Source organism: Pongo abelii, chromosome 18, assembly GCF_028885655.2.
Source record: "Pongo abelii isolate AG06213 chromosome 18, NHGRI_mPonAbe1-v2.0_pri, whole genome shotgun sequence".
Lineage (NCBI taxonomy): Eukaryota > Metazoa > Chordata > Mammalia > Primates > Hominidae > Pongo > Pongo abelii.
This window is the reverse complement of record NC_072003.2, coordinates 22,968,207-23,089,404: the sequence shown is the minus strand read 5'-3', so window position 1 is coordinate 23,089,404 and position 121,198 is coordinate 22,968,207. Positions and strand designations below refer to the sequence as shown.

The 121,198-nt window shown below is 41.4% G+C and overlaps 1 protein-coding gene across 1 annotated transcript; it reads right to left on the bottom strand.

The window, feature by feature from the left end:
- Positions 1–2,509: 2,509 nt before the first annotated feature.
- On the bottom strand, positions 2,510–76,826 carry LOC100444065 (acyl-CoA synthetase medium chain family member 1). Its single transcript, XM_002826181.3, has 13 exons — positions 76,606–76,826; positions 70,817–71,027; positions 67,881–68,088; positions 57,218–57,358; positions 55,479–55,638; positions 47,357–47,436; positions 25,824–25,947; positions 22,731–22,811; positions 22,100–22,201; positions 6,459–6,586; positions 4,698–4,797; positions 3,366–3,485; positions 2,510–2,842 (listed from the first exon to the last, which is right to left on the bottom strand). Exons 1-13 carry the CDS (start codon positions 76,795–76,797, stop codon positions 2,756–2,758), a joined length of 1,734 nt encoding a protein of 577 aa, XP_002826227.2. The 5' UTR covers positions 76,798–76,826; the 3' UTR covers positions 2,510–2,755.
- Between the last annotated feature and the right edge of the window lie 44,372 nt (positions 76,827–121,198).

Sequence of the window (121,198 nt, the reverse complement as noted above, 5' to 3'; positions counted from 1 at the left end):
GGCTGGAAAACCCCTGCAGGAGAAGCCAAAACAGCAGCCACCACACAGGTATGTCCTGGTCCTCTCAGGGCACCCTGAGGTGGCCAGGACAGATGTGGAAGTGGCTTAGGAGTGGGGGAAGGAAGGGGATAGGGATGGGGGTGGGATTGCAGTTGAGGATGGAGAGGGAGGGGAGGGAAAAGGAGGGAAGGGAAGGGAGGGCTGTGGGGCACCCGGAGGAGGAGGAAGATAAGGGGCTCTGGGAAAGGATCCGGTTCAAACTAAGTCCTCAAGCGCTGGTGGGAGATTCAGCTACAGGTTAGAGAGAAAGGCCATCAGCTATCAGCGAAGCAGCAGGACACGTGGGGCACGGGAGTGGGAGGCTCACGAGCAGGACTCTGGTTTCCGCCAAACCTTCTCCTGTCTAGAAGCTGCCTTAGCAAATCCTGAGGCTTTATACTCCCTCTTCATAAATCCGTGGCCCGGTACTTGGTGCCTCACAGTGGACAATCCACAAGGAGCCTGTGTTCTTCCAAGGTCCCCTCCCCCCACCTGAACCCCCACCCCCAACCCAAGGACAAGTCCTCTCTGGAACCTTCGCAGACCTTCTGATTTCTGGGTGCCAGCCCACTCTGGCCCAGGGTAGGGTCCTGGGGGGCACACCTCTCTTTCTCTCTTGACTTCTAGATCTGCTAAGCACCATGCAACACCGCCCTGTCTAAACATACCCACACAGGGTCCCAGGCTCAACCCTGTGCCCCTGTCCCCACAGTCACCCAACCCTGGCCTCTCTGGCATCTCAGGGCCCAGCAACAGCCCTTCTGAAGGTCCTGGAAGGGGCACACAGCCAGCCCTGTGTTTGGAACCTGGAACATATCCCCTTCCAAGAGAGCTCAGGAGGGCCAGGTCATTCCTGGGTCTGTTCTCTCCACTGCCTTAGGAGTGCCCCATCCCCGTGTGGTTGTCCTGTGGGCTGGGGTCTGGGGTGTGTCCATATCTGGATGTGTTAATCTGCACATATGCACCTGTGCGTCTGAGTATCTGTGAGTATGTCACCGTGTAGCTGTCTCTGGATAGCTCTGTTTTTCTCTATCTTTGTATGCATTTGTGTGTCTTTCTTCCTGAATGAGTGTGTGTTTGTTGTGCAAATATGTGTGTTTGTGACTGTGTAATGTGTCTCTGGGCATGTGTGCCCCTGTGAGAGTGTCTGTGTATGTCTGTGTTCTGTATCTGTGTGTGTTGTTTGGTGTATGTGTGTATGTGTGTGGTGTGTGTGTGTGTGAATTTGCCTCTCCTTTGGGTGTCCCTGATTGTGTCTCTATTTGTGTGTTTATGTTTCTCTTAATGTCTGTGTTCTCTGTCTGTTTCCCTGCCTGTAGGTCTGTGACTGTGTGTGTGTATGTGTGTGTGTGTGTGTGTGTGTGCATGCACGAGTGTCCATTGTGTGTGGGGTATGCCCTGTGGGGCTGTGTCTCAGGGCCTTGTGTATCTGTGATCTCCTGGGATGTGTGTGTGTGTGTGTGTGTGTGTGTGTGTGTAAGCCTGTCTGTGGGCCATACTCCTGAGTGCCCAGGTGAAGCTGGGGCGGTTCTGTGCCTTTGTGTCTCTGTGCTTGTGGTGTCTATTTATTTACCTGTGAGTTCCTGGGTTTGTGTACCTAAGAAATTGGCAGTCACAGAGGGCCCTCTGTGTGTGAGAATGGGACGATATATGCTCCTCTCATTCCCAGGCTAGGCCCTTTCTGCACCTGCTCTTCTGAGCTTCTGGTGGCCCCTGGTGGTCCCCTCTTAGGCCCCAAGGAGGGATGGAGAAAAGGGTCAGGTTACAGAATTCCAGGCCAGGGATGTGAGGAAGGCTCTAGATGCCTGGAGAGGGTTATATTCAAAGAAGGAAAATTGTCTGTGGCCAAGGGATTCTGGGCTGGAGGGACCCTGGGCCCTGGGAGGGTGAATGAGTGGGGTCCTCTGGCAAGGGCTAGGGGACAGAGCTCCTGGGTCACTGGGAAGTTCTGATATGTAGGTTCCTACAGGGGAAAGCTGGAGGCAGGGCTCCTAGGCCTATGGCAGGGCTGCAGGAGTTCTGGGTCCCTAGATGTTGGGGCTCTCACTCACACACGCCAGGTTTAGGTTGGGATGCATGTGCACATGGGCATTATTGGGGGACACAAAGGCAGAAGCCCATTGGGTGGAAGACCTTTGGGTGGAAGACCATTGGGTGGGGCCGCAGAGGTGGTCTGGCAGGCAAATGTAGTCCCCAAACCAAGGCTGACCACCCTGGACATCTGTCCTGCCCTGGCCTTGCTGGGGCCTCACCCAGGCCATGGGCAGGTGCCTGGAGCCACATGGGGCATCCCTCCTGGACCCCTGTGTCCTGGCTATTGAAGAGTGCTTAGCGCTACCCTGAGATGCTGGTGCCAGGAGGGAGAATCTGGTCCCAAGATATCTCAGGTTGGAGATTAGGGAGAATTACAGACGGAGGGCATTTAACATACGTTAATTCCCTGAATAAATGCTCAGCAGAGGGTATTGTTGATATCAGTATTTTATTACTTGCAATCTGAGTGCTCACCTGGGAAATCCTAAAGATACAGAGGACTTGGAGGAAGCAGAGTAACTGAATTTAATTTAAAAGAACACAAACATTGGAATCGTGGCACTCCTGATACTTTCCCAAATCAACACTCTCAATGCCCCACCCTCATCTTCACCGTAGTGGGGAGACTAGAGTGGCCAGGGATTTGCCTTAGGTGCGCAGTGGGTTCTGAGTTCACTGCCGATTACATCTGACCAATCTCCTTTTTCCGAAGTTCATTCCGTTTAATCTTGCCAGTGATGGTTTTTGGCAGCTCTGAGACAAACTCCACCTGGTTGAGGATAAAGCAAATCCACAGTGATTTAGTCCTGCTGCCATTTCCTAACAATTCTCCACTCTCCTTCTCTGCCCCTCCACAGTCTCCCATGCAGGCTGACACCATATGGTGGCCTTAATGGAGTCCCCAAGTATTTCAGGTTCTCCCCCTGGCCCCTAGAAGGTGGATGTAGCCATGGGATTTGCTTTGACCCAGGAGATGTGAGTGGAAGTGAAGCATGTAACCTTGAGGCAAAAGAGTTGGGAGCCGTTGAGACTGTCCACCCTCTCCTTCATCTCTTAGAGCAGCTGACAGGTCCCATATGGAGGCTGCTCCTTTATTCTGGTGGCAGAATGAGGAGATGTGGAGGACAGGGCCCAGGAGAGCCATGGAGGACATGAGGCATGAGCAGAAAAAGAGCCTTCAGTGTTGTAAACCTCCATTGTTTGGGGCTGTTTGTTACCTACAGTGATACCTAGCCCGTCCTAGCAGGGAACTCTTCAGGGGCACCAGATCCCTTCCATCTGCCCTCACTCACCTTCCTGGGGTACTTGTATGGGGCTGTCACTGACTTGACATGCTGCTGCAGTTCCTTGATCAGCTGATCCTTGTCATGGGACAGGAACTGTGGGGTCAGGACAATAAAGGCCTTCACCACCTGCAGAATGAAGGCATGGGCTCACAGTGAGTGCCAACCTACTCCATAGCTTAAAAAGTCAATGTTTATTGAATGAGTGGTAAAACAAGGTGACACTGAACCCTACAGTGTTTTGGAAAAGGAGAGGACCAGGTGTAAATCCCTGTATTTCCAATTCCCACTCCATGCCTTGAAAAGTTATTTGACCTCTCCTTAACCTCAGTTTTCTTTTCTGTGAAATGGAGACAATAAAGCTTCCATTCTTCATTTGGTTTCTTTAAAGCTTCTATGAGATAATACATATAAAACATCCAGCTAGTTTACATTTATTATTACTCCCGTCATCAATATTTTCATCATCATTTTTACTGTTATTATATATGTAATTCTGTGCCAGAAACCCAATGGGCATTTCATAATTACTGGCAAGTTATTATTTTTATATTAGCAATGTTATCCAAGTTTTATTGCACAAGGTCTCACATATAGAAGGTGATCAGTAAAGACTTTTTTTTTTTTTTTGAGATGGAGTTTCATTCTTGTTGCCCAGACTGGAGTGCAGTGGTGTGAACTTGGCTCACTGCAACTTCAGCCTCCCAGGCTGAAATGGTTGTCCTGCCTCAGCCTCCCAAGTAGCTGGGACTACAGGTGCCCCACACCCCATTCCGCCTGCCTGTCCCCACCACGCCTGGCTAATTCTTTTTTTATTTTTAGTAGAGACGAGGTTTCACCATGTTGGCTAGCCTGGTCTTGAACTCCTGACCTCAGGTGATCGGTCCACCTCGGCCTCCCAAAACGTTGGGATTACAGGCATGAGCCACCGTGCCCGGCCTAATAACACTTTTCAACATACAAATGCATGTATGTTCCGGAGCCACGTTGCTGAGATGCCATTCTGTCTCCACCCCTTAGTAGCTGGGTGATGTGGAGAGGTTACTTAACCTCCTTCTGCTTCTCTTTCCTCATCTATGAAAAGCATAAGTGTTCTTAGATTACTACATTGCGTGAGAGTTAAGTGATTTGGCATATATAAGTGCTCATTAAATAGTATCTAGCATCCTTTTATTCAGAGCCACAGAGAGTCCACAGTGTCCCCTGGTGACCACACCGTGTAAATGCACATGCACACTATGCCCTTCCACCAAGGCTGCACAGGTAAAGCCTGGATGTTTCCCCTGCACCTGCTTTCCTAGTGCCCACGCGCAGACATGATGATCTCTGTGTTCTCCTCACCTCCCCTCGAATCGGGTCTGGGCTGCCCACCACGGCTGACTCCGCCACCGCTGGGTGCTCCACCAAAGCGCTTTCAACCTCTGCAGGCCCGATGCGATACCTGGAGGATGAAGGGTTCTGAGGCACATGCCAGGGCTGGGGTGAACCAAGTCCCCAGATCCCCTGCTTTGGAGTCACAGCTTCCTTCGGCACAGAGGGTGGAGGTCATAGGAAGCCAGAGACCCCTGACTTGTCTGTGTCATGCGCCCAAAGTGTAAAGACCTGGACATTATGGGCTGAGAAATACAAGACTCCGGTGCTCCCGGCTTCTTGCCTCACTGCCTGTATTGATGGAGGAGGGCTAATGTTTTGTCTCCTCAGAGCTTGGCCCAAACAGCTTCCCCCAACATGAAATCTCTTGGAAGCCTCAAACTTGGTCTTAAACATTCATGCAAATTCTGCATACTATTTCCCATTGTATCAGCAGGATTTTTGGCTTTTATTATATATATTTAAGGCTTACAACATGATGTTTTGATGTACATATATATAGTAGCGCAATTAAAACACTCAAGCATGCTAGCATATCCATCGTCTCACATAATTGCCTTTTTTTTCTTTTGTGGTAAGAGCATAAAATCTACTCTCTATGCAAATTTCCAGTGCATCATGTTTTAGAAATTGAAAAAAAAAATCCCATCCAGGCTGGGCATGGTGGCTCACACCGGTAATTTTAGCACTGTGGGAGGCTGAAACAGGGGGATCACTTGAGGTCAGGAGTTCAAGACCAGCCTGGCCAAAATGGTGAAACCCCATCTCTACTAAAAGTATAAAAATTAGCTGGAGATGCTCACTTGAAGCCAGGAGGCAGAGGTTGCAGTGAGCCAAGATCGGGCCAATGCACTCCAGCCTGGGTGACAGTGCGAGACTCTGTCTCAAAAAAATAAAATGAAACAAAAATGAAAAATAAAATATAAAAATAAAAATCCCGTCAATTTCTCCAAAATATCCAAGGGAAATTGTTACTGTAGTGTAATGTGCCTTTTTATAAATCATGTAGGGGTTAGGGACAGGGGCTCAGAGTCAGATTACCTCAGTTCAAATCTGGATTGCACCCTGTGCTATCTTTGAATCTTTAGGCAAATTTCCTTGCTGGTCAGTGACCCACTTTCCTCGTTAGTAAAATGGGGATAATAATCACATCTCCAATCCAGCTTTGAGAGGTGGGTTGTATAAAGCATTAAGGACAGTGTTTTCACATAGTAAGTACTCCAGGTTAGCTAAATAGTTATAGTAAGTAATATATTTATACTAATAAATAATTTTATAATAATATATTTATTATGCTCATAGATTTATAACAAATATATTCATAATAATAAAAATAATAGCTAAAATTTAGCTATTATTATTACTATGTTTGTCCTGTGACATTTGGTGCTGCATTAGAGGGGCAAAAACATGAAATAGGCTCCCTGAACCTACGGAGACCAAGACAGAGTCTCCCTTCTCAATTCCATTCCCCCCAACCCCACTTTAAATTTCACAATGTCTTATTATGGCTCCTTTCCCAGACCCTCTTGAATTTCATTTTGCTTGATTCTTCTGTGTGCAGAGAAGGTTAGGGAGGTGCACTGAAGCCTGGAATCAGGGCACCATAGACACGGCTCTATTCAGATTTAGGCTGAAATTTCACCAATGCGTGAAAAAATGTCTAGGTAAGCAAAATTCCATGAGGCATGTGACGGCAACAACAGCCAGCCCAGCGTCAGCCACACCTACCCAGAGGCATTAATGATGTCATCACTCCTCCCCAGGAAACAAATGTAGCCCTCTTCATCCATCTTTCCTCTGTCCCCAGTGTTGTAGAAGTTCCCGCATTCCACTTCAGCTGTCTTCTCTGGGTCACCCTGCAAAAAGAAGAGAGCTCCTTTGTTGAAGGCAGTGAATTTAGAGGTGATGAGTCACAACCTTGTGTTCCAATCTGGGTTTGAATTCTGCCTGTTTCTACTCGGTACCTGGGCAAGTTTTGCCATTTCTGAGTCTATTTTCATTACATGTAGCACATGATGCATGCGACTGCTCTATGAGTGGTTGTGATTAAACCAATTTCAATGACAATGTTTAAAAATATCAATTTGGCCGGGCGTGGTGGCTCACGCCTGTAATCCCAGCACTTTGGGAGGCTGAGGTGGGTGGATCATGAGGTCAGGGGTTCAAGGCCAGCCTGCCCAACATAGGGAAACCCCATCTCTACTAAAAATACAAAAATTAGCTGGGCATGGTGGTGCATGCCTGTAATCCCAGATACTGGGGAGGCTGAGGCAGGAGAATCGCTTGAACCTGGGAGGTGGAGGATGCAGTGAGCCAAGATCACACCACTGCAATCCAGCTTGGACAACAGAGTGAGACTTCATCTCTCTTTCTCTCTCTCTCTCTCTCTCTCTCTCTCTCTCTCTCTATATATATATATATATATATTCATTTTGCGTGACACTACACTAGAATGAAATTTGCATTATAGTGTGAACCTTGCTTACTGCTATAAGCTCAGCATCCACATAGAGTCTGGACAGATGAGAGGGGTCAATAAACATTTGCTGAGGGAATTTTCTTCCCTAAATACTATCTCATTTGATCCTCACAGAAAGCCTATGAGTCTAGTACGTTTTTAAGTTAACTTTTCATTTTAAGATAAATGTGGACTGGCATGCAGTTATAAAAAATAATGTGGATCGATGCCCTGTACTCTTCACTAGTTTTCCACAGTGGTACCATCTTGCAAAACCATAGATCAGTATCTTAGGCAGAATACTGACCTTGATACAATCCACCAGTCTTCAGATGTCCCATTTCACTTGTGTGTGTGTGTATTTAGTTTTATGCAGTTTTATCACATATGTAGGTTTGTGCATTCCCCACCTCATCAGGAAGATCTCTGATGGTGCTCTTTTATAACCACACCCACCTCCCACTCGTTCCCTCTTCCTCTCCTCTCCCCATAACTGACCCTTTCCTAACAACTAATTTGTTCTCTATTTTTATAATTTTGTTGTTTCAAGAATGTTATATAAATAGAATCATACAGCATATAACTGTTTGGGACTGTTTTTTTTCTCTCAGCATAATTCCCTAGAGATTCATCCAAGTTGTGCGCACAAATGGTTTGATCCTTTTTGTTCCTGAACAGTATTCCATGTTATGGATGTAGCTCAGCTTTTGTTTAACCATTTATCTGTTGAAAGCCATCTGGGTTGTTGTCTTCAGGTTTTGACTATTTTGAGTAAAGCTGCTATGTACATTTGCATACATGTTTTTGTGTGAAGCTGGCACTTTTTTTGTAGCCCATTTTAAATAAAAAAAAAAAACCTAGGCTTGAGGGAGGCATGTTTGCTTGCTCAAAGTCACTCAGCTGCTCCCTGAGAGGGTTGATATTGGAATTTAATTCTTGCTTCATGACCGATTCACTTGACCCCTAAGCAATACCTCTTGTGGAACATGAAATGGTTTTAAGAGCTACCTGAAAAAAACATTTTAAAAACATCAAATTACATCCCTTTTTGGATTCACTTCTGATTGTTCTGAGTATATCAAGTTGATTCTTAGTTTAGTGCTGATATGCTTTGAACTCTCTGGAAGTCTCAACAGGAAGACATGCTTCAGGATCAGAGCTTCCAATGAGAATAGGATTTAGGTAGACTATGAGAAAATTGTTTGTTTTTTTTTTAAGCCTATAGTTATGGTTATAAATGCCTTCTGTTTATGGCAAGTAATACTGTTTTCTACTTGTGATATTAGATCAATGTGAGTGCCTTTGTGGACTGAGTTGAGAGGTACAAGATGACATCAACAACATAAATGGAAGATGGAACTGTACAGGAGTAGAGTTTTTTTTTTATGCAATTGAAGTTAAGTAGGTATTAATTCGAATTAGATTGTTACAACCCTAGGATGCAATTTAAGTTAAGTAGTTATTAATTCAAATTAGATTGTTACAACCTTAGGATGTTGTATGTAATATAGTAATCATAAAGAAAATATCTATAGAATATAAACAAAAGAAAATCAGAAGGGAAAAAAATGTGTTGCTACAAAAAGGAAACTAAATGTAAAAGAAGGCAGTTATAAAGGAAATGAGGGCCAGAAAATATTAAGCCACACAGAAGACAAATAGCAAAATGGTAGAAGCCCTTCCTTATCAGTAATTATTTTAAAAGTAAGTGGAGTAAACTTTCCAATCCAAAGGAAGGAAGTGGCTACGTGGATAATAAAACATGATCCAAATATACACTATCTACAAGAGACTCATTTTAGATTTAAAGACATGAATTCTACTGGGCGCGGTGGCTCACAACTGTAATCCCAGCATTTTGGGAAGCTGAGGCGGGTGGATCACGAGGTCAGGAGATGGAGACCATCCTGGCCAACATGGTGAAACCCCGTCTCTGCTAAAAATACAAAAGTTAGCTGGGTGTGGTGGTGCGTGCCTGTAATCCCAGCTACTGGGGAGGCTGAGGCTGGAGAATCGCTTGAACCAGGAAGTCAGAGGTTGCAGTGAGATGAGATCGCACCACTGCACTCCAGCCTGGCAACAGAGGGAGACTCCAACTCAAAAAAAAAAAAAGAAAGACACAAATACATTGCAAGTTAAAGGATGGAAAAAATTTTATTCCCTGTGAATAGTAACCAAAAGAGAGCTTGGGTTTTGGGTTGTTATACTAATAGCCAACAGAAAAAAACTTGTTTTTTTTTTTTTTTTGAGTTGGAGTTTCGCTCTTGTTGCCCAGGCTGGAGTGCAATGGCACGATCTCAGCTCACCACAACCTCCGCCTCCAGTAGCTGGGATTAGAGGTGCGTACCACCGTGCCTGGCTAATCTTTTGTATTTTTAGTAGAGACGGGGTTTCTCCATGTTGGTCAGGCTGGTCTCGAACTCCTGACCTCAAGTGATCCACCTGCCTCAGCCTCCCAAAGTGCTGGGATTACAGGCATGAGCCATCATGCCCGGTCAAAATAAAGTTTAAGTCAAAAGCAATTGCAAAAGATAAAAAACGATGTTATATATTAATAGAAGGGCCAATTCACCAAGAAGATATAATAATCATAAACATATAAGCAATAAACCTCAGAGCCCCAAAATACATGAAGCAAACATTGACAGAATTTAAGGGAGAAGTGTACAGTTCTACAGCAATAGTTGGAGAATTTAATGTACCACTTTCAATAACGAGTAGAAAAACCAGACAGAAGATCAATAAGAAAATAGAGGACTCGAACACCATCACAAATTAATTGGACCTAGCAGACATATACAGGAAACTTCATCCAACGGCAGAAGAACACACATTTTTCTCAAGTGCACATGGAACGTTCTCAAGGATGGACCATATATTAGGCCAGAAGAGAAGTATTAATTAACTTTAAAAGATAGAAATTATACAAAGCATGTTATCAAGTCACATGAAAGGAATTAACAGTAGGAAAAATTTAAAAAATCACAAATTTTTCCAATGTTTGAAAAATTAAACAACATACTCTTAATTAACCAATGAATCACAGAAGAAATCATGAGGAAATTTAGAAATTATCTTGAGACAAATGAAATAAAAAACACAACATATTAAAACTTATAGATTGTAGCAAACACAGTGCTAAGAAGGTAATTTACACATACACTGTCTTAGCCCATTCAGGCTGCTGTAACAAAATGCCATAAACTGGGTGGGTTATAAACAATAGATATTATCTCTTAGAGCTCTGGAGGCTGGGAATGCAAGATCGAATCACCAACAAATTTGGTGTCTGGTGATGGTTCATAGATGGCTGTCTTCTTGATGTGGCCTCACATGGAGAATGGCACTCTTCTGGAGAACCCTACCGGAGTTGCTTTTTAAAGGGCACTAATATCACTAATCATCAAGGAAATGCAAATTAAAACCACAGTGAGATATTACCGTACTCCTGCAAAAATTGCCATTGTTAAAAAAATCAGAAAACAATAGATTTTGACATGGTTGTGGGAACACTTTTACACTGCTGGTGGGAATGTAAATTAGTACAGCTGCTATGGAAAACAGTATAGAGATTCCTTCAAGAACTAAAAGTAGAACTACCATTCAGTCCAGCAATCCCACTGCTGGGTATCTACCCAAAGAAAAAGAAGTCATTATATGAAAAAGACATATGCACATGCGTGTTTATAGCACAATTTGCAATTGCAAAGATGTGGAACCAACCAAAGTGCCCATCAGCCAATGAGTGTATACAGAAAATGTGGTATATATACACCATGGGATACTACTAAGCCATAAAAAGCAGTGAAATAATGTCTTTCATGGCAACTTGGAAAGAGCTGGAGGCCATTATTCTAAGTGAAGTAACTCAGAAATGGAAAACCAAATAGCATATATTCTCACTTCTAAGTGGGAGCTAAGCTATGAAGGCACAAAGGCAAAGAATGATATAATAGTCTTTGGGGACTAGAGGAGAAGGTTGGCAGGGGGGTAAGGGATAAAAGACCACACTGTTCAGGTGTTGGATGCACTAAAATTTCAGAAATCACCACTAAAGGACTTATCTATGTAGCCAACAACCACCTGTACCCTCAAAACTACTAAAATGAAAAAATAAAAATGGCACTAACACCATTCATGAGGACCCCATGCTCATGATATAATCATCTCCAAATATTGCACTGGGGGATAGGATTTCAACATACGAACCTGGGGGACACAGAAACATTCAGTCTTTAGCACATACATTAAGAAAGATCTCGACAGAAGATGGCCGAATAGGAACAGCTCCGGTCTACAGCTCCCAGCGCGAGCGACGCAGAAGACGGGTGATTTCTGCATTTCCATCTGAGGTACCGTGTTCATCTCACTAGGGAGTGCCAGACAGTGGGCGCAGGTCAGTGGGTGAGCGCACCGTGTGCCAGCCGAAGCAGGGGCGAGGCATTGCCTCACTCGGGAAGCACAAGGGGTCAGGGAGTTCCCCTTCCAGGGGTGACAGACGGCACCTGGAAAATCGGGCCACTCCCACCCGAATACTGTGCTTTTCCGACGGGCTTAGGAAACGGTGCCCCAGGAGAGTATAGCCCGCACCTGGCTCAGAGGGTCCTACGCCCACGGAGTCTCGCTGATTGCTAGCACAGCAGTCTGAGATCAAACAGCAAGTCGGCAGCGAGGCTGGGGGAGGGGCGCCCGCCATTGCCCAGGCTCGCTTAGGTAAACAAAGCAGCCTGGAAGCTTGAACTGGGTGGAGCCCACCACAGCTCAAGGAGGCCTGCCTGCCTCTGTAGGCTCCACCTCTGGGGGCAGGACACAGACAAACAAAAAGACAGCAGTAACCTCTGCAGACTTAAATGTCCCTGTCTGACAGCTGTGAGGAGAGCAGTGGTTCTCCCAGCACGCAGCTGGAGATCTGAGAACGGGCTGACTGCCTCCTCAAGTGGGTCCCTGACCCCTGACCCCCGAGCAGCCTAACTGGGAGGCACCCCCCAGCAGGGGCAGACTGACACCTCACACGGCCGGCCAGGTACTCCAACAGACCTGCAGCTGAGGGTTCTGTCTGTTAGAAGGAAAACTAACAGAAAGGACATCCACACCAAAAACCCATCTGTACATCACCATCATCAAAGACCAAAAGTAGATAAAACCACAAAGATGGGGAAAAAACAGAGCAGAAAAACTGGAAACTCTAAAAACCAGAGTACCTCTCCTCCTCCAAAGGAACGCAGTTCCTCACCAGCAACGGAACAAAGCTGGACGGAGAATGACTTTGACGAGCTGAGAGAAGAAGGCTTCAGACGATCAAATTACTCCGAGCTACGGGAGGATATTCAAACCAAAGGCAAAGAAGTTGAAAACTTTGAAAAAAATTTAGAAGAATGTATAACTAGAATAACCAATACAGAGAAGTGCTTAAAGGAGCTGATGGAGCTGAAAACCAAGGCTCGAGAACTACGTGAAGAATGCAGAAGCCTCAGGAGCCGATGCGATCAAATGGAAGAAAGGGTATCAGCCCTGGAAGATGAAATGAATGAAATGAAGCGAGAAGGGAAGTTTAGAGAAAAAAGAATAAAAAGAAACGAGCAAAGCCTCCAAGAAATGTGGGACTATGTGAAAAGACCAAATCTACGTCTGATTGGTGTACCTGAAAGTGACGGGGAGAATGGAACCAAGTTGGAAAACACTCTGCAGGATATTATCCAGGAGAACTTCCCCAATCTAGCAAGGCAGGCCAACATTCAGATTCAGGAAATACAGAGAACGCCACAAAGATACTCCTCGAGAAGAGCAACTCCAAGACACATAATTGTCAGATTCACCAAAGTTGAAATGAAGGAAAAAATGTTAAGGGCAGCCAGAGAGAAAGGTCGGGTTACCATCAAAGGGAAGCCCATCAGACTCACAGCGGATCTCTCGGCAGAAACCCTACAAGCCAGAAGAGAGTGGGGGCCAATATTCAACATTCTTAAAGAAAAGAATTTTCAACCCAGAATTTCATATCCTGCCAAACTAAGCTTCATAAGTGAAGGAGAAATAAAATACTTTACAGACAAGCAAATGCTGAGAGATTTTGTCACCACCAGGCCTGCCCTAAAAGAGCTCCTGAAGGAAGCGCTAAACATGGAAAGGCACAACCGGTACCAGCCACTGCAAAATCATACCGAAATGTAAAGAACATCGAGACTAGGAAGAGACTGCATCAACTAACGAGCAAAATATCCAGCTAACATCATAATGACAGGATCAAATTCACACATAACAATATTAACTTTAAATGTAAATGGACTAAATGCTCCAATTAAAAGACACAGACTGGCAAACTGGATTAAGACTCAAGACCCATCAGTGTGCTGTATTCAGGAAACCCATCTCACGTGCAGAGACACACATAGGCTCAAAATAAAAGGATGGAGGAAGATCTACCAAGCAAATGGAAAACACAAAAAGGCAGGGGTTGCAATCCTAGTCTCTGATAAAACAGACTTTAAACCAACAAAGATCAAAAGAGACAAAGAAGGCCATTACATAATGGTAAAGGGATTAATTCAACAAGAAGAGCTAACTATCCTAAATATATATGCACCCAATACAGGAGCACCCAGATTCATAAAGCAAGTCCTGAGTGACCTACAAAGAGACTTAGACTCCCACACATTAATAATGGGAGACTTTAACACCCCACTATCAACATTAGACAGATCAACGAGACAGAAAGTCAACAAGGATACCCAGGAATTGAACTTAGCTCTGCACCAAGCGGACCTAGTAGACATCTACAGAACTCTCCACCCCAAATCAACAGAATATACATTTTTTTCAGCACCACACCACACCTATTCCAAAATTGACCATATACTTGGAAGTAAAGCTCTCCTCAATAAATGTAAAAGAACAGAAATTGTAACAAACTGTCTCTCAGATCACAGTGCAATCAAGCTAGAACTCAGGATTAAGAATCTCACTCAAAACCGCTCAACTACGTGGAAACTGAACAACCTGCTCCTGAACGACTACTGGGTACATAACGAAATGAAGGCAGAAATAAAGATGTTCTTTGAAACCAACGAGAACCAAGACACAACATACCAGAATCTCTGGGATGCATTCAAAGCAGTGTGTAGAGGGAAATTTATAGCACTAAATGCCCACAAGAGAAAGCAGGAAAGATCCAAAATTGACACCCTAACATCACAATTAAAAGAACTAGAAAAGCAAGAGCAAACACATTCAAAAGCTAGCAGAAGGCAAGAAATAACTAAAATCAGAGCAGAACTGAAGGAAATAGAGACACAAAAAACCCTTCAAAAAATAAATGAATCCAGGAGCTGGTTTTTTGAAAGGATCAACAAAATTGATAGACCGCTAGCAAGATTAATAAAGAAAAAAAGAGAGAAGAATCAAATAGATGCAATAAAAAATGATAAAGGGGAAATCACCACCGATCCCACAGAAATACAAACTACCATCAGAGAATATTACAAACACCTCTATGCAAATAAACTAGAAAATCTAGAAGAAATGGATAAATTCCTCAACACATACACCCTCCCAAGACTAAACCAGGAAGAAGTTGAATCTCTGAATAGACCAATAACAGGAGCTGAAATTGTGGCAATAATCAATAGCTTACCAACCAAAAAAAGTCCAGGTCCAGATGGATTCACAGCCGAATTCTACCAGAGGTACAAGGAGGAGCTGGTACCATTCCTTCTGAAACTATTCCAATCAATAGAAAAAGAGGGAATCCTCCCTAACTCATTTTATGAGGCCAGCATCATCCTGATACCAAAGCCTGGCAGAGACACAACAAAAAAAGAGAATTTTAGACCAATATCCTTGATGAACATTGATGCAAAAATCCTCAATAAAATACTGGCAAACAGAATCCAGCAACACATCAAAAAGCTTATCCACCATGATCAAGTGGGCTTCATCCCTGGGATGCAAGGCTGGTTCAATATACGCAAATCAATAAATGTAATCCAGCATATAAACAGAACGAAAGACAAAAACCACATGATTATCTCAATAGATGCAGAAAAGGCCTTTGACAAAATTCAACAACCCTTCATGCTAAAAACTCTCAATAAATTAGGAATTGATGGGACGTATCTCAAAATAATAAGAGCTATTTATGACAAACCCACAGCCAATATCATACTGAATGGGCAAAAACTGGAAGCATTCCCTTTGAAAACTGGCACAAGACAGGGATGCCCTCTCTCACCACTTCTATTCAACATAGTGTTGGAAGTTCTGGCCAGGGCAATTAGGCAGGAGAAGGAAATCAAGGGTATTCAATTAGGAAAAGAGGAAGTCAAATTGTCCCTGTTTGCAGATGACATGATAGTATATCTAGAAAACCCCATTGTCTCAGCCCAAAATCTCCTTAAGCTGATAAGCAACTTCAGCAAAGTCTCAGGATACAAAATCAATGTGCAAAAATCACAAGCATTCTTATACATCAATAACAGACAAACAGAGAGCCAAATCATGAGTGAACTCCCATTCACAATTGCTTCAAAGAGAATAAAATACCTAGGAATCCAACTTACAAGGGATGTGAAAGACCTCTTCAAGGAGAACTACAAACCACTGCTCAAGGAAATAAAAGAGGATACAAACAAATGGAAGAACATTCCATGCTCATGGGTAGGAAGAATCAACATCGTGAAAATGGCCATCCTTCCCAAGGTAATTTACAGATTCAATGCCATCCCCATCAAGCTACCAATGACTTTCTTCACAGAATTGGAAAAAACTACTTTAAAGTTCATATGGAACCAAAAAAAAGCCCGCATCGCCAAGTCAATCCTCAGCCAAAAGAACAAAGCTGGAGGCATCACACTACCTGACTTCAAACTATACTACAAGGCTACAGTAACCAAAACAGCATGGTACTGGTACCAAAACAGAGATATAGATCAATGGAACAGAACAGAGCCGTCAGAAATAATGCCACATATCTACAAGTATCTGATCTTTGACAAACCTGACAAAAACAAGAAATGGGGAAAGGATTCCCTATTTAATAAATGGTGCTGGGAAAACTGGCTAGCCATATGTAGAAAGCTGAAACTGGATCCCTTCCTTACACCTTATACAAAAATCAATTCAAGATGGATTAAAGACTTAAATGTTAGACCTAAAACCATAAAAACCCTAGAAGAAAACCTAGGCATTACCATTCAGGACATAGGCATGGGCAAGGACTTCATGTCTAAAACACCAAAAGCAATGGCAACAAAAGCCAAAATTGACAAATGGGATCTAATTAAACTCAAGAGCTTCTGCACAGCAAAAGAAACTACCATCAGAGTGAACAGGCAACCTACAAAATGGGAGAAAATTTTCGCAACCTACTCATCTGACAAAGGGCTAATATCCAGAATCTACAATGAACTCCAACAAATTTACAAGAAAAAAACAAACAACCCCATCAAAAAGTGGGCGAAGGACATGAACAGACACTTCTCAAAAGAAGACATTTATGCAGCCAAAAAACACATGAAAAAATGCTCACCATCACTGGCCATCAGAGAAATGCAAATCAAAACCACAATGAGATACCATCTCACACCAGTTAGAATGGCAATCATTAAAAAGTCAGGAAACAACAGGTGCTGGAGAGGATGTGGAGAAACAGGAACACTTTTACACTGTTGGTGGGACTGTAAACTAGTTCAGCCCTTGTGGAAGTCAGTGTGGCGATTCCTCAGGGATCTAGAACTAGAAATTCCATTCGACCCAGCCATCCCATTACTGGGTATATACCCAAAGGACTATAAATCATGCTGCTATAAAGACACATGCACACGTATGTTTATTGCGGCATTATTCACAATAGCAAAGACTTGGAACCAACCCAAATGTCCAACAATGATAGACTGGATTAAGAAAATGTGGCACATATACACCATGGAATACTATGCAGCCATAAAAAATGATGAGTTCACGTCCTTTGTAGGGACATGGATGAAATTGGAAATCATCATTCTCAGTAAACTATCGCAAGAACAAAAAACCAAACACCGCATATTCTCACTCATAGGTGGGAATTGAACAATGAGAACACATGGACACAGGAAGGGGAACATCACACTCTGGGGACTGTTGTGGGGTGGGGGGAGGGGGGAGGGATTGCATTGGAAGATATACCTAATGCTAGATGACGAGTTGGTGGGTGCAGCGCACCAGCATGGCACATGTATACATAGGTAAATTACCTGCACATTGCGCACATGTACCATAAAACCTAAAGTATAATAATAATAATAATAATAAAAAAAAAAAAAAAGAAAAAAAAAAAAAAGAAAGATCTCAAGCCAAAAACCTTACACTTTAGGGAATCAGAAAAAGGAGAGCAAACTTAACCCTAGCATAGCAGAAGCAGGAAATAAAGATTAGAGTTCATATAAATAAAATGGCAAATAGAAAAACAACAAAGAAAATTTAATCAAAAGTTATTTCTTTTGAAGAGATGACAAGTCTTGAGCTAGATTGATTAATAAAAAAGTGAAGATTAAAATTACTAAAATTTTACAGAAATGAAAAGAATTATAAGAGAATACTATGAACAATTGTATTCCATTTACCTAGATAAAATGGAAAAACTACTGGAAATGCACAATCTACCAAAAACATGAATCACAAAGAAATAGAACTCTGAATAGATCTGTAACTCATAAGGACGTAAAATTAGTCATCAAAACCTTCCAACAGAGAAAAGGCCTAGGCCAGATGGCTTCACTGATGAGTTCTGACAAATATTTAAAGAAGAATTAAGACCAATCTTTTTCCAACTCTTTTACAAAATTAAAGAAAAGGAAAAATTTTATAAGTCAATCTATGAGGCCAGCATTACCCTGACACCAAAGCCAGACAAACACTGCAAGAGAAGAAAACTACAGACCAATAACTCTTATGAATATTGATGCAAAAATCTCAGCAAAACACTAGCAAACCAAATCCAGAAACATTTTAAAAGAATTATACATCATGACCAAGTGGGATTTATTCCTGTTTCAACATACAAAAATCAACAAATATAATAAACCACATTAATAGGATGAAAAGAAAATAACCACAAGGTTTTCTCTCAATTGAAGCAGAGAAAGCACTTGACAAAACTCAATACCCTTTCATGGTAAAAACACTAAATAAACTAGGAAACTTCCTCAACATGATGAGGCCACATATAAAAAACCGGCAGCTAATATTATTCTCAATGGTGAAAGTTGGAAAGATTTTCTCCTAAGACCAAAAACACAAGGATGCCTGCTTTCACCACTTCTATTCTACATAGTCCCGGAATTTCTAGCCAAATCAATCAGGCAAGAAAGAGAAATAAGAGGTATCTGAATTGGAAAGATGAAGTAAAATTATCTCTGCATGCAGATGGAATGACCATATATAGAAAACCCGAAGAATTTTAGACATTCAAAAAAATGTTAAAGCTAATAAATAAATTCAGTAAAGTTGTAAAAAACAGAATCCATACACACACAAAAACTCAATTGCATTTCTGTGCACTAAAAATTAAAACTCCAAAGAGGAAATTAAGAAAGCAATTCTATTTACAATAGCATCGAAAAGAACACAAGACCGTAGTACTAGTAATAAATTTAATCAGGGAGGCAAAAGACTTGTACACCGAAAACTACAAAACGCTACTACAGAAAATTAAAGAAGAGATAAGTAAATGAAAAGACATATGATACTCATTTATTGGAGACTTAATATTAAGATGACAATACTGCCCAAAGCTATCTACACATTCAACATAATTCCTGTCAAAATCCCAATGGCTTTTTTGTTGTTGTTGCAGAACCAGAAGTACCTATCCTAAAATGCAGGTAGAATCTCAAAAGACCCCAAATTGCCGAAACAATCTTTAAAAAGGTGAATAAAGGCCAGGTGTGATGGCTCACATCCATAATCCCAGCACTTTGGGAGGCCTAAGGCAGGTGGATCGCTGGAGGCCAGGAGTTCAAGACCAGCCTGGGCAATATGGAGAAACCCTGTCTCTACTAAAAATACAAAAATTAGCCAGTCTTGTAATCTCGCCTCAAAAAAATAAGTCAATAAAAATTTTTGAAAAAGGAGAATAAAGTTGGAAAACTCACACTTCCTGACTTCAAAACTTACTACAAAACTGCAGTAATAGAAACAGTGTGGTACTGGCATAAAGATAGACATATCATTGCAATAGAATAGAGAGTCCTGAAAGAAACTCTCCCATATATTGTCAATTGATTTAAGTATAGGTGCCAAAACCATTCCATGGAGAAAGGTCAGCCATCAACAAATAGTGCTGGGAAACTTCAATGCCCACTTGCAAAATAATGAAGTTGTCTCACAACACATACAAAAGTTAACTCAAAATGGATCAAAAATATTCTGGTGGGTATATAAAATGGTGCAGCCATTGTGAAAGTGGTTTGGTAATTTATTTCAAAAAGTTCAACATAGAATTACCATGGAACCCAGCAATTCCACATCTGGGTCTATACACCCAAGAAATGGAAGCAGGAACTTGAACAGATACTTAAACATCAGTGGCCGTAGCAGCAACATTCTCAATAAGCAAAATGTGGAAATAACCAAAATGTCCATTAAGAGACAACTGGGTACACAAAATGTGTTATATACGTACAGTGGAAGTTTATTCAGACTTATAGAGGAATGACATTTTGTTACATGTTAAGACATAGATGAACCTTGAAAACGTTATTCTAAGTGAAATAAGCCAGACGCAAAAGGGCAAATGTTGTATAATTTCACTTATATGAGGAACCTAAAATAGGCAAATTCACAGATTTTAAAAAGCAGATTAGAGAGTATCATGTGCTGGAGACCGGGGCAGTGAGATGTGGCTTATTGAGTAGAATTTCTGTTTGGGATGGTAAACATTTTCTGAAGATGGGTAATCGTGATGGCTGTACAACACTGTTACTTTATTTGATAGTACTGAATTGTACACTCAAAAATGGTGAAAAGAGTAATTTTATGTTATATTTTATATAAATAAAATATAAAGAAAAAATCAAGTATCTGTTCAAGTTCCTGCTGCCACTTCTTGGTAGTAAATAGCCTTAGAAGTAGAACTGCTGGGCCTCATGGTGATTCTGTAATTCTTTTACCTAAACAAGAAGGGAAAAAAAACCCAAAGAAGTCTCAGTGGAGGAATACTAACATTTCACGGATACGTAGGTGTGGGTATATGTTAGGACTTCTTTGGAAAATAAAATATATCATGCTCAATCAAAAAAAAATTAGCTGGGTGCAATAGCTCACACCTGTAATCTGAGCACTTTGGGAGGCTGAGGCAGGGGGGTTACTTGTGCCCAGGAGTTTGAAACTAGTCTGGGCAACATAGGGAGACCTTATCTCTACAAAAAATCAAAAAATTCGCTGGGCATGGTGGTACCTGCCCATGGTCCCAGCTACTTGGGAGGCTGAGTTGGGAATATCACTTGAGCTCAGGAGGTCCAGGCTACAGGGAACTTTAATCACACTCCTGCACTCCAGCTCAGTGACAGAGCAAGATCTTGTTTTTTTTTTTTTAAATATACTGCTTTGGATTATCCCCATTTCAGCTCAACCAGAATCTCTAGTTGGATCTAAGTACTACTATTTAAAAAAATCTCCTGAAATGATTGTAATATGCAGATCTATATATGTGGTTCTCAAAGTTGCCTGGACATTATATAATATATATGTGTTACCCCATGTTTAATTTTTCTTTCTTTCTTCCTTCCTTCCTTCCTTCCTTCCTTCCTTCCTTCCTTTCTTTCTTTCTTTCTTTCTCTCTCTCTCTCTTTCTTTCTTTCTGATATGGTGTTTAGCTCCGCCACTCAGGCTGGAGTGCAGTGGGGCAATCTTGGTTCACTGCAACCTCCGCCTCCCGGGTGCAAGTGATTCTGCTGCCTCAGCCTCCCAAGTAGCTGAAATTACAGGTGCATGCCACTCTGCCCAGCTAATCTTTTGTATTTATAGTAGAGATGGGGTTTCACTGTGTCAACCAGGCTGGTCTCGAACTCCTGATCTCGTGATACAGCCACCTAGGCGTCCCAAAGTGCTGGGATTACAAGCATGAGCCACCCCGCCCGACCTAATTTTTCTTTTATCCAGCCTTTAAGTTGTGCTGCTGAGAAGTAAGGGTAAGTAAGGCCTGTATGTTCCCTTTTTGTCAATAGTATCACAAAGGAACCATCGCTCCCTTGAAACCAGAGTGACGATGGCAGTGACACCAGAAGAGCCACCAATGAAAGTGTCTTTGGAGAAAGGAGATGAAGTCTGAAATCAATTTCAGAATCTGGTCATCCTTCCATGGCCAATATTGGAAGCTGAGATTTTCCTCTTTGTGGCCATTCCTATCCTGGGAGGGCCATTGCTTATTTGATCAGGAGTTTCAGCAGGTTTCCTTGTAATCCATCTCAGTTTTCTATAATCCCTGGGTTTCTAATTTTTTAAAATCCTAAACCTACCATTTATTTGATGTGCAGATGATGTGCAGTGCTTTTAATCTGCAGCTTTTCTCTCTGTAAAATGGGATAATAGAGTTCCCTGGAGGCTCAGCGAGGATAAGTGATTTGTTTACACTCTGTTGCTGGTAAGTGAGATGGTATTATTTGAATCCAGTCACAGCCTATATTCTTGACTACAGTGGATCATTGAAACCCAAGTCTGATGGTTCTGAAGCCAGTCTTCATTCTACCCCGTCAACCCAAAAGTCCCAGGTGGGTTAGGACAGGAAAGGATGGGAGAACGCACGGTGAGCTTCGAGTTGAATGAAAACTCATTCATTTCATTGAGTTGAAGCAAATAAAAGAGGACTTGAAGAAGCCTCAGGATGCAGAGCTCCCTGTCGGGATCCTTGGGGCCAGGATGGGGGCAGATGGGGGTTCATTACCTCATAGCACTTGAAGAGGCTTACAGGCCTGACAGGCTTGATTCTGATGCCAATGTTTCCTTCTGTGTTGGGTGGCAGGATGCTGCCCTTGTCATCAATGACCTGTAGCAAGAGGCCTGTGAATCATACACTGCAGGAGGCCCCAGCCCTTCTGCCCCACCCAAGCACTGTCTGGCTTATGCATGGGACACCAGTGTGGATGAAATAACGGAGGAAACATCAGAAAATGGAATAAAACTGTCAAAAGCCTTTAAAATAAGCAAATGTGAAACTCAACCAAGGGTCTATGTTTCATGAGTTAGTAGATGTCACCAATGTGTCTTCAAGTTGGAAAACACTGATCAACAAAAATGAAAAGCACCACTTGCTAGAGAGGGCTGCCAGTGCAGCCTCTAGGTATTCTTTCCTACATACTGTGTGTGATGCCCTGGCTGCCAGGGTCAGCAGTGTTCATGCCCACAGTAATGCAGTTTTCAACTGAGGCCTCCATACGAAACTGAAGGGAAAAATGAGAAGACAGGAGGAAGGATGACTGCAGCAGGGAAGTGCGGCTGGTGTTGTCACCTGGTGTCAAATTGTCCAACCCCCACTGAGCCCTAACTGCTCCCTGCCAATGCCCTTAGGACCAGACCTGGACGTCGTAGGGTGGAGTGGCCTTCCCCATGAAACCCGGCTTGATCTTCATTCCCGGGAAGGTGGCACAAATTAGTCCCTGTTCACAAAAGAAAGAAGATTTGGGTTGATCAGAGAGGCTAGGCTGATCACAAAGCAGTCACAATCATACACGGCATCCTCTGCTCAGAGATGTAGTATTCCTCCCAATGGATGCTGTGCAAAGAGCCCTTGTAGGGAAGCTGGAAGGCCTTGGTCTAGGCTCAAGGTGTCGACCCAACTCTATTCCACAGTCATTTTCTGCAACCATTGTGGTCTGGCTCTGTACTAAGTGCAGAGTCTACAGAATCCAATGGGGAAACAAAGAAAGAAGAAACAGGGTGTTCCCCTGGCTGTGGGCATATAATGTGGGGTGTGGCATGCCCACCATTGAACAGGCATGTGTCAGTTTGCTAGGGGAAGGCCACTAGTCCATCTAACAAACATTTACTCAGGGCTGTTGAGCAGTGATAGGGATCCTGCCACAACTTCTTGACTGATCCTCATGCCAACTTTTCCTCCTGTGTTTGGTGGCAGGATGTCGCCTTTGTCATCAGTGATCTGTAGGAAGAGTCCTGTGAATCTCACCCTGCAGGATGCCCCAGTGTGTGTGGAGGTTGTCTGGATTGCTTGTGCTGTTCTCTCTGTTAGCACTGCCCTATCTTCATCTGTCTTCCTGATGAACTTGATTCCTCCTTTATTGTTCTCACAAATATATTTATTTCTGTAGCTGCGGGCTTTTCATCAGACCAATGAGGGTTTGACTCTTGACTCCACCACACACTAACTGCATGCCAATTAATCCCTCTTGATCTCCTCCATCAAAGGGCAATAATGATAACACTTACCTCCCAGAGTGCTTGTAAGCGTATGGAAAATTCTGCATAATACAAGGCACACACCACGTGTTCAACGAATGATGACTACTGGCTATTACTCAAGCTCCAAGGGGAGTCAAGGGAAAGATTCTCTTTCTGCAGCATTTCTCCTATACTTCCATTGAAGCCCACAGGGCATTATAATTATTTTTGCTTCTCTGTTTCCTTCAGTAGATAATGAGCTTCCCAAGAATAGAGACTGCCCTATTTATCCCTGAGCTTCCAACATCTGGAACAATAACCATCAAAAATAACAAGGACCAAAGCAGCTGCAATGTGAGCATATACAACAGGTGGGACACCAGCCAGGGTATTATATACTTCTTTTTATTTACCTTATCACAATCTGTTAAGATTGGCATTATAACTTCCATTTAAAGGTGGGGGAGCTGAGGTGAGAAAGCATACATGATATCCTTATGGTCTTAAAGCTGTAATTGGCAGAGCTGAGACTTGGACCCAGGTCTGTGCTCCTGGGATAGGAAGATCTTTGCTCACTGCCACATCACTGCTCACACTGTAGGCACGTGAAAAACATTGCACACATGAGTGAACAGATGTGAAAGTGTTTTGAGAAATTAAGCACCATCTAGTGCTGCAAATATTGGAGTCGCGGGTGGAGTGTGTTGTCCTGGCCCACCCTCCTCCTTGTCCAAATATGACCCATGAGCCATTCAAACATAGGCCCAATGTGTCAGCATTTTTCAGGTCTGGAAGCAGACAAATTAACTGAATTGCTATTATATTTTTTGCAAAATAATGTCAGCTGAGTATGTGAGTTGGCACTAAAATAATAATTTTGCACAGGGCCTGGGATAGCAGTCATCCTCTATGTGCTAGAGGGATGATGGAGACAGAGGGAGAAAGTGGCTCTGTCCAGCATTGGAAATGGATTGCAAATGTGTTGGAAGAGATGCTCACCCACACTGTAATTGATGAGGTCCTTGAACTTCCAGACCTGCATAATACTCTAAATGCCCCACCCACCTGGCAGCTCAGTGATAGTCTGGAATGACACTGTTTGTGTGTATATGTGTTTGGCATATACAGAAAATCTCTGCTCCCTCATCCACCCTGCTAATATCCCACAGTCAAACCTGTGAGTTGTCCTCCTAAACACCAAGCAATGCACTTTTTGAGCCAGCTTCCACCTGCCTCTGCAGCCCTAGGAAGGGTTAGTGGAGTTGACAGGACTTCCTGGAGGAGGTGGTCTCCATGTTGCTGGAGAGAGTCTCCTATGCCACCCACCTTCTGGGACTCCTCTGAGCTGATGATCACAGGGACAGTGTGAAAACGCCCTTAGACGCCTTTTTAAGGTTTTGTCCAAGAGTTTTCAGCACATTGGTCCCTTGATAAGATGACGAGTTGTACATTTTCTTTCTGCAGATAGATTTGGGACAAATTAGCCTAGAACTCTAGAGCCTCTGGTTGGCATCAAACAATGCTGTGCATGCGATGGGGCTGTGTCCTGCACATGTGGCATAATTCAGCACATCTGCTGGGCTCAATCGCTGAGCACATCATGAATATCCAGAAGGGACCTTTCCACTTTGAAAGGAAAACAAACCCCAAAATCACTAAGCCAAAGGGAAAACTCAAGTTGGGAACTGCATCAGTCAAACCTGCCTCCCATTTTATTCCTAAATAAGAGCTAAAAAGATAAAAAACAAAACAAAAGTACATGCTTCCCCCACAATTTTCCCACTAAGAAATTCCTTGTGGGCCCCAAGATCATTACAATAAAACAGTTCTGTTAAATTTCACCCTGACATTGATAGCTCATCTTCACAGGTATAGGACACAGAACAGAACTCAAAAATCATCCCTCTGCTCACCTGAGACAAATATGTACCCAATTGCTTTCTCTGACTTATGTTTATCTTACATAAAAATGCAGATTCACTGATCTAGATGAATGCACAAGTGACTCTTCCTCTACCCTTCTCTCACATGTAAACAGCTGATCAAAAACTCACAAGAATGCAACCATTTGCCTCGTATCTACCTCACGTTTAGAAAATTTCTCCATTTTTCCCCAATATCTGCCTTTTCTCCTTTAAATATTGAAGCCCTCAAAATCATCTTTGGAGAAAGGCACAAACCTGTTTCCCAGGTGCGTGTCAATAACCTTAGCAAAATAATCTTTTAAATTAATTGAGACTTGTCTCAGATACTTTCTGGTTTGCACCACCTACCGTTTCCGACTGCCCATAGTTCTCGTAGAGCAGAAGGCCCGTCCGTCTTTTCCACTCCTCCTGATCCTTGGGAAACATGACCTCCCCGCTAGTACAGCAATGCTCCAGGGCAGGGAACCTGATACTTAGAGGAGGACAAGGTGCCAGGCATTGGTAAGCCACCCCAGCTCTGTGCATTCAGAGCTCTTAAGTCTGTCACCCAGATCATTCATCCTTCTAGTTCCTCACTTTCTTATTTACCTTTTGGTCATTTTACAGATGGCCATGGACAAGTGGATGTCACCCACTTCCTGCCAGTCCCTGTGAACTATTCTGGCAGAGGGTGGGTGGGTGGTGGTGAGGCTATTGTGTTCAATGGGGAATGTTTGGATTAAATTTGGATATTAGTGTAACAAGAGGGAGAACTGTATGTTTATCAGAACTCCTCTTGGGGAAGCATTCTGCATAGCTAAGAAGGACATTTTTATAATCATAATGCAGTAAAGGATATGATCTTAAGAACATGCTAGGGTGATAATAGAAACATACATTCTTTTATGGAGCCTACACTGTGCTAAGTAAAGGGCTTTTGTATTTCAGAATGGGAAATGCATGTTAGGGGTTGGAAATGAATTGCTCAGGACATCAGAACAGATTGAGCTGAGTAGGGAAAGAGAGAGGGAGAAGCGTTACAGGGAAGAGCCCTGACAGAAGGAATTGCAGAGAAAACAGAAAAGGCTGATGTGAACAGGAAAAATTAAACTATTTTACCATAAAATATATTTCTTTGACATATTTTGAAATGGCTGCCACTTGGCTAGCAAATAGAGGTGGCCTTGCAAAGCCATCTTTTATGAGGGGAAATGTACATCTATAGAGAATATCTATTAATGCAGCCATGGCCTGCCCTCTTTCTGCTGGGAAAAAGCTGAGTTTTGGGAAGAAAGCTGAGGCAGGGCTTGCTTCCCAAGCCCTCTGCAATGTGTCTAGACTTGCTGGATCCTTGCTTCTAGCCTTCCTAGGCTCCTAGATTGATTGTATTCCCATTATCTCAAGTAGCAGAACATGTTCCTTATAAATGCTAAACCATCACAGCTGTAGATCATGCACCTGTCCTTTGACCTCCTCATTCTCACCACCTGTTTCTTTGTTGGATTACCAATAAATAGCATGGGCTCCCAGGGCTCAGGGCCTTCACAGCCTCCACAGTCTTGATGGCCCCCTGGTCCCACTTTACTTCTCAAACTGTCTTTTTCTCAATCCTTTGACTCCACCAGACTTCGTTGCCCCACAACCTGGTGTTGGGCCTGATCATCCCAACATTCCTGGCTGCCCAATGTGGGGTGATGAAGACCCTGGTGAAGGAACTCTAGATTATGTGAAAGCAGAGGACACATCATCAAAGGACACCCAAGGACATCTAAAAGAAGCTCGGTGGGAAAGTGGAGCACTCGGAAGAATCAGGGTAACAATGGGACAAAGTGAATGCAGACATTCTGTTTATTTAAATTTCTTAAGACATTTATTATGAAGAGGGGGCTTGAATGTTAGTACTCAGAATTTGTTATCACTCTTTAGTGCAGTGAAGCAGTTTTGCCCATGGTTTCCGAAACAAGGGACTATGGAGTTGGATGAATGGGAGAGAATTGGCAGAGATTTAAAAAAAGTATATAAAGATGGAGGAAAAATTGCAGTCTCGGTTTGGTCAATGTGGGCGCTAATAAAAGCAGCTCTTGAGCCATTTTAAACAGATGATGAGGCAGATTCAGATGAGGAAGAGGAGGACAAGTGTAAAAACCTAACCTCAGATTTTGAATGTGAGGAACAGGAAATGGAGGAAATTAAAGAAATAAAGGGAAACTGAAAAAAGCATGTCTTACTAGCCCATCAGCTCCACATGCTGAATTAAGTGAAGGGCCACCTCCTCTCTCTCCTCTTAATGTGTGAGAAGATGAATTAGCTACAAAACTTACTGCTCCTGTAGCTGCAACATTAAAACCTGGAGCAGTCAGTGGTGCTATACAAAATTCTATTCAAAAGGCTAGAGCCAAGGAAGACCTTGAAGAATGGCAATTTCCCATAACTACAATCCAGCAGGGAGGACAGAATATAGCTAATTGGACCACATTTCCTTTTAAGATGCTCTCCTCCCCAATTTCTACCCAGGTTATCCCCCTTGCAATACAATCTCCAAGCCTTGGCTCCTTGGCCAGGGCCTTAGAACTGATAACCCAGTACTTTAACAACTGGAACTGGGTCTATGACAACATAATAGATCAGGATGAAAATGAATTGAGTAAGTTAAAGGGAGGCACATATTCCTATAGTGGCAAATGGGGGCAACGAGCAAACATCCTTCCACTGTGTTTCCAAAATCCACCTACAAAGGAGAAAGAAAGAGATATACAAGTAGTTAAAGAAAAAGCAGTGTACCCTATTCCTTTAAAACCAGGGTAAATTTAAAACCTATAATTGATCATTGAAGGTATTCCCCATGACCCTATGACACTCCAATACTACCTTGTTGTCAGTGTAAACAAGGGCGTAGTCTGAAAGCACTTCACCTTGACAGTTCTTCTCATGGCCCCAGGGTCAACCAACTTGTTGTCGAACCCCAGAGCTGAATGGCTTTCCTCTCTGTTGACCCTTGGCTCAGCCCAGAAGTACAAGAAAAGTGGAAGCTGGTTCCAGGCAAACCAGTGCTCCCAACTCCGAAGAGTTGGGGGTTGTTAGAGAGCCCTTTCCCAGAAAGCCTGACACCCATGTCTTTAGTCTGGTGGCTGCCCTAGTTGCTTTTAACTGGCTGACAAGTGCCTGGTATTTAGCCCCTGAATTCTAAGGAAAAATAGGACACAATAGCAAGTGAAATGGGTCCAATGGTGCTCACCAGTTGGCGATAGGTGATAGTCCCTTTGTGGTCACCAAACTGTGTCTGGAATTTATTCCTTCCATTGGGATCTTGGTCTCGTTGCCTTCAAGAATGAAGCCACAGACCCTCACAGTGAGTGTTACAGCTCTTAAAGATGGTGTGTCCAGAGTTTGTTCCTTCAGATGTTCAGATGTGTCCAGAGTTTCTTCCTTCTGGTGGGTTCGTGGTCTCGCTGACTTCAGGAGTAAAGCTGCAGACCTTTGCAGTGAGTGTTACAGCTCTGAAAGCTGGTGTTTGTTCCTCCAGAGTTGTTTGTTCCTCCCAGTGGGTTCATGGTCTCACTGACTTCAGGAATGAAGCTGCAGACCCTCATGGTGAGTGTTACAGCTCATAAAGGTAGTGCAGACCCAAAGATTGAGCAGCAGTAAGATTTATTGTGAAGAGCAAAAGCCCAAAGCTTCCACAGCAAGGAAGCAGACCCAAGTGGGTTGCCACTGCTGGCTCTGGTGGACAGCTTATAATCCCTTATTTGGCCCTGCCCATATCCTTCTGATTGGTCAATTTTACCAAGTGCTGATTGGTCCATTTTACAGAGTGCTGATTGGTGCATTTACAATCCTTTAGCTAGACAGAGACTGCTGATTGGTGCATTTTCACAGAGTGCTGATTGGTGCATTTACAATCCTTTAGCTAGACACAGAGTGCTGATTGGTGTGTTTTTACAGAGTGCTGATTGGTGCATTTACAATCCTTTAGCTAGACAAAGAGCAATGATTGGTGCATTTTTACGGAGTGCTGATTGGTGCATTGACAATCTTTTAGCTAGACACAGAGTGTTGATTGGTGTGTTTTTACAGATTCCTGATTGGTGCATTTACAATCCTTTAGCTAGACACAGAGCACTAATTGGTGCATTTACAATCCTTTAGCTAGACACAGAGCACTAATTGGTGCATTTACAATCCTTTAGCTAGACACAAAAGTTCTTCAAGTCCCCACCTGACCCAGAAGCCCAGTTGGTTTCACCTCTCAAGACCACTGACAACCAGCAGCCTTTCTATCAAAAATCCTAACCCAGTAACCCACGGATGGCCCAAATGCATTCAATCTGTAGCGGTAACTGCTTCACTAGCAGAAGAAAGTAGAAAAATAACTTTTAGAAGAAACCTAATTGTGAGCACACCTCACCAGTTCAGAGCTACCCTAAGGAAAAAAAAAGCAAAAGGGTAGCATAATAACGTAAAAATCTTAAAGCATGGGGCTATTCTGTGAGGAAAAGGTGATTTAACATTAACCACTGAAAATTCCCTTAACCCAGCAGATTTACTAACGAGGGATTTAAATCTTAATTACCATACAGAGGACCGACAAGACTTAGGAGAAATTCCATTCAGGACAGGACAATAGATGGCTCCTCCCATGTGATTGAGGAACACACACACACACACACACACACACACACACACACACACAGTGGGTATTCAGTAATTGATAGGGAAACTCTTGTAGAAGCAGAGTTAGAAAAATTGCCTAATAATTGGTCTGCTCAAACATGCAAGCTGTTTGTACTCAGCCAAGCCTTAAAGTACAGAACCAGGAAGGAACCATCTATACTAACTCTAAGTTAATTTAGACTAAACAAGATCTTATAGACAGCAAAGGATAATTGAAATCCCAAACTTACAAGGGTTTAAACAAAAGTAAAGTTTGCTAAAAGTTAACGGTGTACAATGTATTATCCTAACTTCTAGTCTTGTGGCCTTCCTTATGTCTAGTCTGTAGATATAAAGGAAGTTCACTTTGGAAAAGTGGTTATCTTCAAAAATAAAATAAAATAAATAACTCTATCTCAATCCTGACTCAAAACATTGCCTACACCCTCTCTGAAATGAATTTGCATAAGAACAGTTGTTTATGGGAGTGCATCTTGACGGGGCAGTTGGGTTGTTATGAAATACTCAGGAACCTAGCCCAGCTCTAGAACTCACCTCTGAGCACAAAGGCAATGTTGGGCATGCTGGTAAAGGACCAGTAGAATCCAGCAGCCCATACCCCTTTCTTTGTGGTGAAGAAAGGCAGGAAAACAGGTGCAGGACTGCTACATTGGTGAGCATAACTAATCTGATAAGCAGAGGTCCATGGGTGGTTATGCACCCTGGAAAGGAACAATTACTAGGACCATAGAGGATGCTCTAGGACTAATGCTCATCGGAAAATGACTAGGGGTGCTGTCACCCCTATGTTCTTTTTTCAGATGGGAAACGTTCCCCCTAAGGCAAAAACACCCCAAGATGTATTCTGGAGAATTCAGGCCACTCAGAGTGTATGTACCTTTTTCCCTCTCAGACTTGAAACAAATTAAAATAGACCTAGGTAAATTCTCAGATAACCCTGATGGCTATATTGATGTTTTACAAGGGTTGGGACAATTCTTTGATCTCACATGGATAGATATAATATTACTGCTAAATCAGACACTAACTCCAAATGAGAGAAGTGCCGCCATAACTGCAGCCTGAGAGTCTGGAGATCTATGGTATCTCAGTCAGGTCAATGATAGGATGACAACAGAGGAAAGAGAACAATTCCCCACAGGCCAGCAGGCAGTTCCCAGTGTAGAACCTCATTGGGACGCAGAATCAGAACATGGAGATTGGTGCTGCAGACATTTGCTAACTTGCATGATGGAAGGACTAAGGAAAACTAGGAAGAAGGCTATGAATTATTCAATGATGTCCACTATAATACAAGGAAAGGAAGAAAATCCTACTTCTCTTCTGGAGAGACAAAGGGAGGCATTGAGGAAGAATACCTCTCTGTCACCTGACTCCACTGAAGGCTAACTAATCTTAAAGGATAAGTTTATCGCTCAGTCAGCTGTAGACATTAGAAAAAACTTCAAAAGTCTGCCTTAGGCCTGGAGCAAAACTTAGAAACCCTATTGAACTTGGCAACCTCAGTTTTTTATAATAGAGATCAGGAGTAGCAGGTGGAATGGGACAAACAGGATTAAAAAAGAAAAAAAGCCACCACTTTAGTCATAGCCTTCAGGCAAGTGGTATTTGGCGGCTTTGAAAAAGGGAAAGACTGGGCAAATTGAATGCCTAATAGGGCCTACTTCAAGTGCAGTCTACAAGGACACTTTTAAAAAGATTGTCCCAATAGAAAAAAGCCACCGCCTTGTCCATGCCCCTTATGTCAAGGGAATCACTGGAAGGCCCACTGCCCGAGAGGATGAAGGTCCTCTGAGTCAGAAGCCACTAACCAGATGATCCAGCAGCAGGACTGAGGGTGCTCAGGGCAAATGCCAGCCCATGCCATCACCCTCCCCAGGTATGCTTGACCATTGAGGGCCAGGAGGTTAACAGCCTTCTCAGTCTTACCCTCTTGTCCCAGACAACTGTTCTCTAGATCTGTCACTATCCGAGGGGTCCAAGAACAGGCAGTCACTAGATACTTCTCCCAGCCACTAAGTTGTGACTTGGGAACTTTACTCTTTTCACATGCCTTTCTAATTATGCCTGAAAGCCCCAATCCTTTGTTAGGGAGAGATATCCTAGCAAAAGTAAGGGCCATTATACACTAGAATTAGGAGAAGGAAAAAGGGTAAATATATATACAGACTGTAAGTATGCTTCCCTAGTCCTCCATGCCCACACAGCAATATGGAGAGAAAGGGAATTCCTACCTTCCGAGGGAACACCTATCAAACATCAGGAAGCCATTAGGCCCCAAAGTTCTCCTTACCTCTGAATATACTTCCTCCAATTCCTGCCTAAAGATAATTTTATGGGGAAAAGCTTTTGCTTGTGTCTCTCCAGGTGACAATCAGGTGCCTGTGTGGGTGCCCACCAAACATCTGAAGATCTATCATGAGCCACAGCATATAGTGGACCCAAATTGAAGGTCTGAAAAGCCTTGATTTGCTTTCCCTGTGCATTCTGTTAGAAGGTGCCTGTTTCTCATTATCAGTGGCCTCCCAGCTACAGACACAAAAGCTTTTGCTTTTGTTTCAGTAGATTTACTAACATGGAGGTGAGGGTGTGCTTGTGTTTTTGCAGGAGATAAATGAACCATGTGGATGCCCTCAAGATGTGTATGACCATGGAATGGGAGACTGGAGGGACCCATGGATTCCAACCATGGACCGGGTTCCCCCAGTATGAGCCATGAGACAGTTGAACCTGAATGCAAAGAAGGAATGAAGACCGACTACAGTCATGGATGCTTAATGGACCAATGCTTCCTGACTCAGCTCCTTTCTACCCTGAATACAAGAGACCCTAATAGTTAGGCAAGAATATCATCCCCTCTATTCAGCATGAAGTTACAGAAGATGGACCTTCATGCTTCTGCAACCCCTAGGATTAAGGGTCCTCTTGTAAAAGGGAAAGGGGAGATATGTGGGAAGCATTCAAACCAGAATGACTCCAGTTTGAATAAGGGCTAAGAAAAATGAAGCTAGATCACCAACTGGCAATTAAAGGCTTCACAGCCTACAATTGCCTTCTCAATTAAAAGAGGCCACCTTTTATGCTACTAATAATGATATCTAGTAATAGTGATAGTAATAATGATACTTCTCTTTTACAAAAAAGAGAAAGGGATCATGTTGGGAAAAAACTGAATATCGAGAAGAAAGCTGAGGCAGGGCTTGCATGTCTGACATAATGTCCTCTGGAATGTGTCTAGACTTGCTGGCTCCTTGCTTCTAGCCTTCCTAGTCTCCTAGATTGATTGTATTCCCATTATCTCAAGTAGCAGAACATCTTCCTTAAAAATGCTAAACCATCACAGCTGTTCATCACACACCTGTCCTTTTGATCACCTCATTCTCACCACCTGTTTCTTTGTTGTATTACCAATAAATAGCATGGGCTCTCAGAGCTTGGGGACTTTGCAGCCTCCACAGTCGCGATGGCCCCCTGGTCCCACTTTACTTCTCAAATTGTCTTTTTCTCAATCCTTTGACTCTGCCGGACTTCGTCACCCCCACCACCTGGTGTTGGGCCTGATAACCCCAACATTTCTCTGCCTTTCTCATATCCAGGAGAGACTGAGAATCTGATACCTTTAAAAGTCTGAAAAGAAACATTTACCATCTATTCTCTCTGAAGGAGTCTTCATGTACCTAACAAGCCCAGCTTTGCTAGCTAATGTTCTTCTTTTCTCTCGTTCTTAACCTTTCTTGACACTCAACCTGGTTTACCAACATAACCTGTTTCTGGCCATGCTCTCAGTCTGCATTCTTTACTGTAGCCTCAGGATGGTACTGTAAACCAAAAATGAAATTTTAAGCAGCCCCAGCCAACAGAATGGACCCCTCCTCTTGGTCAATTGCATTCCAAAGTTAACCTAAGACAGGACGTCAGGCCATGATAGAAATGGATGGTTGGATGTATCTCATGATACCCTCCTTCCTTTGGAATTCAGGCACAACTAACCATCATTAACATTAAAACAGAGACCTTAAGATAATTTATTCTCTCTGAAGCCTGCACCTGGAAGTTTCATCTACATAATAAAAACTTTTATCTCCACAATCCTTTATCCTAAACCTCTCTTTTATTGATTCCAGGTCTTTAGATAAACTCAACGAACTGCCAATCAGAAAATCCTTCTATGACCTGGAAGCCTCTGCTTTGAGTTGTTCCACCTTTCTGGACCAAACCAATAAACACTTTACATGTATTAATTGATGTCTTATGTTTCCCTAAAAATATAAAACCAAGCTGTAGACCAATCGCCTTGGGCACATGTTCTCAAGATCTCCTGAGGCTATGTCACAGGCATGTCCTTAACCTTGGCAAAATAACCTCTAAATTGATTGAGACCTATCTCAGTATTGGTTTGCAGTATGAAAATTTCTGTAAATCATTGAGAAGTTGGGTTTTCATTCTGAAGGCTCCCATGTATATATGTTCAATAATTTTGCAATCATTTTCTCCTGTTAATCAATCTGGCTCATGTCAGTGATTTTATAGTGCACCTTTAGGGGTCCAAGAGCCTATGGCCCTCACAGAATGTTGGTAGTGAGGACAAAGCTCTGTTTCATTTTATTTAATTTTAGTCTTGCCCAAATTTCTACCTAAGGGTCTGGGGAGTCATGCCCTACGAACCATAAATTCTCAACAGATGGGTTTTATTTAACCCTTTATATCATGACTTACTTTCCAATCTGACTCTGGCATAGCATTATGAGACAAGGAAGAAAATCAAAATATTTTACCCCAGAACATATTTCTCTGCCACATCTTGAAACTGCCCTGCAAAGTGCCTTGTGGGAAAAGTCCACATTCTATAGAGAATCCCCTTTCCCGATTGTTTTCCTTCTTTCCTTTCCAGATCCAGGAGATAATCAACTAAGAGCCAGGCACCCTTTTAAATCCAGTAAGAAGCATTTTACAAATTGCTCTCTCTCTCTCTCTCTGATGTCTGCTGAGAGATTCCTCTGCACTATAAAACTTGGTCTCCACAATCCTTTATCTTAACCTGAACATTTCCTTTGATCCCAGGCCTTCAGATAAACTTAACCAATTGTCAATGAGAAAATGTTTAAATTTACCTATAGCCCGGAAGCCCCCACTTTGAGTTGTCCTGCCTTTGTGAACCAAACCGATGTATTTCTTAAATGTATTTGATTGATGTCTCATGCCTCCCTCAAATATATAAAACCAAGCTGCATCCTGACCACCTTGGGCACATATTCTCAGGACCTCCTGAGGGCTGTGTCACAGGCCATGGTCACTCATATTTAGCTCAGAATAAATCTCTAAACATATTTTACAGAGTTTCACTCTTTGTCAACAACAGTTTGGTGCCCAAACATGTGGGGCCTCAGAGAAGACTCGGGACTTTGAAGGAGTTGCCAAAACTTGGAGCTAAGGTACCAGCAGGGCCCACTGAAGCCTACCTGACTTTGAGCTTCTCCTCTGGTGGAACTGGTAAGTCCTCCTGAACCCCAGACTTTCCTATGGTTGACGGTCCTTGATTTATTCTGAGTTGGTTTTCTCCTAGGAAGTTGTTGTTTCAGGATCGTTATTCTAGTTCAGAGATGCATTCTAAATGGAATTCTCTCTTGCATTTTCTCCTAAAATTGATCTTGATTTGGATCATCTGTGCGCATTTGCGTGAGGAACTGAAGTGTTGTTTTCATAGATAAATGAGAGACTGAATTTTTCTGCTCCAGAGAGAAAGGGCATTTGCTCCTCCCAGTCAAAAAGGTGCCCCTGGGTGATCAGGGGACTCGTGGGAGTGTCTGGGGGCTTGACCCCCCACAAAGTGCAGTGGCCTTGCAGGGAAATCCCCACCAAAATTTAATTTAAAATTGCTCATCCAGGCAGTGCATATAAGGGCCGATTACCCAGCGTTTTGAGCCCTCTCAGAGGTCATGGACCTCTGGAGAGAGAAACCCAGACACCTAGGAGGCAGGAATGACTCTGTAGTGATACACAGTGGAGTCCTGCCCACAAGCAGCATGCACTGATCCACCACACAAAAACCCTAGGCTACAGCTCAGTTCCTCCTTTTAAGGAAAAAAAAAAAAAAAAAAAAAAAGCGGGAAACAAAATCTAAGAATAAGGAGGAAACAAGGAGAATGAGAATGAGAATGACCCTCTTTCAGGCACTCTGTAGGTTTTATGGCACCTCTACTTGCCAGAGTTTATATAAAATGGAACTAATATGGTCTTTGTGCACATTTACATTAAGGAAAAAGATTCCTAAGGTCGACCTGCAAACTATAGAGTACATAGCTTCTATTTTCTTGTCTGCCTGCTTTAAAGCTGCTGTTACTTTTCTACTGAGGCAAAAACCACCATTTGGATCTAGCTGTTTTTTGCAAGCTGGCAAAGTTGTATTTATCCCATGGCTAAAGTACTGAAGTAATAGCTGTGGGAACTTTGTGTGTGTGTGTGTGTGTGTGTGTGTGTGTGTGTGTGTGTATTTTAAGGCCTTTATCATAGGCTTCTACAATTTTATGTTCAATTGGCAGTTGAATCCATTTTAATTTCCCTCTAACATACCAGAATTTCTCTTCATACCTTATGATGTAAATTTTGCTATCTGATTTCACTTGAGTTGCCTTTAATATGTAAATTTAAGACTATTTAGCTGACAACTGCCTAGGGTAAGATTTTTTAAAATGGCAAAACCAAAAAGATCTTTATGAGTCTATGTGATGTGCTTCTACCAGCATGCGTAATACATGTATATACTTATGTGTGTGTATACAATATTTTCATGACTAAAAATATATGAAGAGGCTGGGCCCAGTGGCTCATGCCTGTAATCCCAGCACTTCAGGAGGCCGAGGTGGGCAGATTACCTGAGGTCAAGAGTTCAAGACCAGCTTGGTCAACATGGTGAAACCCCATCTCTACTAAAAGTACAAAAATTAGCCGGGCATGGTGGCACATGCCTGTAATCCCAGCTACTCTGGAGGCTGAGGCAGGAGAATTGCTTGAGCCTGGGAGATGGAGGTTGCAGTTAGCAGAGACTGTGCCACTCCAGCCTGCCTGACTGAGCAAGACTCTGTCTCAAAAAAATTAATAAATAAAATAAAATAAAATAATATATATATACACACAAACACACATATGAAGAGCTCTAATTAATTGGCTTTTAAAAAGTGCTTAAATCAGATACTAAAAAAAAAAAAAGACTAGTCAAATGCTTTTTCAAGTTCATGTGACTTAAGTAAAATCTTTACTAAATAAGATTTTATTTTAGTAAAGATCCAGCTGGCTTTAAAATTATTGGTAAAATAATATCCTCAATGTCTTCAGAATTGTTAGTATTTTTTTGCATTTATTGATCAAATAATTTCCTGTTTATTCCCACAGAATACTATAAGATTTGCCATAAGTGTTACAAACTATAAAATCCAGCCCAAGACAGAGTGATCTTTGATTGTATATGCTTATGAAATATTGTTGGCTTAAATGAAATCAGCTAAATACTGAGTTATTGGCATAAATATCCTTAAAACTAACCATAAGTTTTATTACTTAAATAAATGCCTGAAATTCACAGCTATAAAAATGGTTAATAGAAAAATAACTTAAAATATTGGCTGTCACTTTTTTGCAAATAACCTTGGTAAACTACTAAATTAATCAGGTAAATGAAATAAATGCTTGTATACAAACTTGTCATAATTTAGGATTTAAGGTTATTATTTGATATTAAGTATCTGGGTAATTTCCAATTTAAGAAATATTTTAACGTTCTTATTAAGTTAAAATATCTTTGTCTAATTCAAACCTTATTTAAGGGTTATATATGAAACAAGGTAAACCAGGAAATAAGAGCAATATAAAGAAAGTTATAAAAATAAAGAGGTATTTTTGACAAAAAAATTAAAAAAGGCTTAAAGAAAAGATATTTTATATAAGCAAGAATCTTGTATGGTAAATTTTTGTCCTAAAATAAAAATGATGGGATTGTACAAGAAAGAGGGATATTTAAAAAAATGATAAAGGGGATATCACCACTGATCCCACAGAAATACAAACTACCATCAGAGAATACTATAAATACCTCTACACAAATAAACTAGAAAATCCAGAAGAAATGGATAAACTCCTGGACACAAACACCCTCCCAAGACTAAACCAGGAAGAAGTTGAATCCCTGAATAGACCAATAACAGGCTCTGAAATTGAGGCAATAAATAATAGTCTACCAACCAAAAAAGGCCCAGGACTAGACGGATTCACAGCCGAATTCTACCAGAGGTACCAGGAGGAGCTGGTACCATTCCTTCTGAAACTATTCCAATCAATAGAAAAAGAGGGAATCCTCCCTAACTCATTTGATGAGGCCAACATCATCCTGATACCAAAGCCTGGCAGAGACACAACAAAAAAAGAGAATTTTAGACCCATATCCGTAATGAACATTGATGTAAAAATGCTCAAGAAAATACTGGCAAACCGAATCCAGCAGCACATCAAAAAACTTATCCACCATGATCAAGTAGGCTTCATCCCTGGGATGCAAGACTGGTTGAACATATGCAAATCAATAAGCATAATCCAGCATATAAACAGAATCAAAGACAAAAATCACATGATTATCTCAATAGATGCAGAAAAGGCCTTTGACAAAATTCAACAGCGCTTCATGTTAAAAACTCAATGAATTAGGTATTGATGGGACGTATCTCAAATTAATAAGAGCTATTTATGACAAACCCACAGCCAATATCATACTGAATGGGCAAAAACTGGAAGCATTCCCTTTGAAAACTGGCACAAGACAGGGATGCCCTCTCTCACCACTCCTATGCAACATAGTGTTGGAAGTTCTGGCCAGGGCAATCAGGCAGGAGAAGGAAATAAAGGGTATTAAATTAGGAAAAGAGGAAGACAAATTGTCCCTTTTTGCAGATGACATGATTGTGTATCTAGAAAACCCCATCATCTCCACCCAAAATCTCCTTAAGCCGATAAGCAACTTCAGCAAAGTCTCAGGATACAAAATCAATGTGCAAAAATCACAAGCATTCTTATACACCAATAACAGACAAACAGAGCCAGATCATGAGTGAACTCCCATTCACAATTGCTTCAAAGAGAATAAAATACCTAGGAATCCAACTTACAAGGGATGTGAAGGACCTCTTCAAGGAGAACTACAAACCACTGCTCAACAAAATAAAAGAGGACACAAACAAATGGAAGAACATTCCATGCTCATGGGTAGGAAGAATCAATATCGTGAAAATGGCCATACTGCCCAAGGTAATTTATAGATTCAATCCCATCCCCATCAAGCTACCAATGACTTTCTTCACAGAATTGGAAAAAACTACTTTAAAGTTCATATGGAAACAAAAAAGACCCTGCATTGCCAAGGCAATCCTAAGCCAAAAGAACAAAGCTGGAAGCATCATGCTACCTGACTTCAAACGATACTACAAGGCTACAGTAACCAAAAGAGCATGGTACTGGTACCAAAACAGACACATAGACCAATGGAAAAGAATAGAGCCCTCAGAAATAATACCACTCATCTACAACCATCTGATCTTTGACAAACCTGACAAAAAGAAGAAATGGGGAAAGGATTCCCTGTTTAATAAATGGTGCTGGGAAAACTGGCTAGCCATATGTAGAAAGCTGAAACTGGATCCCTTCCTTACACCTTATAAAAAATTAATTCAAGATGGATTAAAGACTTAAATGTTAGACCTAAAACCATAAAAACCCTAGAAGAAAACCTAGGCAATACCATTCAGGACATAGGCATGGGCAAGGACTTCATGTCTAAAACACCAAAAGCAATGGCAAGAAAAGCCAAAATTGACAAATGGGATCTATTTAAACTAAAGAGCTTCTGCACAAAAAAAGAAACTACCATCAGAGTGAATAGCCAACATACAGAATGGGAGAAAATTTTTGCAATCTATTCATCTGACAAAGGGCTAATATCCAGAATCTACAAAGAACTCAAACAAATTTACAAGAAAAAAAGAAACAACCCCATCAAAATTGGGCAAAGGATATGAACAGACATTTCTCAAAAGAAGACATTTATGCAGGCAATGGACACATGAAAAAATGCTCATCATCACTGGCCATCAGAGAACTGCAAATCAAAACCACAATGAGATACCATCTCACACCAGTTAGAATGGCGATCATTAAAAAGTCAGGAAACAACAGGTGCTGGAGAGGATGTGGAGAAATAGGAACACTTTTACACTGTTGGTGGGACTGTAAACTAGTTCAACCATTGTGGAAGACAGTCTGGCGAGTCCTCAAGGATCTAGAACTAGAAATACCATTTGACCCAGCCATCCCATTACTGGATATATACCTAAAGGATTATAAATCATGCTGCTATAAAGACGCATGCAGACGTATGTTTATTGTGACACTATTCACAATAGCAAAGACTTGGAACCAACCCAAATGTCCATCAGTGATGGACTGGATTAAGAAAATGTGGCACACATACACAATGGAATATGTATGCAGCCATAAAAAATGATGAGTTCATGTCATTTGTAGGGACGTGGATGAAGCTGGAAACCATCATTCTCAGCATACTATCACAAGGACAGAAAACCAAACACCACATGTTCTCCCTCATAGGTGGGAACTGAACAATGAGAATACTTGGACACAGGAAGGGGAACATCACACACCAGGGCCTGTTGTGGGGTGGGGGGGGACAGGGGAGGTATAGCATTAGGAGATATACCTAATGTAGATGAGGAGTTAATGGGTGCAGCACACCAACATGGCACATGTATACATATGTAACAAACCTGCACGTTGTGCACATCTACCCTAGAACTTAAAGTATAATAAAATAAAATAAAATAAAAAAAGAAAGAGCGATATTTAAGATAAAACAGTCTGAACACTCGTGAATGAACTATGTAAGTCATAATAACATTAATAAAATAAATTTTTAAAGGAGTTGTGTAATTCAGTTGTCTATAACTAAAAATAAATCATAATAATCTTTCTAGAGATGGGTCTTTAATATTTTAAAAAATGCACGAGTACAAAACTAAGTAATTGGTGAAAACAGGATTTTATTGCAAATATTAACTTATTATTTTGTTTTGTTTTGTTTTTGAGATGGAGTCTCACTCTGTCACTCAGGCTGTAGTGCAGTGGCATGATCTCAGCTCACTGCAACCTCCAGCTCCTGGGTTCAAGCAATTCTCCTGCCTCAGCCTCCCAAGTACCTGGGACTATAGGTAGACACCTCCACCCCTGGTTAATTTTTCTATTTTTAGTAGACATGGAGTTTCATCATATTGGCACGGCTGGTCTCCAACTCCTGACATTGTGATCCGCACACCTCGGCCTCCCAAAGTGTCAGGATTACAGGCATGAGTCACCGTGCCTGGCTGACTTATTTTTAATGCAAGAAGTTTTTAAATTTTTAATTGTTTCTTTAACATTCTTCAGATTGATATCTTAAAATTGCTACTGTTTCTCTTTTGAAAAGGCTTTGAAGGATGGCTCTTTCCTTCACCTTTTGTTGGCTCCTGTAACTTTTACTAGTTATATAAAGTAAGGGAGAAAAATTGTTTTTGAAAACAGGCAAATAAAGTAACTTTTGAGCATGTCTTTTATTCTGCATGCCTGTTATATGTCTATATTTATATGTGTCATGTGGAAGTGACATTTCACTTCCAAACTACATGAAAGAGTTCTAATCAACTAACTTTAAAAAATGTAAGTGCCTATTAGATTGGCAAAACTAGCTCAGATGCCCTTTTAATTTACATAACCTTGATAATCTGTGGTAAAAATTTAATTTGGTAAATTTAACCTTAAAATTCTCCAGTAATTTAAAAATCTTAAAGTCATGTTTTAAACCTCGGGTTTTGCACCCCCCCAACCCTGAGTCAAAATTTGGGTGACTAAAAAGTTAAAATAATAGAAGCACAAAATATGCATTTGTTAACATTTTATAAACACAAAGATGTCAGTTCTCAAAAAATGTAAATTTCTTTTTGGTTAAGAAACATTTAAGAGTTGCTTTATAATGAAGGATAGTAACTCTCCTAACTGTCAAAATATAAATGTTATTTATCTTTCCTTGTTTACTTCAAGGAAGCCAATATCATGGTATTCTGAAGACCATATGAAACTCTCTCATTTGACATCCCACCGGGCCTGGATCTGTTTCACTGCAAATGCTCTGCTGCCAAAACTACACAAGTTGCCTCCCTCTGGGCCCAGGAACTATCACGGAAGAGGTGGACATGTAAGATTGTAAGGGCCAGCTTTGAGGGATAAAATTAGAACAAGACCAAACCCTCCAAATCAAGAAGCGGTTACAAAAAAAAATGCCTAAACAGCTGGTAAAACAAGTTTAGTTGTCTTCTAAACTATTATGTGTCACTTTTGCATACATCCCAACCACAAACATTTTCTGCTTACTATAAAATTAAAAAAAATATATTTACTAATAGGATAAAGTACCTTGTAACAAACCCTCCTGGGTATAATACTGCCAGTTATAAGTTGTGAAGATAAATATGTCTATACATATATACATATTTTAAATTATTTTTCAGAACAATGCTTATATTTTGAGTAGCTAATTGCTATAAGTCTGTAACAGAAACTAAGCTTATAGTAACTCAACACATAAAAGTTAAAAAGAAACCAGTCTTGTAACTTTGCCTTTTGGTTCTATTGTCAGGTGTTTTTTTTTTGTTTTTATTTTTTTTCAGAGTCTCTCTCGTCACCCAGGCTGGAGTACAGTGGCGCGATCTCGGCTCACTGCAACCTCTGCCTCCTGGGTTCAAGCAATTTTCCTGCCTCAGCCTCCTGAGTAGCTGGGATTTCAGGTGCCCACCACCATGCCCGGCTAACTTTTATACTTTTAACAGAGACAGGGTTTCACCATGTTGGCCAGGCTGGTCTCGAACTCCCGACCTCAGGTGATCCACCTGCCTCGGCCTCCCAAATTGCTGGGATTACAGGCATGAGCTACTGTGCCCAATGTTTTGTTTCATTTTGTTTTGCTTTTATTATACCTTAAGTTTTAGGGTACATATGCACAACGTGCAGGTTTGTTACATATGGATACATGTGCCACGATGGTGTGCTGCACCCATTAACTCATCATTTAGCATTAGGTATATCACCTAATGCTATTCCTCCCCCCTCCCCCCACCCCACAACAGGCCCCGGTGTGTGATGTTCCCCTTCCTGTGTCCATGTGTTCTCATTGTTCAATTCCGAACTATGAGGGAGAACATGCGGTGTTTGGTTTTTTGTCCTTGAGATAGTTTGCTGAGAATGATGGTTTCCAGCTTCACCCATCTCCCTGAAAAGGTGGTGAACTCATCATTTTTTATGGCTGGATAGTATTCCACCGTGTGTATGTGCCACATTTCCTTACAGTCTCTCATTATTGGACATTTGGGTTGGTTCCAAGTCTTTGCTATTGTGAATAGTGCCGCAATAAACATACCTGTGCATGTGTCTTTATAGCAGCATGATTTACAATCTTTTAGGTATATACCCAGTAATGGGATGGCTGGGTCAAATAGTATTTCTAGTTCTAGATCCTTGAGGAATCACCACACTGTCTTCTACAATGGTTGAACTAGTTTACAGTCCCACCAACAGTGTAAAAGTGTTCCTATTTCTCCACATCCTCTCCAGCACCTGTTGTTTCCTGACTTTTTAATGATCGCCATTCTAACTGGTGTGAGATGGTATCTCATTGTGGTTTTGATTTGCATTTCTCTGATGGCCAGCGATGATGAGCATTTTTTCATGTGTCTGTTGGCTGCATAAATGTCTTCTTTTGAGAAGAGTCTGTTCATATCCTTCATCCACTTTTTAATGGGGTTGTTCTTTTTTTTTTTAACTTAAAATCATTTCAAGAAGTAATGAATGCCTGTCCACATCCATTCCTATCTGGCCTAGAACAATTAATTGGCTATAAGTCTTTTTTGACTTTTAAGGTCCTCAGCCATGGGCAGTCCTGCCAAGGAAAAAAATGACAGTGCAGAATTATGACTTCTCCCGTGATGAAACCTTTTCTCTCCCAAATACCAGTATATGGTGCAATACAAAAGTGGTGGGAAGAATAGATTCATCTACTATTAACAAGTCTATAAGAATTTAGATACTGATGAACAGGTGTTTCTTGCATTTAATTTACACCCTCCTCGGGATGCTATACCTATGGAGACAAATTGGCCGGAAAGGAGAATAAATTTATTAAATTCTAATTTAATGTTGGTCTCACAATTTCCAAATAAGATTTATCAGAGGGTTCAAATAACCCTTAATAAGTAAGGTAACCACATTGTGAGTCTGATCAAAGAATATGATGATGCATACAGTGCTTATTCTGGCTGAAATATTCTTACTGCTCTCTGATGCCACGTATAACCTTGGTTGCCCAAATCTTCACTATCTTTATGATGGACATTCTTTTAAATGTTATGCCAGATACAGCAATAGGGAAAGGCACAATTAAAGACTCAGATCATGATAACTCAGAACATAGATCTGATCTGGGATTTTTTTTTAAAAAGACTAAACCCTAAGCCTGACTCCATCTCACCCCTTAAACTCCATGTCTTCCCCCCATTATCCAAAACGCTAGTATTTAAAACTATTACCATCAAATCAGAGAACTCTAGGAACAAGCTTTCCTAGCACCATGGGACCCTGCCAGATGGCCAAATCAGACAACTCTAGGAATGAGTCTTCCTAGTGCCATGGGACCTGCTGCTGTTCGTTGGCCTACACGTGCATCCTATGGAATGCTTTTTGGCCAAGAGCGGGGACTGAGGACTAAGCTCTGATTTTTACAATCTTGCCCAAATTCCTATCTAAGGTGTCTGGGGAGTCATACCTTACAAGCCACAAATTCTCATCAGATGGGTTTTATTTAACCCTTTATATTGTGACTTAACTTTCCAATCTGACTCTGGTGTAACATTACGAGACAAGGAAGAAAATCAAAATATTGTACCCCAAAACATGTTTCTCCACCATATCTTGAAATTGCCCTGCAAAGTCTCTTGTGGGAAAAGTCCACATTATATAGAGAATCCACTTTCCCCTTCATTTTCCTTCCTTCCTTTCTATATCCAGGAGATAATCAACTAAGAACCAGGCACCCCTTTTAAGTCCGATAAGACACATTTTACAACCTGCTTTCTCTCTTAAGTCTGCTATCTGAGAGTTTCCTCTGCACAGTAAAACTTGGTTTCCACAATCCTTTCTCTTAACCTGAACATTTCCTTTGATCCCAGTCTTCAGATAAACTAATTGTCAATGAGAAAATGTTTAAATTTACCTATAACCTGAAGGACCCTGCTTTGCATTGTCCTGCCTTTCTGAACCAAACCAATGTGTTTCTTAAATGTATTTGATTGATGTCTCATGCCTCCCTAAATTATATAAAACCAAGATGCATCCTGACCATCTTGGACACATGTTCTCAGGACCTCCTGAGGGCTGTGTCATGGGTCATGGTCACTCATATTCAGCTCGGAATAAATCTCTAAAAATAATTTACAGAGTTTGACTCTTTTCATCGACAGTAGTAGTTTCCTATGTACAGCATGTGATATAAAGTCCCTTCTCCTTTTCCCATGAAATTTTCTTAAAGAATACAAAAACAATCACAAAATAATAATTGGATTCCCTGAAGAAAATGGAGAAAAGTGATGGAAGTTTGACAGCCAGCTGGATGCAGCTAGCATGAGGCTGAGCCCAGCCAGCTCTTGGTGATGAGGAAAGTGGCACCATCTGGACCACTTTTCCACCTCATTACCCTCTGCTGATACAGACAGGGTCAAGAGTGAGGATAAGAGGGTTGTGTTCACTGAGGATGTCTTCCTCATTCTTTTGAAGCTTAAACCAAAGTACATAAAGTGGGCAGAGTCTCAGATGGAGTAATTAGTTATGCCCTGATAAGTTGTGTGCCGAGTTTGGACCAAGGCCATCATCTGAGGAACGTTGCAAAACTTGGCTGTCATATGAGCTTTGAAATACAGATGGAAACAGAATACAGCCAGACTGAAGCTTCATGAGTAAAATCTAATTATAATTCAGAGTTAGCTCTGTAAGGGCAATCATTAAACTCTGATATTTTAACTTTTATGTCTAAAACATGTTAGCTCTGATTTTTAAACTAGCCAGTTCAATTTCAGAGTCCCTAAAAGATACATAAGTGCCCATAAGTTTCAAAGAGTGTGTTTTGGTTTAGCTTAAAATTAACTCTCAAACATAGGAAGATGCAAAAATAAAGTTGTATTAAGATAACACCACACACCCACCAGCCTGGCAAAAATTAATAAGTCTGACAATACCAAATGTTGGCAGGAATGTGGAACAATGGAAATTCTCCTGACCTGCTTATATAAAGAAGCATAAATTAGTTTGGAAGATAGTGTAGTGTTGTGTTGCATCAGTGTGACCCACAATCTTCTCCTTGAAAAACTCTACAGAAATACATGCTTGCACACATCAGGGTGCATGTTCTAGGATTCTACATAGCATTAATCATCAATAGCCTCTAAGTGAAAACTACAGAAATGTCCATTAATAGTAGGACTGGTATAAGAAATTGTGATATTTTCATAAAATAGGATGCTGCACATAATGAAGATAAACTACAGCAATATGCAACAACAGGGACACATCTTAGAAACATAATTATTACATAATAATGTAGCATTACATGTGTAAAGTTCAAACACATGTAAAATAAAATTTTGGTTAGGGATAGTTCCTTAGGAGGTAAATTATAAAGGCAACTAAGGAATTAACAACATAAAAGTCAAGATAGTTGTTTCCTTTAAGGGAGATGGAAGTCTCTGAGGTGCACGCAATGTTATTTTTTTTGACTTTGGTGAGTGGGTTACACAGATATTTTCAATAATTTATTAATCTGTAAATTTCTGTCTTATGCATTTTCTGTACAATTGTTATTTTACAATTCAAATATTTAAAAAGGAATCAACCCACAATCATGCAAGGCTCACTGAATTTCCTTTGGATCTCTGGAACTGCTTTAATTTAACTAATTAACTTTTGAACATTATCGCCACCAACACTTAACACACAAACACACACACACACTCCTCAAAGAACCAGAAGAAAAACAGACCATGATGTATCAGATTCCTTAAAATCTTAAATAAAGATGTTGTTGCAAGCCACTTCTACCATACCTGGTGAAATCCTGCTGCAGAATCATTCGAAATATAGATGATACCCCCCAAAAGTGGTTGATGGGGTATTTCAACAATGTCTGGAAAGGGAAGAGAGAAGAAATTTTATTTTACAGTTAAGGTTAAACTAACAGCCAATTATTAACAGTCTAGTTCTGATCTTCCAGCTAGAAGAGCCCATTTATTCATTTCTTAATCCTTTAAATACACATATATTGAGCATGGATTTCATATATGGTATGCATCAGGTACTGTTGGGGAAATACAAAAACTGAGATAATGTTCCAACTCCTATGGTAAGTAGGCACTAATAGGATAAAGCAGGACTCGAATGATAAGGCAGAAGTTGGCAGATGTCATAAGAAATACTTGAAGTAAAAAAGTTCTGTGAGAACGCAGGTGAGGGAAATACTCCCTCTAGTTTTGTGTCCCAGGGAGCTTGATGGAAGAGGTGGTATTTAGTCAGGACATCAGCAAATAGACATGGTGTCTACAGGCAGAGAAAGAGGGAGTCTTTTGGAGATAGAAGAAATAAGAAGAAATAGGGTCTCAGGAGCTAAAGAAACATTTCAGTCAAGTCAAATAATATGATTTATTTAGACCCACTAGAGAGGAGCAAGAATTAAATTTTGGAAGATAAGGTAAGTTGGAGCCAGGTTATTTAGACTCTAAAATGTTTGGTACTCATGATTAATTAGCTGGATGTGTTTTCTTTCTGAGTTTCAGATCAGGGTGGAGATACACTAAGAGAGTGAAGAACAGTAAAGAGAAAAGAAAGTGGGTTTGGGTGTCTTAATTTAAATCCTGTTACTTAATTTGTCTGTAATTCAATTTCCTTATCTGCAAAATGGGAATGTCCATATATTCCATTTAGAATGATGATGAAATATAGTTGTCATTTGTGGACAAATCTAGCTCTACTTCCAGTCCCTCCCGTCATAGACCCAATCAGCTTTCAATCTCTAGCCTCTACCTCTTTAATATCTCACATTTATATACGCTTTTAAAATTTTTGTCCTACTCTCACCCCTGGCCCACTGCTCCTACCCCAACAGGTGTCTTTCCATGTCTGTGAAGGTCTCAGGCCCACGCCAGTAATGTCTGTATCAGTAACCTCACCCCAGGCACAGTGAGTTGGATTGGTGATTTGGTGACAGACAGTTGCCTTAGGCTGTGTTGGTAGAAGAGCTGAGGCAGGACTGGCTTCTCTGTCATGATGTAAAAGAGTCTTGGAACATGTCCTGGGTCCAGGGCCTAAACAGCCTTGTGGCCTTTGGAACACCAATCTCTGTGCCAAAGGGTGGAAGGCTGCCCTGCCACACCATAATCTAAGCCCAGGTCATAAAACCCCTTGTGGCTTGGATGGAATCCAGGGCTCAGGGCATAAAACCCCTTGTGGCCTCTGGAATGTACACAGACTTGTTGGTTACTCTCCCAGGCTCATAAACATGTTCTCCATTATCTCAGGTAGCAGAGCATATTACATATGCATCAAAGAAAATGCTAAACCATCACAGTTATGCTTGGTGCACTGCTACCTTTCTACCTCCATGTCCTCCCATCCTCACCTCTTTACCCCCACATCCGCATGTCCTCACCACCTGCTTCTTTGTTTGATCACCAATAAATAGTGTGGGCTCCCAGAGCTTGCGGTCTTCGCAGCCTCCATACCAGCGTTGGCCCCCTGGACCCACCTTACGCACTCTTAACTTGTTTTTTCTGATTCCTTTGACTCCGCCAGACATTGTACCCTCCATGGCCTTGTGTTGGGTCTGATCACCCCAACATTCTGGACCACTCACTCAGCCTCTAGTTGACCTGGACTGGTTATCTGGGAAGGGGGAATGTCAGCCCTGAAATGCTGTGATTGCTATGTTTGACTATGTGCATGTGAAGTAGCAAAAGTAGTTCTACAAACAGAAAGAAGGAAGCACATCTATAGGGAAAAGCACAGGAGACACTGAAGCTGCCTTAATTCTTGGTATCTTTCTAGTTTCTGTTTTAGATCTTTATCAAGCTCATATTGCTCTTCTCTACAGAATAATGAGCTATTCTAATTCCCCCGTCCATGTATTTCTTTTTCCACTAAGCTCTGTTGAAGTAGGCTTCTGTTACTGGCAGCCAAGGGAGCTCTGCTTAGTAGGTAAGAATTAGACATAATAGGTGTCTGGGGCCTTTCCCAGAACTTGGAACTTAGTAGGTGTTCACCAATGTGGGCTCTGGCTATTATCATGTAAGTTGTAACATATGACTCCTCTTGGTGCTTTGCAGCTTTCAGTAGGGGTGTGGAACAGAGAGCAGGAGACTTTTGCAACAGATTTGGCAAGAAGGACTAAGTTGACGGATGGGCAGAGAGGAAATAGAAGGAATGTTTTGTTTTACTAATTTGAATAGTATTTATTTATTGATTTATTTTTGGTCTAAATGCCCCCTTTAAAAGGCAGAGTGGCAAGATGGATACAAAGAAAAGACCCAACTGTCTTGTCTTCAAGAGACCCATCTCACATGTAATGATGCCCACAGGCTCAAAGCAAAGAAACGGAGAAATATCTGCCATGCAAATGAAAAACAAAAAAGAGCAGGAGTCATTATTCTTATATCAGATAAAACAGACTTTAAACCAGCAATGATTAGGAAGGACAAAGGAGGGCATTATATAATGATAAATGGTTCAGTTCGACAAGAAGACTTAACTATCCTGAATATATGCACACCAAACATTGGAACACCTAGATTCATAAGATGAGTTCTTCTTGACTTATAAAAAGATTTTGCCAAACAAAAATAGTGGGGGACTTCAACAACACACTGAAAATGTTAGACACATGATTGAGGCAGAAAACTAACAAAGAAATTATGGACTTAAACTCAACATTTGACCAATTGGACCTAATAGACATCCACAGAATAATTTACCTAACAACCACAGAATATACATTCTTCTTGTTCCCACGTGGAACATATTCTAAAATTGACCACATATTCAGTCATAAAGCAAGTCTCAATAAATTCAAAAAATCAAAAGCATACCAAAGTACATTCTTAGACCACAGTGCAATAAAAACAGAAATAAATGCCAAGAAGATCACTGAAAACTATACAAAAATATGGAAATTAAACAATTTTCTCCTGAATAACTCTTGGGTGAACAAGAAATCAAAAAAGTATCTGAACTTAATGAAAATGAAAGTAGAGATACCATCTACCAAAATCTTTGAGATGCACCTGAAGCTATGTTATGAGGAAAGTTTATAGCACTAAATGCCTTCATTAAGAAGTTAGAAAGATCTCAAATTAAGAATCTAATATCACTTCAAGAGGAACTAGGAAAAAAAAGGAACAATCAACGAACACCAAAGCTATCAGAAGAAAATAAATAATTAAAGTTAAAGAACTGAATGAAATTAAGATGCAAAAGTTTATACAAAATATCAATGAAACTCAGAGCTTGTTTTTCAAAAGAATAAACAATATTGATAGACTGCTAGCTAGATTAACAAAGAAAAAAATGAGAAGATCAAAATAAGCCCAATCAGAAATGACATAGATGACACTATAAATTGTCCCACAGAAATATAAAAGATCCTCAGAAACTAATATGAACACATTGATGCACATAAATTAGAAAATCTACAGGAAATGGATAAATTCTTGGGAACACACAGCCTCTCAACACTGAACCAGAAAGAAAGTGAAAACCTGAACAGACAAATAACAAGTTCTGAAATTGAGTCAGTAACTACTAATCCCAAAAAGCCCTGGACGAGATAGATTCACAGCTGAATTCTAACAGATATACAAAGAACTGGTACCAGTACCTCTGTAACTAATCCAAAAGATTAAGGAGAAGGGACTCCTTTCTAACTCATTCTATGAAGCCAGAATCCTTTTGGCCCCAAAATCTGGCAGAGATAAAATGACAAAAGAAAATTCCAGGCCAATATCCCTGATAAACATAGATGCAAAAATTCTCAGTGAAATACTAGTAAACTGAGTCCTGCAGCACATCAAAAGGTAATTCACCATGATCAAGTAGGCTTTATTCCTGGGATGCAAGGTTGGGTCAACATACGCAGATCAAGAAATAGGATTTACCTCATAAACAGAATAAAAAACCAAAGCCATGTGATCCTCTTAGTAGGTGCAGAAAAAGCTTTCAAAAAATCCAATATCTCTTCATGATAAAACCTCTCAAGAAATGAGGCATTGAAGGAACATACCTCTAAATAATAGCCATCTATGACAAGCCCACAGCCAACATCACACTGACCAGGCAAAAGCTGGAACCGTTTCCCATGTGAACTGGAAAAAGTGTAGGATGCCCACTCTCACCACTCCTATTCAACATAGAATTGGAAGTCCTACCCAAAGCAATCAGGCAAGAGAAAGAAATAAAAGATATTCAAATAGAAAAAAATTTTTATTCAAATTTTTTCTATTTGAATAAAAGATATTCAAATAGAAAAAAGTCAAACTATCTCTTTTTGCTGACGATACATGATTATATACATAAAAAACCCTAAAAACTCTACCAAAGGGCTCCTGGAACTGAAAAACAACTTCAGTAAAGTTCCAGGATATAAAATCAGTGTACAAAAATTAGCATTTCCATATACCAATATTGTTCTAGCTGACAGCCAAATCAAGAACACAATCCGATTTACAACTACCACTAAAAATGAAATACCTAAGAATACATCTAACCAAGGAGGTGAAAGATGGCTACAAAGAAAACTACAAAACACTGCTGAAAGAAATCAGAGATGACACAAATAAATGGAAAAATATTCCATGTTCATATATTGGAAGAATCAGTATTGTTAACATGACCATATCGCCTAAAGCAATTTATAGATTCAATGCTATCCCTATTAAAATACCAATGTCATTTTTCACAGAATTAGAAAAAACGACTCTAAAACTCATATAGTACCAAAAAGGGCTTGAATAGCAAAAAGAACAAAGCTAGAGGCATCACGTTGCCCAACTTCAAACTATACCATAAGGCTACGGTAACCAAAACAGCATGGTACTGGTATAAAAACAGACACATACACCAATGAAACACAATAGAGAACTCACAGCTATAGCCATATGGTCTTCAACAAAGTGAACAAAAATAAACAATGGAGAAAGGACTTCCTATTCAATAAATGGTGCTGGGAAAACTGGCTAGCCATTTTTAGCAGAATAAACCTGGGCTCCTACCTTTCACCATATACAAAAATTAACTCAAGATGGAGTGAGGATTTAAATATAAAACCTTACACTGTAAATATCCTAGAAGAAAATCTAGGAAATACTCTTCTGGATATTAGCTTTGGCAAAGAATTTATGGCTAAGTCCCCAAAAGCAATTGCACCAAAACCAAAAATTAACAAGTGGGACCCAATTAAACTAAAGAGCTTCAGCACAGCAAAAGAAATTATCAAGAGAGTAAGTAGCTTACAGAGTGGGAGAAAATATTTTCAAACTATGCATCTGACAACATCCAGAATCAAATATCCAGATTCTACAAAGAATTTAAGTTCTTTGTAGATTCTAATATGTAATGTCTAATTAGAACTAATATCAGAATCTACAAAGAACACAAATCAATAAGTAAAACCCAAATAATCCAATTGAAAAATGGGCAAAGGACATAAACAGACACTTCTCAAAAGAAGACATGCAAGCATCCAACAAACAGATGAAAAAATGCTCAATGTCATTAATCAGAGAAATGCAAATTAAAACCACAGTGAGATGCCATCTCGCACCTATCAGAATGGTGATTATTAAAAGGTCAAAAACAAATGCTGGTGAGGCTTTGGAAAAAATGGAATGCTTGTATACTATTGATAGAAATGCAAATTAGTTTAGCCACTGTGGAAAGCAATTTGAAAATTCCTCAACAAACTTAGAACTACCATTTGACCCAGTAATCCCATTACTGGATATATATCCAAAGGAAAATAAATGATTCTACCAAGAAGACACATAGGTTCATATGTTATTGGCAGTGCTATTCACAATAGCAAAGACATCGAATTGACCTAGGTGCCCATTAATGGTGGATTGGTATAAAGAAAATGTACTACATATACACCATGCAATACTAAACAGCCATAAAGAAGAATGAAATCATGTCCTTGGTAGCAACATGGATGAAGCTGGAGGCTGTTATCCTAGGTAAATTTTTGCAGGAGTAAAAAACCAAACATCACTTTTTCTCACTTATAAGTGGGAGCTAAATATTGAATACACATGGACATAAAGTTGGAAACAATAGATGCTGGGGATAACAATAGACACTATGAAAAGGGAGAGGGCGGGGGGGTCATGGGCCAAAAAACTTACTGGGTACTATATGCACTACCTGGGTCATGAGAATATTCTTACTCCAAACATCAGAATCATGCAATATACTCATGTAACAAATCTGCACATGCACCCTCTGAATCAAAAATTTAAAAGACTTCTTGTTTTAGTCTTCAATAAGATGGACTAATACAATATATAAATTAAAAATTATTATGAATAATTCATAAAAATAGTAAGTGGGAAATAGTAATGCAAATGCTTTTTTGGTAAATTTGTAGCATTTAAACTTTAAACCTTTACTAAGGCTTAAAATACATAAAGACCTTTTGGGACACTCTCTATAGTAGCGGAAGAATAAGGCATGAGGGTGGGAAGGGTGGTCAGTCTTGTTTGTGGTGCTTTAAGTCTCAGGTGCAGAATGTGGTACAGAAAATAATGATGGTGACACAGGAGGAGGCATTGATATAGAGGTAGGGAATGAGATATGGGAAGTGCAGTTTGAAGTTCTGGAGCAATGATCAGATGGGCTTTACCAACTAGCAGGTTGGAAACGTTTTGCTAGCCTGGGAGAATCAGCTTGGACCGAGAAGACTAGACCCTAGGTACAGTCCTGACAGCCACCTGCATTGATGTGCTTGCTGAGAAAAATGGAGGTGAAGAAAATTGCTTAGAAAGAAGAGGAACAGTAAGGGCAGACCATTGGAGGACTGCAGTATTCAGGAGCAGGCTAGGTGAAGCAGAGGTGGCTGCAGCAAATGGAGGATGTTCTTTGGTGAAGTTTGGTATTAAGGTGGAAAAGATGGGTTGACCCAGTGTGTAGCAGGTTCAAAGGAAGGCATTTTAGGATAAGTACACTGAATATGTTTATGGACTGAGGGTGTAAAACTAGCGAAAAGTGAGAGACTGAAAATACAGGAGAAAATGCGTAGTAGATTAAAGATTAATAAAGAAATGCTGCTTATCCAAGGCCAGGAGATAGAACTCTGCAGTGGTTGTGCAGAGCGGGTGGATTTTGAGAGGTGAGGGCAAGGTCTGCCTCTGAGAGGCAAAGCAAGGGTGTGAGTGGAGACATAAAGAAAATGTTGGGGTGAAGGGACATACAGAGAAAGAGTTCATGCAGGTGACTTGAATTGTCATCATGATGTACTCATCATAACAATAGCAGCAGGAGCTCCCACTGATAGAGTGTTTTCTATGTGCTGATGTCAGGGTTAAGTACTTTACACATATCGCCTCTATCATCTCATTAATATTACCTAAGACTTTGTGAGGTAGTAATTATTAAAAGACCTATTTTGCAGATAAGGAAACTGATGCTCAGAGTGGTATGTAACCTGCTAGTTAATTTCAAAGGTGGGATAAGAAGCTAGATCTGTCATATTCCAAGGGCTGTTTTTAAACATTTCATCATATTGAGTAAGAAAACACACACACACACACACACAAACACACACACACACCCCCCCCAGCTGCTTGGCCCTGGCAGCATCAGGGTCCAGGATCTGGGAGACTTGGACTTGTTGTGCTTTCTTTAATTTTTCAAAATGCACATCCTGGGTCCCAAGTCTACAAAGGCTGATCTACAGGTCTGGAGGATCGCCCAGTAATATACATTCCTTCAAGGTCACATTTTGATGTGACTCGGGTATAGTGACTCAGATTCAGTGCTTCACACTTTGAGAAGTCCAGGCCCAGGATCATCTTAGGCTCATGGGCTTCTTTGCTTAATAAAATATTTTTTAGCAAAGTCCAGCTTTCGGCCTGGAAACATGTATTTTTTTCTGGAATTTTGCTGATAGTGGAAGGTGAGTCTTCTTACCTGTACAATGACCTTGGTGTCAAACTGTGGCAGATGGTGGATAAAGACTGTACATCCCGCTGTCCATGGTTCTACCAGGGTCCAAATGGTAGCCACGATCCATCCTGAGTCCGACAGGCACCAGCAGACATCGGATGTCTTTAGGCTCCATAATTTCCTCCTAACTCCAAAATGCAGTGGCCTCAGCTGTGTGATCATGGCTGATGTGATGAAGGGTTGTGCACTACGGTTTTTAGCTATGAACCCACCTTTCTCACTCTCAGTTCATGTGATTTGTGTGGGGCGCCATATCACCCTCAGGCCAGGTCTCAAATGTGTACTGCCAAATATTTCCCGATTACATACAACTGAAACTGGTTGAATCATACTACCTCTCTTGAACTGATTCTCCTCCAGTGCTCTCAGTAACCAGACATGTCATCCCTGTCCATGAAATTGTCCAAGCCCCAAACTTTGGCATCAACCTTGACCTCCTCCCATCTCCCATGTTTAGCCAGCAGATCTGGTCCACTCTATTTCCTGAAATCTCAACTGTGTTAATTTCCATCATGCCTCTGGCACCTGGTCCATGCCACTACTAGCTTGCACCTGGATTAGACTATGAGCCTTTAACTGGTCTTCCCTAACTCTATTCTAATTTTCTCCAATCCATCCTGCATCCCGCAGCCATGGTGATCTTATCAAAATACAAATTTGATCAGATCTCCTCCTCCCTAAAAAACTTTTAGTATCTCCCTGTTGTTTTCCTAATAAAGTCCAAAATCTACTACAAGGTCTGCAAATCCCTGCACGGTCTGAGTCCTGCTCACTTTTCCAATTCTTCCTATTGGTCCTTCACCCTACACCCTGAGCAACAGATATTCCCAAGTCTCTGTAATTCTATGAATACTACTTTTTATATCTTTGTGTCTTTGCACAAATTATTCCACCTGCACAGAAGCTCTCCCTTCTCTCACCTGCATTCCTCCATGGGTTTTGCTACTCAACTGTCATCATTAGTGTAAATACCCACTGCCCCTGTTCTGGTTAATACAAAAAGACATCTGTGCTCCATGTTCTGTTTAATATGTTAATACATTTTAAAATATAAAGAATTTGGTCCATTCTGAATATTACTAGTTGGAGATGAGAAGGCATAGAGAAGGAGAGGTTTGGTTTGCAGGAGATTAAATAATTAACCCAAGGATACAGCTTTGCCCTCTTAGGGGTGATGGCTTGGCATAGCTTGGTTCCAGATATTTTCCTTGCTATAAGTGAATAATTGAGGAACCCTAAGTCCGATTTTCCCATAATAGGGGAGAGGTGAGGCTCTGTCATCTCAGGTCACCCTGCTAGAATATTCTGTCTTTCCCTAAAAAATTATGGAACCACTGTCAGGCTTGTCATGTGTGTGGCTTCTGGAATGTTTATTGTCTCTACCCACATTTCCTCCACACCGCCTATGAAGATGCTCTGATAGAACCTAAATGTGCCTCCTTTGTCACTCTGAGGCCTCTGTCAGCAAACATTTAGGATTCCCAGACTTCACCTCTCAGACCCTGAGAGGTCTGAATGAAAGAGAGTGGAATTCCCAGCCTTCACCTCTCAGACCCTGAGAGGTCTGAATGAAGGACAGTAGAAGGGAAAAGGAGTATGGAGTCACTTCTACTTACAGCTCCTTTCCCAATACACACACACACACACACACAAACTTTGCCCACATCTGGGATCCAGCCTCTATGTCGGTGCCCTCTTCCTACCTTCCTGGGAAGGAGGGCTGTAAGGCCAACCCATGGGAGTGTTTTGCCATCTTGGGGAAGCCTGTGGTCCCACTGGTGAAGAAGATGACCATTGGGTCCAAGGTCTTTGACTTAATACAAGTGTGTTCTGGGGATGCTGATCTGCAAAGGGGTTCAAGACAAAAGGAAAAATGTCATGATTGCTGTTTCTTCATCTTCTGGGAATGCGAAAGACACATAAAGCACGGACAGGAAACTGGGAGTTTGCAACACTAGAGGAAAACTGGCTCTCCCAGAGTTAGGCATCACACTGACTTGATGGGTGATTCAGACATGTGGACCAGCATTTTTTTATTTGAAAAATTAGTAAAATACAATGAATCTTAGTAATTTAATGAACATTTAAATAGCACTTGCTATGTTCCAGGCAATGCTCTCAAAGATTTACAAATATGAATCATTCAGTACTCAGAGCAACCCTAGGAGATGAGTACTACTCTAATCATGCCCATTTTGCAGGTAAGGAAACTGAGACTCAGAGAGGTTAGATAATTTGCTTGGTAATATAAAGCTAGCAAGTGGCAGAGCCAGGATTCAAACTCAGTCTGCGCCCTAGTCTGTGCCCTTAACCAGACTGCTAAGCTTGTTTTTTAAAACTAAACTCTGTGACCTTGGTGATGAGGGGTGGGGAAGAGAAAGAGAGAAAGGGGGAGAGTAAAAAAAATATATTTAGTTGGGCATGCTGGTGGGCGCTTATACTCCCAGCTACTCAGGAGGCTGAGACAGGAGATTAGTGTGAACCCAGGAGGCCAAGCTTGCAGTGAGCTGAGATCACGTCACTGCACTCCAGCCTGGGTGACAGAGTGAAACTCCATCACACACAAAAAAATGTGTATATATATACACATATATATGTGTGTGTATATATATATACACACACATATATATGTATACACATATATACATATATATACACACACATATGTATATATATACATATATATGAAAAACATATTTATATATTGTATATCATATATAAAATTTATATATAAAATTATATATAAACAAAATATATACTTATATGTCATATATAATATATATACTTATATGTCATATATAAATGTAATTATATGATATATATTCATATGTAACTATATAATATATAATATATAGTATATATAACTGTATATACTACTATATACTATATAATATATAGTATATATACTATATATACTACATAATATATAGTAGTATATATACTATATATACTATGTATACTACATATTATATCTACTATATACTATATATAATATACGTACTATATATACTATATGCTATACATAATATATGTACTATATATACTATATGCTTTATATAATATATGTACTCTATATACTATATGCCATATATAATATATGTACTCTATATACTATATGCCATATATAATATATGTACTCTATATACTATATGCTATCTATAATATATGTACTCTATATACTATATGCTATATATAATATATGTACTCTATATACTATATGCTATATATAACATATGTACTCTATATACTATATGCTATATATAACATATGTACTCTATATACTATATGCTATATATAATATATGTACTCTATATACTATATACTATATATAATATATGTACTCTATATACTATATACGATATATAATATATATACTATGTATTTTTAATATTATATTTATATATAAATGTATATACATATATTAATATATAAATTGTATTTATATATTTTATATATAAATTTTACATATGAGATATAAACATGTTTTATATGTACTTATATTTATATATAATATGTTATATATATTTATATATTATATATGTTAATATTTATATATTATACATTACATATATTACATATTTATATTTTTGTATATTATATATTATATATATTTTATACATAATTTATATATAAGCATAAATATCATATATATACTTGTATATAAATTATATATAATGTCTATAATATATATTATATATTATATATAATATAGACTATATATAGTATATATTATATACACTATATATTATATATACTATATATAGTATATATATACTATATATAGTATATATTATATAGACTATATATAGTCTATAATATATAGACTATATAGTATATAATATATATACTATATATAGTGTATATAATATATAGTGTATATAATATATACTATATATAGTGTATATAATATATACTATATATAGTGTATATAATATATATTATATATAGTACATATAATATCTACTATATGTATAGTATATATAATATAGACTATATATAGTCTATATAGTATGTATATAATATATGGTATATATTATATATGCAAATTATATTATATATAATTTATATTATATATTATATACTATATATTATACATTTTATAAATTATATAATATAGATTATATAAATTATGTATAATATATATTATATACAAATTATATATAATATATATACATATATATATTATATATAATTCTTCTACCTGTGGAACAGGAATTAAAAGAAATTAAAGAATGTGTAAGCAAAAACTCAGTTGCATGTAAGAAAACCCAGTTGCCCCTGAGGAAGAGAAAGGTGAAGTCCTTTAAAAATTAACTGCCTGTTTGTCTGTCTATGGCTACTGAGCCTCATCTCTCCCTTTCCCAGGCATTGTGAAGACCCTGTTTCTCTAGCTGTGCAGCTGCAACGTCACTAGACAGATAAACCCAAGTCGCAAAACATGTTTTTCCTTGAAAAGTAAGAAATGATGTAATGCATGTCTCAATTGAATAACTATCTTTGTTTCTCACTTCCGTAATATGCTTCCCCCTGAACAGATCTCTCCCTCCCCCCTCCCCACCCCCAAAATGCTTAAAAGGTAACCTGACTCTTTGTTCGGGGCTCAGTCCTTTGGATGTTAATCTGACTGGGTGGGCTGGTGCACCTAAATAATACATATATCCTCCTCAACCCCATCGGTCTCTCTGATTCCTAAATTATCCCCAAACATTTCTGGTGGCCCATATGGGGATTGCAGATAACAAATTTACTGTCTCCTTTGCCTGTGGGACTAGGGCCCTGGGGCTGCGGAAGACCTGGCATCCAAGGCATGCCATCAGGGAGCTTCACCTGGATGGAGACTGGCTCTCCGTGCGTCCCGGTGCCCTGCCCAGCAGCGCAACGGAACCTGAGATGGGGCTGCAGGATGATACCAGCACTTCAGGAACCACGGTAAGGAGAAAGGGCCCAAGGCAGGAAAGCCTATCCCATAGGGATGAAGGGGAGCTTGATCACCTCCCAGGGACCAACCACTCATCCAACCCAGAGTGGCTGGGGGTGGCAGGAGTGGCCTGCCAATTTGGATGAACCTCGTGTCCCCCTAACAAAGTGAAAGTGGTTCACTGGTGGAGAAAATGGGCCGATACAGCGGCAAGTGCAGCAAGGAAGAGTTTGCTGGCAGGATGGTAAGAGTGGCTTGCCACCACAACTGGGAGTGTGTGGGTGTGTGTGGACCTACCCAGGACACCAGAGAGGCTCGCTTCATCTGATGAAGAGTCCTGGGGTAGGAGTGGTGTGTGTACGTGTGTGAATGTGGGAACCTAACTAGGCTCACCCGGGACACAAGAGAGGCTTGTTTTGTCCGATGAGGAGTCCTGAGGCAAGGGAGGCGTGTGAAAGTGTGTGAAAGAGATGGTCTCAGGAGAGGCCAATTCGGGGAGTGATGTGGGGAGGCACAGATCCCTTAGCGCAGGCTGTGTGCTCTGAGGCAAGTGTGGGGGAAATCACACCTAGGATGTTGCATATGGCTGATAGGATGAGCTTCGCAACTGCACCAGTCTGTGACAGGGAAAGGCACGTTCCTGGCTAAGCAGCATCTGAAACTCCTGTAATAGGACCCAGTCTGGTGGACCTGAGAGTGAAAGTACACCTCAAGGGAGGAAATGGGAGGAAAAGCGTCGAAACCAACTCCTTTTGGAGTGCATGATAAAGAATTTTTAAAGAGGATTTAGAGGTGATTATGGGATGAAACTGGATGTTCAAAAGTTAAGGACATACTGTGAATTAGGATAGCCCTCTTTTAGTGTTGGATGGCTGACCAATGGCACTATAGATAAATTGGCTGTGTGTTTTAAGGTAGTGACTAGCGCTGGAAGACAGCCAGGGCATTCAGACCTAGTCTTTATATTGATTCATGGCTAAATGAATGCAGCCCTGCCTAGCAGTTTATTGTAGAACGTTCGCAGCTCACACCCAGAGAAACCAGCTGCGCTGGCAGCTACAGAGTTAAAGGTAAAGTCACAGAGGCTTGTAGCACCAAAAGTGAAAAGGGAAAGCCAAAAGTAAAAGGAAAAATCAGCTGCCCTGCCAACTACAGAGACAAAAGAAAAGTCTCAGGAAAGAGAAAACCAGTTTTGCAAGAAACACAGGAGGGAATAGAGACCCCTCCTCCCTACATTCCAATCTACCTCCCTTTACCAAGGATAACTGCCCCTAAGGAGTTAAGTTCAAAGAGATACAGGCTCCCAGTATCACCTGAAATGGAGAAAATAGAGCTCAGGGAAGTTAAGGTGAAAGGCTGGAAAAGTCAGGCATGCTGTCTCAGGTCTGGTCATGCCCAAGTTATGCTTATGCCTCTTAAGAGGACAAGAGGACCCCCACTAGGACCCAGATGATGCAGTCCAGCTTCAGCACCTACGAAAGTGCCAAGAAGCACTTCTGCAAAGGCTAAAGGACGGTAATAGAAAAAGGCAACCAATATAAAAAAATCTCAGAGGTGCTCCAGGGTGCAGATAAAAGCACCAGCCAGTTTTAAGAAAGACTTTGTGAGGCATTGTGGTTGTACACTCTGTTTAACCCTAAGGCTGTTGAAAATCAGTGCATAGTGGATACAGCATTTGTAAGGCAGGCCCAAGGAGATATCAGACATAAATTGCAGAAGTTAGAAGCTCCGTAGGCATGAATGCAACTAAGCTTATTAAAGTGGCTACCAACGTGTACATTAACTGAGTTCAGGAGGCAGAGAAGAAAGCTGATCGGAGGCTTAAGAAAGGCTAATTTACTAGCAGCAGCCCTTATGGGAAGAGAAGCTGGCTTTGCAAGGAGGCATGGACGTGGGCGTGAACACAGTCGTGGAAAAGGCTGGTCTGGACCGGAGTTTGAAAGCTGGCTGAGGCTAGAGAGAGACTAATGTGCACGGTGCAAAAGGAAATGACACTAGAAGAATAAATGCAAATAAATAAATAAATAAATAAAATAAGGAGAATAGTCAAGGCCATGGTATAGAAAAAAACCCTCCAACCAACAGCTACTGCACCCAGGAGAAACCCAAGACTCCCTGCACCTGCTGTGAAAGGCAGAAAATAAAGTGTCAGAAAAAAGCTCAGATCTGCTCTAAAAGTGTCCAGTATTTAAGCTTTTATATAAGCCAAGAGGAAAGATGGCTTAGTAGTAAACAAAAGCAGTCTGTTTGTGCACGTCCTACTCCAACCACCTGGTGTCAAATAAGAGAGTTCCTAAGGGCAGCAAGGTTCTGCCGCATTTAGATCCCAAATTTCTAGCTTATGGCTAAGCCACAAAGAGGAGGAAAGAAAGAGCCCCTCCTCTAGGAGGCTAACCAGGAGAAGGCTTTTAAAGAAATTAAAAAAAAAAAAAAAAAAAAAGCCTTGACTCAGGCCCCAGCTTTAAGACTGCCAGAGCTAACTAAGTAAGCTTATCTTCTTGTATGTCCATAAGTGAAAGGGAGGCCATGAAGGTTCTAACTCAAGCCATAAGGTCATGGCATCACCCAGTAACATACTTATCCAGGCAATTAGATTCTGTGGCACTTGGCTGCCCTCCTTGTTTTAAAGCAATAGCTGCCACTGCCCTACTGGCTCAATAAGCTAACAAACTAGAGACTGTGAATACCCTAAACCCGGCTACCTTGCTCCTCATCAAGTCAGTGCCAGGAGACCCCCTTCATTGCTGTGTAAACGTGATAGATGAAGTGTTCTCAAGCCAGAGAGATTTGACAGATAGGCCCCTTGGGGACCCAGACATAGAATATTTTACTGATGGAAGAAGTTTCATACTAAAGGGAATCTGCTGAGCTGGGTATGCAGTGGTGACTTTGGACTCAGTAGTAGAGGTGCAGTCTTTGCCTACAGAAACTTCTGCTTAGAAAGCAGAGCTAATAGCTCTAACAAGAGCTCTCTGACTAGCAAAAGACCAAAAGACAAACATTTACACAGATTCAAAATATGCTTCTGCCACTTTCCATGTTCATGAGGCTATTTACAAAGAAAAAAAAAAAGCTTTTAACTGCTGAAAGTAAAGAAATAAAGTACAAGGAAGAAATTCTACAGCTCTTAAATGCTGTATAGGCCTTAAAAGAGGTGGCAGAGATGCACTGCAAGGGGCACCAAAAAGGAATAATACTAAAGGCTAAAATAAATAAATAAATAAATAAATAAATAAATGAGACAAAGAGGCAAAGCAGGACAACTCCACCTTCTAAAGAAGAAGCCTTAGCTATGCCTCTCCTCCTGGAGATTTCCCTCCTGTAGATCCCAAGCTACACTCCAAATGAAAGGCCTTGTTTTGCCCAGAAAAATAACAACTACATTGAAGAAGGATAGTAAAAAGTTTCCAATGGGAGGCTAGCCATACCTGAAATGGTGGTCCCCAGATTTGTAAAACAGTTCCACCAAGGAACTGACATGAAAAAAAAAAAACAAAAAAACAGCACTAAAGACATTATTAAGGCATCATTTCTATGTGCCATGGCTCACTGCTATTACTCAAGCCATTTGTAAATGAACAATGTTTAACTTGTGTTCAGAACAATCCATGACAAGGGCTTATTCGGCCCCCAGGAGTTCAGGAAACAGAAGCCATGCCATGTGAAAAACTGCTTATGAACTTCACTGAATTACCCTGAGAGGGGGGCTATCAGTACATGTTGGTGTTCATTTACACCTTTTCAGGATAAGTCAAAGCCTTCCTCACCCAGACAGAGAAGGAACTAGAGGTGACCAAAGTGTTGTTAAAAGACATTATTCCCAGATTTGGACTGCCTCTAACTCTAAGATCTCACAATGGACCAACATTTGTGGCTGAAATAGTTCAGGACTTCACTTGACTATTAAAAATAAAATGGAGATAACATATAGTCTACAGGCTGCAGAGCTCAGGTAAAGTGAAGCGCATGAACCAGACACTCAAACAGCTGCTGAAGAAATTGTGTCAAGAAACTCATCAAAGGTAGGATCAGGTCTTGCCCATGGTCCTCCTCCGAGTCAGGTGCACCTCCACCAAGCAAACTGGGTATTCGCCCTGTGAGATTTTGTTCAGCTGGCCACCCCCCATCATCTGTAAACTAGAAGAACTAACTTTAAGAAGGCAAAGGCAGACTTTAAGTATGGCCATGCAAAAATGCATGGCTAGGTATAGAAAAATGCCTATAAGTCTAACAGACCCACTACCCCCTTTCAAACCTAAGGATTTTGTTTAAGTTAAAAAATGGAATCCAACCACTGTAGGACCCATATAAGATAGGCCTCATATTGTAATCATGTCTACTTCTACTGCTGTTAAAGTTGCAGGTGTCACACCTTGGATTCAACATAGCTGGCTGAAACTAGCGGCAGCAGTGACTCCGATGATGACCAGTGGATTAACCAACAAGACCCTGATCGCCCCACCCGAATAGACGTATGGTGAATCCCAACCACCAGTAAGGACAACTGCCCTGCTCTGACCACCCTGGAGGTGGGTCAGTCTATGCACGGCTGAAGCTTGAGGATCTTGTAAGCTCTGCTCTAGTCACATCCTGGAAGCTGACTAGTCTACGCACAGCCTAAGCTAAGAGGACCATCTCTAGATAAGTAAGTGTAGATAAAATGTATAAGCCTATTTATAATTGCTCTGTTGTTACGTTATTACTGCAAATGCTGCAAATGTCTATGCCCAGAGGAAGGTTTGCCATGCCCACGTGTAGTATAAGCATGTTTCTATTACATACACTAATGTTGTTATCATTTCTGCCTATACTAGAATGGGAGAAATCTCTAGAAGGATGCCCACACTGTGTTCATACTACCCGGGTAAGGAATACCATAGTTAAAACTCTACTGTACCGTACCTACAGTACAGGAACCAAGTTAGCAACCTGCACATACAACCAGACCACCTATTCAGTCTGTGACCCAGGAAATAATCAGCTATATGCATGTTATGACCCTAAGCTCTTACCCTATGAATTCTGGTTTGAAGTACATATTAAATCAGAGGGAGAAAAAGAAGGAGAGTTATAGCTTGAACCAAAGAAGCCCCTCCCTCCTATAAAGGGCCTATTTCCTTGTACTTTGATACCTGCTATGCTGCATATGTTCATAATCCTAAAAAAACTGGAAGCAGTCTGCAATGGTTTAACACAACAGAGGCTTAGCAGGAGCAGCCCTAAGCATCTGTACAAAGAACCACAAATCGGATGCCCAGATTGTAGCATTCAGTGGTCCACACTAACACAACTCCAATACTTATATTCAGGAAGGAGTGTTCTGCTAAGTAGTATGTCAACCAAACCAAATTGTAAGACAAGAACATGCAATCCTTTAAATTTTACTATCTTAAAGCCAGAGCTACCTTTCTGGTCTACAGGACAGACAGCACTATAATGACTTGATAGACTAGGAGCAGGCCTTGGAGTTCCACTACTAATTGTCAAAAAGACTAAAAGGACTCAAATGCATCCAACCCCACAATTCTGGGTCCATAGTCATTCTATAAGCATTTGGATCAGCTAGTGCCTGAGCTTCCCCCACCAACCAAAAACTTATTTGCTCAACTAGTTGAAAACATAGCTGGCAGCTTAGGAATTTCCTCATGCTATGTACATGGAGGAACTAATATGGAGGACCAGTGGCCATGGGAGGCAAAGGAATGAATGCCACAAGATAACTTCACTGTGCTTAACCCTGCCAGTGAACCAACAGCCTCAGCCAGTGCTTGGTTGTTAAAAACCTCCATAATTGGAAAGTACTGTATCGCCTGTTGGGGAAAGGCTTTCACAAAGGCAGTAGGAGAAATAACCTGCCTAGGGCAACAATATTATGATGAGACTAAAAACAAAACTCTATGGAGAAGCACCCAGAATTACTCCTACTTACCAGATCCAAATCCTTTACCTCCATTCTCTACCCTAAGCCACACTTGGCATCAGCTAGAGGCTCCAAATGCTTGGAAAGCACCCTCTGGCCTATATTGGATCTGTGGAGCATGGGCATATCAGCAACTGCCAGCTAAATGGACAGGGGCATGTGTGTAGGAACAATCAAGCCATCCTACTTTCTAATTCCTCTAAAGCAAGGGGAACTCTTATGGTATCCAGTTGATGATGAAAATAAAAGAAGAACTAGAAGAGCATAATCACAAAAATAGACACAAATGTCAAAAAGGATGTGGACATAGGAGACTGGAAAGAAAATGAATGGCCTACTGAAAGAATCATTAAATATTATAGGCCAGCTACCTGGGTGCAAGATGGGTCATGGGGTTACCACACCCCAATCTATATGCTCAACCGCATCATAAGGTTGCAGGCAGTCCTGGAAATTATAACCAATGAAACGTCAAGGGCACTAGATTTATTGGCAATACAAGCAACACAAATGAGAAATGCTATATATTGAAATAGATTGGCTTTAGATTATCACTTAGCCTCTGAAGGAAGAGTATGTGGAAAATTTAATTTAACCAACTGTTGCCTAGAAATTGATAATAATGGCTGGGCTGTGATGCAAATCAGAGCTAGAATGGACAAGTTGGCCCATGCTCCAGTTCAGACTTGATCCGAATGGTCCCTGGATTCTTTGTTTGGAAGATGGTTCTCAAACTTTGGAGGATTCAAAACCCTCATTGGTGGGTTTTTGTTTATTCTTGGCATCTGCCTCATCCTCCCTTACCTTTTACCCCTGTTTATTAGGAGCATTCAGTCAACTATAGAGGCAGTAATAACTGGACACACTACCGCGCAGTTGATGGCATTAACGAAATATCAGCCACTGCCAGTAGAAGAAGCTCAGCTCTGCGAAGAGGTGGAAAATAGTGGTGCTTTCTATTAACACCTTTGTTATAAAAAGCAACAAAGGAGAGAAATGGAAGAGGAATTAAAAGAAATTAAAGAATGCGTAAGCAAAATCTCAGTTGCATGTAGGGAAACCCAATTCCCCCTGAGGAAGAGAAAGAAGTGGAGTCCTTTAAAAATTCACTGCTTGTTTCTCTGTCTGTGGCTAGTGAGCCTTATCTCTCCCTTTCCCAGGCATTGTGAAGACCCTGTTTCTCTAGCTGTGCAGCTGCAAGGTCACTAGACAGATAAACTCAAGTTGTAAAACATGTTTTTCCTTAAAAAGTAAGAAATGATGTAATACACGTCTCAATTGAATAACTGTCTTTGTTTCTCACTTCTGTAATATGCTTATCCCTGCACAGATCTCCCCTCTCACCCCACAAAATGCTTAAAAGGTAACCTGACTCTGTTTGGGGCTCAGTCCTTTGGATGTTAATCTGACTGGGCTGGTGCACCTAAATAATAAATATATCCTCCTCAACCCCACTGGTCTCTCTGATTCCTAAATTATCCCTCAACACCTGTACTCAGAGATCATATTCATCAGACCAGAAACTCACTTAACCAGCGATCGGAAGTCCAGCCACCCTTCACGGCTGTGATCAGACACCAGGAGCTTGGTTTTCAGAGAGGGGCACTCAGAAGATATGGAGTCCACCTCTGAGGCAAGGGTATCTGTGGTCACAATGCCCTTGGCTTTAGACATCTGTAGTCGATAGAGAATGTCTTTGGCCTTCAACAGGATGGTCGCAGGAATGAAGATGATCCCTGGGAATGAGAAAGGAACTGATTGTTTTGGTTTGTTTTTCACAACCATGGGCTTTTAGCTTGGCTTGTCTGCATCGAAATACCCTAACTTCTTGTTATGCAAAGTATGGGCCACAGAACAGCAGCAGCACTATCCAGGATGCAGAATCTCACACCCTGTTTCAAACCAACAGAATCAGAATCTGCATCTTAACAAGTTTTCCAAGTGATTCTTCTGCACTAAAATTTGTAAGCCCTGCCCTAATCTTTTCTACTGTAAATGGATCTAGCCAAAAAATGGGTGGACACTGCTTTACACATGTTTATGCAGAATCTGGAAGTATAGATGTAAACAGGACAGTGTCGCTGACATCAAGAATAGCTGCATCTCCCCCCCCATCTTTTCCTTCTTATTCCCCTTTCTATCATTCCTCAGATATCATCTTGAATGTCCCCTTTCCTTCATTCTGTATTTCACCATATTGTCCTTTGAGTTTTTTGCATTCCATTCTATCTCCATTGCCAACAGTGAGCTCAAGCCTTTGTGTTTCCTTCTGGATTCTCATCCACCCACCAGTTTTGACTCTTCCTGCTATCCATGTTCCATATTAGTATTTGCTTAGTTCCATAAAGATTGACTTTTTTTTCCTCTGAATTTCTTTCTTTTTTTTTTTTTAAGGTGGAGTCTCCCCCTGTCACCCAGGCTGGAGTGCAGTGGTGTGATCTCAGTTTACTGCAACCTCAGCCTCCTGGTTTCAAGCAATTCTCCTGTCTCAGCCTCTCCAGTAGCTGGGATTATAGGTGTCCACAACCATGCCCAGCTAATTTTTTTTTTTTAATTTTTAGTAGAGACGGGGTTTCACCAGGTTGGCCAGAATGCTCTTGGACTTCTGACCACAAGTGATCTGTCTGCCTTAGCCTCCCAAAGTGCTGGGATTACAGCTGTGAGCCACCATGCCTGGCCTCTCTACATTTCTTCTCTGCACTAACACCTGTGCCCTCTCTCCAGGAAAACACAATTCTCATCCTGACTTTGAAGATGCTGCTTTCTTTCCATCTTTCTCTCCCACGACTTATATTCTATTTCAAAATGGCCATGCCTCACCCCGTGCTTGGAATGCCCTTCCTTTGTTTCTAATCCTCTTTAATTCTTCTTATCCCAGAGGGCTCATCTCATCTTTTTTTTTTTTTTTTTTTTTTTTGACAGAGTCTTGCCACCACTCCTGGCTAATTCTTTCTTTCTTTCTCTCTCTTTCTTTCTTTCTTCCTTCCTTCCTTTCTTTCTTTCTTTCCTTTTGTATTTTAGTAGAGATGGGGTTTCACCATGTTGGCCAGGATGGTCTTGATCTCCTGACCTCGTGATCCACCCACCTCGGCCTCCCAAAGTGCTGGGATTATAGGCCTAAGCCACCACCCCTGGCCAAGTCTTAGATTTCCCATGGACCATTTTATAGGTCTACAGATGACATGGCTTTTCATCTCTATACTCCTTCCACCAGTTTTATTACTTCTTGATTTCACATGATCTGGCTGAATGAATCATCTATTTTATTTGTGAGAGAATATGAGATGGAGAGAGAAAATATGATCAAGAGTATGGCAGAGTGCTGTACACATGATAAAATGAGAGAAGTGATTCAAAAAATAATCTGTGAGTCACTGATTCTAATTTATACAGACAAAAAATAAGTCATTAAAAGGGGAAGGGAAATCTCTACATAAGAATTCTAACTAATAAATGTAAAGAAACTGACAGAAATAGAAAATTTCCATGTAAAACCAACATGGTAATATTCAATTCAGTAAAGAATCATCACTAGGTACTCAAACCATAATGTGAAAGAGTGTTAGGGAATAGGAATATTCACACAATTGCTTAAGGATCACACAATGAATTATTTATTAATTACCAGGAAATATTGTGCCTTTGTAAAGGATAAAGGTTTTCTGTGAAAACCACCTTACTCAAGTGATGAAACTGTATAACTGAAGAGGGAACACACTGACTTCAGAATATACCTCCTGATGTGATGTACAGAGGAAGACACAACTTTGTCCTTGCAATTCTCCTGCCTAATGTGTCTAATCTGAATATAATCACAAAGAAAGAGTCAGAAATACAAATTTGGAGGTATATTCTACAATACAACTTGCATTCTTCAAAAATTTCACTGTCATGCAGAAGAGGCTGTGGAATATTTTGGATTTTATCAGATGCCTGCTTTTGTGTTTATGAGTGTTTACCTGGTGTTCATAGGTGTCACAATGCCCACAAGTGATTCTTAAATAATTCAGTAAGAAAGGGAGAGAAAGAGAGAGGGAGAGAGTGCTCAAATATGGAAAAATGTTAACAATCGATGAATCTTTAAAAAAGTAAGACTCTCTGAGGCTGTGCAAGAGAAAGTGTATGTGTGTTTGTGTGTGTATGAGAGAAATTTTGGCAGAGCACTTGAGAGTGTATGAATGTGAGAGTGTGAGGGAGAGAATAAGAGAATTTGTGAGGGAGTATGAGAAAGACAAAGACTGTGAAGAAGAAAGGAGGTACAGAGAAGAGAAATTGTTTAGTCCCTAATTAAACTGTTAATTCCCAGAGGGCAGGAAGCCTTGTTTTGTGGTCCCAGCACAGAAACTGGGGCGAGGGCTTCAAAGCTGTGTCAGTGCCAGGCTGGGTGCACAGCACCTAATATCTCAGGACCCATTGGTTCTACAACAGCCCCGAGGTCCACCAAGTCCCTCTTGCATCACTGACCTGTTCGCATGCAGCCCACAGCCACCAGCCACCACTCAGGCACTCGAGGCAGAATCAAGGCCAGATGGTCTCCCTGCTGCAGGCCACAGGTCTGTGTGAAGACATTGGCTACACGGCGGGTTAGGACTCCCATCTCTCTGAAGCTCCACTTTATTTCATCCCCTTGGCCATTCACCCACCAAAAGGCTGGATTTGGACCTCTCTTGCCCTCCTGGTCAAGACCATACATTATGTGTTATTTTCTGCTTCAAAGAAAAAGGGCACTTATTAAACTAATCCACAGCCATAGTCACGTTCTGATGTGAACACAGCTTAAGGACTGAGATCCCGTTTTAAAACATTTATACACCAGGCGCAGTGGCTCATGCTTGTAATTCCAGTACTTTAGGAGGCGGAGGAGGTGGATCATGAGGTCAGGAGTTCGAGACCAGCCTGACCAATATGGTGAAACCCTGTCTCTACTAAAAATTTAAAAATTAGCTGGGCATGGTGGTGCATGCCTGTAATCTCAGCTACTCAGGAAGCTGATGTAGGAGAATTGCTTGAACCCAGGAGGCAGAGGTTGCAGTGAGCCAAGATTGCACCATTGCACTGCAGCCTGGATGACACAGTGAGACTCCATCTCAAAAAAAAAACAAAAAAACATAGCATCAGGAGAGGTTTGGGGGTGGAGTGGGACTTCTGGCCTACTGTAGCCACCCTGTCTCAAGCCACATAAGACCATAAACAGCCTTTATGGTTCCTATTGAAGATTTAAAACTCCATTCCACCACATGCCTGCCTTAATTCCATATGGACTGTGCATTCCTCTCTGTGCCTTAGTTTCTCCTCAATAAAATGCTGATAATAATTATTACCTAGAAAGTAGCAAAGTTTAAATAAGTTATTTAAATAAAGCATGTAAGAGTGCCTGTCACATAGTAAATGCTCCATAAGTATTATTATTATCACCATAAAACAAAACAAAAGAGGCTTACTTAATTGCTAATTTTTTGAAAAGAAATTTTTTTAAATTAAGTTACTCTTAGAGGTGAGGGCAGTAACAAAGCAGACTAGGAAGCCCCAGACCCTTTTTTGCCTCATAGAAACAGCAAGATTCTACCTACAGAAACAACAGATGGACTGAAATAGCTTCATGAGAGGTCTAGAAACCAGCCAGGGATCTGCAGAAAACCAAACAAATGCCCGCAGTCATGAAAAAGCCATACTCAACTCCCACTTACACAGGGAGGGGAACAACACATGGGGCCAGTCTGGAGGGTCAGGGGCCATGGGACGGAGAGCATTAGGACAAATAGCTAATGCATGCGGGGCTGAAAACCTTGATGACCAGTTGATAGGTGCAGAAAACCACCATGACACGCATATACCTATATAATAAATCTACATGTTCTGCACTTGTATCCCAGAACTTAAAGTAAAATAAAAATGAATAAATAAAAGCTAACTATAGAGCCAGGTGAGGTGGCACACACCTGTGGTCCCAGCTACTTGGGAGGCTGAGGCAGGAGGATAGCCTGAGCCCAGTTTGAGGCTACAGTGATTGTGCCACTGCATTCCAGCCTGGGAGACAGAATAAGACCCTGTCTCTTAAAAAAGAAAAAAAAAAAATGTTAACTATGGAACGTGATTAACATGTTAATTGGTATGACTGCAGTAGTATATGTACAATAAGACATCATGTTGTACACCTTAAATATGTATGATTAAAAATTTAAAAAGGAAAAAAATGAAAAAGCCATACTCAAAATGGTAGAAAATTTTGTGATTTTTTTTTTTTTTTTTTTTTTTTTGGTCACCATTGCCCCCATCTCTTTCTGGTGGGGTGCACTGCAGTCAAGAGGAAGCCACCCAACTCCCAGCTCTTCTCTCAGGACTGAAGGAAAGGAGTGAAACTTGTTTACAATGTTCTGGCTTGTCCAAGGGTTGCGGAGGGACTGGCTTCTGTCTTGCCTGACTTGCAGGTCAGATAGAAACCGTGGCATAATTTGAATATGATGTTGGAGGTCTCTGAAAGCAGTGGCGGGTGACAGGCTGTGTGAAAACATCAGACCTGCAGGCATGTAGGGGCCAGAAACTATGGAAAGAGAAATACAATAAAACATGTAAGACCCTGAAGAGAAGCAAGGAAGAGACTTTCAGGGAAATTAAGAAATCAAAACAGCCATTTATATGGGAAAATTAGTGAGGTGGGGCAGGATGCACACACAGAGGCCAAGGAAAGATAAATGCTAGAAAAGGCCTGAGAAGGCCTAAAGCCTTCATACTACGAAGATTAGTGAAGGTCTACCCCTGCATGCAGCTGGTCTTCAAGACTGAGAGAGGGGGCCGCTTTTTTCAAATGCTTAACTTTCAACATAAAAGCATAAGGCACACAAAGGAGCAGGAAAACATGGCTCATTCAAGGGAGCAAAATAAATCTCCAGAAACAAACCCTAAATAAACACAGGATTCAGCTACTAGGCAAAGATTTTAAAACAATTGTCTTAAATATGCTCAAAGAGCTAAAGGAAAACACAGATCCACACCTAAAGGAAATTAGAAAAACTATGTATGAACAAAATAACAATACCAACAAAAAGATAGAAATTATATATTAAAAAAGAACCAGGCCAGGTGCGGTGGCTCACACCTGTAATCCCAGCACTTTGGGAGGCTGAGGCTAGCGGATCACTTGAGGTCAGGAGTTTGAGACCAGCCTGGCGAACACGGTGAAACCCCATCTCTACTAAAAGTACAAAAAATAAGCCAGGCATGGTGGCATGCACCTGTAATCCCAGCTACTCAGGAGGCTGAGGCAGGAGAATTGCTTGAACCCGGGAGGTGGAGATTGCAGTGAGCTGAGATCATGCCACTGCGCTCCAGCCTGGGAGACTGAGCGAAACTCTGTCTCAAAAAAAAAAAAAAAAAAGAACCAAACAATATTTGGAGCTGAAAAATATAGTAACTAAATAAACATAGTAACTAAATTGAAAATTCACTAGGGGTTCAATGGCAGATTCAAATAAGTAGAAGAAAAAATCCATAAATGTAGACAGGTCATTTGAAATTACTGAATCTGAGAAGAAAAAGTTAAAAAGAAGGAAGAAAAATAAACAGAGTTTGAGGGAATTATAGGACACTTTCAAGCCAACCAATATACCTATTTTGGGCATTCTAGAAAATGAAAGAGAAAGAAATGTGCATAGAGGTTATTGGAAGAAATAATGGCCCCACGATCCCCAAATTTGAGACAATGCATGGTAATACAAATATGAGAAGCTCAATAAACCTCAAGTAGAATAAATCCAAGGAGGACCAATATCAAGACACATTATAATTAAACTGAAATCAGCAAGAGAAAAGCAACTCATGTACAAGAGATTCTCAATAAGATTATCAGTGGATTTCTCAGTAGAAACCTTGAGGCCAGAAATAAGTGGATGATATATTTAAAGGGCTTAAGGAAAAAAAAAGCCAACCAAGAATTTTACATCCAGAAAGATTCTTCAAAAGTAAAGGGGAAATTAGGGTATTCCCAGATAAACAAAAGTCAAAATTCACTATCCCTAGACTTGCCCCTACAAGAAATGATAAAGGAAGTCCTCAAGATGAAATAAAAGAATGCTGGAGAGGAACTCAAATATGAAAATGTAAAGTTCTCTTGTAAATATAAATTCATGGACAAATATAAAAATCAATATTATTATAAGTTTGGTTTGTAACTCTGCTTGTTATTTGTTATAGTATTTAAAAAATAAATAATAAAAATAATTATAAATATATTTAATATACATTAATATATATTATATTATATGTCAATATATAATATTAACATATTTATAATATATATGTTAAATAAATGTTAATTAAGCAATATACAAAAATGTTATTGATGACATCAATAACAAAGGGTGGGGAGGGACTGGCTGGGATAGAATTGTAAAGGAGAAGGACTTTTACATTTAATTTTCATTACTGGCCTTATAATGTCATGGGAGTAGGGTTTTTGTATGTGATTAAAGTTAAGTTGTTATCAGTATTAAATAGATTGCTAGAACTACAAGATACCATATTTAATCCCTATGGTAACCACAAGGCAAATATTTATTGGATATACACAAAAGGAAATGAGAAGAAAATCAAAGTGTATCACTACAAAAACTCAAGTAAACACAAAGGATGTCAGTAAGAGAGGAAATGAGAGACAAAAAAGCTATAAGACATCAAGAAAACAATTACCAAAATGGCAATAGTAAATCCTTGTCTATTAGTAGTTACTTTAAATGTAAGTGGACTAAACTCCCCAGTCAAAAGACATAGATTGGCAGAATGGATAAAAAAATAAAATCCAACTACATGCTGTCTGCAAAAATTAAGCTACTTCTATGTGATTGAATATGATAAAATCAATGAAAAAGTTTTAGAATTGTTTTTATAATAAAATGCTTATAGTTTAATATTAATTTTGAAAAGCAAAATTGTATTTATATTATTCAAATTTATATAGCAATGTTCACCCATTCACCTCCTCCTTTTACTTCCTTACTCTCCGACCCATCTCATGTTTCAAAAATTCTCAAAGATTTCCAGTCTGGGCAATGAAAAAAATGAATTTATACTCTTAAGGCAGAGATATTTTGGCATCATCAGATTGAGAGATTAGGTTAAATAATGGATTGTGAAATCAGACAGCCTGGACCCAAACCCTGCTCTCCCACTTATTAGACATGTGATTTCAGTATATTCATTAAATCCTTGGAACCTCAGTTTCTTCATCAAGGAAATAGAGACAATAACAGTACACATCTAATTAGATGATTAAATGCAAGGTGATTGCCAAGGCACATAAAAATGCTCTCTGTAACTGAGGGTTTTATTTTTCTTGAGGTTACTATGCAAATTCAGAGAAAAGAAAAAGAAGGTGGTGGGGAGGAAGATGCCATAAAGGCATGTAGGTTTTGAATAGTAATACATGAATACATGTTCATGGAACACTTAAAAATTATATTAACTCTTCCGTTCCTTCTTGGGGGATTCGCTCTTCTGTACAAAGACAGTGCCAGGTGACTTTTTACGCTACCATATTGGCAGCTGGGAGTTAGTGGCTGTAAATACCATCCATTGTCTACCTGACTCCTAATGTCACTACTGCTTCTCTCTTGGTCTGTGTCTTGTGAGAAGACAAACCAAGCACTTGGGGTTTTCTGCAGAAACACATAACCTCTGGAAGTCACAGGGCTTGGTTTTTCTGGACATACCTTAAAGCAACAGTCAAGTAGATAGTTGACAAGGAGGAATCTAATTAGACTTGCCATCCTCATGGGAAGATGGATGGCCTAACATAGGTAAATGTGTCCGACACTCATGTGCACATTCAGGTGGTCTATCCCCTCCTCTGGGTGCAGTCTCAAGTCAAGCCCAAGTTTGATGACATGAATACCAGTTAAGACCCATTGTCCCATTCACTGAAGATGAGAACTCAGACTAATATGAATTTGCTGACCTTGTGATTAGAACTTTGCACCTGGTCACAATTATAGTACCCTGATTGAATAAAAGATACATTTACTTATTTTCTTGTTTTTAAAGGAGTTAATTCCTCATTTCATAGATGAAACCACTGAGGCTCAATGAAGTAAGGAAATGGCCAGGCTGGGAATAGAACCTTGAAATATAAGCTTCTTCCACAACACTGATAAGTTGAGGCAAAAGTAATTTTGGTTCTGTACCTTTCAGCCTAGTAGGAGCAAGATAAGGAAAGTGAGGCCACCCTTGTTCTTATATCGCCATCACGGCAGATCTCTTACCTTCTCCATTTGAGCCCAGTAGTCCAGTACATAACTTGCAAAGTTAAATTCCTCTGGTACTTCATAGTCATTCCATCTTGGGGCTCCAAATTCTGATAAAGACCGGCAGCGCAGCTGCGAAGGGGCAGGGTGGATGTTGTGGAAGGATTTGTGGATGCCCCAGAGGGTCCGGAACCTCATCAGCCACTGCATGGTGAAACAGTCCTCAGAAACCGGGCACAGAGTTCTCAAGTCGCCACCTGCCTTGGGAAGAGATGGCTAATAGATTGGTTGTGTATCCAAAACTTTCTCCCTAAATTGGATGCATGTTTTTGGTTAATTGCTAGAGTAATAGCTTTGTTTCAGGTCACCAGAATTTGGAAGGCACAACTGATTGATTTTGGTGGGGATTTATCTTCCCAGCTGAGGAACCACATGGCCGAAAATGGTGGGGAGGTTGTATAGCTACTATTATGGGGTTGGTACACGTTCCTAGGGGTCTTCTCTTTCAACCTGCTAAGATGTTAGCCCAGGTTGGAAGCTATGTGGTCATCCCTTTTGTGGTAGAGCAACTCGCCTTTTGGAAAGTTCTGTGCCTTATGGTGTCTTTACTTTAGAAACCTCCCTTTCAGCTAAGCCAAATCATGTTGTTGCCATGGAAGCTGTGATATATTTATATGATCCCATCCCATGACTAAAGTTGATTGGTCCAGGGTTAAGCAGTCATTTCTCATGACTTCGTAACCTAAGCTGGGCCAATCAAAATACTTCTCCAATGTGTGTGTGTGTGTGTGTGTGTGTGTGTGTGTTTGTGTGTGTGGTTCTAAACAGATTTAAATATATCGGGCTGTCTCTCTCTGGTGGAATGCACATTTTGTGTGTTGTTTGTGGATATGATTCCTATCACGTAGAGACAGCCCCCCTTACAGGAGAGAATGAAACTGATGTGCAGAAACAGTGAGATGAGGTGGAGTAAGAATCCTGCAGTCATTCAAGTCCCTGGTTCAAATTGTTCCTCTGCATCTCTGCCCCGTCTTGTTAATATTCTCTGGATTCTGTAAGTCAAATTTTCTCCTTTGCATGAGAATGGGTTTCTGTCACTTGAGACTATAAAGATACTGAAAAATATACAGCATCATCCTCAGAGCAGATGCTGCTGTTGACAAAAAGAGTTAAACTCTGTAAAATATTTGAAGAGATTTATTCTGAGCCAAATATGAGTGAACCTGGCCTGTGACACAGCCCTCAGGAGATCCTGAGACTATGTGGCCAAGGTAGTTGGGGTACGGCTTGGTTTTATATACTTTAGGAAGGCATGAGACATGAATTAAATACATTTAAGAACAATGTTGGCTTGGTTCAGAAAGGTGGGACAACCTAAAGTGGGAGCTTCCAGGCTATAGGTAAATGTAAACATTTTGTGGCTGACAATTGGGTGAGTTTATTTGAAGACCTGGGATTAATGGCAAGGAATGTTCAGGTTAAGGTAAAGCTTTGTGGAGACCAAGTTTTATTGTGCACCGGTCTCTCAGATACCAGACTTCAGAGAGAGAGCAGGTTGTAAAATATGTCTTATCAGACCTAAAAGGGTATGTGGCTCTTAGTTGATTGTTTCCTGGATCTGGGAAGGAAGGAAAGAAAACAAAGAGGAAATGGGGTTCTCTATAGAATGTGGATTTTTCCTACAAGAGACTTTGCAGGGCAATTTCAAGGTATGGCAAGGAAATATATTTTGGGGTAAAACATTTTTATTTTCTTATTGTTATGCCAGAGTCAGATTGGAAAGTCAGTCATGACATACAGGGTTAAATAAAACCCATCTGATGAGAATTTATGATTTGTAGGGCATGACTCCCTAAGCCCCTTAGATAGGAATTTTGGCAAGATAAAAAATCAGAGCTTAGGCCAGGCACGGTGGCTCATGCCTATAATCCCAGCCCTTTGGGAGGCTGAGGCAGGTGGATCACGAGGTCAGGAGTTTGAGACCATCCTGGCTAACATGGTGAAACCCTGTCTGTACTAAAAATACAAAAAATTAGCCGGGCATGGTGGTGCGCACCAGTAGTCCCAGCTACTGGGGAGCCTGAGGCAGGAGAATCACTTGAACCTGGGAGTTGGAGGTTGCAGTGAGCCGAGATCATGCCACTGCACTCCAGCCTGGGCAACAGAGCAAAATTCCATCTCAAAAAAATAAAAAATATCAGAGCTTAGTCCTCACTGCTAATATCACTGCATTTTCCAATGGACTGGGATGTGGCATTGAGTTCTTCTCTAGAGTAGCATTCAGGACAGCTGATACCAATGCATCAGAGTTGACACATAAAATTAAACCTCGTTGCCCCTTCAGATCCTGAAATATGCTGCCAACATGACAGCAGGAACCTCCTTTATTGGGATCCTTCTTGAAGTTTGATTGGAAAAAATGGCTTAAGCTGGAATCTATCTTTCCATGTAAATGTTGACTGAAGAAAGCTATTTCTCAAACAGCTTTGAGATTGAAGCACTTTATCATCATGAACATTTAAGTTCCCTCTTGCTCACTTTCAACAATGATAAAATACTGGCTGACAACAGACCCATATAATAAACAATAGAACTAGTAATGGCCAGTGATGCTGGTTCTTTATTTCAACTTGTTGTCAAGTGGCTGAAGCTGAGAATTGTCTTCCTTATTTAAATGAGATGTTCTCCAGTTTGATGCAGTTGTTACCACTTCATTTTATCACTCCTGCCTGCTTCTCCATTTATTGTACCTGTCCAGCCCCTGTGTATATTTGAGCTTAAAATCTCTAATCTAGGCCAACATCCCAGGAGAGGCAGGAATTTCCCCAAAGTCATGATGCAACTTTAATATTGTAAAAAGTAAAATAGAGGTTCCTCTTCAAAGACTTGCCTCCCCATCTAATTAGGAATAAATAGTAACTTCTCTTAAAAGCAAAATTTATTCAAAGTCCTGTGCTAAGATTCTTAAATATCTGCTAGCCGTAATAAAGAAATCAATGTACTTTATGTTCTTACCTCTCACAATTTAGCCTAAATATTTGCCCTGGCATTCTTATACTGGCCCATGCAAGCATTAGGCCATAGCCCGTTCCTCTTGCTTATTTGAAAGTGTTTTAATCTTTCTCAGCATTTCACAAGTTACTTCCTCTTTCCTTTGTTCTCCTCTACCTTTGCCTCTTTAAAAAAGTTCTAAGTTGCTAGCCAATTGGGACAAATACAGAATGTGAGGTCCCATTCCAGCCAGTGGAAACCGGACACAGCAGTAGGGTGGATGTGTCAGGTTATAAATGACCCTGTCTTCTTTTTTCCGTGTACTCTCCTGTCAAAACTGCTGGCAAGTGTACCCTTTCTGCAGGAAGTAAAAATGGCCTTGCTGAGTAAATTAAATTTATGTTCAAGTCCTATTTCTTTATGGCACCAAGGAACAAACATTTCAAACAATACTATAGCCAAGTTGGTTCTAGAAGCCCATCATCTCTGCTACATTTTCCAACACACACCTCCTTCCACAGGCTGAGCTTAGTTTGGGTGAGAATATCAAACTCAGTTGCGATTTTTCTATGCAGGTGTCTATATGACCTCAGGGTCTTCCTTAAAATACAAACTCACCTTTTTTCCTGAAGGCAGTTCAAACAACCCCTTACTAAGTGACTAAAGACCAAAACAAAAGGGAGAGATACAGTGAGGAAATCCATTAACCAGTTATCATGGTTTGAACTGTGTCCCCCATGAATGTATGTGGTGAAGTTCTAACCCCAATACTTCAGAACACCACTGTATTTGGAGATGGGGTTGTAATTAAGTTAAAATGAGTTATTAGGGTGGGCCCTAATCCAATGATTGGTGTCCTTATAAAAAGAGGAGATTAGGACACAGACACACACACAGGGAGACCATGTGAATATGAAGATAGCCAAGGAAAAAGACCTCAGAGAAAACCACCCTGATCTTGGACCTCCAGCCTTCAGAACTTTGAGAAAATCAACTTCTGTTGTTTAAATCACTCGGTCATTAGTCATTTGCATGGCAGCCCTAGCAAACCAATGTACTCCTCTTGATCAAATGAAGAAGAAATGACTTTGGCATCGTCTCACAAATGTGTTTGTGATTCTAATTTAATCTTCATCACATGAGAGGGCCAAACACAGTGTCCAGCTGCAGAGAACTGTGGTAGCTGAAACAGCATGGCCCTAGAGATCAAACAGCATGGGCTCAAATTCCAGCACTTTCATTTCCCACCCACATAACTTGGGGTAATTTATTTAACCTCCCTATAAAAACATAGGCATATTGGCAGCACCTACTACCTGAAGCCATGGTGATAAATGCATGATATCCTGCAAAATGCATGATATCCTGCAAAAAGCATTCAGCACGGACAAGTATTTTAGAAATAAGAGCTGTTGCTAGTTAACACAGTTTATAGGGAAGCTCTTACAGAGTAGTTAAGCCAGATGAAAAAAAGTTTCCTTAACTTTTGGAGTTAAGGTCTAAAGAGAAGGAATGGGGATGAATATCTGAACATAGATACCACAGGACTGGGATATGTCCAGCTTTTTCTCTGATTATCTATCTATCCATCTATCTATCTATCTATCTATCTATCTATCTATCTATCTGTTACCTATCTATTATCTATCTATCATCTATCTATCCATCTATCTGTATAAGAATCTGATCTCCAAGTGTTGAGGACTGAAAATCAGAGATATCTATATGTCTATGTCTATCTCTATCTCTGTATGTATGTTAAGCTTCATTTCTAAATCTATTTGTGTATCTATATACCAATATTTACACTGACACCTACATCACTATCTGTGTGTATCTATACATTAATATTAATGTCTATAACAATAACACATCTACACTGTAGTCATGTGCCACAATATGATGTCATTGTCAGTGATGGACCACATATACAGAGTGGCCCATACAATTATAGTCACATATTTCTACTGTACCTTTTCTATGTTTCAATACACAAGTACTTACCACCATGTCACGATTGCCTACAGTATTTAATACAGCAACAAGCTACACAGGTTTGTAGCCTAGAAGCAATGGGCTATAGCATATCGCCTATATGTGTAGAAGACTATGCTCTGTGGGTTTATGTAAGTACACTCTATGGGTTCCCATAATAACAAAATCACCTAACAATGCATTTCTCAGATGTATCTTGGTTGTTAAGTGATGCATGTCTCTATCTCTATCACTATCTCTGTCTCTATCTCTATCTCTGTCTCTGTCTCTATCTCTATCTCTATTTCCATCCACATCTGTCTTCAGATTTGATTTCACAAAGCTTAGTTTGTCTATTTCTCACCGTGCTTGACATAGTAAGTACTCAACAAAATGTTAGATTCTTCCCTTCTTTGTCATAATTCAGAAAACTGAGTGATGAAAGTCAGAGAGAGAAAAGCCAGTGTGCCCACAAACTATCTGAATTATAGAAAAATGTATTTTTTCTTTCTCAAATATTTATTATGGATGTACCATGTACAGTTTTAGATACTATTGGAGATTAATTAAACTGAAAGAGTTCCTACCCTGTTAGAGCATATCATTAAAGCACATCCTATGAAATCATTTTAAAGAACAATTTTCTGAACTGCTTAAAGTGCATTCTGAAAGCAATTTGACATCGTGGCTTTGAGAGGCAGCTGGGCTCCCCACTGTATTCCCAGATACATAGTGCCTTGAACAGCTCCTGCAACTAAGCTTTGACTTCATAAGATTTGGGACTGATAAAGCTATTTAATGAAGCAACATACTTACTGTGTTATAGGGTATCCCAGAGTTACAGAGCTAGGGCTAGACATTTGTCTCTGTTGTCTACCAGCTGGGTCTTTGGTACTGTTCATGTCTCTGAACTTAAGGGCACAGTAGTAATACCTTTTTCCCAGCTTCCCATAAGGATTAGTGTGATAATTTACTTGCTGGCACTGAATGAAGTGCTTGGTAAGGACTCAATAAATGTTGAGGTACCTTTTAACTCCCAGCAAATTCTGAAGCCAACTCCCTCCCGATTAGATGTTAACCATTTTTTTTGAAACTGTCACCTAGACTGGAGTGCAGTGGTGTGATCATAGCTCACTGCAGCCTCGATCTCCTGGGCTACAGTCATCCTCCTGCCTCAGCCTTTCAAGTACCTGGGACCACAGGCATGTATTACTATGCTTGGATAATTTTTTTCAGAAGGCATTCACTTTATAGAAAGTGAGCCAACTTCTGAACAGATAGAAAAGATTTCCTTCAAACATTCATCTCTGACTTTGTGCCTGTCTCCCACGGCTCACCACATTCAGAGCTGCCTGACACTAAACCAGTCCCCATTTACATGACAGCCACTGTGCTAAACATATTACATGTACGTTCCCATTTATTCCTCTCACCCAATATCACCATTGTCATTTTGCCTCTAAAATGAAGTGCCAAGAAGTTAAGTGACTTGCCCAAGGTCACTCAACTTCTAAGTAGCATTGCCAGAACTTAAAATTGGATTACACACAAACACACACACACACACACACACACACACACACACACAGAGGCAGAGAGAGAAGCTGTCCTTCACCTCTTTCTTACCTGGTACTGTTTAGGACACAGCTGAGCTAGGTCCTGGGTAGGTATGGAAAAGGAGGTTGAGCTCTCTTTTGTAGGTTCACTTCTTTCTGATCAGGTGATCTGCAGGATTGTGCACTCAGCAGAACTTGGCTTCTGGCCACAGCGGAGGGGGACCTTGATCAGAGAACTTGTTAGGAATTGGGTAATTCAGTAGGGGGAGGAGATGCTTAGGTGAAATAGGACAGAAACAATTACAGGCCTCCACGAAGAGATAATCAGTTAGAAAACAAACCATGTGGGCCTGGCGTGGTGGCTCACGCCTGTAATCCCAGCACTTTGAGAGGCCGAGGCGGGAGGATCACGAGGTCAGGAGATGGAGACCATCCTGGCTAACATGGTGAAACCGTGTCTCTACTAAAAATACAAAAAATTAGCCGGGTGTGGTGGTGGGCGCCTGTAGGCCCAGCTACTCGGGAGGCTGAGGCGGGAGAATGGTGTGATCCCGGGAGGTGGAGCTTGCAGTGAGCCGAGATCATGCCACTGCCCTCCAGCCTGGGAGACAGAGACTCTGTCTCAAAAACAAAACAAAAAAGAAAAACAAACCGTGTATACGAAGTCACCTCCAATTCCTTTGGCGTGGCTAGGGGTGTGAATGAACTAGATCCAATGGTGCATTTTCACTAGTTCTCTGTGGCTAACCTGCTCCCCCTTCCCAGCCCTACATCCCCATAGTCTCCCTTAAATGACAGCTGAGAGGCAGTGTAGCCTAATAGACAAGAGCCTGGGCTCTGGAGGTCTGGAGGCAGAAAGGTCTGAGTTTGAGCCTTAAGTCTGCCACTTAACCTCTGTGTCATCTTTGTGGACCTCCTTACTCTGGGCCTCACCTCCCTTAATTGGTTTTTGGTTGCTTTTGAGATGGAATCTCGTGCTGTCACCCAGGCTAGAGTGCAATGGCATGGTCTTGGCTCACTGCAACCTCCGCCTCCCAGGTTTAAGTGAGTCTCTTGCCTCAGCCTCCCAAGTAGCTGGGATTATAGGTGTCTGCCACCACACCCAGTTAATTTTTGTATTTTTAATAGAGACAGGGTTTCGTCATGTTGGCCAGGGTGGTCTTGAGCTCTTGACCTCAGGTGATCTGCCCGCCTCAGCCTCCCAAAGTGCTGGGATTACAGGCATGATCCACAGCACCCAGCACCTACCTTATTTGTAAAATAGGAATGATAACAACAATACCTACCTCCCAGGGTGTTTTCTTTGCTTCTTAATTTGTTTGTTAGAACTAGATGAAATAATTGATAGAAAGCACGTAGCACACAGTGCTGGGCATAGTCAATGTTGGCTCTTTTTATTCACTTGGGATTCTCAGAGGAAAAATTTGGTGTCCTGGTAAAATGCAGGGTCTTTGGAATCCCAAAGTCTTGAGCTTATGTCCAACTTCAGGCACTCCTAAGAAAGCTCTTGGGTGAACCATTTTCCTTTCAAAGCTTGATCTTGTCATTTGTAAAATGAAGCAGGATTTGTTAAGAAGATTTATTGCATAGGATCATTGAAAGGATTATGTGACACCAAGCCTGTAAAGCACCTGCACCAGGCATTTAGATGGAGGGTTGATAGTGATATTGCATTGGATAAACCAAGGTAGTCATAGGTAGCGTCTTGTACTATGACTTTTCTACTGGAGCCATTTTTGGGGCATTGTTGGAGAATGAGGGATCTCCAGTATTTTCATTGAATCTGGGAAGAAATTATTTCTGATCAAAGTCATGGCTAAAGATTTGTGGAGACACCCAGGACATCCCTGACAGGACCGTGTGGCAAGCTATGATAGTTTGGGTGTTTAATGTTTAGCTTTCTGTGGCCAGTCACTGGAGAGGTGAGAAGGCAGGGCTAGTTGACTGGCCATGGTAAGCTAAACCTTAATCACCCAAAGCATCAAAGTACCAAAAAGAAAAAAAAAAAAAAAACAAAGAAACAAACAAAACAAACAACCAACCAAAAAACCTCTGTTACTAAAGCAGAAGGAGCAGCAACTTTTCGGAAAAGAATGGAGACAGGAGGAAAAGCTCTTGACACACTCTCTGCATCTCAGTAGGTCTCCCCTGTGGAACTGCAACATGAAGGTATGGACAAGAAGACAGGCTCTGGCGCCAGGCAGCCTGGGCTTGAGTCTAGCTTTTACCAGTTACCAGCTCTCTGACATTGAGCAGATTTCTTATCCCTCTTTTCCTCAATTTTCTCATCTTTAACAAGAGGTATACAGCAGACAAAGGAAAACTCTCCAAACATTCTATGCATGCTCCTCTTTCATTTCCCAACCTCTCTTTAAGCTAGAGTGAGGCCATTAAACTCTAGTTCTGAACAATAAACTCCATGTGGAAGTGTTACAAGTCACTTCTGGTCTAGGGCATTTATTTAAGAGCAGGTATGAGTTTTCTGTACTCTCTTCCCCTGATTCAGTGCTCCTGGAAGCCATATATGGAGATAGTGACATCATAAAGTGGCAAAGTCTCTATCAGCTTTGTTCTCTGAGTGACTTCATGTAGCTAAATATCCTACCAACCTCAGCTTTTTGCACTTGCTATCCTCTGGTTATTATAGAAAACCTATGATACATTCATTCATTCAGTGGATATTTAAGGAACATCTTCTATGCATGCTTTGAACATGTAAGACAAGGTTGCTGCTCTCAAGATGTTTACCTGCCTATGATAGAAAGGCAAAAGCCAATAAGGAAAAAGTCAATTAAATAAGCAAGAGGATTTCAAATGGTGATACTGCCAAAAAGAAAACAGAACAGGGCAATATGATGGAGCGAGTGTGGGGAGGTGGCTAAGGATGTTCTCCCTTAAGAGGTGACATTTTGAGACCTGAAGGAGGAGAAGCAGCCAGCTAGGGAAAAAGAACTCCAGGCAAAAGCCACAGCAAGTGCAAAGCCTGAGGCTGACATTTTCAAGGCATAGGTGGGGGGCTGGGATGGCAGATTACTGAGGAGAAGTGTAATAACGTGTGAGGTCAGAGACACAAGCAGGAGACATGCCATTAAGGTTCTTTATGGGCATAATAAGGAGTTTGGATTCTATTCTAAGTGCAATGGGTGGGTGCATGGGAGTCTTGTGAAGATTTTAAGAGGAAAGAGACATGATCCTAATAAGTAACTCATTTTCTTGGTGACTTGATTTTGAAATAAAGTAATACAGGAAAGTAAAACATTCAGAAAAAGAGGTCAGATTTGCATTTAGAAAGCCCGCTCTGGCAGTTCTGTGGAGAAGATATTTTAAGGAGGCAAGAATGGATGTGAGGATGCCAGTTGGGAGGCTACTGCAACAGACTAAACAAGTAATGATGGTGGCTCAGACAAAAGTTATGGCACTGGAGATGGAGGTAAGCAGACAGATATGGGATAGATCTTTAAGATAACCTTAGGTAGACTTGTTGATGGTTTTGGTAGGGAATGAATAAAAAGAATCAAGGATGAATCTCAGCCTTTGACTTCTTCAATAATATAAATGGTAGGTCATAATTTGTATATGAAAAAAAGAATGCTGAAAAGATTATATAGCATGTACAAAGTCACAGAGGCTGTAGAAGGCAGGAATAGGACTTGAATCCTGATTTTATTTAAGGTAGTTTTTCCTGCTTATAGGCTGTCTCTATCCTATCTGCCATGCTTCTCCACACTCTGGAATTGATGACAAAAGAAAATTCCAGTGTAGTTTTATTTTTGTTCAACCATGCCGTATAAATTGACCAATGACTTCCCCACTCATCTCAGATCCAGTATTGCACGGACTTATGTACTGTGGAAGGAGTGATTTGAAATAATGTTGGGAAGACACTTGACAATGTCTACCACACAGCAAGTGCTTTTCAAAGGGTGGCTGTTACAAATTTTTAAAAAGAAACTTCAGAGCCAGATAGACCGAACTGGAATCTTTTTTTTTTTTTTTTTTTTGAGACGGAGTCTCACTCTGTCGCCCAGTGGCACGATCTTGACTCACTGCAAGCTCCGCCTCTGGGGTTTACGCCATCCTCCTGCCTCAGTCTCCGGAGTAGCTGGGACTACAGATGCCCGCCACCACGCCCGGCTAATTTTTTGTATTTTTTAGTAGAGACGGGGTTTCACTGTGTTAGCCAGGATGGTCACGGTCTCCTGACCTCGTGATCTGCCCGCCTCGGCCTCCCAAAGTGCTGGAATTACAGGCGTGAGCCACCGTGCCCGGCCCAAACTGGAATCTTTTTTTAAAAAATTTTCCTTTAAGTTCTGGGATGCATGTGCAGAACGTGCAGGTCTGTTACACAGGTATACATGTGCCATGGTGGTTTGCTGCACCCATCAACCCATCATCTAGGTTTTAAGCCCCACGTACATTAAGTATTTATCCTAATGCTCTCCCTCCTCTTCCTCCCCTTGACAGGCGCTGATGTGTGATGTTCCCCTCCCTGTGTCCATGTGTTCTCGTTGTTTAACTCCCACTTATCAGTGAGAACATGCAGTGTTTGGTTTTCTGTTCCTGTGTTAGTTTGCTGACAATGATGGCTTCCAGCTTCATCCATGTCCCTGCAAAGGACATGAACTCATTCTTTTTTATGGCTGCATAGTATTCCATGGTGTATATGTGCCACTTTTTCTTCATCCAGTCTAGCATGGATGGGCATTCTGGTTGATTCCAAGTCTTTGCTATTGTAAATAGTGCTGCAATAAACATACATGTGCATGTATCTTTATAGTAGAATGATTTCTAATCCTTTAGGTATATACCCAGTAATGGGATTGCTGGGTCAAATAGTATTTCTGGTTCTAGGTCCTTGAGGAATCCCCACACTGTCTTCCACAATAACTGAACTAATTTACACTCCCACCAACAGTGTAAAAGTGTTCCCATTTCTCCACATCTTTGCCAGCATCCGTTGTTTCCTGACTTTTCTTTTTTTTATAAGACAGAGTCTTGCCCTTTTGCCCAGGCTGGAGTGCAATGGTGCAATCTTGACTCACTGCAACCTCCACCTCCCAGGTTCAAGCAGTTCTCCTGCCTCAGCCTCCCGAGTAGCTGGGATTACAGGCATGTGCCACCACGCCCGGCTAATTTTTTGTATCCTTAGTAGAGATGGGGTTTCACCATGTTAGCCAGGCTGGTCTCAAACTCCTGACCTCGTGATCTGCCCACCTTGGCCTCCCAAATGTTTCCTGACTTTTTAATAATCACCATTCTGACTGACGTGAGATGGTATCTCATTGTGATTTTGATTTGCATTTCTCTAATGACCAGTGATGATAAGCTTTTTTTCATATGTTTGCTGGTTGAATAAATGTCTCCTTTTGAGAACTATCTGTTCATATCCTTTGCTTACTTTATGATGGGGTCGTTTGTTTTTGTTCTTATAAATTTGTTTCAGTTCCTTGTAGATTCTGGATATTAGCCCTTTGTCAGATGGGTAGATTGCAAACACTTTCTCCCATTCTGTAGGTTTTCTGTTCACTGTGATGCTAGTTTCTTTTGCTGTGCAGAGCTCTTCAGCTTAATTAGATCCCATTTGTCAATTTTGGCTTTTGTTGCAATTGCTTTTGGTGTTTTACTCATGAAGTCTTTGCCCACGCCTGTCTCCTGAATGGTAGTCTCCAGGTTTTCTTCCAGGGCTTTTATGGTTTTGGGTTTTACATTTAAGTCTTTAATCTATCTTGAGTTAATTTTTGTATCAGGTGTAATGAAGGAGTCCAGTTTTAGTTTTCTGCGTATGGCTAGCCAGTTTTCCCAGCACCACTTATTAAATAGGGAATGCTTTTCCCACTGCTTGCTTTTGTCAGGTTTGTCAAAGATCAGATGGCTGTAGACGTGTGGTGTTATCTCTGAGGTCTCTGTTCTGTTCCGTTGGTCCATATATCTGTTTTGGCACCAGTACCATGCTGTTTTGGTTACAGTAACCTTGTAGTATAGTTTGAAGTCAGGTAGCATGATGCCTCCAACTTTGTTCTTTTTGCTTAGGATTGTCTGGGCTATATGGGCTCTTTTTTGTTCCATACGAAATTTAAAGTAGTTTTTTCTAATTCTGCAAAGAAAGTCACTGGTAGCTTGATGGGAATAGCATTGAATCTACAAATTACTTTGGGCAGTATGACCATTTTCATGATATTGATTCTTCATATCCATGAGCATGAAATGTTTTCCCATTTGTTTGTGTCCTCTCTTATTTTCTTGAGCAGTGGTTTGTAGCTCTCCTTGAAGACGTCCTTCACAGATTTTTTTTTTTTTGGGACAGTCTCGCTCTGTCACCCAGGCTGGAGTGCAGTGGCATGATCTCAGCTCACTGTCACCTCTGCCTCCTGGGTCTGAAAAATTCTTCTGCCTCAGCCTTCTGAGTATCTGGGACTACAGAAACATGCCATCATATGTGGCTAATTTTTGTATTTTTAGTAGAGATGGGGTTTCACCATGTTGGCCAGCCTGGTCTTGAACTTCTGATCTGAAGTGATCCACCTGCCTTGGCCTACCGAAGTGCTGGGATTATAGGCATTAGCCACAGTGTCTGGCCAGAACTGGAATTATTGTTCTACCAGTTATTAATATTAGGCCACACAGATATTGATAGTTATTGCAATGCTGTTCTTCTATTTCTTCATCTGAAAATGAGAAAAAATTGTAAAAGAGACAATATATATAAACTACTTAGAACAGTGCCTGACACTTAACGAGAGTATTATTATTACTATTATGTATTAGGACAGGGAAATGAAAAGAGAGAAGAAATGACTACTTCTTAAGTACACATTGCCCAGTAAAATTTATAAGCACAACCCCATTTACACATATATTAATGCCGCAAGCTTGATATTTTTCTTTTCTTTACAAAGGTGAAGAAATTGAGACTCTCTGGGTTTAGACAGCTATATAATATAAACTCAAATTTATTGAATGTTTGTTTCAGGCATTGTTTCCAGGCTTATATATGCATTAATCATGTAATCTAAAACCTTATGTGGAAGGTACTATTATTACTACGTTTTTACTAATGAGAATATTGACATTCAAGACTTTTAGCTACTTGCCCAGCCTCACAAAGCCAGAAAATGATAGAATGAGCACTTCAACTTAGGTGCACCTGGATCTAAATTCTTAGCTTAGTCACCATGTTTAACTACTAGCACAAGTTCTTCCCGGGGCTAACTTAAGAACTGAGAGAACACACAGGCCCTTGTAAATCATACTTTGTTTTGATTTCTAGAGTCAACATGTCAGAATTCCAGGAAGTGAAACTGCTCTGAGGCAGAATACAACTTAGCTTGAGTCTCGAATACTGATTCCAATCCAAAATGCTCTCCTACATTGTCCTGAGAACTCTTAATATGTTTTATTAAAGACAAAAAAAGAAGACGCATATAAAAGACATATTAAGAGTTCCCAAGACAATGTAGAAGAGTATAAAAGTATAGCCAAGTTATAAAACGGATGTCTTCATAAAAGAGGATGATTTTGGAGTATAAAAGTATAGAGTATGAAAGTATAGCCAACTAAAGCCAAGTTATCATAAAAGTGTAGACAATTTATCATAAAAGAGGATGGTTTGGGAGTTGATTTTTCTAGGTAAGCTAAAATTCACATGCTCACAATGAGTATTGGTGGCACAGATAAATCAAATAATTCACAACTAGAATTATAGGGCTTTCACTTCAAGTATCATGATCTTCAAGTATCTTGAAGCGAAATGTAGTATGTAATATTTTCCATAGGATCAACCTTTTGATAGGTACCAACTATAAGCCCTGGACAAAATATAAATAACAATTTCAGGGCTGGGCGCGGTGGCTCACGCCTGTAATCTCAGCACTTTGGGAGGCCAAGGCGCGCGGGTCATGAGGTCAGAAGATCAAGACCATCCTGGCTAACACGGTGAAACCCCATCTCTACTGAAAATAAAAACAAATCAGCCAGGCGTAGTGGTGGGCATCTGTAGTCCCAGCTACTCTGGAGGTTGAGGCAGAAGAATGGCATAAACCCAGGAGGCGGAGCTTGCACTGAGCAGAGAGAGCACCACTGCACTCCAGCCTGGGTGACAGAGTGAGACTCCATCTCAAAACAAAACAAAATAAACAAAAAAACTTCAGAATGCATTAGAGATTAGGCAACACAAAAATAAATTAGGAAAAATCAACCTTTGAAGAAATAAATGGCATTGAGTGAGTTTTCAATTTTTATGGAAAAATTTCAAGAGAGAGAGTCAGAGAAGAGGAGCTTCAAATTTTGTGTATAAATTCTGCACAAATCCATGGCTAATCCCTGAAATACACAGAATCCATGCAGCCTCAGGCTAAAAGAAATGAATAAACAAAACAAAATCCAGAGTCTCTACAGTATATTAATGACAGTGTTCAATATAAAATATAAAATTATAAGATACACAAGGACACAGGAACACATACTCATTTGCAAGAGAAAAAGAACATCAACAAAGAAAACTAAAGACTCAGATGTTGGAATTAGTAGAGAAGGATTTCAATAACAGTGCTATAGCTGTAATGATTATGCTCAAGGACTAAAAAAATATGTTCAATATGAACAATAAAAATGTTAGTGGAAAAATAGAAATGATTTTAAAATTGAGACTATTTAACTAAGAATGTATGACTCTAAATTAAAAATGAACTTAATGGACCTTATAGCATATTGGAGATCTAAGAAATTTAGCATACTTGAAATTAGTTCAAAAGGAATTAGCAGTCTTAAGAACAGAGAGAAAAATATTTTTATAAAAAGTGAAGCCTCAGTGAATCATGGAACAGTGTGTGTGTGTGTGTGTGTGTGTGTGTGTGTGTGTATAATTGTAGTTCCAGAAAAAGACAGAAAAAATATTTTAAGAAATAATGACCAAAAGTTTTCCAGATTTTGATGAAAGATATAAATTTACAGATCCAAGAATGTTAGAAAAATATAAAATGGGAGAAATACAAAAAAGAACAATACTTAGGCAAGTCATAATCAAACTTCTTAAAATCAAAAAGAAGATAAAATTTTGAAAGAAGACAGAGGAAAATGATACATTACACATGTGGGACAATTGTTCAAATTACCACTGACTTCTCAACAGAAACAAAGGAAGCTAGGAAGTGATGTCAGCAAGATGGCAGAGTAGGTAGTCTCCCACTCACATTCCACAATAGCAACAATAATTTCTCATCCATTCACAGGCAAAAGGTGCCTTTATGAGAACCTGAGGATTTAGGCAGGAGTTGTAAAACCCCAGTGGAGCCCAAGACCTAGGAGCGTTGTTTTGAGAGGGTAGACCCACACCCAGGTGGCAAACTCATTGACGGTGGTCCTAACTCCAGATTTGGAAATGGCCCCATCTGCCTCATGTTTCTGAAAGCCCTATTTGGACTTGATCCTGCTACCAAAACCATCTGCCTAGGGGTCTGACAGGAGGCAGTCATGCACAGTAGTACATCAGAAGACAGGCCCACTGAACTTGGTCTCAACTGAGGCCCTGAAACAACCATCTAACTCAACTCCAGCCCATCTCAGCTGCAGTAAGCAATCAGTCCTGCTTGCATAAGGACCCAGAGAGAGACATGTCCATGAGTCCCTAGGGCAGGATTTTGGATTTTAGTCCCCAAGCAGACCAGAAAGGGCCCTCAATCTTGCCTCCAAACCCTCTCAGCAGCAGCCCAAGAGCAATTTTGCCTGTACTTGGAGCTGCTGAGAGACTTGCCCATCTGTGCCACTGGGACAGCCTTGCCAACTTCAGTCACATTGCAAATCCTGAAATGACCCTGAATTTCAGCCCAAGGCTCCCTCAGCTGAGGTCTAAGAGCAGTTCTGCCCAGCCAGGGAATAGCCGGGAGACAAGTCCATGTGAGTCCCCAGGGTCATACTTGCCAACCTCTGTCCCCATAGGAGATCCTGAAAAGGCCCTGCATCTCAACTCCAACTTCACTTGGCTACAGATTGAGAGCATGGCTGGCTGCCCAGGGACCCACTGTGAGATATGCCCATCAGTGACACCAGAGATAGGCCTGAATATTTCGGTCTCAGTTGTAGACCTTGAAGCAGCCCTGGAACTTGGTTTCTGCCCCTCTCAGCTGCAGACTGGAGCAGTACTGCCTGTCCAAGTTCTCACCAAGTGGTCCAGCAAGAGCCCTCCTGGGGACCTGGAGGAGTCATACCCATTCACAAACCACGCAACACGCCTATTCCTGTGCACCTGAAGTAGACCATCAGCCCAGTACCAGCCCTTTGGACCAAGGTCTTGGAGACAGTAGAGACCACCCTGGGCCCAGACACAATCCATACCTGCTAGAGCCCCTGATAGTAGGCTCGCCAACTGTGGACTCCATTGTGGACCCAGCAGCAGACATGTTAATTGACTCCAAAAGCATTTGGCTACAATCCCATAGGCAAACTCATCTGCCTGGGAACTTAACAGAACACAAACCTGCCAAAACCAGTTTCTAAGGCCTGGAAGAAGTATTTGCTCTTTCAAATGCACAGATGCAAAGGTTACATGAATAACAAGAAATCAGACAAACATGAAACCACCAAAGAAAATTAACAAAGCCCTAGCAACCTACCACAAAAAATTGGATATCTATGAATTGTCTGAAAAAAATTCAAAATGGTTATCTTAAAGAAGTCAATGAGATGCAAGAAAACACACCTAAACAACTAAATGAAATTTAAAAAACAACAACGCATAAAAGTTTTTCTTGCAGGGCATGGTGGCTCATGCCTGTAATCCCAGCACGTTGGGAGGCCAAGGTGGGTGGATCACTTGAGGTCAGGAGTTCGAGACCAGACTGGCCAACATGGTGAAACCTCAACTCTACTAAACATACAAAAATTAGCCAGGTGTGATGGCACATGCCTGTAATCCCAGCTACTTGGCAGGCTAAGACAGGAGAATTGCTTGAACACAGGAGGTGGAGGTTGCAGTGAGCTGAGATCGTGCCAGTGCACTTCAGCCTGGGTGACAGAGTAAAAGCCTGTCTCAAAAACAACAACAAAACAACAATAACAGTGACACCTTTTGGCAGTGTACCATTATTTTTTAATAGAATCTTTAGAATTTTTCTACATATAAGATCCTGTCATCTTCAAACAGAACTAATAAACAAATTCAGTAACTTTGAAGGATACAAAACTAACATACAAAAATTAATAGTGTTTCTGTACACTAACAATGAACTATCTAAAAAAGTAATCAGGAAAACAATTCCATTTATAATAGTGAAAAAATAAAACACTTAGAAATAAATTTAACTAAGGAAAGTAAAATACCTGCAAACTGGAAACTATAAAACAGTGATGAAAAAATTGAAGAAGACACAAATAAATGGAAAGATATCCTGTGTTCATGGATTGAAAGAATTAATATTGTTAAGGTGTCCATATTATTCAACGTGATCTATGGACTCAGTGTAATCCTTGTCAAAATTCCAACGATATTTTTAACAAAAAGAGAAAAAATATTCTAAAATTCATATGGAACCATGAAAGATCTCAAATACCCCAAATACGCTTGAACAAAAAGAGAAAAGCTGGAGGTATCACACTCCCTGACTTCAATATACTACAATATACTACAAAACTATAGTAATTAAAACATCATATTATTGTCTTAAAAACAGACATAGGCATCAATGCAATAGAATAGAGCCCAGAAATAAACTCATGCATTTACAGTCAATTGATTTTTGGAAAACTTCCTCAGATAACATAATGAAGAAAGGACAGTCTTTTTCATAAATTGTGCTAGGCACCAACATGGTACATATATGCATATGTAACAAACCTGCACATTGTGCACATGTACCCTAGAACTTAAAGTATAATTTAAAAAATGGTGCTAGGAAAGCTGGATATCCACGTGCTGAATAATTAAATTGGATCTCTTATCTCACACCATATACAAAAATAGACTCAAAATGGATTATAAACGTTATATCTGAAACTGTAAAAGTATTAGAAGAAAACATAGGAGAAAATCTCTGTGACCTTGGTCTGGGCAATGATTTCTTGAATATGAAACCTAAAGCACAGGGAGCAAAAGCAAAAATGGATGAATGAAATTACATCAAACTGAAAAGCTTCTGTACAGCCATGAAAACAATCAACAGAACAAAGAGGCAATCTATGGAATTAGAGGATATATTTGCAAACCGTATATCAGATGAAGAGTTAATATCCAATATATATAAAGAACTCGAACAACTCAATAGTGAGAAAACAAATAATCTGATTTTAAAATGGGCAAAAGATCTGAATAGACATTTCACAAAAGAAGACAAACAAATGGCCAACAGGTATATTTAAAATGCTCAAAATCTCTAATCATCAGACAAATGTAAATAAAATTACACAGAGCTATCTATTACCTCACACCTGTTAGAATGGCTATTATCAAAAAGATAAGAAATAATAAGCATTGGAGAGGATGTGGAGAAAAGGGAACAACTTAAAGTGTATAAGAATATACTGTTGGTAGGAATTTAAATCAGTAAGCCAGTATGGAAAAGATTAGGAAAGTTTTTCAAAAAATTTAAAATAGAATTATCATACGATAGCTCTATTCCCACTACTGCGTATATGATAGTATATATTCCCACTACTGGGTATGTAAATCTCATGGCCTCACATTTCAAAACCAATCATGCCTTCCCAACAGCCCAAAGTCTTAATTCATTTCAGCATTAACTCAAAAATCCAAGTCCAAAGTCTCATCTGAGACAAGGTGAGCCCCTTCCACCTATGAGCCTGTAAAATCAAAAGCAAGTTAGTTACTTCCTAGATACAATGGGGGTACAGGCATGGCATAAATACACACATTTCAAATTGGCCAGAAGGAAGGGGATAAAATCCCCATGCAAATTCAAAATCCAATAGGGCAGTCATTAAATCTTAAAGTACCAAAATAATCTCCTTTGACTCCATGTCTCTCATTCAGGTCACACTGATGCAAGAGGTGGGCTCCCACAAACTTGGGCAGCTCCACCCTTGTGGCTTTGCAGGATATAGCCCCCATCCCAGCTGCTTTTATGGCCTGGCATTGAATGTCTGTGTTTTTCCAGGCACACGGTACAAGCTGTCAGTGGATCTACCATTCTGGGTTCTGGAGGATGGTAGTCCTCTTTTCATAGCTCCACTAGGCAGTGCCCCAGTGGGAACTCTGAGTGGGGGCTCTTACCCCACATTTCCCTTCTGCACTGCCCTGGCAGAGGTTCTCCATGAGGGCTCCACCCTTGCAGCAGACTTCTGCCTGGACATCCAGATGTTTCCATACATCCTCTGAAATCTAGGCGGAGCTTTCCAAACCTCAATTATTGACTTCTGTGCACCTGCAGGATGAACACCATGTGGAAGTTGCCAAGGCTTGAGGCTTTCACCCCCTGAAGCCATGACCTGAGCTGTACCTTGGTCCCATTCAGCCATGGCTGGAGTGACTGGGACACAGGGCACCAAATCTTGAGGCTGCACATAGCAGAGGGGCCCTGGATCTGGCCAAAGAAACCATTTTTTCCTCCTAGGCCTTCAGGCCTGTGGTGGAAGGGGCTGTCATTAAGGTCTCTGACATGTCCTGGAGACATTTTTCCCATTGTCTTGGAGATTAGTATTTGCCTCCTCTTTACTTATGCAAAGTAACCGATTTCTTCCCAGAAAATGGGTTTTTCTTTTCTACTGCATCATCAGGCTGCAAATTTTTCAAACTTTTATGCTCTGCTTCCTCTGGAATGCTTTGCTGCTTAGAAATGTCTTCCACCAGATACCCTAAATAATCTCTCTCAAGTTCAAAGTTCCACAGATATCTAGGGCTGGGGCAAAATGCCATCAGTCTCCTTGGGTAACAAAAATGACCTTTACTCCAGTTCCCAAGAAATTCCTCATCTACATCTGAGACCACCTCAGCCTGGACCTTATTGTTCATATCACTATCAGCATTTTGGTCAAAGCCATTCAATAAGTCTCTAGGAAGTTCCAGGCTTTCTCACATCTTCCTGTCTTTGGTGCTTCCAAGTTTCTAGGAAGTTCCAAACTTTCCTACATTTTCCTATCTTCTTCTGAGTCCTCCAAACTGTTCCAATCTCTGTGTGTTACTAAGTTCCAAAGTTGCTTTGACCTTTTTGGGTATCTTTAAAGCAGTGCCCCAATACCTGGTATCAACTTACTGTATTAGTCCATTTTCATGCTGCTAATAAAGACATACCTGACAATGAGAAATTTATAAAGGAAAGAGATTTAATGGACTCACAGTTCCACATGGCTGGGGAAGCCTCACAATCATAGCAGAAGATGGAGAACAAAGGGACATCTTAGGGACATCTGTCATGGTGGCAGGCAGGAAAGAGCATCTTCAGGGGAACTCCCCTTTATCAAACCATCAGATCTTGTGAAACTTATTCACTGTCATGAGAAGAGCACAGGAAAAACTCATTTCCATGATTCAATTACCTCCTACCAGGTTTCTCCCATGACACGTGGGGATTATTAAAATTCAAGGTGAGATTTGGGTGGGGACACAGAGCCAAACTGTATCACTGACTAATACAAATACTATTCAGGATTTGAAAAGAAGGAAATCCTGCCATTTGCAACAACATGGATAAATCCAGAGGGCACTATGCTAAGTAAAATAAGTCAGGAACAGAAAGACAAATGTCACATGATCTAATGATCCAATTTATAGGTGAAATCTAAAAAAGTCAAAGTCATAGAGCCAGGAAGTAGAATGTTGATTACCAGGGGGTTGGGTAGGGGTAACAGTGAGTTGAGGGAAATGGAGAGGCAGTTGTTAAAGAATGCAAAGACATGGAATCAACATAAATGCCCATCAATATTGGTCTGGATAAAGAAAATATGATACATATACACTGTGGAATACTATGCAGCCATAAAGAAGAATGAGATCATGTCCTTTGCAGCAACGTGGATGGAACTAGAGGCCATTATCCTAAGCTAATTAACACAAGAACAGAAAACCAAATACTGCATGTTTTCACTTATAAGTGGGAGCTAAGCATTGAGTACATATGGACATACAGATAAGAACAATAGACACTGGGGCCTACTTGAGGGTGAAGGGTGACAGGAGGATGAGGATCGAAAAACTACCTATCGGGTACTATGGTTATTATCTGGGTCATAAAACAATCAGTACACAAAACCCCCATAACATCCAATTTACTTATGTAACGAACCTTCACATGTATTCCCCAACCTAAAATTAAAACAAACAAACAAACAAACAAAAAACCCTACAGTGGTTTCCAAATGCCCTTGGAGCAAATTTTGAACTCTGTAATTCAGTCTACACTGCCCTCTGACTAACAGTCCTGCCATTATCTCCTGGGGAGAAAGCCTTCATATCCTGCTTTAAGGCTGCCCTAACAAACTAACACAGGATAGGTGGCTTAAACAACATAATTGATTGTCTCACAGTGCTGGAGGCTGGAAGTCCATAATCAAGATACTGGCAGGATTTGTTCCTTCTGAGGGCTATGGAGAAAGAAAAGACCTGTTCCAGGCCTCTCTCCTTGGTTTGTGGATGCCTATCTTCATGTTCACGTGATGTAAGCCTCGTTAATGTGCATCTCTGTGTCCAGATTTCTTCTTTTTATAAGTGCACCAGTCATACTGAGTTAGGGCCCATCCCAATGACCTCATGTTAACAAAATTATCCTTGTAAAGACCCTATTTCCAAATAAGGTCACATTCTAAGGTATTCGGGGTTGGGACCTCAAAATATGAATTTGGGGAGGCGGGGGGTACAATTCAACCCATAAAAAGTACAACATATTCTTTCTTTCTCTCTCACTCCCTGACTCCATCTTTTCTTACTCTCTCTCCTTTAGTCTTTTGACATTTTTTTTCAGGTGTTACTATTCACCACCATCTCTTTTCCTGGGGCTCACTCTAACCTCTTCCCTCTGCCTGGAGCATTCACCAGATCTTTACCGGATGGTTCCTTCTCTTCACTCTTATCTCTCAGAGAAGTCTTCTCTGGCCAACCTACCCAAGATCAGTCCCTCCTTCTGCTCCATCAAGCTATCAATTTTTCCTGTTTTATTTTCTTTGTCACATTGTCCATCATCTGAAATAGTCTTTTAAAATTTGCCTACTTGATGTTGCACGTGTTCCTGTATAGAATGTAAGTTTCATGAAGACAGGGACTTGGACTCTTTTCATTACAGCTGTGCCCCACCCCCTACTACAGAGCTTGGTGATAAGTAAGTCCTTGTGGTAGATTTAAAGATGGCTGTAAATTCTTTGGCAACCTTCCCATTGAAAGATGGGGCTATTTCTGGCTGTCTACTCACCCTTGAACCTTGGCTGGCCTGTGATTTCTTTTCTGCAATAGAATGTCATAGACATAGCTATGCTGGTTTAGGCCTAACCTTTATCAAGACTGGCAATTTCTCCCATGGTCTTGGGGAGTCTGGACCACCATGAAAGAAGCCAGACTACCTATGAAGGGCCTTGATATGGTTTGGCTCTGTGTCCCCACCAAAATCCCATGTTGAATTATAATTCCCAGTGTTGGGGGAGGGACATGGTGGGAGGTGATTGGATCATGGAGGTGGATTTTCCCCTTACTATTCTCTTAATAGAGAGTAAGTTCTCATGAGATCTGATGGTTTAAAAGTGTGTAGTTAATTTAAAAATTATCTGGGAGTGATAGTGTGTGCCTGTAGTCCCAGCTACTGGGGAGGCTGAGGCAGGTGGATTGTTTGAGGCTAGGAGTCACACAATAAGTGGTGATTGCCCCGCTGCACTCCAGCCCAGGTGACAAAGCAAGATCTTGTTTTTTGTTTTTTTTTTAAGAAAAAAAACAGAAACAAAACAAAAAACTGTTAAAAGTACATGAATCCAGTTTCTCAGTTGGAAAACATAAGACAGTACTATATTTTATTATATTATTATATCCTAGAAATATTCTATTCCTCAGAAAGAAAAAAAAAAGCAATTACTGATTCTTACTTGCTTAATTTTCTCCAGGCTACTTATCACAGCCTGTCCTATTTTATATTTTGCTTATAAATCTTAATAATTGTCTGCCTCTGCCTCCCACACCCCCTACAAGTAGACTGAGTTCTGTGAGGTAGAAAACTCTTTTTTTTTTTTTAAATGGAGATACAGGTCTTGCTTAAGTTCAGTGGCACTGTGGCCTCAACCTCCTGGGCTCAAATGTACAGCACCATGCAAGGTTAATTTCATTTTTTTTTAATTTTTCATAGAGATGGAGTCCCCCATGTTGCCTAGGCTTGTCTCAAACTCCTAAACTCAAGTGATCCTACTGCTTCTGCCTCCCAAAGTGCTGGGATTAGAGGTGAGCCCTTATGCCTGGCCGGAAACTGTTGTTATTGTTATTGTTTAAAAAGCTGTGTCCCAGGGCATAGGATAATACCAGGCACTAGCAGTAGTCACTTGTCAGATAAATAAAAGCAAGACTTTGGATGCCACCTGGTGGAAAAAGTAGCTATTAGTAATTGGGTTTTGCCTGTTTTTCTTTTGCAGCTGTATTGGTTGGGTGTGTCTGGGAATCTTGGAGGAGTGGTGGGGGTAGCGACCACGACACACCTTCTCCCAGGTGTGTCCTTGTTGCTACCTTTGGCTAATTGAGCTATATTTATCAGGTCTGGCTCTGCCAAAGAAGCTTAATCTTTGGTTAGTACCATCCTTAGAAGGAAACAGTTAACTTGGAAATCAGCTGGACCACTGTAAACAAGAAACTCTACAGTGTTAACACACTATGTACTAAGGTAGCTAAGGGCGTTGGGATAAAGATTTCATTTTCAGAAAATAATAAAGTTGCTAAAGCTGAGATCTGTCCTCATGCCATTTAATCACATTATTACTAGATTGGCCCTGGAGCCACCCAGAACCAGCTCACTGTCTGGGCTGTTCTGTACCCCATACTGTGATTCAGGAAACCCAAGTCTGTTACAAAAGCCAATTATTGAGAGGTGAGAGTCCCTGGGCCTATCCCCTTCCAAGGTGACCATGCCCAGGCAGAGAGCCCCTGAACACCAAGACAGCATCTGGCTTCTAGGGTAATACCAGCTGAAATGCTGATCCATGTGCCCAGGTCAGAATCACAGTGATGGACATTCTTGAGGCTTTTCCTATTCTGCTCAGACTGCCGGAGAGATGAAGAAAGGAACTGAGAGCTAGCGAATTCTCTCTTGCAGGGGAGGCCAGAGGGAGCTCCAACAGAGTGCTAACCACAGCACACATAAGTAAGAAGAGAGAAGATAACTAAGCTCTCCACCATCTGGCTCTCTCCAGATTCTCCCTCAGATATCACTGGAAAGATTCACAAATAGCCAGCATTATTTACTGCTAGGGAGGAGAACTGTGATAGTGGTGGGTGAGTGTTTTTACTAAAATTCTTTAACAGCTTCTGAGCATCTTTTGGTATTAGGTACATGCAAGGTAAACAAAATGACAAAAGCAGACAATGATGGTTCTTTGAGGATGGTGCTATCACTTAGGAGGCCCCTTTGTGAATCACAAGTTTCAGATATCATGTTCTCTCATAAATTCTTTCGCTCAGCTCACTGGGGTGTCTAATCCTCCATCTGACACAAATCAATTGTGGGTCATTTGATTGGATGGGCTCTTCATCTAGCTCCCAGTCCCATAATCTCTGTTTCTCTTATTCCAGGATCCTCTTCTTTTTAGAGTATCAGCTCCTGTATGGACATAGATGGGAGGTCACCCAAGAGTGGATTAAAAAAATGACCAAAACAAAGTCTTGACTCCATCAAAAAGCTGGATCTTCATATCTGTGCATACCCTCCTCTCCTGACCCAACCTCCCATGTCTGCTCATTTCTCCCTTCACATCCTCTTCTGTGGGCAGGCAGCCTCTCTTGATTGACTGACCAAAGGTATACAAAATGAAGCAAAGGGTTATTTCTGTTCATAGTCCACACAGCCTCTAGATTGCAGAGGCAGCTTCATTCACTTGCCCCAACCCGTCCTTCACATTCACACCTCTTAAACATTCGTTTCTTCCTAGTTGTTTACCTGAACCCTGATAGGTGCTTCCACAGACATGGTCTGCAGCAATCTCTACTGCATCTTGGTGGTGATGCCGGATCATTCTTATTGACTGGATGAGGTAACCGAAGTTCAGTGTGGGCAGGCACTTCCCATTAGTAACAGAACTAGAGCTCAGACTCATAGCCTTCAATTCTAAAAGTTAGCTACTTTTCCCATGGATCCTTGACTACTTCCTTTTAGGTAAAATGACAGTACTTGCCCTGCCTTTTGGGTTTTCCTTGTGGTTCCATCCTTCCCTTCTCCTCCTATTGAAATGTTTCTCAAACTTCAGCCATCGATTCCTCACCTGTATTGATTTTTTTTTTTTGCTACAATCATACACTATTACCTCTGTTTTTATTTACTCAATATTTTTTACATTGCTTCTCTTAAAAAACTTTTCAAAGAAAAAAATTAATGAAAATGCTCTGAATTCCTACTATAATTAAAACATAAGTTTTACATGCCACAAACAGATAAAATGAAAAGTGAATACAATAAAATCACAAATGTTAGTGTTGTTATGTCTCATTTGGGTATAGTTGCCTGACAATTATTTGAAATTAGTCTTGTTCTCTTTTTGTTAAAGAAAAAACTAAGGTTTTATCAGTTACTTATCACTATCATATTGTTGGATAACAAACAACTCTCAAATCTCAGTGGCTTACACCAACGCATTTTTTTCTCTCTCACAGGTCTGCAGGTTGTCTGGGGAGGCTCTGCTTTAGGCTAAGGGTCAGGTTTAAGTCTTTTCTGGAAGGCTTTCTTTGGGAGACTTCTGACTCTCCAAGGCATGCTCCTCTCATGAAGATGGCAGATGCCTCACAAATAAATTCAAACCATGTGCACATGCTTAAAAAGTCCACTTGTGTTATGCTCACAAACATTCCAGTAGCCAAAAAGCTGTCAAACCAGCTCAACCTCAGAGGAACAGAGAACGATTTTCTTCCCATGGTGTGGGGTGCACAGTAAATAGAGATTAAATATTTGCTGAATAACAAATATACTCTACCACAAAGGAGGGAAAGGTATAGAAATATCAAAATAAATTTTCTGGCATAATTGAAAAGAACTGGAAAAGGACTGCCTTAGACCAATCATAATTTATGTCCTAGCGGTGAGCTCATTGCTACTCTGACCAAAATTAGAGTCCTTTTAGCAAGAAACAAGGTGTAGTGCAGGTAGGTGGTTGTGGGGAGTGGCTGTTGGGTAGGAGAAAAACGAGTTTGCAGCAGTTTTTCAGTTTCCTCTCTCTTTCACCAGCTGCTTCCCTGATTCTGTATCTTTTCTTTTGTTCTTTCCCCTTCATGTTTATTAAAAGAGTGAACTACATTAGCGATTCCTATTTCTTTTCACTTTTCACTGATAAGATCACAACTATCAGTCTCCTACCCATAATTACTCAATTTAACTATTTTTGTTTGGTTTTTGATAATAACTTATCTAATATTCTTGCTGCCAAGTGCAATAGATCCCTTTTGGCTCCTCTTCATGGCTGTTCTTGGCAGTTGATACGGTTTGGCTGTTCCCCCCCACCACCCAACAAATCTCATCTTGAATTGTAGCTTGCATAATCCCCATGTGTCATGAGAGGGACGAGGTTGGAGGTAATTGAATCATGGGGGTGGGTTTTTCCTATGATGTTCTCATGATAGTAAATAAATCTCATGAGATCTGATGGTTTTATAAAGGGCAGATCCCCTGCATGCACTCTCTTGCCTGCCACCATGTAAGATGTGCCTTTGTTCTTCCTTCACCTTCTGCCATGATTGTGAGGCCTCCCCAGCCATGTGGAACTGTGAGTCTATTAAACCTCCTCTTCTTTATAAATTACCCAGTCTTGGGTATTTCTCTATAGAAGGATAAAAATGGACTAATACAGCAGTGCTAATCAACTCTTCTTGAATTGCTGTCTTTCATCCTTTTGTCATTGTGCCTGCCTTTTCTGATTCTTTGCTCTCAGTAGTGTCCATGAGATCATCTTCCTCTTTCTATTGTTTAAATATTACTATTCTCCAAAGGCTCATCTTCAACCAACAGTTCTCCTTCCAAATGCACTCTTTGTTCGTTTCATTCTCTCCCGTTATGTAGCTAATTCCCTAAAACACATTTAAAGCCTTGACCTCTCTCTGATTTCCAATTAAATATCTAACTAATTACCAATGAAATATATATCATATTGGCTTTACATAGATAGTCTAAGTTAGCCTGACCACAAACGAACTCAATGCTTCTGCCTCAAAACCTGTTCTACTGAGAAAGGGCTATAAGGAAAGACCTGAGTGTACTTAATAAAAACCCTAGACATCATCCTTCCTTCCGTGCCCCCTTTCCCTTTACACCATCTCCCATATTAAGTCATTAAGTCACCAGTTTATAAGAGGAAGGAATTGTTCTTCTAAGCATTCATCAAATTCCCCTTTAATAAATGACGGCTCAGCTACCAGGGTAACCATTTAAAATGCATAGTTGATTAAGTGCATTGCTCTCCTTAAGATACTTTCATGACTCAACATTACTTTCCAGATAAAGTCCAAACTCTTTATCATATGATTCAGTGACCATTTCCTCTGTCATTCTACAAGCTGAATCTGATGCCGAAATAAAATTGAATGTAACCGAAGTTACTCCCTTCCTCCAGGATATTTATGTACAAGTTCCTCTTCTATCTACAGATAACAGCACGAAGTCTGGGACACCTCATGCCATCAACACATCCACAAATGCACTTTCCCGGTTAGAGTCTGGAAATCTTTTAGACCTAATGATTGACTGGAGATGTTAGGAACATACCATACTTGGCCACAGAGCTTGTAATCATTACTTCTTGGGTTTGGGGGTTATTGGGGCTTGTGGTCCCCTTTGTCTTAAATATTTTATTGGGGTGATCTTTCTCCAATGTTTTGGAGAGTTGCTAGACCACTGAATCCTATGGCCCATAGTATTGGAGTTTGCTGTCTTCCCTGCCCAGAAGAGGAAGCCTGGTCTTTTGTGTACAGAGGAAATGATGTGGGAGCAAATTAACACCTCCTGAGTCAGGAATACTCCTCATGTTGTTGAGTTTCCTGCCAGTTAGGCTGTATAGTCCCCTGCAGTGACTATAGGACAGAGGGCATAAATTGCTTGTAGAAACAAGAACTGAAGATGCCAGGTACAGAAATTCGATAGTAGAGACTGGGTTCTCAGTTCCACTCCTCCTACCCCCCGTCCCACAGCCTCCCTGACTTCGCTGAACAGTTCTTTGTAGAGTTTACTGGCACAGATTGCTCCCCAACCCTAGAAAGCTTTTTCACTCTTATTTTATCAACTATATAGAAAGGCAAAATATTTCTTCAATCTACCTTGCTATCAAAGTGCAAAACTAAAAGTAGACTAAGACGAGCTCAGTCTTCAGCCTGGGTCCCAGAATAATGATGCCATAGATGGAGCTGATCTGAGTCTAGCATGACCATTTCCAATGCAGAGACCCACAGTGGGGTGAAAATACATATGGTTAGAAGCTACTGAGATGTTCAGGATGTCTGTAACTGTAGTGAATGCTGACAAATGCAAGTAACATCTATTTCTTTAAATTGAGTCTTGGCTAATACATCTTGAATACTATGTACCTAGAGAACAGGGGCTAACGCAACAACTTTAGAAATTACAGCTGCTGTACTTGTTGTTTCCATATACATTGGTTCCAGGGAGTGTAGGTGTAAGGCTGTGTAGGCTGGTCTTTCAGTTACACCAAAGGTACCATAAGGAGGCTGCAGAACCTGGGAGTTTGAGACCAGCTTGGGCAACATAGTGAGACCCCATCTCTATGAAAATAAAATTAATTATTTGGGCTTGGTGGTGTGCACCTGTAGCCCCAGCGACTCAGTAGATTGAGACCAGAGTATCACTTAAGCCCAGGAAGTTGAGGCTGCGGTGATCAGGCCACTGCACTCCAGGCTAGGTAACAGAGCAAGACCCTATCTCGGAAAAAAACAATGAGGTGGGAAATAGAGAGGAAAAAAGTAGGAATTGGGAGTAAAGAGTGGGTACAGAGATGCCATAATGCTGGGTCAGACAGACCTGAGCTCAAATCCCAGCTAGATTACAGCTATTGCCTAACCTTGCTGGGCAGAGCTCCCATTTCCCTTATCTGTCTTTGAGGCTGGCTCACATCACCTCTCTTGAGATAAATATCTATCTATCCATCTTTATACATTATCTGCATCTTATACACACACATACATTTACATGTACATACAAACACATACATACACATATATAGACACAGATATAGATCGCTTTATCTTGACTGCATGGTTCCTCTATTGGCTTTCCTCCCCAAACTGTGACCTACCACCCACTGTCCTCTAAAAAACAGAATAAAATTCTTTCAATGTCTCTGCTCCCTGCACAAAAATTTTACTGCTAAAAACTATTAATACAAGTAACATAATGGATTTTTTAAACTTTATTTTAGGTTCAGGAGTACATGTGCAAGTTTGTCACATAAATAAGCTTGTGTCATGAGGGTTTGTTGTACAGATTATTTCATCACCCAGGTATTAAGCTTAGTGCCCATTATTTACTTTTTCCTGATCCTCTCCCTTCTCTCAACCTCTACCCTCCAGTAGTCCCTCGTTTGTATTATTTCCCTTTATGCATCCATGTGGTCTCATCATTTAGCTCACACTTATAAGTGACAACATGTGGCATTTGGTTTTCTGATTCTGAATGTTTGCTAAGGATAATGGCCTCCATCTCCATCCATGTCCCTGCAAAGGACAGGAACTCATTCTTTTCTATGGCTGTATAGTATTCCATGGTGTGTAACAGAAATTCCAAACACTAGAGAAATTATGTCATTTCAAAATTCTGTAGACTCTTTGGGTCACCGAAAGCCAGTGAGCCTGAGGTGTGGTCTTTTGAGCCAGTCCTGGACTACCTTATTAGCATTTCTGTGGAACTCTTTTTCTCTGTCACATCTTCATTTCATTCTTTTTGTTTTGCTCTGTTTTTACTTCTAGGGACAGATGTCCTGTTTATTATGTTAGAGCATAGATGGAGAATTAAAGATGGAGGGAGGAGTGAGGAAGCCAAGAGGCAGGCTTAGGAGTGTGGATGATGTAGTCAGCATGTTTGGGCTCAAATCCTGGCTCTACTGCTCACTTGCTCTGTGATCTTAGGCAAGTTACTTTGCCTTTGAGAGCCTCAGGCTTCTTAAAAGTAAAATGGAGTATGAGAAATACATCCTTTTATAGAACTGTGATATTGATTAAAGGAGACAGCATATTTAAGGTACTTTTTGCAGATTCAAGTTCATAATAAGCACTCTGAAAGCTACTGTTGCTAACATGTATTGAGCACTCAGTGTGTGCCAGGCAGTTAGCTAAGCAGTGGACAAAAATTAAGTCCTTTTGTTCTTATAACCCCAAGATACGTACTGTCATTGTCTCCTTTTTGTACATGAGAAACTGAGGCTCAGAACAGCAAAATTAACTTTCCTAAAGCAATTCATTCAGGTAGTTGCAGAAGTGGGTTTTGAAATTATTTCTGCCTGGTTCCAAAGCTAAGGCCTGTATCGCTACCAGAGAGAGTCGTTTTATAAGCCTCTTGCTTCCATTAGGTAGGACGGATGACCTCCAAGCTATGGCCTCACTCTCAGCTTTCTCCCAGCTTTAACATGTGAAATGTTGCCCAGAGAATTCCCTAATGGAGAAGCCTCAGTCTTTGCACCATGTGGTTGAGGATTTGCAAGAAGGAGGCCTGCATCTGTGGGTTAATTGTCATCAAAGATCCATTTTATGTCTCCAGAATTGAAATGCAGAAAGTCGACAGGGGTAGCCCAGTTTTCCTCCAGATTTTGGTCTTAATTAACCTCTAGTTTGACTTTTGAAATTTACATGTTTGACAACAGGAAAGAACTTTTCAAAGGTACCTCTGAGTCCCAGAGACAGGGTCCAGAGTACCGAAGTGTTCTAACAGAGGCCCTTCCCACTTTCTGCTGCTCCTAATTTCCTCCAGGGCCTAGAAGAACCATATTTCTTGATTGTCCAGCTGAACATCACAGAGATCCTACACCCTAGCTCATTTACACTACAAAATCCAAAGTATTTCTTCAAAGCCATGTGATTTTTCAGGGGACCACAAATGATATCTATTTTGGCCAATAAGATATCATGACCAGACCACGTGATTCTGCTGACCAAGCTCAATCAGTGGGGACACTGTGGATGCAAACATGAGGACCATCCACATCTCATCTAAGAACAGTCATCCCTTTCATCCATGCTCAGGAATGCCTCCTTCAGAGCTCTTTTTCAGGATCACTTACCAACCCCAGTTCCTCTCAGAGCAGGGAAAAAGAAAGCAACCACCCAATGTTAAATGTTGTAAAACCTACTTACTAACAAATTTCTTGGTTGAAAAGCATTCAAACTCACTGGTTGGGAAGCAGCTTCTGGAGATTGCTCTCAGTCCTGAGCTACCAAGAAAATTAAGTGCCTGCCAAGCTAATTCTTGCATCACAGCCTTTGCATTCACCTTGTTCTCAGCCTAGGATATTATCTGTCCATTTTTAAAACCCTGGGTTCTGCTTATCTTCTAGGTCTAGCTCTTACCACCGGGGCACATGTCTTTTCAAGCTTGTGCTTCCCTACATTCTCTGATTCCAGCCATCCTTTGTTCTAACAGAGAGTATCACAGTGCAGTTCCTTAGAAGGGGAAGCAGATAAACCAAGAAACAGGAAAGAGGAGAGGCCCGCCTTCTTTGGAAATGCACACCAAACATCACTGTTCAGAGCTTGGCACTCTTTGAGAAATTTACCTTCAATAGCAATGCAAAATAGAAGATCAGAAGATCAGATAAGCCTGCAACAGCCCAGACCTTGCCTGCAGGAGCAAACTGTCCTTGTTGACAACGCATCCCGTGTGACAACCAATGTTGCAAACATTGGATGGAGCCAGAGAAGTTTATCCTGGAGAAGGAAGGGAGGAATGAAGGAAAAAGGAAGGAAGGAAAAAGGAAGGAAGGAAAAAAGGAAGAAAGGAAAAAAGGAAAGAAGGAAGAAAGGAAGGAAAAAAGAAGCAAGGAAGGAAAAAAGGAAGGAAGGAAGAAAGGAAGGAAGAAAGCAAAGAAGCAGAAAAGGAAGGAAGGAAGGAAGGAGCCTATCTTTCTTGTTCCTGCTCAGCTAATAATCACTGTGAAGAATTTGGACAATTTCTCATCTGTGAACTGAAGGAGTTGGACTAGAATAGAGTTTCTCAATATCGCACTAGTCATGAGCTGGGCCCAGTAGTTCTTAGTTATGGGGGCTGCCCAGTGTGCTGTAGGATGTTAGTAGCATCTACCCACTAGATGCAAGTAGTGCCTACCCCCATTGGCAACAACCTAAAATATGTCAGTGTCCCTAGGGGTCAGTTTTCTCCCAAATGAAATTCATGGGATTAAATTATCTCTTCCATTCTGAAAGTTATTAGTCCTAGTTTCCTGATCTATTAAAGGAGAATTTTTAAAGTGCATTTTGGCTGACTTCTTAAGACCACCTAAAGAGCCAAATGAATGAATGGCTTAAAAAGATGAAAAATTAGAGACAGCAGGTCAGATTATAACGAAAGATGCCCTTGAAAGGGAGCTGAGTTCAAATTCCAGTTCTGCCACTTACTGGCTGTTGGTATCCCTCTGGGCGTCAGGACGCATGAACTGGTAATTGGGTTAGTAATGAAATGAGGTTATATATGAAGAAATCCTGGAATACAACAAAGGCTCACTAAATCTCAGCTCTTGTTCTTTTATTGAAAAATCATCTGGTACTAGAATTGTTTGAAGCCCCTGGAAATACCTACCATTGTTCTTCCTACTCTTCCATAAGTTTCTTTAAAGTCAGAGTCTCTCCCTGGGTTCCCCAGAACACGGAGCCCAAGGCAGAGGCTTAGGTGGCATTATTTTATTAAGGAGCATGATCTTGGGGAGCAAAAATGAGATGCTAAACAGTGAGAGAGCCAGTATGAAAAGAGAGAGAGCCAATGTGAAAAAGTATTATCAAGCTGGCCACTGCTACATGTGACAGATGGCTTGATCACAGAGAATGAACTTCCAAGAAGCTGTAGCAACCATGTCTGCCAGATAAAAGGGAGGCATTCACTGGCTTTCTCTTCCCATTAGTCAAATGTTTGCTAATTGGAGCAATACCTTCCCTTTACCCCCAGGTGTTGCATGCATGGTGCTAAGTGGGATTATGCAGCATCCCACACCCTGGTCTCAACAGGGGGACCTATGTGTGGGTAACAAGAGGTCCATGGTGCATGCATGATGAGAGGTACTGTCAGGGTTGGTTGGACATATTTGCTGTGGCAAACCTCAGAATGGGGTTTCTCAACTTTGACACTATTAACTTTTTGGCCAGATAATTCTCTATTATTGGTGGTTGTCCTATGATATCAAGATGTTTAGCAGCAACCCTAGCCTCTACCTAGTAGATACCAAGCATACAGCCCCTCCCCCAGACATGATAAAAAATATCTCCAAACATTACCAAATGTCTTGGGGGCAGGGAAGAGGACAAAAAGCCCCCAGGTGAGAACCACTGGTCTAGACAAGCGGCACATGATGCGACACTCTGAAGTGTGCATTAAAGGTGTCTTCTTCAGACAGAGCAGCCTCTTGTCCTCCTCTGTTCCTCTGCACCTGGCAGAGTGATAGGTGCTCACTCAGTTCCCCATGCACGGTGAATGAATGCATGCACATTTTCAAGAGATTCCTCCTCAGTTTTCTAGTTTTATTCACTCTATGATTTCCCCTATAAAATCTGTATGTGACTGACTGTAATGACTATCTCATATGCCCAGTACAAAAGTACACCTTAAGGTGGGGTGCAGTGACTCATACCTATAATCCCAGCGCTTTCGTAGGCCAAGGTGGGAGGATTGCTTGAGGCCAGGAATTTGAAACCAGCCTAAGAAACATACTGAGACTCTCAGCTCTACAAAAAAAAAAATATATATATTAAACTTATCAAGTGTGGTTGCATGAGCATGTAGTCCTAGCTACGATGGAGGCTGAGGTAGAAGAATTGCTGGATCCCAAGGCTGCAGTGAGTTTTGATTGTGCCACTGCATTCCAACCTGGGTGACAGAGGAAGATGCTGATTCTAAAAAGAAAAGAAAAGTACACCTTGCTTGAGTAATCTAAACAAAATATGTACATAATGCACCCAGTTACAGATTCATTTGATTCAGGGACTGATCCTTTAGCACATCACCCTTGTAGCCAAGTCAAATTCCAAGCTAGTAGAACAAAAATGGCCTCAAAAAATGCATAGTTGACTGAGTTCATTGGTCTGTTTAATATACTTTCATGAGTCACCTTACTTTCCAAACCAAGTCCAAACTCAATATCATGCAATACAGTGACCACTGCCTCTGTCATTTCTGTAAAGTTGGACCTGATACTGAAATAAGACTGAATGTAAATGAGCTGGCTCCTCCCCTCCAAGTTACTTATGTACAAGTTCCTCTTCTATCTACAGATAATAGCATGAAGTCTGGGACACCTCATGCCATCAACACATTTACAAATGCACTTTCCTGGTTGGAATCTGGGAATCCTCCAGAGCTAATGATTGACTGGGGAAGTTAAGAACATACCATTCTGTGTCACAGAGCTTGTAGTAATTACCTCTTGGGTTTGGGGGTTATTGGGACATGTGGCCTCCTTTGTCGTAAATATCTTACAGGATGGATTTTCTCTAATGTTTTGCGAAGCCGCTATAGCAGTTTCTATGCAGCCCTCTGAACATACAAACCTTGCCTTAGACTGAGATGGTCATGGCTCCATTATTAGTGTAAATTGGATACCTCCTCAATGGGACCATGCCGTCGATGAATTAGTGGGGTGGATCCTAAATGTGGATTTTGAATGCGTTGCCTCAGGACATGTTTACATTGAGGAAGTATTGTGGTAGTTTTACATCACATCCACAAATTCTTTGACATACCTCCCATCCAGAGCTGGAAACTGTCCCTTCTCCTGGAATCTGAATTGACATTAGCGGCTCATTGATTAGGTAATTTCTGAGGCTAAATCTTAATAGGTGATTTAGCCTTAATTGCATTTGTAGGTTCGAATCACCTGGTAAAAGTCTGAGGCCACTGTGCTGTGAGGAAGTCCTGGCCACATGCAGGTGCCTCTTGTAGGTGTTCCAGCCAACAGCCCCAGCTGAAACCCCACATGAGTGAAGTTTCCTTCAGCTCATCCCAGATAGAATACTTCAGCTTGAGTTACTATAACAAAATACCATAGACTGGATGTTTTCAACCCCAGACATGTATTTCTCACAGTTCTGGAGGCTGGGAAGTACAAGATTAAGGTGCTGGCTGATTAATTTCCTGGTGAGGGTTCTCTTCCTGGCATGCAAACATCTGCCTTCACACTGTGAGCTGTCCTCAGCATACCCTTTGGATTCCCTCATGTCCAGAGGGGGCCAAGGTGGCAGGGGGCTGGTGTGTCAGCAGTGCCCCAGCATGTCCACACCTAGCCAGGCTGTGACAGTGCCAGGGCTCAGCCCCAACCATGCTTGGATATCAAAGTGAGCACTAGGAGTGGGGAGAGGCCAGGCAGCAGGAGTAGACATCCCCAAACCTGTGGGGACAGGAGGCACCTTCCCGGGCCCCTGAGGGGACAGAGTGCAGAGATGCTCCAGCGTAGAGCCATGGCAGGGCAGCTGCAGCTGCGTCCAAGGGGCTCTCACCTCAACAACTTAGAAGGGGTGGGGCTTCTGCTTGTCCCTGGCTCCTGCTTGTCCCTGGCTCCCGCTGGCTCCATGGAGCATGCAGCTCCAGCTGTGCCTCCTCACAGCCTGGGGTGGGGAATCCAGGTCCTTGCTGGCTCTGGGCTGGTGTCTGGGGCAGGGGTGACATTACCATGAGCTCCCCTCCATGGCCCTGGTGCTCAGGGCTGGCCTGGGGCTCCACCTTGCTTGGCTCATGGCCCTGCCTTGTGGGGGCACCTCCAGGAGTGAATTGCAGGTTCCAGGACTGGCCGTCAGGAGTGTCAGGCTTGGTAGTCTCCCTGATGTGGTGTGGACCCTGGGGACGTGGCCCTGGGTGGCCCCAAGCAAAGCCTTTTCCCAAAGTGCAGGAACCTGGTGCCCCCAACAAGGTGGTTATGGTGGCCATACTGCTGGCCAAGTCCCCAAAGTAGATGCTGCTCCAACCTCTTGCTCTGGGCTCCTGAAGTGCTGCCAAAGCTCCATGCCCCAGGCCTGGCACCCATGTTCCATGTGCAAGCACTGCACCACCCTGGGCCCAGTTCCACCTTGGGGCCCCCTTCTGCCAGACCTCACTGCTCCCCCACCAGCAGGCAACTCATCCTGGACCCATAGCAGCAGCTTCCAGGGCTTCCAGGGCTCCCAGGGCTTCCAAGGGCAGGCTCAGGGCCTGTCTACTTCTTGTCCATGCCCTTCTTGCAGTGGCAGAGAGCAAGAGTGGTGACGTGGGGCCAGGGTCTGGAGTGGTGGAGGCTCTGGTCCTGGGGGCAGGTCTTGCCTGGCCACACAAAGGTGGGGTTGGTGCAATTGGCTGCCTTGGGGATGCGGGGCAAAGGGGTCTCCCCACTGCCACTGCTGCTCTCACAGTTGCTTCTGCCACCACTGCTTGCACCTCCCCACTGTGGCTGGCAAAGTGGCAGTGGCCACTCCAGATGGCCCAACACTGCCATCAATCCCCCCTCTGAAGATGTACATCTAACTGCTGTAAGGATAGGGATGATGACCACTCTTAACTGCTTCATGCTGACATGGGGTGTTGTTTTGAGGAAAACGGCAGTTGGATCTCTCTCAGAGACCTATCTAAGGATCCCTGGTAAAAAGGGAGCTATTGTGTGAGGCTCCAGTTGCATTACCACTTGGAGTTTGATGGCCCATCCCTCTTGTCTCTTCTGAGCTGCAGTCATAAATCACTGGTTGGTTCACAGGAATATACTTTACTCAATTCTCAAAAGCTGCAAATAACTCAAAAGAACAGCTTCTTTGACTCTGAAAAGCAAAACAAAGGATTAGCAATGTTCTAAGCAAAAACTCAAAAATATTACTTCAGTCTTCCATTAGTTCAGTCCACACAGTCAACTCTTGTTCACAATCTCTAAAGTTATCAAAAACCTGCACTTGAGGACTATAATCCATCTTTTGAAGAGGATCAAAACAAGACAATTGTCTGTGAATGTCAAAATGTCCTAGGGTAGTTACAGTCAAAAACATGATTGACAAAGAAATTTAGTCACCTCTGTGGTCTACAATAACCCAACACAATAACCCTAATTATGATGAATAACACATACTCAGACATCAGAATTTTAGAAATCCCATACTATTTTAGAACACATATTAACATTATTCACTAAAATATAACCTGAAAATTAAATGCCACCTTATTTGGACAATCCTGTATAACTAAACATGTCTAATAATCCTGTTTACTTCTCCTTTGGATGCTCCAGGGGCCCTCCGTAGCATCCAAAAGTTAAGGGTTAGAAAAGACAATTTAGAAGCTGAAATTTGATATTGGGAAGCCTACCAAATACGTTGAAAGCTTAAAACACTTAATAGAATTTCAGGTTACCATAAGTCATCCATTTAGATAAAATAGATAATTTAAATTTTGAAAAACAAAAATCTTTACTCATGAAGAGAGAAGACCAAGTTTTCCAAGCAATCTAACTTTTGTCCTTCCCTTCTTTTTTTGGAAGTTTATTCACAAGGCAAACAAAAATCTTCCATTACACTAAAATCTTGTTCAAGCAAGAGAAAGCCAAATTTCACCCTTGCATTAGTCAACTATTAATGTCAACCTCAATGTTTTGTAATGAAACCTTACAGACAAATCCATCCAATCTGAGTTTGGCCACGAAGTGAGATTCTTATAAACCTTTTATAACCTTTTACACCTTCCACAATTTGTTCAAACCTTTACCTTTTCAGGAATTCTTTAACCCTCTAAACTTGGGCAGAAATTTACATTCCCATGCCTTCTTATAATCTTTTACCAAAACCACATTTTACCCTCCTTACAAACTTTGCATGTAAATCTATTTTCAGTAGTCTCAATTACATACTACAAGTAAACTCTCAGCCATTTTAATTTTGGTTTAAAACCTGGTAAGTTATTTTAATTATGTATTAGGTGTAGATAAGATCTGACTCTTTCCAGCATAGTTAGGGACGTGGTTAACTCCATATGTCCCCAGGCCTTACCAACGGTAAAGCAGGCAAGTTGAACAGTTTTCAAAAGCCAAAAAAGCAGTTTATGAACTTAAAGCATTTAGCAAGCCTAATATCTGAATTATTTCAGATATGAACTGCATGTCTACATAATTTGGATCACATGTGTACATTTTGAAGACATTTTCATTTTATGAATGATCTTTAAAACCTTTATTTCTCAAAGATTAAAGTCATGTCAACTAAAAGGCATTACAGCTTCTATTTTTTGTTAAGAATATTTGATATGAGCACTTATTTTTCCCTCAGCCAATCAATTAGAGCTCTTTTATATAAACATCACACACGTAACACATATATAGCTACAAAGACAGACAGAAAGAAATCCAGGAGTTGTCAGATTTTTCATGTGCTAATCTCTTAATTGGATTACTGGCCTCAGCGTTGAGCCCTTCAAGAAACAGAACTAGGAAAACAAGCAGTTTCTAAGGCCTAATAGACAGGCACAGATTTTGAGAGAGATTCCTGGGGTTCTGTGAGGGTAACAGGTTTTTCCCAAAACAAGGTCAGTGGTGCCTCCTCCATTTTCCCAAGGAGTCCCAGGCCATCAGAAGTCATCTTGGGTCCTCTCATGTGTGTAGTAAGAGTGGCAAGACAAAATGGGGGAAATAATTCAGTCAACTGAGAAGAAAATCCTTTTTTCCAGAAAAACAAGATCCACAAAGAGACATCAAGTCCTGTTAAATATACCTATAGCTTGGATATCCATTTTAATTAAGCTGACTTTTAACCATAGCTCTCCTTTTTTTTTGCTTTTGTTTTGTTATTGTTGTTGTTGTTGTTGTTTTTGAGATGGAGTCTCGCTCTGTCGCCCATAGCTCTCCTTTTTAAGAAGGCCTTTTAAATCTCTTATTACCTAACCTTAGCCATGCCAAATGGCCAATACATCTGGCTTTTGAACCCATAGAGGGGCAGAGAATACAGTCATTTATCACCATTCTTGCAACCACTTTGTGCAGAGATAGAGAGAGATGCCAGAACTCTGACTGGTAGGAACTTTTACCCTTTGCCTGCATGTCAGGCTTCTGGGTTCCCTTCCCCTGAGCCATGGAGTCCTGTGCAGGGGAACAGACAAAGAACAGTTGTCCCTCCTCAAGAGATTGCCAAGCAGTTTAAGATTTGAGAAAATTAAACTCTTCCCAGGATGCATCCAAGGGGAATGTCCTGCGGTACAGAGACATGATTAAACGTCTGTGAAAAGAGGACAAAGGAAGAAAAAAAAGCTTTTTTTCATTTCTCCAGAGTCTGAGGTCCAAAGGAGTTTCCGTGATTTAGGATGCACTCATGAGGAGTGCAGTGCAGGCTGAAGATGATTGGTTACTCATCTGGAAAGAGGAGGAAAAAGGCATCCCTTTTTTCCTTTCTCTTTCTAGCTAACACCCAGGGTACATAAGGGAGGGCAAAGAAGGCATTCCTTTCTTTCTTTTGACCTTATATCCCTGAGTCCCAGTGACCTGTGAAGGTGCCGACCATGGGGGCAAGTGTGACCTTCACCCACGAAATGGGGAAGCATAGCTGGCAGAAATATCCACACTCACCTGGGCGGTGCCTAAGCCTCCCACTGTCAGTAAGCTTTGAGTTTCCTAGATCTTATCTATGTCATGGATGTGAGCATGACCTCCATCCATGGAGTGAGAGGGCCTAATCAACAGCAATAGTCATGCTCACCTGTGCTGTGCCCTTTGATTCCCACTGTCAGTAACCTTTGGTCTAGTGTTCCATTCCGGGACTTCAAACCAAAGCTTGGGAACAAAAGGTGCCTCAGGAGGGTGTATAGACCCATTAAGTTAGTCCCAGGTGGCCCTCACCAAATTGCAGCTAGCAACTGGAGGGGGCGGCTCCTCTGTTGCTTCCCTATCATAAGCAGGTGGAGCTGTGGGACCAGGTCCTCCTCAAACAAGGGAGAGAAAGGGAGTCCCAAGAATTGGGCACCTGGCCTAATAAGGTTCCTCCCAAAAGGAAAAACAGCTAATCCCTCTCATAGAAAACTCCATGTATTCACAGGAATATGTTGACTCCTGACATGGTGGAAGAAGGAGACCTGACACCCCTCATGGTTGTGCCAAGAAAGGAGGGGTTCCTAGATTGGAGAGAAGAACTGAAAGGCCCACTCCAGAGTCCAGGAGGAGGTCCACCCTCTTTCCTTTGACCCCTAGAATCACCCGGGGCTCCTGGATGGCATTGGTGTTCTGAACTACCGGAGCTGGGGAGAGGAACCCTGGGACCCATCAGTACTGCTGCACCATTTGGAATACTGGCCCTGGACCCAGTGACCCACATCTCTGGGGACAGTTTGCTTTCCAACGGTCCTCACTGCAAACTTGACAGGGTCAAAGTGGCTTCCCCCAGCTGTCCTAAAGTGCCCTAGGCTGCCATGTTTGCAGCAGTCAGCAGGTGCATCTCAGGGACTCTGGAGTCCATGAGCCCACAAGACAGCTCTTAGAGCCTCTGCCTTTTTCCTGTAACTCTCCTCTCTTTTCTGGACTTCCTCCCAATTCCTACTGCAAAAGACAGAGGTGGCCACTTCCAGGAGGCCCTCAAAAGTACCATCTGTTCCCACAGCCCATTTCTGCAGCCCCCTCCTGACATCAGGGGCCACCTGTGTCATAAATTCATCCCCTGGGACCAGCTGTCCCTCTACCAAATTGGGAGATAGAGAGGTGTATTTTACCAAGCCCGTTCTTAGCCTTTCCATGATGGCAGTGGGATTCTCATCTAATCCCTGGATATCCACCATGGATAGCTTGGTGTAATTGAGAGGCTTAGTCCTAGTCCTTCATAAGCTCTCCAGTATCCACATCTGAAAGTGTTTCCTCTTCCACTCTCCTATTTCATCATGGGGGTCCCATTTAGAGTCCTCCAATGATATTGCTATTCTTCCAATCAGATAAGTCTCATTCCCTTCCCTGGCCCAATATGAGATAGAAAGCTCATCCCCCAAATTACCTGCTGCTTGCAGGGTGGCCTGCTTTTCAACGGTAGTCAGGGTTTATTCAAAAGTAATATGACATCCTTCCAGAAGAGTTCAAATACTTAGAAAGCCTCTATATACCTGTCAGGGCCTTCTGAATACTTGTCAAGATCCCTTTTAATTTGCCATAAGTCCTGAAAAGAAAAGGGGACCTGGACCTTAATGGGGCCATATTCACCAGGCATGTGTTATGGGGACAGTTGAGACTGGAACTTGCCTAAAACCAAAATTTCTTGGCTAAGTCAAGCTTGAGAGACAACCCAGATAGGGAGGAGCAAAGGGAATTGATTCCCCTGTGAGAGGTACCTCTGAGGTTTGCTTTCCTAGTTCCCTGGGATTGCCTCTTCCAGCCTCTCCCACGGTGGCCACTAGGAGAGTTGAATCAATACTACAATGTTGGCCAAGGTCCAGATTACCCTGCAAAGCAAAGAAGGCCTGCATATATGGGACCTCAGAACATTTGTTCCTGTGTTTACAGAAAAGGACCAGCTGTAGGATGGTATTGAAATTAATGCTTCCCTCATGAGGCCATACTTCTTTTCTGTGTCTTGGGTGCTTGGCACTAAGTTGGCAATGAAGGAAATGACAAGAACATTCCCGCCACAAATTTATGTACAGATACTAAGGCACACTTTGTTTCATCTGTGCTACTCTTAGCCTTCAATTTTATACGTTTGACCACTAAGCCAAATGCTCATTATACCCAGTAATATTATCTCTGTAGTTTGCAACATGCTTAACATTTAACATTGTACATAAAGAAGAGATAGGAACTATGACAGCCATGAAATAAAAAACAATAGAAAAGACTGGACACCTTAACAGGTGGTCAGGGACCAGGTCCATGGGCCTTTGGATAACACAGGTGTAGCACTGGCCAGATACCCTCAGTTGCCCCAGGACCTCCTTCTGGTCCCACCTGAGGGCCAGACCTCCATGAAGGGAAACTGGATTGGAACAAAGCCAACATTCCCAACATCTAAGGATGATGGGGGATTGACAGCATCCTCCCCAGCAAGCCTGTCCTCTGTGTTGTAAGTCTGGTAGCCACACTAGTCACTTTTAACTGACTGACAGAGACCCAGCATTTTTCTTTCATCTTCATTATTGTGGCGTTTAGGGACTCCAAGAAAGGATGGAAAGAACAGATCCATTTTTACTCACCCTTCTGCAGATTCTAGACAAGCCCCCCAAATGTTACAAGATCTTGGGGGTGTTGCTATTCTGGCAGGAATCTTTTGTGCCCCTGCTGCAGCAGGGTGGACAGCTCCAGGTGCTGGCATGGGCACCAGGCTGGAATGGGCACCTAGGCTAGCACCAAGGGGCACCTGCAGACCAGTGGCAAGCTGCCCTCAGCCCCAGTCTCGGCCTTCCCCCCACTGAGTTCATTGGCGCCCAAAGGCAACAGGGGGCTGAGGTGGTAGGGGACTGGAGTGTCAGTGCTGCCCCAAGCATGCGAAAACAGTGCCAGGGCTCAGTCCCAACCTTGTGGGCACTGGGATAGGGAGAGGCCAGGCAATGAGGGCAGACACCCCCGAGCCTGTGGAGGAAGGGAGATCTTCCCAGGCCCCCGAGGGTGTGGAGTGCAGAGACTTTTGGCTCAGGAGCCCCGGCATGTCAGCTGCAGTTGCACCAGGTGGGGAGGTGGCTCCCACCCCACCAACTCAGAAGGGACAGGGCTCCTGCTTGTCCCTGGCTTCCACCAGCTCTGTGGATCGACCAGCCTGGGCCGCGCCTCCTCGCAGCCTGGGGCCGGGGCTCCAGGTTCTTGCTGGGCCTGGGCTGGTGTCCAGGGCTGAGGTGATGTCACCGTGAGCCCCTCCAGTGGCCCCAGTGCTCAGGGATTGCCCGTGGTTCCCCCTTAAGAGGCCCTGCCTGCTGGGATGCCTCTGGGAGTGGATCGCTGGTTCCCAGGCTTGGCCGTTGGGAGCATCAGGCTTGGCGGTCCCCCTGATGCAGGATTGACCCCAGGGACACTGACCCTGGTGGCCCCACTTACAGCCTCCTCCCTAGGTGCAGGAACCTGGCGCCCTTGGTGGAGTGGGCGTGGCAGCTGCACTGCTGGCTGGGTCCCCGAAGTGGGCACCGCTCCCATTTCCTGCCCTGGGCCCCTGAAGCACGACCGCAGCCCTAGGGCCCTGGCCCAGCACCCAGGCTCAGTGTGCAAGCGTGGCACTGCCCCGGTCCCAGCTCCGCCTTGGGGCCCCTCTCTGCCCAAGTTCTCTGCTCCCCCTCCAACTTGACTCAGACACATTGCAGCAACCCCCAGGGCGACAAGCTCTGGGGAGCTTCAAGGGGTCCGCTCGGGGACTGTCTGCCTCCTCCGCACACCCTCTCTGCAGTGGCAAAAGGTGAGAAAGGCGACACGGGGCCAGGGTCCGGAGCTGTGTAGGCTCCAGGCCTAGGGTGGGTCTTGCCCAGCCATGCAAGGGTGAGGGCAGTGCAGTCGGCTGCCTTGGGGATGCGGCACAGGAGACATGAGGTACAAGGGTCCCCCTGCTGCCACGGCTGCTCCCGCAGCTGCCCCTGCCACCACTGCTGGCACCTCCCCACTGCAGCCGGTGCAGTAGTAGCAGCAGCAGCTTCAGACCGCCTGCCGCTGCCATCAGTCACATGGTGAAGAGAGGATGATCTCTTTCTCTCCCTCCTTCTTATAAAGGCACAATGTCATCATGAGGGACCTACCCTCGTGACCTCATTCTATCCCACCTTCCAAAGGCCCCATCACCAAATTTCATCACACTGAAGGTCAGGGCTTCAACATATGAATTTGAGGGAAAGGCACTGCCTTAGGCC

Coding starts and splice junctions, on each gene's coding strand:
- LOC100444065 (XM_002826181.3), bottom strand. CDS start 76,797: ATGCAGTGGCTGATGAGGTTCCGGACCCTCTGGGGCATCCACAAATCC. Junction 22,202..22,730: donor CTCCACCCTACGACGTCCAG/GTCTGGTCCTAA, acceptor CTCTTGCTACAG/GTCATTGATGACAAGGGCAG. Junction 4,798..6,458: donor GACATCATTAATGCCTCTGG/GTAGGTGTGGCT, acceptor TTCATCCTCCAG/GTATCGCATCGGGCCTGCAG.